The sequence below is a fragment of the Saccostrea cucullata genome, unplaced genomic scaffold, assembly GCF_032062105.1.
Source record: "Saccostrea cucullata isolate Sc308-1 unplaced genomic scaffold, CSIRO_AGI_Scuc_v1 ctg107, whole genome shotgun sequence".
Classification (NCBI taxonomy): Eukaryota; Metazoa; Mollusca; class Bivalvia; order Ostreida; family Ostreidae; genus Saccostrea; species Saccostrea cuccullata.
Window position 1 is genome coordinate 146,333 of NW_026928317.1, and position 144,179 is coordinate 290,511.

General features: G+C 32.9%; 6 protein-coding genes across 37 annotated transcripts in view; 2 read left to right on the plus strand and 4 right to left on the minus strand.

Annotated features, from left to right (window-relative positions):
• Positions 1 to 867: 867 nt before the first annotated feature.
• On the minus strand, positions 868 to 8,681 carry LOC134277191 (T-complex protein 1 subunit epsilon-like). Its single transcript, XM_062759518.1, has 12 exons — positions 8,462 to 8,681; positions 7,850 to 8,075; positions 7,011 to 7,209; positions 6,682 to 6,893; positions 5,747 to 5,784; positions 5,351 to 5,470; positions 4,916 to 5,101; positions 4,558 to 4,695; positions 3,013 to 3,193; positions 2,660 to 2,778; positions 1,970 to 1,981; positions 868 to 1,170 (listed from the first exon to the last, which is right to left on the minus strand). The coding sequence occupies exons 1-11, from the start codon at positions 8,558 to 8,560 to the stop codon at positions 1,976 to 1,978; spliced, it is 1,524 nt and encodes a 507-aa protein (XP_062615502.1). The 5' UTR covers positions 8,561 to 8,681; the 3' UTR covers positions 868 to 1,170; positions 1,970 to 1,975.
• Positions 8,682 to 8,888: 207 nt separating this feature from the next.
• LOC134277175 (sperm microtubule inner protein 11-like) lies at positions 8,889 to 12,028 on the plus strand. Its single transcript, XM_062759457.1, has 3 exons — positions 8,889 to 9,213; positions 10,434 to 10,569; positions 10,886 to 12,028. The coding sequence occupies exons 1-3, from the start codon at positions 8,964 to 8,966 to the stop codon at positions 10,932 to 10,934; spliced, it is 435 nt and encodes a 144-aa protein (XP_062615441.1). The 5' UTR covers positions 8,889 to 8,963; the 3' UTR covers positions 10,935 to 12,028.
• Positions 12,029 to 22,071: 10,043 nt separating this feature from the next.
• Positions 22,072 to 42,878, minus strand: LOC134277184 (tetratricopeptide repeat protein 21B-like). The gene is made up of 37 exons (XM_062759476.1): positions 42,732 to 42,878; positions 41,141 to 41,270; positions 40,018 to 40,128; positions 39,780 to 39,844; positions 38,881 to 38,979; positions 37,982 to 38,064; positions 37,373 to 37,558; positions 37,025 to 37,109; positions 36,837 to 36,935; positions 35,336 to 35,528; positions 34,967 to 35,064; positions 34,748 to 34,855; positions 34,545 to 34,637; positions 34,278 to 34,407; positions 33,834 to 33,991; positions 33,425 to 33,545; positions 33,036 to 33,142; positions 32,554 to 32,792; positions 32,191 to 32,263; positions 31,904 to 32,014; positions 31,651 to 31,706; positions 29,341 to 29,426; positions 28,149 to 28,275; positions 27,845 to 27,910; positions 27,466 to 27,568; positions 27,167 to 27,277; positions 26,997 to 27,078; positions 26,745 to 26,895; positions 26,223 to 26,378; positions 25,722 to 25,788; positions 25,432 to 25,557; positions 23,626 to 23,733; positions 23,192 to 23,245; positions 22,915 to 22,971; positions 22,684 to 22,804; positions 22,441 to 22,508; positions 22,072 to 22,340 (listed from the first exon to the last, which is right to left on the minus strand). The coding sequence occupies exons 1-37, from the start codon at positions 42,756 to 42,758 to the stop codon at positions 22,263 to 22,265; spliced, it is 3,933 nt and encodes a 1,310-aa protein (XP_062615460.1). The 5' UTR covers positions 42,759 to 42,878; the 3' UTR covers positions 22,072 to 22,262.
• A 246-nt stretch (positions 42,879 to 43,124) lies between these two features.
• LOC134277185 (uncharacterized) lies at positions 43,125 to 80,454 on the plus strand. 32 transcript variants are annotated; one of them, XM_062759485.1, is made up of 31 exons: positions 43,125 to 43,244; positions 55,076 to 55,267; positions 55,847 to 55,936; positions 57,254 to 57,374; positions 57,635 to 57,749; positions 57,884 to 57,916; positions 59,231 to 59,290; positions 59,681 to 59,755; positions 60,185 to 60,238; positions 61,979 to 62,048; positions 62,178 to 62,272; positions 62,479 to 62,677; positions 64,486 to 64,559; positions 65,665 to 65,722; positions 66,192 to 66,266; positions 66,445 to 66,467; positions 66,674 to 66,772; positions 67,286 to 67,331; positions 67,559 to 67,573; positions 71,234 to 71,421; positions 71,680 to 71,700; positions 73,355 to 73,415; positions 73,756 to 73,817; positions 74,187 to 74,300; positions 75,723 to 75,851; positions 76,124 to 76,234; positions 76,866 to 76,922; positions 77,190 to 77,240; positions 78,017 to 78,148; positions 78,592 to 78,627; positions 79,053 to 79,088. In XM_062759485.1, the coding sequence occupies exons 1-30, from the start codon at positions 43,193 to 43,195 to the stop codon at positions 78,610 to 78,612; spliced, it is 2,493 nt and encodes an 830-aa protein (XP_062615469.1). In that variant the 5' UTR covers positions 43,125 to 43,192; the 3' UTR covers positions 78,613 to 78,627; positions 79,053 to 79,088. The 32 variants fall into 32 exon arrangements, with proteins under 32 accessions (XP_062615469.1, XP_062615461.1, XP_062615462.1 ...); XM_062759477.1 differs by lacking the exon at positions 78,592 to 78,627 and having other exon boundaries at positions 79,053 to 80,454; XM_062759478.1 differs by lacking the exons at positions 74,187 to 74,300; positions 78,592 to 78,627 and adding an exon at positions 74,352 to 74,465 and having other exon boundaries at positions 79,053 to 80,454.
• Positions 80,455 to 123,179: 42,725 nt separating this feature from the next.
• On the minus strand, positions 123,180 to 124,022 carry LOC134277189 (probable ATP-dependent RNA helicase DDX46). Its single transcript, XM_062759516.1, has one exon. The coding sequence runs from the start codon at positions 124,005 to 124,007 to the stop codon at positions 123,594 to 123,596; it is 414 nt and encodes a 137-aa protein (XP_062615500.1). The 5' UTR covers positions 124,008 to 124,022; the 3' UTR covers positions 123,180 to 123,593.
• A 250-nt stretch (positions 124,023 to 124,272) lies between these two features.
• Positions 124,273 to 144,179, minus strand: part of LOC134277192 (U1 small nuclear ribonucleoprotein 70 kDa-like) — a 37,446-nt gene continuing 17,539 nt past the window's right edge. The window contains exons 5-9 of the mRNA XM_062759519.1: positions 134,521 to 134,583; positions 129,332 to 129,413; positions 126,861 to 126,962; positions 124,626 to 124,698; positions 124,273 to 124,474 (exon numbers count right to left, since the gene is read on the minus strand). Coding sequence (XP_062615503.1) covers positions 124,273 to 124,474; positions 124,626 to 124,698; positions 126,861 to 126,962; positions 129,332 to 129,413; positions 134,521 to 134,583 — 522 coding nt within the window. The remainder of the gene's footprint in view (positions 124,475 to 124,625; positions 124,699 to 126,860; positions 126,963 to 129,331; positions 129,414 to 134,520; positions 134,584 to 144,179) is intronic.

Consider the following 144,179-nt stretch of genomic DNA (forward strand, 5'->3'; position numbering starts at 1 on the left):
AGTAAATAATTATTAAATAACATAATATAACCTGACACAAAAGGGATGGGCAGGGCTCTACAAAATACCCTGGTATGAATTAGCGACTCAGAAACTTGTCTGTATATACCATCATTATCATGAAATATTACATAATTATTTTAGCATAAAACTTATGTCAACAGAATAAATATCCAATGATGTCCCCTTTTTGGATAAGTTATCTCTGAACACCTGTCTCAGATGCCATGATTTAAAAAAAGGTTTTTCAAAGAATGAATGCATTTTTTTTTTTAAAAACACCCCTCCTTAACTCTAGAGCCCTTGAATCAAGGGCAATGAGTTTAACAATTTTGAAAATCTTGCTCATCATATCTATTCACTTAAAACCCTGCATGTTATATAAAATGCCAGCCTTCAATGAAGAATTCTTCACACAGCCAAACTTATTAAAGCCATGGAAAATTGGCACCTAAATTGACACTATAAATGAAAAATCCTATCATAACCATTTTTTCTACTTACCATTGGTGCACTAGTTTGCTGTCAAATATACTCAGGAGCAGAGAAAAAGATTTTTAATGGATTAATGCATTTTCACTGTATGTCCAATAGAGCCTGTTCGAACACCAAATCCTCTATGCCATGGAAAAGGCACCTAGTTTAGCTGCTAGATCTAAGTAAGCAGGACCAATGAAGATTTTCAAAAAATAAATTAAATAACAATGACCCTAAATTTCACAATGTTGGAAGAGGTACTCTTGCTCATATTCACATGGTTTGTCTACTGAAGAATTTAGAATAAAATAGTTTTAACTTTTTAATCTATAAAGCCCCAGTATCTGGTGTTCAACCCCATCCCTCCCTTCAAAAAGTCAAGAAAAGCGATGACAATTTCATCATATTTTAATTTGTTCAAGCAGTCTGATCCAAACAGGTATATAATATCTTAATGTATTAAAAAAGTCACTCATACTTCACCAAGTACACTATCATGAAAATTTGACAATGTACATGTGAATCATTCACACTAGTACTAAATCGCTGGGAAATGTAATGGAATTCAGTTATGTCACATATGAAAACCATTCACAACAGTCTCCAATGTTCCAACACAAAAAAAACGTCCTGGTCACTTAATAATTTATGTCTTTTATATATTGCATACGGTTTCCACATTTACAGCTAGACCTGAAATGAAAGAAAGAAGAGTACATTACTCTATTCACATCTTTAAAATATCTCTAAAATTCACATAAATAAATGCTATGTAAATAATATGCACATGTGTATTACATAAATGATATACTATGAGTTAAAAAAAATTGTTAAAGTATAAAAATGAACCAGTATGCAAGGCAAGTGAAATAGCCACAGAAAAAATTGGCTGTGTTTTAATCTGGTACATGTACAGGTTACACAATACCAAAATGAGATAGAATATTTTCAAAGAAGGTTTTGAAGTGAAAGACAGAAAAACACATCTTTTAAACTACTGATCATTCTAAATTTCCTATCTAAAGATAAAATTATGATTCTTTTTTTTTTTAAGAAAGATAATTTAATTAAGAAAGACACAATGATAAACTATGATGTAATCACTGGAATGAAATTTTTCATGCTTCAACATTTTGAAGATGATGAATTACAATTGTGGTTGAGCTAGGTTTGAATTTTTCTCTACATTTAGTTGCTTTATGAATTGGAAATCATTTAGTCCACACGTTATCCTTATAAACACACAAAAAAAAAAATGATCTTTTACAAAATACACATGGAAAATAAATAAAGAAATCATAATAATACGGAAAACCTTTAAATGAAGATAAGTAAAATGTGGTGTGATTCTGCATATGGAGAAAAGGATTCTAAAATACAAAGCCTACTAAATGAAAAGTCTGAAAACAGTCAAATGAACTAGGAGAAATGAACCTCTACATGAATCAGACAGATCGTCGATCAAACACACTAGCACAGCAACCTTACTTACCACATCTCACATCTGTAGTAAAGCAAAACATAATTGTAAGTATTCAGGAAGAAAATTATCTCACACAGCACTATTTCCTTAAATGCCAACTTGGTTATAAGTTACATATAAAACCATACATTGTGTACAGTAAATTAACCCTCCCATATAACTGACTATCTTTTACAAATTTTGTGATATACATAGAAAGATTTGTTTGAATTCTAAAAATTAAACGGCTCTGACATCTTCAGAAATACTTTTTGTTAAATAAAAACAAAAATGTTCCAAATGTAAGAAGTAAAATAGGACAGTACATTTAGCCACAAAGAAAAATTGGTTTAAGTACAATTTATTTGCAGAAAGCTCAAGTTTATGCCACATCAAAACCCCTGAACCGATTCCACACAAATAGTATAAATTAAATTTCAACTACTGTAAAAGCAAAAATATTTGTTGGGAATTAAATTTTGTTTGTTTCATTGTTAACAATTATCAACAGAATTAAATCCCATATGAATCTATTTATGACTTTATATTAAATAGAGTTACCTTCGAAACAGCAAAATTTAATGCCCACAAAACCTTTTAGATGACAATTCAACAAAATTTTATCCACACAAAAATTCCTGCTTCTATAGTATGTCACAGGGTATATCTCCTACACAATCCCAGTAGATCCTCTACACACGGTAGGTCTGGATAACTCACCTGATCGGCACTTCCTCTGACGTCGTCGATTTTTAGGATCATCTTTGTCAGTTGTACGGCCAACAGAATCTGGGCTCTCTTGGAAGATAACGTCTCTATCACAGACTGGGACTTCATGTCTGAAATATAAAGGTAGGCATTGAAAACACAATTACATCAATTATAGACATACATGTATATTTTATACAATATATATTGCTGCTTGTATTATAACTTAATGATTTGAAAAACAAGTCATTATTACAATTCTTTAAGAGATGCAACTTATTCTGGAAAACTGATAAAATGACACTATGACATGAAAAATCTTCCACTAGTAAACAACCATTTTACCAATCAATATTTCCACTTACCATTGGTTCCCTTATTAAGACAATCTATTCCTAGCCTGGGGTTGTTTTCCTTGACTTGTCTAGATTTAATTTCAGCTAGTGTGTGGATTGGGGCAAATCCAGAGTTTTCTGCTAATGCCAGAGGTATACTTTCTAATGCTTCTGCAAATGATTTCATTGCATACTGTTCTAGAGTAGATATCTGTAAGAAAAAAGAGGTGGTTCAAAAATTTGTGACTATAACCACTTTGACTACTAATATTCCTTCTTAGGAAAAATGTACATCTTTCATCAGTGTTTAAGTTCCATAAAGAAACATAACCATGGTTAAAGAAGTCTATTTCTCTAGCATGATGTCTGAGTCAGTTTACGAATGGTTCAAAAACTGAAATTCCTCATGCAATATTTTAAAGTGGGAACAGGATTTCAATTACCGGTAAGCCCCTTAACAATTTTGAACTTTTACGAAATCCTGACATACAGGGCATTAATATCTCAAATACCATAGATGTTTGTAGTCCCCACCATACTTTCTTTATGTATTTTTATTTTAATCTTCATACCTTGAATTATAGGATATCTTTTGAATTTGAACACTGAATTAACAATATGTGACTGTATTTATACTTTTGAAATATAAATCTGATATATCAGCTTTACAAAGCATATCAAAGCAAGTGTTAATGTAGGAAAAATCAAGGTTTTAGAAAAAAATTCCCAAAGTTAAGCTGATATATACCTGTACCATGTATACATAGAGTCCAATTCATCAAAAAAAATTCTTTATGAAAATATCTAAAAACAATAAGCTTTCATTTTCTGACAGTATTTAGAATGTTTATGTCTCAAATACCATGAATATGTGAAAGTGAGTCTAACACCACAACAATTTTTTCCTTTTTAATCCTCATTCTAAGTAAGTGAAAATTTTCTCTGTTCTACTGAATTAGAAATTATGAGATCTGACAGGACTATTTTCTATTCAAAAGATATGGAATATATACATGTATATGAAATCTGTACATCTTTCATCAGTGTTTAAGTTCCATGAAGAAACATAACCATGGTTAAAGAAGCACATTTCTCTCGCATGATGTCTGAGCCAGCTTTTGAATATTTCAAAGACTGAAATTCCTCATGCATCAATCAACTACCTAAACATAGAAAATTCTGCCATATAAATCTCTTCATTATTGTTGATGAATTTTCATATATTTTAAATGACATGCCGTTGCCCATATGGTGCAGACTTAAAAGAATTTGTGCTAGAGTCTCTGAGTAAGGAGTTTATTTTTTAATGGATAAGTAGCATCTTAACCACTAACAATCGATTGTTGGCAGCATTCGTTCCATCACAATTTTTTAAAAAAGAGTATTTCTCTAGAATCACTTGTTTTCCCCATAGATATTATGTTTAGATCTTTATGAAAACATAACAATAATTTGAGGAGAGCAATACTTTAGCACAAGACAGAGCCAGCATATCACATACACTGTAAAACACTTGTGCACGAGTTAACCCAACATTACCATATGGTCTCCTTTCACAGTCTGCTGTATACACACCTTTTTGGCGGCCTCAGCGACGGCCACTGAACACGAGATTTCTGGTGCCCCGCCCCCGTACACAATCCTGTTGTCCTTGACCAGGTTCCTGATCACACACAGGGCATCATGGATACTTCTCTTACCCTCCTCAATAATCTACAAAACATCAAGTCATATCAAAGGGCATTGGAATTGATTGACTTCTAAATAGTAAATAACTTGAACATTCAATATATTCAATGCAAGTGCTAAAATACCATAAAAATTCGTCAATTCGTAACTATAGAAAACGTTCTGAATGAATGAAAATTTTACACTAAATCTGGAACAAATTTTGAATAGCAAAGCTCACCTCCAATCTGTTATAAAAACTTACCATTTTGTTACCTCCCCTAATAAATATGGTGACTGCTCGTGAGTTATTACAATCTTCTATCACTAACATTCTATCTTTAGTTGTACCAAAGGACAGTTCCCTGACAGTTCCTGCTTTTCCTAGTTTCTCTTTTGTTAGCTCCTCAAATCTGGGTACAATTCTGCCTCCTGTTGCTATAGCTATTAACTGTAAGAGATAAACAATTGCAAGTTAAAGTATATCTTTATTTAAAAAATCATGCTAACTGTATGTATAAATTGCATTTTGTTTTTAAAATCATATATATAAGAAAACGGGGCCTATTTCGACATAAGCCTTCGACATATATGTTGTTGATAATAGATCTTTATTTCAAAAATCATGCTAATTTCTTAAAATGCATTTTTACAGCTGCTGGTTAGATAAAATTAATCTTTTTTCCTTTGCATGTCATACCTCTATTTCTGGTCCTCCCACCCATCGCACAGCAGGCAGACTTTTCTGTAGTAACAGGTGGTTTGCTTCATCATCAAATCCCCACTGACAGATAACCAAATTAGCACCTGTGTCTTTTACCTAAAAGACAAATAAAATGGTATCAAGAAAATTTAATAGATAATTTTAATACAATGTCAATAACATTTCCACAACCATTTCAAAAAATCTCAATTATTTGTTTTTCTGAATACAATTCATTTAATTTAGAGTCTGGATTTGGTAACAGGCAATGCATGGCAATAAATACAGTATTTAAACAATCATTTCAGTATGATACAATCTACAAACAATACTGGAGTGATGAATATATATAACTTCTTCAAGTTTTTATGTTAACAGAATGCTACTTCTTACCTGCTGAACCATGGACGATATTTCATATACAATACAATCTCGCAATATCGATATATATTGTTTAAAGAATTTTGTGATTAAATATAGAAATGAATGTATGAAAGTTTGTTATTAAGCCAAACAGTAAGACAGAAGTTGTTTTGTGGGAACATTTCAGCATAACTTAAATGAAATCAACAAGATTTTTTTTTATGCATGGGTTATTTATCATAGTTATGTACATTCTGCATGTAAATTTAAGTAAATATTGTAAGAAAATGCCATTTAAATTACTTTAAAAATATTGCAATACATATCGCAATACAGTTATAAATATCGCAATATATCGCAATACAAAATCTCGGGCCAATACCCAGCCCTAATTAATATAGCGGTAAATATCAGGATCAAAGTCTGGATTTTATGTACAGCTTCCGTCTTGAAAATTCTGATTAGCTTTCAACAGTCATTCTTTTAATTATTTAGAGACTCCTTTACATTAAAATGCACTTGTCCAATCGGACAAGTGCCCAGCAATAATCACTTGTCCGTATTTTTTTTTCACTGGTACCGGACAAGCGTTAATGTCGAGCCCTGAGATATTAGTAAAACTATTTGAGTTTTAGGTGCTTTGGTAAAATTAAATAAAGGGACAAGTCAGAATAGCTATCTTAGCATATTTTTCCGTATTATATGATGTTCTGTGTGAAAATCACACAAAAAAAGCTTCCTTAAAACAACACTGAAGTAAATGTTGTTATATGACTTTTTTATCACTGTCTCATCAAAAGTAAGAATTTTTGATGTAACATTTTTAATAGCAAAGCAAAAATCAATATAATTTTTTAAGGCAACATGATTATACTCAAAGTGAGTTTTCAATTGGATTAATTGACCATTTTTTTTAATGCTTAACAATTACACATTTATAAAACATAGATTTTTCATTTTCTCACTAGAAGAATAACCACTTACTTTAGGCATCTGTGGATGACTCATATCTTTGTCTACAATAACCCCCTTGATGAGCATGGTATCCTCCATTTTCCCTCCAACTTTCCCCTCAACTTTAATAAGCTCAAAGTCTACATCTTTCCTCTCAAAGTCAGCTACTGACATGATAGCATCTACAGCTATTTCTGCCATTTGTCTATGACATCTGTTCACTCTGAAATCCAAGACAAATTTTGTTATTATGAATGCTCTTATAATTCTGTTAATTAAACTTTTAAGCATATATGAAGTTTTGCTCCAAAAAACAATGATATCACACATTGATGCCTACATTTTTGAACCTAGGGTAGTCATTGCTAAACGGACCAGATCTTCTTTATCTTTAGGACTAACTGTGAATTCTTCACTGACTTTTTCTAGGTGTTCACAAGCTACTTTAGCAGCCATTTCGTATCCATCAGCAACACGAATTGGATGAACTCCTCTATCTAGAAGCTTTTCTGCTTGTTCTAGAAGGGCTCCAGCCAAAACTATAAAATGAAAATAATAATATAACTAATTTGTTACATATATTTTAAGATTGTTGCACAATAATATGAAATAGTTGCTTTCGGCGGTATCAGGATGAAATCAGGATTGACAACTCCTTTTTTAACCTCATTAGTTGTATATGATGGTTAAATCTCACCAACATAAAACATATAAAACGTAAGAAAATATTGGGTGTATGATCAACAATAGGGCTGTCACGGTTCCATAATGTAATTTGGGTCGGTTCTAAATTTTTGAAGTTCAGTTTCAATTTTTTTCCGGTTCGGGTATATAATTGAATAAAAACTCATGATTTGAATTATATTCAACAATTTTAAAAAAAAAATTTAATCCAAGAAACGGCTACAAAATGACTAGTTTATAGTAGTTTCCTTTGTAGAAAAATAATTGAACCAAATAATTCAAATCACATTAATGCACTAACAAACCTTTTGTTTTAGACGCCATTATTATGCTTTATTGTACAAATCGGAACTGAAGTGGATTCTGGCATAATAGAACCCAACCCGAATAAATTGTTCCACAGTTCCAGGTCATTTTGGGTACCCATGACAGCCCTAATCAACAATTTCATTTTGCATTAAACTTATTCGTATAATAGTCTTGTTGTCTCTTTACCTACTACCCCGGTAGTTCCATCTCCAATTTCATCATCTTGTGATTGTGACAGTTGGACCATCAGCTTGGCAATTTGATGCTGAACATCCATCTGTTTTAGAATGGTAGCACCATCATTAGTCACTGTGATATCACCATCGGGACTGACCAACAGCTTGTCCAAGCCTTTAGGTCCAAGGGAAGTTCTCAAGACTCCTGCAACGGACTTGGCTGCCATAATGTGGGACTGTGAACAGGATGATAATTTGATATACTGAGAGAAAACAACTTATGTCAAATCACACTAGCTTGCAAATAAAATTTACTTTTTCATGTCATCAGGAAAGTAAATGTAATTTCATTAGTTCTGACTTTGCAAAGACAGTTATTTTAATGTACAATGCTTAGTTTTAAATGTAGAATGTTAAACTTGTTTCAACATGATCAAACTTACTTTAACTTTCAGGACTCAAATACTAAATTTTACACTAACTGTACAAATTTACGTTAAGGTGTTCATGTTTTATGCAATGTTGTTTCAAATTAAATCAAACATTTGTCGTAATATATGTTTTACTCGATGTTATGTAGTGAAATGAGTTTGTAAACAAAAAGTCATGCTGCATTCCTTACTTTGTGGGCCTCGATTCCTGTCAATCGTGACTTCCTTTCTTGGTCTCTGATGATGATAAAAGGTCTCCCATATTCGTCAAACGCTAACGACCCGCTCATGACTAATTCTACTCCCTTAAACCGCCGATGATGTTGGATATCAAAGAGGAATTTTCATCGAATGTACGAGAATGGAATTACTAACCGGAAGTTTACCATTACAGTTAATCGTCATATCGGAATTCTTTTTATGCGAAACGAAATCCCGAATTTATTACGAAAAATGTATTTTTGTTACTTCAAAACTGAATTTTATAGAAATAAAAATTTATCTATTGTTTTAATCAAAAACATTTAGAAAGATTTATCAAGTAAAAGAAAGTATTGTACTTTGTTTGATTTATTCGTTTTGGAGAATTTCAATACATTAATCTTCTATACAGGATATAAACAAACTTCATAGCAACTTCAAGTGCACACCGCTAATCAGAAACCTAAACCTTGCAATTTTAAGACAAGAGATATGGCATTCTTTGGCATAACCCAATTGGGTTATCAGAATACAATCCGTGAAGGAACGATCCCAGCCAAAATGGATCCTATTCGCTCAAAAACCCAAATTGGATTTGTAGCCCTTCCTCCCTTGAAGGAAAAAAATCCCCCCAGACGATCTATTGTTCCCATTGATCAGGTGTCCGGTTATGGACCTGGACCACAAGGTTCATATGGGGAATACACAAGGATGAGGACAAAGCATATCAGGAATCCGAAAGGTTTGGGTTTTTCTATATGTTACTTATTTTAAAGCTTTGCAAAATACTTACATACACTATGGTACAGTGTATAGTATGGTGCAAGTAGAGCTGTATTTGCACATGACATGCATTGCAATTAAAACATACAGTCTAGCATAAGTAGCATGTACAATGCATAAATTGTATAACCCTATGAATTTAAGAATATCAGGAGCTTGCAATTGAAGGGGGTGTTGATTGTGGTGAGGGCTTGTCCCGAGTCACAGTTACATTCTAATTCTAACTGGTAAATATAACATAAGACATGCATCTTCCACACAATGTCAAAGGACCTGTATCAACTTGTTCCATGGCAAGAACCCCATGACATTGTTAGGATGCATGGGCAATTGGGCATATAAGATATAAAATCATTCAGTGATTAATAAAGCATTACTTTAAGATTGCAAGAAAACTTAGTAAAAATTCACTATACAGTTAGTTAATTCTAAACGATAAATCCATATTCCTTTTTTTTCTTTTTTTAAACACATGTATTTGTGAAATGTGACATTATTATCTTTCTCTCTGATCGAACCCTATAAAGCTATTTGCCCATGAAAAGACTATTTAAAAGTAGATTATACTGCAATATAAAATGTCTGATCAATCAATATACATGTACTAGATAATTTTTCCTGACACCTGTTGACTGATCAGACTTTATTTAAATAACTGACAAGTTTTATTACCTTATAATTGAGTATTTATTCTCTGCCAGGCCAATTGATCACTAGATACCAAATATTTTTAATTAAAAGACAGAATTGGTTGTACTTAATACATGTAGGTAATAGAATTTTTGAAATAGAGACCAATAAGTCTGTAATTGCAGATCATGCCAGTCTGGAATATTGGATTTTGGTGCTAGAGCACCATGCACAATAGTTAAACAAATATATACACTTTAATTCAGAGAACACTTGTCTAGACTAAACTTATTAATAAACATGATAAATGCATTTCACAGTAATTTAAATACACTACATGTATCATATTAATATAAGCTGATACTGAATATCACAGGCAAATGGTAATAATGTTTTTCTTTTAAAAAATGAACCCCATACCTTATAGCATCAAGTGCTTGTGCTAAATATTTAGGATATATGAGTTCATCCAGCTTGTTACAATTTGTATCTTAGTATCTTATACAGCACAATAATTTCATTTGGAAATAATGTTTTTATTTTTGACAGAGCCCTTTGAGATTTACCAATTCCCCCTTCACACATCTAGAGAGGTAGGCTGGTGGACAAAGGAGGCACCATTGAAACAAAACCAGCCCTGGACATACGTTCCCCGCCACGTTCATGTCAACAGTGAAATGACTAGGTACATGTATAAATCATTTGGGAGGGAGGGGGGGGTAAAAAATTCTATAGATTTAAAGAAATCAGAATCATTTTTTGGTGGGGGGGGGATCATGAATTACTCTATTATGAAAATGAATTGGTAACTTGCATGCATGTAGGTTTGTTTTTCTCATTGGATAGATAAGGTCCATCTAGAGTTCAAGGGGTCAAGTTTCAAACCCTGCTCTGGTCCACTGACCACAGCATTTTCTCCTTTAACAAATTCATGGATAGTTGAAGATAGAATATTTTTGCTGCATATCACTGATCTTATGGTGTAATTTTTTGAATTTCAGATTTGTGAATGAGATGAGCCTTACCAACAGGGAGTTTACCTTGTTTTAATATTTCTGTCATAATAGTCATAAAAATTTACATCGAGCCACAGTACAGCAGAATAAATGTCTGAGGATTAAATGGATATAATAGCAAACAAGATCTGATTCAATAATTTAATAATAGCAAACTTTTACATTTTGTTCTTTATTGACCTTTGTTTATTGCACCATGTGCAGTCAATTTTAAAAGCATTATTTCATCATAATGTTCCAAATACCAAATACTAATATTTTTATAATTTACTTGTATTTTTTTTTTACTCAGAAAAAATTGTAACACTATTTAATGATTGACATAATATGCATGTTATACACATTTGAATGTTGTATTTATATAGTCTGTTTGTGTAAATCAGAGATGGACATATGATTATGCCTGTTTTTCTATCTTTACCCTGGTTTATTTTCTTATATCAATTTCAAACAGTTTTCAAGAAAACATCCTCAATTTTGAAATGCATTGGAACAATTTGTACATTAAATTTACTCTTTTATAAGAAAAATCTTTTGGAGTTTCTCAACATTGTAGTTTATCTAGTTGACCATTTTATATTTTATGTTGATTAGATATTTAGAATTTAGTGTTGTAAACACAATCATGCAAGAATTTCTTGATTTCATCTAGTAGAGGTAATGAGTGAAAAATCTTTTATAAGACCATTTAAATTAAAATTCATATCAATTTATCAAATCATAACACAAGTACCTCAAGTTCCTAGGGTAAACTACCAAATAAATTACTTGTATTTATGAACAAGAGCAAATTCAGTTTGGGGGACTAATTCTTGACAAAACTACTGAATTTTATTTATGTCATCAGCCTCTTAATTTGCAAATTAATTAATTTCGATTGTGAACTATAGTGTAGCAGGTCAGTGTATGTGTTTATTTTGTCTGATGTGAACTAAATCACAAAATCTGCAAGTGTTTTGCTGTTGACCCTTTTGCACATATCGCTACTTTTTCGGCTTTTTGTTGATGTAACTTTATTAATTGCTTTTATTTCTTTACTTATACTTCTTTAAGAATCATGTGTTCATGTCTTTGTTTTGAGAAATATTTGTTGTTTTAATTCTCAATAAATCAAAATTATTACACCTTTATGATTTTTATTTGTTTTGCCGTTGACTTCACAAATTATCATCACAACTACATCTGTGTTTATTTCAATACCAGTCTCTCTCTTTCTTGTACACCCTCCCCCTTTTCATTCTGGTTGGATCAAACAGGTAAAAAAAAAAAAAAATGCAGATTTTCCCAAAAAAAAAAAATGTATTATCTACCGATACAATCACAGACATATGTTGAAATACAGTCAGTTATCTTTCTGACAATTCTGTATTCAGGTCAGGATTGGCTGATTATCAATACATTTGCTAGCAAACAATGGTATGTTTATGAAATAGTTTTTCGCTTTAAACAGACCATCTGCTTTAAGTATAATCAACAGTTTCTTGGTGATACATGTATTTCAATTTTTGATCAATTTTAACATTTAAAAATATACATCTACCCTATATGAGAAGCTCTGTAATTTGATTAGAATAAGTAAATTTTTCTTTTCCTTTAAATCTTATCTATTGCAAAATTTCCGCGGGGGGAGGGATTATTTTAAGGAATGATGCGGCTGAAGAAGCTATAAATAAGGGAGAGGGCTCATTCAGTTTTGAGAACTTGTGCCCAACCATTTAGAACAATCCAAGTAAGGTTTACTATTCCCCGGGAAGGAACCTAGCTTTGCTTCAGAACACCACCATATAGATTACAATGTGGCTAAAAAGCAAAAAAAAGAAAAAAAAAGCCTATAGAGAACATTCTTTGTATTTCTTGATTTCCAGATGCGCTGTCTTATTTTGAGTGTCATTTGCGCTATGCTGCTAATGCTGTACTGTGAGGGCGGAGTGGTCAAGTGTTGAGCGGGGTGTGGGAACAAATTTGGGGACTGCTGTGTGACCCTGTGCCACGGTAATGTCCGACATCAAGGATCCTTCCACGAATTACACTGCCACTACAACGTATTGATCAGTTGACGTGGACTCCCATCACCACTGTGGACATGAATGCCACGAAGAGTTCCAAAACTGTACCATGGCGTGTGGAAGTATTGACCCCAACCTGCTTGGGAAATAACAAAGAAGCATACAATTTTTGTCAAATTTCTTTAATGTTTTATAAATATATATAATAGTATGTCGTTAAAGTATATTGGGGTGTAGTGCAAAATTCTGATCTCTACGATATCAAGTTGTGAAATAAGTAATCAAAATATTTTCTACAACGATCACGATTTTATAAAAAGAAAAATATACAGAGTAATATAAAAATGCACGTATCGGTAAAAATTGCGCATAGTTTAAAAGATTTTTACACAAACATAACGAAAAATACATGAATCCGAATTTTTTTAATCGATTAAAGGGTTTAATATGCACAAACAAAAATCGAAAATTGCACGAGCAGAGGAAACTAAAAATTACACAAACAATTTCACTGCGCATACAGCTGCGCATATCATACTATGCACATATAATATTCACAGTGTTCTTGGTTTTCTGTACTCTTTATCTCTTCATGTATGCTAAGCTGAATGTTATCGAGAATGGAAGTTGCTTTTTTACAATCCGATTTCGAATGAAGTGTTTCCATCTGATCTATGCGAAACTATTTAAAAGCTTTTTGAAAATACTATGAATTTCTTATATTGACCAAACTTGAGTACAAAGGATGTATTATATGATGGGGAACAAAAATTGTTAAAATGAATCGGAACGTTTGTGCTACAATGCGGGGTTTAAAAAAAAGTAGCATTGAGTATATATGATCTTCTTCTCCGAACTAAAAGTACCTAACGATGAACTACAGTACGGCTGACAAGCATCTTGATTTAAAAAAATCATTTGAGGAGATTTTTTCCCCATTTCGGGGAATAAGAAATTAAATATTCAGTTGCATGGATATATACAAATGTGTACATTTTTAAATTTAAAAAGTGAGGCCAGATGTACACAACGTATTTTTAATGTCAAACATATAAATATTTTATTTCTATTTACATATGTATCCAAACTTATAAAATATCCGATATCAATTTTGGTTGGATATCTGTAGCCTACTTTTTGGAATGATTTTTTCCATAGAAATATATATTTTGTTATAAACTTCGAAATAAAAACAAGATATTTCTGTAAGCGTTGCCCTCATTCGCAATGGCGATTACTTTATAAATGTTTTCATTTTTAATAAAAAGGACCAGATAAACGGAGAATATACTAATATACTCTATGTACATGCGCTTTTGTTTTATATATTAAATATATCCAAATGAAAAACAAAACTTCCTCTCAAGAACCACTGGCTATGGAAAAACACATGAAGCTTATGTGGAAGCATTCTGGGGTAGTGTAAATTTAAATTTAAGTTTCATGACCCCCGGGGGAGGGCGGGGCCATTATAGACACACCAAGAGTTTTAAAACATATGTGAATTAAAATCTCTACATACAATGTCATAAATAAAATGGGAAGGATGTGGCAGCCTTTGATTAAATGAAAAGAATAGAAAACTTGTTTTTATCAGGTGAAAAATGCAAATAAATCATCTCCAAATAAAGCACAATTTTTGCCAATATATTTAAGAAAACAAATTCTTTTACGTGTGTGTGTTCATAAAATTTTAATAATTTAGCACTTCCAAACGTTGTAAATTTAAACGGATTTTTTGTAATAAATATCACAAGAAAACCTATGGATATTAACAGGAAAAATTCGAAGTTATAAGGAAAAATGAATGTTAATCGGAAAATCAATAAAAAGATACCCGTTGATCTACTTTTTTCATATTTGAGAGCTTTTCAACAGAAAAAGCTATATCAGGGACCCCCTAACTCTTCAATTTTCAAATGTGGATGCAGTCATCTGCAAATTCCAGGATATGGACGGTAAATTACACTATTTATCGTTATTTTTTTAAAGGCTAATTGCAATAGGTGTGATATTTTTAAAAATATAATTCTGTGTGAAATTCGTGTCAAGAACTTGATTTCTCGTTGCGGAGGATTGAATATTTGCAGTTTTCTTTTCGTAAAAGCATAACCTTTTTTTGGGATACAGAAATTTAGCCTCATCCCCTTTCATTTGTAATTCAAATTCAATATATGTAATTTAAAATGATGAAATCGCCTTGGTGTACCTCAACGAAATAGGATTTTCAGTTTGGACACCCCCCCCCGGCACCGTTTTTGCTCGCTTGTCATGCAATTCCACTTTTGTAATTTGTCAAAAAAAACACCGCAGCCATATTAAAAGTGATGCTATACCGATATTATATGTGTCTGTATATCATAATTTAAAATTGTTTTAACTCCTTTATATACATTTTACATTGCAAATGGATAAAAAACATTATATACCCAGTATATTAAATTCACATAACTAAAACGATTTTACAATTTACATACAAATTTCTACATTTACATGGATATTTATGAAATCACTACACATTGTTCAAAATTAAAGACTAATGTTCTACTTTGTCACATACAATATAAAAAAAATTAATAATTATATTCGATCGTTTTAATATAAAATTTAAAGTTGCGCAATTATTTGCCTTATTTTTATTTTTTACTGTTTATTTCCAAAAAGTTTTCTGTCAAATTCCACAACCCAGATGATTGCAACAATGCTTCAAAATCTCTGTATGAATTGCTTATCCTTAATCAAAAGGTATTATTGATGTTCTAAATAACTATAAATCATTAGCGTACAGGTGTCTTTCATTCCTTCACCAGCAGGGATCTCTCTATATGAAAAAAAAACATCTGTTAATTATTACCGTCCGTACACACAGTGGGTGGTGAAAGGAGCTAAGATTTGATTGGTTGTTAACTGCCCTTATTACATCACATGCTGTTTTTATTAATTTTATGAAACCTTTACCATATCAACGTTTTACACTTTCAAAAGAAATTGCTATATAGACAATGATAGAGGAATCAATTTAAAAATCTAAAAATTAAACACACAGGTAATAAAATCCCTTTTACGTTATTTAAAAATACATGTGTAGAATGTTTTTAATAGGGGGTGTTCATATTCCATACTTAAGATTGTGTGTAAATTTATACATGCATAAAACACATTGTACATATTCTTGAGAGTTTGAATTCTAAAAGACTGAATCCTTTTTAAAAAGATTAAATAAATATTACTAACACGTTACTCATCCTTTAGGATAAATTTATAGGTTTATTTCAAGCATCCAAGCCAACTGAGTTGTTCTCTAATGTATTAATGAAATGTGCGCAATGAGGATGCGTCGTATATTATGTCGATGTTGTATTCTCACTCGTGCAGTATTCGTTTTTATGTTTTGTAATTTTCTCACTATATCGTGTAAATATTTTGTTGATTGTAAGTTTTTCTGTAGTTTGTGTAAATTTCAATAACTTTGTGTATACTTTCCTCACTTTGTGTAAGTTTTTACTTTCGTGTAATTTTTGTTTAAGGTCGTGTAGAAAATAATTTTGAACCAATCGGCGTGCCATAATAAGCCCTAGCTCTGTATTCAAGATGCACTATATAATATCGTACTGCCATTATTACAAGAAGGTTCAATTTTTATTTATTTAATATTTATTATTATTTCTTTTTATCATCCTGTTGTTTTCTATACTTTTGATCCAGTGTGAGACTATACTATGAATATGTAACAAATCCTACATTTTCATGATGATACAACTTGTGGTATTGCGCTTCTCCATGTCAAACCTAATTACTAAGTCATATTAATTATACATCTATTATATTCAATTGTAATCAGTGTAATCATATTGTAATAATTTGTTCATGCCCCCTGAGGGCCCTTGATTGGTGAATAAACAAATATATATAAGTAAATATATCATATGATAAAACAAGCAATTATATATTGTACTAGGATTTCACATCGAAAACTTTTAAACAATTACATGTCTATACATTTTAAATTGATGGTTTAGATACATTTATGTGCAAAATAGTTATAGAGTGGACGATGTAAATCATTGTATGCTAACATGAAATACCAATACAGTCAGTCAATTGGCGACAAAGCACGTGTTGCTGAATTAAAAAAAAAATCCACTGTTAATGAAAATAATCCATCAACTGTGTCCATAGTACGCAGCAGACCCATTTATTTGTTTGAAACAGGAGCTAAAATTTGTCAAATGGAGATAGGCAATTAGAAGTGACAAAAGAATTAGATAGATTACACGATCAATACGTACTGGTTCCTGCCGACAAAGCAGGTGACAACACTGTCTTCGTTTGTAAGGCTCATTATATAAATTGCATTTTATAGAAGAACTTGGATTCAATTCTACAAGTGGTAATCCCACTTATACACATAGTTCCCTTTCTAAAGAAGAAATTCTTCAAAACCATATGTCAGTTTTGAATACCTTTAATATTCCACAGCGCCAAAATGAATTTGAACTACCTTATATATATTGGATTCCGAAACTTCATAAGAATCCCTACTTTGATATATTGCAGGTTTATTAAATGTTCAACTAAGCCTCTTTCGTACTCCTCACTAAGATATTGACAGTAGTGAAGGAAAAACTTCAAGAGTACTGTGCATTTACATATTCAAGAAGTGGTGTGAATCAGATGTGGATACTAAAAAATTCTAAAGAACTTTTGGACAATTTGAAATCACAGGATTTTACAAAAACCAACAGCTTAAAAACTTACGACTTTTCAACTTTATACACAAAAATTCCCCACGACAAATTAAAATCCAGGCTTTTTGATATCATTGACAACTGCTTTTTCAATAAAAATGGAACTCGTAAATTTACTTACCTCATCATTGGTCATTTGCAAAATCATTTTGTTAAAACAGATTCTGATTGCACACATAAGTACTCTGAAGTTGACATTAAGAAGATGCTTGAGTTTCTGATTGACAATATCTATGTGATTTTTGGAGATCAGGTATTCCAATAATCTATTGGAATTCCCATGGGTACAAATTGCGCTCCGTTATTAGCAGACTTATTTTTATATTCATATGAAGCAGAATTCATGCAAAATCTTATGCGTGAAAAGAAGAAAACGCTTGCTGTGGCCTTGAACTCGACATTTAGATATATCGACGACGTATTGTCAATTAATAATGGTAATTTCCATTCCACCGTCGATACGATATATCCTGGTGAGCTTCAGATAAAAGATACCATAGAGTTCGACACTTCTGTTTCATACTTGGATATTTTACTTGAAAAAGACACAAATGGTAATCTAACAACCAAGCTACATGTATATGATAAACGTGATGACTTTAACTTTTCTATCGTCAACTTCCCTTACTTATGCAGCAATATACCTTCATCACCTGCATACGGAATATATATATCTCATATTTTATACGCAAGAGCATGCTCTACGTATGAAGATCTAAAACGAGGTAAATTATTGACAAAGAAGTTGATGAAACAAGAATATCAGCAGTCTCGTTTAAAGTCATCATTTCGTAAGTTCTATGGTCAATACAATGACCTTGTCAGCAAATACAATTTATCATTGAGTCAAATGAATGCTGACGTACATTTTCATACTAATTGATAGGCCATTATTTACACACTGAATAGACAACAGATTTTTTCTGTTATTTCCCGATCATGGCAAGGAGCACAAGGCGGGTGTGACATCGGCAGGTCACTCCTCCATGGCATGATCCCTCCTCTGATGTTTTGGAGGTATATGTTTCCAATGCCCCTATTTTGTATTGTTTAATGGACTTTGAGATTGAATACTGTTCGTTATCTTCATATCCTTATGATATAGATTTTTTTACGAATGCACCAAATATTTAACATAAATTATCAGTGGCGGATTTCTTTCCTAATGTTAAAGGGTGGGGGTTAGAAGGTAATTGTGGCTTTACTGAAGCCCCCAGGGGAAAAAGAAAAGGTTTTTTGGAGGTCCGGGGACAAGCTTCGGAAATATTGTGTTTTTTTTTTTTCAAATAAAAGATATTTCTTCTTCATTTTGGTATAATTGACATACAAGTTTTAAATAAATTTCAAACGGGGGGGGGGGGGGGGGGGGGGGGACGCAACCCGGTGCGCCGGCCGTGTACATTTATGAATCTGATTATGAACTGGTGTATTTTGGTGTAATTGTAAAGTCACATCACCTTATTAAGACAGTTAATAAGATCAAGCATCTGCTAGATCAAATAGTTATCAATAAAAATGATAAAGTCAAAGATTAATGAGAATCACAACTCATTATTTTTCATAAATAACTGGATCGACTAAAATATACACCGGTATACAATTAAATCTGTAAACAGGGCATAAAAGATAAAACACAGAACTTCGGAAATTCCAGAGATTGGATCAGGAACCTAGAAGTAGTTATCATCCCGTCATACCCGCTGTCAACCACAAATTTCTACCTGGACATTTTTGTCTATTGTAATAATCTTGCCAGGTTTTAAAAGAAATGACATACTGTTGGTAATCATTAACAAGATTCCATGCAAATATCCTCACTCCGTAAGCTGACTTTTCCAAAACTTCTACAAGTATATCTTTATTAAGTACTTGGCGTTGCCAACGTATTTCAAGTGCTAAATACCACAAAGTGAAAATATCTAAGCTTTAATGACATTAAACTTTTTCATAACTGAAACGTTGAAGTTTATTTGTAGATCTAAGAAGATAACGCTTTTAATGTGACTTTCCAGTTCTTAGGCACGTTTACTATATATATGTACATGTAGTACATTTATATTATTGCACTGAAAGAAAAACCTAGTGAATTTAAAAGTGTGCCTCGTAAAGCGTTGGTCGTGATTAGTAAACTTTCATTTTACTGGTATAAGATGTGAGTTGTGGAGCGGGGGTTTTATAGATACTTTAGATACCTAGTGAAAACTTATATCAATTCTAACTTTACTAATCTTTTAGTAAATAATATCGTAAAACTACTTTTAAGGTAGTGAAACAGTAAATTTACTACTTTTCTTCGTGACTTTAACTAGTTATTTTTTTACAGTGTGTGTTGTTAAATTTCTGTCTTAAAAAAAACTTTAGTTAGTGTTAATTGTAAAATTCAACTCTGCCCTTCAGTACTTCTATTCCTCTGTTGTTGTTTGTTTTTGGTTCTTTTTAATGTACATTGCTGCATGATAAATTGTGCAATAAAAATAACAAAAGTAATGACAATAAAGGAAAATACACCTCATCGCGTCACAGATTGCTTTGGCAGTGATATGCCTCCAAGGCCTTGAGAAGGATATAACATAACAGGATCCAAGCTGCACATTTTCCACAAACTGTTTTTGATCATTATGAAGGTAAGTTGTTTTTAATTCTCAAACTCTGAAAAGTTAACTACATTATTTCAATTATTAGTGCTTGAACAAAGGAGTGTGAAATTAAATGTAAAGGTAATGACAAAGAAAAGCTATCGGTCGAAATAAAAAAGAAATCCCAAGCTACAAACGATAAAAAAAACCCTGCAAAGAGGGCATAAAACACAGAGCCCTGGAAAATCCATAAGATCAGGTGCCTAGGAGGAGCAATCATCCTTTGGATGTCGACCGGTCAAACCCGCTGTAACCCCCCGGTAGACAAAATATTTCGAAGTGAAGTTTTAGAATAAAGACAACGTCCTAACAATGGGTATGAAACAGTCAAAATACGACCCTATGAAAGGTATATAATATCTGTTTTATTTTTCAGACACAGTCTCTACTCCCCCTGTGTTTGATGGCTTTATTGATAAGTTGCGAGACCGCTGGAGTTGTCAAATGTCGAGCCAGGTGTGGAGATAGTTTTGGAGATTGTTGTAAAAATGAATGTGGTGGAACTGTCGAACAAGTAAACTTCGTGGCTTTACATTGCGGTCAACCCAACCCCAATAATACGTCAAACCGCTGCGGGAAAAATTGTCAGGAAAAATTCACCAAATGTGTCAAAGGATGTGGAGACATTATTTTATAAATAAATGAATAAATAATTATCTAAGGCAATTTTCTTTTAAATTTTGAATTTTTTCTATAAACGAGAAAATAAGTTTGTGGTACTGTAAAATTTTGGACATCTTCAACTTTCAATCTCGGACCTTTTCGAGCTTACCGGAAAGGCCCGAAAAAAAACGTGATTGCTTTGATTTTGCATTGTAGATGAATTATTTATTAAATGGAAAGAGTAAATTGCACGTTTTACCCCCCCCCCCCCTCCAAAAAAAAAATGACTGTGCTTTTAGCATATTTTCTTGTTCTTAAGATTAGTAGCATTAAACCCCTCCCCAATATCGATTCTTTCCATCAGTGTTGATAAATGCATCCTGAAATTAAAAATAAGCCCTCTTTGCCAGTGCTTAAACAGGAATTCTCAAAATAAAGTTGAAAGATTTTTCTAATGCAAAGTTGCCCTATATAAACTAATAAGAACGTGTAGGTTATTTCCTTTACCTAGGACAACAGCCCGTGGGCTGGAAGACAAATGTAACGCTGTGTCATGACAGAGAAATTCAAAATCAGCATTAGATAAATTGGCTTTTTAAGGTTAACAGCCATTTTACTCAAGTTAAGAGAATGATGAACTCCAGGCATCGTAGAATCTGAACTGTAACTCCTATTCATGTGGGCATTCTCACTATTGCATGGAGAGGATGGATTTGGGGGAAAACAAAGGGTTCGCCCAATAAGATAGGTCATAGGTATACACTGTGATGGGGGTTATCAACATTGTTATAAGCATTTCTCAGAACTCCCAAACTTTCACATCTTGTGATTGGCCATCAACAAAATTACATCGTGAAAAATCTCTCCAATTCCTCATTGACAACATTTTCATGTAGTCTTAGGAGACCTAAGTCTTCCAACAAACTCGGAATCCCCATGGGCACTAATTGTGTTCCTTTAAATGTTAACCTTCACTTTACACCCTTTTACATGAAATAGAATGTTCTCAGAATTTTTCACATGGTAAGAATACAACACTTGCTGTGGCCTTCAACTCGACATTAAGATATATTAACAATATTTTATCAATTTGCAGTATCAGATTACAGTACTAAGATGAGAAGAACCAAGCAGCACAAATAACATAGCTTTGTAAATAAAATTGAAGAAAAAATCAAAGTGTCAATAAATAATTTATTTCTATCACAAAAAAATCCACAACATTTAGTTTCTCTTCCACTGGACGGAATACAGGATGAGATTTCTACATATCACAGTATGGTGTCAGTCACATGACAAAGTGAGTCATCAGTCACATGACAGGAAGTGATTCATCAGTCTGTGTCAATAGATCTGGGTCACTTTGATGCTATACACGTAGAGATGCTCTTGCTTTATCTAGAATTTCTTTCCTAATTTTGGGGTAATTTGGATGATTACCTAAAACCTGAAGAAGAAATAATTTTTTGTTAACGTTTATCATCTGTTAAATATTGTGTTTTTGTAGATTTATTTCAAAAAGAAAAATCATTCCTTTGTGTACTTACATGATGACAAATATCAATTGCATCTACAAATCTCTTTGCCTTCAGGTAATTGAATGCCAACTTAAAACCTGAAATGAAGGAAAATCAATACAGTGTACATGTATGAATCTGAGATGAAATGACAGCATTTGTTTGCACATATTTATATAATTAAAAAAAGACAACTCTACTACAAAGCATAATATATAGAAAGCACATGATAATAAATTTAACTGTACTTTCATAAAGCTGATCCTAAGTTACCTATAACGGGGTTGTTTTTATTTCCGTATTTCCAGGCCATTTCATAACTGGAGGCAGCATCCTTGTAAGACTGTTCTTTCTCAAAAATATACCCCAAATATTCATGTGCCTTGCAACAGGACTGGGTAAAAAAAAATATATACATGTACAATGAACAGTGACATCTATGCTTGTTTTTGTAAAAATTGCACAGATTTTACGTAAAAAAAAATATATATAAGCTAAACCAACCCTATTGTGTTGAAGGCATCTTTTCAGTAGTTCTGTGGCCATATCATATTTCCCAGTCTACAAGAAAAGACATACATGTCTTTATATCCTGCAATATCCCAACATTTACAAGACTTTATACACTGGGTTTATCATGATTAGTAATCAGTAATGTATGCTAGTTCAAAAAGCTAGTGAAAGCTTAGTTTCAACAGGTAAACATCCATATTTTATTTACAAACAGTTGTCTTAAAAATATTTCTGAAAGTTTGAAACTACCAGATACTTTCATTTTTACCTGTATATAGATGTCTGCCAATAACAGCCAACCCTTTTCTAGATCTTCTGCATCCTATAAAAATAAATTTCAGAACTTATTCTTTTGAAATATTATCAATTAGGCGAAACAACCAAAGTTCCTTTTTGAACACTAGTATCTGACAACAAAAAACTTATTCTTTTGAAATATTACCAAAATGCTTCAGCACCATGAAACAACAATGATGCTATAATACAACAAGTTCCTTTTTGAACTGTTTGCACTGAAAACTACAAATACAGCCATTATTTGCTCTGTATCTGACAACAAAGTATCTCATTTTGGCCCTTTTGTGAAATTTCAGAACTCTGTAATAAAATAATTTGTTACTATACACGTTATATCTCAATTTGAACTTTTCTTTCAGGGACCTGCATGGTCCAGTAAAAATTTTCGCAAAAAGGAGGTACGACAACAGATATAAAAGAAACAATCCTCTTTAACTGGTTCCTGGCTCTGGGTGTCTGCTTCAGCACCATGTATGCTGCTGCTATTCCATACAAAGCACCTACATGTTCTCGCTGAGTCAAAGAAAAAATACATTTATAAGAGCGAAGATGCTATAATACAACGTGTTTACTATTGACCCTTGTATTTTTGTCCGCGAGGTCACGAAGTAGGTAAAACCTTTTTTTGATTTTTAAAGACCACTGTTTGCTAAGATGTGATCTGATAAAGATAATGATGAATTGAAAACTACAAATACAGCCATTATTTGCTCTGTATTTTAGCTATTTTCTAATAAAATCTAAAATTCTAACTTTAACGACAAATCCTAGGCCTAACTATTTAAACTTTCACTGTGTTCTAATCATTTTAAAAGCAAGACATTAATGCCCAAAATGATTATACCTTATTTCTTGATTTTTAAGTATATAAAAATATGTTAATCGTGTAGCCACCATGCCATGATAATCTTGTATATGTATGAACGTGTGCGCGCATGCAAAACGTTGAATGACATTTATGATTGAAATTATAACTTTTTTCTTAAATGAAATCCTTCGATACTAAGCAAATGAAATATCCATGATGTATGCTTATTCAGTTATTTACCAGTTATTTACCAAATGTGTACATATATAATACTAATTATTCTTCTAAACATTAAAACTTAAAGTATTCTACACAAGTATCATGCTAACTCTAATCTACAAATAAAAGAAGTGTTATGGAGTTTCCAGAACATAAATGTTTCTAAATTTTGTCAAAAGTACTACATATGTATATGTATATGTAGAAATTGAACAACATTAACAATCAATCTAATACAACTCCCATTACACTAAATGTCTGCTTTAATACAACAGTCTTATCATCAAATGAAATATCAGTGGAATATAATGGAGTATTCTTGATGCAGCAAAGAGATTAAAGCTGTCTTCCTATAAAACATATTTCCTGTTAATTGCAAAATTTCAAATACATTTGGAAAAATAAAAAAAATGAACAAAAAACATTTTCTTTCATTGTGTACCCAGTATATAGAACTGATTTCCCCAACTTTTTATGATCAGACATGTACTTTGCAGTGTTTGAGTGGTCAAATTATAAAAATGTCACCATAAAATACATATGTATTGTGAAATTCAACTTAAAAATAAAAACTTGATGAGTACTAATAGAACGTTGACAGTGCAAACTATGAACCAAGAGGTGGTGCTGATAAATCTGCTCTAAAAATAAAGGAGGTAACTAACAAAAACATCCCCCGACACCGAGAAATCAATTTGTTTATCCCTGTTACCATGGAAACACCTACCGCTGAACCAGTAGTGGGATTTTCCGAGTCAGGCTAAGTAAAACAACAGCTCATCATGACAAGTTTCTTATAAATAACATCTATTAAGCAAAAAGTCTTGTATTCATGTGGACTTCAAAGTGGATTTTTTTTTGCAACAATATTAAAGAAAGGACCAAAAAGTTTTCATAAATTTTAAGATACATGATAAGGACTGGATTAAATGTCTACCTCCTTATATAAATGAAATATAGTTAATTTAAGAAGACGCCACAAAAAGTCTATCTTCACTTAATATTCTCAAAGAAAGACAGTGTGTTACAGGAGTTATTTTCCACTTTGCTTTACTTGAATTTTAATACATCAAGAAAACAACCCTTTGTCATTTTCAGTTAAGCACACATGGGCAGATTACTAGTATATACTCGAGAAGAAACTTCTGTTCATATGTTGTACAGATTTCGCCTGCTATACTGACCTCATTAGCACTGATTTCCATTAAGTTATTCAGGGCTTTCTCCACATTCTGTTTCTGTTTTGAGGCAATCAGAGCCATATTCTCCAACATTTTGGGTCTCAGGTCCCCAGGCTTAGCCTTCACTTCCTGCAACCATACAAAGATCATTTAACTTTGAAATCAATTTTCCTAACTGGAAGATGAATCCACTAAGCATTCACACACTCTCTTTAATATGTCTTTCATTTATCACATGAATTAAATGTTCGGAATACTTTTAAACTATTAATCTGACAATTTAAATGAATTACCTTGAGTAATTTTTCAGCGGTTCTAACAGCTACCTGTTCACTCTCCATCTTGTCTCTGTCCACAGCTCTGAGAAAAATAATTGTATTATTTGATAGATATTGTTCCACTTTTAAATAATGTAGGTACTTTAGCAGTTAAAGCAAAGAACAGTTTAGCTTTCATATGATGTGAGCAATGGAACTATCAAGATATATAAAAAATTCCCAGCTTTCAAAATACAGTTTTAGGTCAGTTTATGGTAACAAATACATTCCTATACTGTATATTCCTCATTATACACAAGAACTGAATTTTGCCAATAGACTGCAAAAAATTGTCATAAATGTCAGAATATGAAAGAGCGAATGGACTGTTGGTGTTAATGAGGACAAACATGTATTTTAATTTACTTGTATTTCAGCAGTATAAAATTAAAATAAAATACATACATTACTCAATAATAAATTCCTCACATATAAATGTATTTTAGAAATCAACACTATATTTCAGTGATTATTTACCCCGTTCCTTCGTCTTCAAACACCTCTCCACCCAGTGTATCATTGTCAGGGTTCAGACAGATCTCAATCATGTTGTAGATAGACAGATTTCCCCATTCATTGTCTTTACGGGCTTTGTTAAAAGACTTCAGGGCCGCAGTAGGGTTACCAGTGTACCTGGAAACATAAGATAAAATGACTTTGACACATCAAAGTTGAAATTCAAAACCAGCTTACTGGGAAATCAATATGTTGCTCATTTTTTAAATTATACATAATTTATTTTCTTACTGCTTACAAGACATGCCTGTAAACAAATCAAAGATATCTAAAAATGTATTTACCTGTACTGTACTTGTACTTATTTTGTTATTTGTTTTTTTGTTGTTGTACCTGTATCTTAAGGCATGTGTTATTTAATCAATAAACATATTAACACATACAGATATAAACACAGACAGACCTACTCATGATCTACATTAGCTTAAATAGTACACATGTACCCACAAATGTTTTAAATTTACAACTTTCCTACTCCCTCACCATTCATGAAGTCCTTTACAGTAGTTATATCCCGCCTCTAAGGAGGCCCGCCCTGTGGCGTTTTCTGCAGCTTCCAGGAATTTTGGGACTTCCTCCAATTTTCCAGATCTCCTCATTAAGTCTACTAACCCTGCCAAGGCCTCGTAGTTATCTGTCAATAAACACAATATATATCAGTCACAGAGGAAGAGAGAGGCATTCTGAAATCCTATATTTATGCCAATGAGGCTGAACATTTGTTAAATACAATACCTGGTTTAACTGTTAACAGTTGTTGGAAATGGTGAACAGCTGAGTCATATTCATTCTTTCTGAACATAAGATCAGCCAACATCTATCAGAAAAGAAGAAATATTTGTACATTTTGGGGGGCTAGATGCTCTACTTCTTTATCCCCATAAGTTCTGGTACCCTATACTCACAATTGTTGCAGCATCATTTTCTTTCTCATTTTTCAGGAGAGTCATTAGCTGATGTTGGCATGAATCTAAATCTTCTGTCATTAAATACAACCCAGCCAAATCCAACATCACCTATTAAATGGATATAAAAAATATATCATTAAAATTTAATGACAAGCAATGAAAATATTTCCACCTGCTATAAGCTATAATGGATTCAAAAGATACTGAGAATCAGATATCAGCCATAATGTCTTGCCCACTATTTTAAGACTTTCATTTCTTGATCGATGAATTTACATGTATCCTTGGTACATTACCTTGCTATCATTCTCGTTATAAACTAAAGCTTCTTTGTAGAACTTGATGGCCTTCTCGTAATCTCTCTGTCCCCTCACTTGTTCGGCCATTGTCACACAAATACTACAAAAGAATCATATAAACACTAAGAAATTATTTTCTTATGCACAGACCTAATACATGTATTGGCAAGACAAATGTATCCTCACAGTTGTAATTCTATTGATAGAAAAAGTAAATATAATTCAGTCTCCGGGACCATAAAACTTAGACAAGATCACTTTTGATCTCAGTCTCACTTTGTTATTATCAATTCCTTTTGTAAAAGTGAGACTGACATCAAAAGTGAGCTCAACAACGTTTTATGGCCCCGGGGCCTGGTGTTTGGTGAGTACATACTCTGAAGCCAGCTGTTTCTGCTGACCAATGGCATCTGGCTGTTCTATCTGAACTCTCTTCAGAACCCTGCACAAGGCAAGAAACAAGTTTTTCAAACATCAGCCCATAAAAAGACTTTTACTGATAATTTTATGTGTAAGCTAATGAAAAGACAATACTTACAAAATCCAAATCACAATACATGTGCAATGTACAACCAATCAAATGACATCATTTTTTCACTAGACAGTTTTTCAATTAAACCATGAAAAGATATCTCGGTACATATCATAGCCCTGACATTTGGATGATTTGGATGACATACCTGGCCTGCATGTCCCTGGCCTTGGTGAGAGCTGTCATGGCATCCTCCAGTCTGTCCACCTTCTGGTAAACTTTGGCCAGTAGAACCATCAGTCGGGTGTGCTCCATCATCGTGTCCAGGTCTGAAGCTGTTAGATCACAATCAAAATTTACATTACATCTTATACTTAAATTAGAATTTCTACATCTCTTTTTTTATTCTTCTTGGGTCAAGTTTATGAACATGAATCAAAGTGGAGGAGGTGAAGAATCTTCAAAGTCTTTCACTTTAGTTTACAAATTAAACATGAACCAACTATACGATTCTAGGTATTCTCTTGAAAATTATGGCAAAACTGTGATAAATTCTACTATCCTCATTTACAATATTCTTTCTTGATCAACAGTTCAATTCACGATTCTAAAAATAAGGCAAAATCAAACAGTTTTCAACAAAAACAAGAACACAACTATTTTCTTCAAATCATTTAAGAATCACCTAGTACAAATAAATGTAGCATAAACAAGAAACTAAATCAACATCAGGTGTTCATGCATGCAGAATCCAAACTTCTGTAACAGATAACTCCTGAATGCCTTACACATCTCTGACAGATATTTCACTCTGGACATTTCCTCTCTATTTCTGTTAATTTTCTTTCTCTCTCCAACACATGTTTCAACTTCCTCACCATCTGCATACTTTTCTTTTTCAATGTCCCCAAGAATAGCATTAATTTTCACCTCCATGTCATCAGCTGGGGTGACTTTACTTTTACCTCTCTCAAGAGGTTTATCCTTAACATCTTTTTAATGATGATACCAATGTTACCATGATTTTTCACGCAAGTATTTCACCAAATGAACTTACAAGCAGTTACACGCAATATAATTAAAATTAGATGTTAGATCCGCTCGCATACTTGCTACACTAACATCTAACAATATCCCATAAAGGGTCATGTCAGAGGTCAAATTCTATCAACCAATCAAATTGTCTCCTGGAAAATCATCATATATTTATTGAAGCAAATAAGTCTCGAGCTGTTCCGAATTTGACCCCTGATGTGAACCTCTATGGGATGATGTTAAAAATTAGTCTAGCGAGTATGCAAGCAGATCTAACATCTGATTTTTTAATTAGATTGAGTTTAATACATGATATTTTCAAGTCTTTGTGAGTAGATAAGGATATAAAGAATAGAGAAACACACCTGCTTCTGTTTCCAGGGACTGTTTCAGCACCTTTTCTGCCTTGTCGTATTGGCGTAATTTCAGCAACAGTTCGGCAAGGTCATGTCTACAAACAAAGAAAAAAATTAAATGATGATAAGCTGATGAACAATTTTGCTTGGTTAATGTAAATTAATTTGAAATAACTATCTATTACATGTATGTACAATGCCATGTAATAAATGGAATATACTCATTTGTTTGGAAATCATTTGATAAATCATATGCATAATATATTCCTGATATTTTTTTTTTTTTTTTTTTTTTATACATGTATACATGTACTTCTTAGCATATAATGTTGTTTAAATGTATTGTAACTTTATTGTTGTAAAGTGTTTGATGCAAAAGAGAAATATTTTATCTCATGTATGTGAAACTTCAACTCTGAATTTACATCCCCAGAAAGTGAAAAACAAGTTAGTAAAACATAAATCAATGATGACTGTCCATGAAAAATCAGAAATCAGAAATTCTATTTTTTTTTTATTTTAAAGAAAGAAACTGTAATCAAGAAACAACAAATTAAAATTCCTCTTCAAAATCTCAAATTTAGGATTATACCTTTCTTTATAGTACTTTTTCAGTTTAGTTGCACTAGAACAAGTTAATATAATCATAAATTAATATCATTTAGCTCCTGAAAATAATCATTTAGCTGCTGAAAATAAAAAATAATAATCTTATATACATTTTTCTTAAAAATATATGCATACGAGGGTCATTCAAAAAATACGTAGATAATGCTTCTCATCGTCATATAATTATTACAAGATTATAGATCAACACATTTTCGTAAACATAAACATTTATTTTGTCGAAGTGTGAAGTTTCATTCCATTTGATTAAATAGAACTCTTGTTAGGCAATATTTAAACCAACATGTTTTGTTATCACGGAGCACGTTAACCAACATTGTAACGTCAAATAAAACGTTGAGAAAGTTTGTCAAAATTATACTAATTTTCTTAATTTCAAACACGGTTTGTAGCGTCTTCTCCTTTCAAAAAACATATCCATAACACTTAACACCTAGTTTGCGAACAATTGTACAAATATAGCTTGAATAAGAATGTCATTGTTTTCAAATTCTTTAATTTACCATGTAACTCTATTAATTCTGCAACAATGAAGCACACATCACGTTCAATGACGTTCCTAACTCTTTCGACAATATTCTTAACTTTAATCTGTTTCTTTGCAGACAATCCATCGTCCGATTCAAACTCGCTACCACTCAAAAATTGTATTTTCCATTTAATACAAATACACAGATTATTTTTCATACAGATCCTGGTTTATACGGATTTTTTAAGCTTGTAGAAGAAGTTTCCCGATTGTAAAGTACAATTTTATTGCTACTTGATGCTCCGTGACGTCCTACAACGTCATGGTTTTTTTGCTTTTTTTAATCCAGTCCATATGTATTTAGAAACTGATATCTTTTAAATGGAGTGACATATTACATAGCCTGGTTTCATTTTAATTAATACAGCAATACTTTACTTAAACATGCAGATTTTATTTTGTTTCAGCTCCATTTATCAGAGGGTGGTTGTAAATACTATAAAGTGAAAATTAGTAAATTACTCAATTTGGACGGTGCTCCATGACCCCATTTTTGCTGTTCTAAATCCTTGGTAATTTTAACAAATATGAAGATACATTCCAATTTTTTTACTTAAATTATTTGAATCTGCTGTCAAAATATTTGTACCAAATTTGGATATAATCTGACATTAAATAAAAGAGTCTACGAACTTTTTGAATGACCCTCGTACATCTATAGTTATTCATTCTTACAAAAATATCTTTACTCCTTTTAATGGTATTAGTATTATTTAATTACATGTATATTTTAATGAGTTGAATTATGATGAAAATTTCAGTATAATATTGAGAGTGAGATAGTTTGTGTCATCAGATGAACACAATATTGACACATCTTTCATAAAACAGTGTAAAAATTTGATATGTGCCCTGATTTGATTTTACCTTACAAATCTTTTAAAACTTTTAGAAACAAACAAAAGCAATTATATTTTCATTTTCTCTCACTTTACACATATATATATGAAAAGTAAATCCACTTTACCTATAACATAAACAGATACAGGTGATTACATACAAATGGAGAGTTACAGGTATTGTAGACATATAAACAGCAGTTAAGAGACTTGAAACATGTAGTATACATTAAATTCAACAGTTTTACACATAGTTTTGACAGGTATAAAATTTATATAAGTGCTACACAGGAATGCTACATATTCAATAAAACATTAACTTACCTCAAAAAGCCTTGATTGTTGCCGTTTCTTAATGCAGCTTCATAGTAGTTTATTGCCTTCAAACATTAAATTATCAAAATAATATCAAAATGCACACAACCATTTATTCACAACAGTATTCTAACAAAAGACACATTTAAAGAAAGAATATTATAAAGTGATCCATAAGACACTGAGAGCTGAATTGTATGTTTGTTGTTAAATATCTTTCAATAGTTATGTTATGATCAGTATGTTTTTCTATGTAACATACCTTTCCATAGTTGTGAGTCTTGACCAGGGCTTGACCAATCTTGCTGGCCAGCTGAGTTTCTTTTGGATTGCTCTTCATTGCTCTCTCATAGACCTCAATGGCTTTATCAGGCTGAAACAAAACAAATCCTCTATAAAAACTAATCATGATGTACTTACATGTAGAAAGTGCATTATACATTCTTCTTTACAGCAATTTATATCAGTACACATATACTAAATATGACTACTTGCTGATCAAATTAAGTTAAGTAAATCTAAATGAGCTTTTATTGTTGTGATACCAACCTCTTGAATACTCATGTAGGCATCACCCAATAATAATGCTGTCTCTACATTGGGCTGTTTGTCATATAGCTCCCTGAAATATAAAAAAAAATACAGTTGAACTTTGGGATCTCAAACATTGATATCTCAAATACCATAGATACATGTATGTCAAAGTGATTTGGAAGTCCCAACCACTTATTCTTTGAGCATTTTACCCTAGATATCTCAAATCATGGGATATCTCAAAATGTTTACTCAGTTCAATTGAGTTCCAGATAGTGAGATTTGAATGTAATAACATTTTGGGGGGGAAAATGAAAACCTACAATTTTGAGTAATTTACACTCTTAAAAAAAAAAAAACTAGAAAGTTTCAGTATACCTGTAGCAGCCAGTGTACAGCCTCTTGTCTTTCTTGTGATGGAGATAAATGTCTGCCAGCTTCTCCCTGGACTTGACGTAGTATGTCTGATCTGGCGTGATGTTCCGCAGCATCGTGATGGCCATCTCCACGTCCCCTCTGGCGATGGATAGGTCAGCGTTAGCAATGGCGATTCTCACCTCCTCAGCGGTGCCGCCGAAATCGTTAATGGCATCCTGCATTACCTTAGCTGCCTCATGCTGTTAGAGATGGTTAATATGATCCATATTAAACTGTCTTTACATGAGTACTTAACTCTTTTTTTTTTTTTTTTTTTTAGTAAAATTAATCTCTTTCAGTGATAATTAGGAATTTAATCTACAAATAATTTTTTTTCTCACATCTTTTATACATACTTATAGAAAACATCCATGTAAATGTATTTAATTTTACATAGGGCTAGGTTAATTTTTTTTCTTTGAGGCTTGTTGTCCACTACTTACTGTTTCTCCCAGAGAAGTATGGGCCTCGGCCAGTTCTAGGTACACAGACACTCTGTCATTTGTACTGATGTCTAGCATCTTCCCCTTCTTTGGCATCTGTCCCTTTCCTGTTAATGCAATGCACACTAATCAAAGCCATTCTAAGTCATAGTAAGAATCTTTCAATTTTAATTTCCCTTCCAGCAAGATGTAAGTCCAAAATAAATTGTATATTGCATTCAAAACATTGCATATTATATTTCATTTTTCATTCATAATTCATAGCATTATATTCACTTCATATTCACTTTTTTTCATCAATAAAAGACAACGAAATGTAACTGTAACTAACTGGTCAATATAACATGAGCCATCACATGTTTTTATACTGAGTTCACATCAAAACTCACCAGCTGATTTGACCCCTGGCAGAGCCATGGCCATTTGAAGAGTTTTAACAGCCTCCGCTGAATCTCCTGACTTCTTCAGGATGCGAGCCTTAATCAGATGATACAGGGGGTGGTCCCTCACCTGTCAATCAAATTTAAATAATAAAACATCTACTTCATTCTGATGAAAACTGTTCAGTTTTGCATGCATTCATTTTAATAAATAAATCTAGGTATATTTCTCCCAGATCCAATTGACTCATTTTATTCTACTTGGCCAACAATTAAAGATATTCATGACAGTTAATTCAACATAATCTCCCCGAACAAACTTTACTTCTGACAAAATTCTTTCACCATTTTGCCTCACATAAAGGCCTCACTTTATGATTGCAGACTTCCACTCAGAATAAATTCCATACTGACTGACCTCGAAGTTGTAGCTGAGTCCGACCTCCAGTGACTGGTTGGCAAGTTTAAAGTTGTTCTGGTAGAGGTGGATCTGAGCCATCAGGATGTGGGCGTCTGAGTACGTGTTCTCCATCTCCAGGCAGTGATTCAGGGTCCCCTGGGCCGCGTCTATGTCACCTACAACAGGAATATACAAATGTAAATCAGTGGTGCTTTTATATGTTTATGTTATCACATCATTTCTTTTTTGTATTAAACAATGTTCATATGTTCATTTTTAGACTGTAATATAAAATGAAAGAGGAACAACTGGACATGGGGCAGATCCAGAGATGGACACAAGACAGACCTTCATGGATGTCTCTGGTAATGTCTTTATGTGCTGACCAGCACGAAAAGGACTAGGTGAGTAAGTAGAATGTACATAATTATCATTTCATTTAAGTTTTAATTCATAGCATACCTTGAAGGAACCTGACTTTGGCCATTAGGTACAGGGCCTCTAGAAGTCCTGGTACAGTCCGGGTCAGGGCCTCCAGTACCTGATTACAGCGCTTCAGGAGTGGATCCGGGGGCTGACCCTGCTTTATTGGCTGTAAGAGCAATAAATTGATTTATTAAAAATTGAAGCCATTGATCAGGGATCCTAGTTATTTGGTTTTTTGCCTTTTAAATTTAGACTTTTTCGCCTGCATATTCATATTTTTTAATTACCAACATGCAAACTTACTTGTGTGGGAGCAAACACTAAGAAGTCTTTGATCATCTGGAGCAGAAAGTCTGGATTGAGCAAGAGGAAGTACTGAGGACCAAGGGGATTTCCCTATAAAGGATAGAAAGGTTGTATAAAACTTCATCACTTTAGGTTACTAGTACTTGATTTAATCATATAAACCAAAACAAAGTTTTCCCAATTTCTTCCAGTGGACTTACTTTTAGGGCTGAGAAATGAATCTCCACTGCTTCATTCAAGAGTTTGTAGGCTTTCTCTGGTCCTTCACCTCTCTTTATAGCCAATGCAGCACTCAGGTAGGCCAGTTCCTATAATGAAATTTAGTTTCTTTTTCATGATGATTAAATGAATGTCCATACATGAGCTGCTTCTAAAATTCTCTAGAGGAGTTGTCTCCCTTTTTTGGGAGCACCACTTACCGATGTCCTTCCTATACTCTGCTGTACTTCCTGTAGGAAATCTAACTGTTGAGCCGCATCATCCAGCTGGTTCTCGATCAGCTGACAGCGAATGATACCTGTACAGAAAGGACATTGGTTAAATTTTTATATATAAACTTGTCATTTTTGAAATGAAAAGTCAATACACTAAACTACAATATGTGAAACAATTGAATGCATATAACGAATTTTTTTTTTAGATTTGTTACAGCTAAAATTTGCTTTATCTCATTTCGCTATGCAAAGCTTTCTTGAACTTCTGTCTATCAGTAAGGACGAGCCAAAATGATGAAATTTCAGAAATAAGGCAACCCCAGCCTGATTTAACCTCTATGTCATCAAACAAACCTGTGAGAGACTGAACACTGGTGTCGTTGATTTTCATGGCGTTCCTGTAACATTTCATGGCGTCCTTGACCTTTCCCTGTAGGAGGAGCTGGAAGCCTAGTTCGTTTATATACTCTGTGTTCTCTGGATCCTGCTGGACAGATCGCTCCACTAGTGTATAGGTCTGCTGTAGAACCAGGGCATTCCTCCCACACTGCCAATAAAAACGTATACTTATTATAAGGGGAGAAACATCCTGCTGCAATAAAATGTTAGTTCTCTTTTTCTTTTTTGTATCCATGCCAGTTTCTGGGTTTAATAGATATATATAAAAGATGAAAATGCAAAAAACTAGAACTGTCCAATAGGGACAAATACCCCCCGCTGGGTTTTTCAGAGAAGGTGCCAATTCAAAAATACTTTATGGATCTAGAGGTGTTCACAATTTACTTACAAAAATTTGCAGTGAAATACAATTGCTCATCATGTTTCTTAATGAATGAAACAAAGGTGCAACCAAATGAAACATCAATACTAATACATTGTAATTCCATTTTAACATTATTTTTTTTATTTAATTTTTTTATTTCTGCATTAAAAAAATATATTGCAATTATGTGTTATGTCACTCTGCAAACTGATTGTTGAAAAAAAAAATCATATTATACAAAATCAAATTAATCTTGAGAACTTTATATCGATTCATTTGAAAATAAAGAGCTGGTCATCCAGTAATGAAGTGCTTTGACAGACAATAAATTACAATTAAGAGAATAAGAGAAGAGAGATCTTTAATTCTTGTGCCTGATTCCCAGGAGATTACACATGGTTGATAATAAGATGCCTTAATGTTCAACTTCCTACACCAAACTCATTAATTTATCTTTAACTGGATGCATGTCCAGTCATTATTCCCAAGAGATAAATAAAATTACATTATCTTCTGTGCAATGTAAAAACTGTTTTTAACTCTTGATGATGTTTCTTTTTTTAAGTTTATACAAGTAGTTTTAAGCTGTAAAATTTTTGTACAGATATTCTAGATTCTATGTCTAAAACCTTATACATGAGCCCAAAATGAACAAGTCAATTAAAATAAAAAATAAAACCTGTAAAATGCAAAAAAATGAACAAAAAGAGTTGAAAATTCCAATTGCACACCTTCATATGGTGAAAAATAAGTGTACAAATTTTCAGATTAATCCTTGCAATAGTTTCTGAGAAACAGTCCGGATAAAACCACAAAATAAAAATGAAAAAACACCTGTAAAATTCAAAATAATAATCTAATCAAGATGAAAATATCAGGTGCACAACTTCATATGGTGATTAATATTTGTACAAATTTTCAGACAAATCCTTCCAATAGTTTCTGAGTAATGGTCCGGACAAAATCTCGTCTACAGACAGACAGACAGACGGACAGACGGACATGGTGATTCCAATATACCCCCCCTAAACTTCGTTTGCGGGGGGTATAAAAACCGTTTACCAAAATCAGTGTTCACATTTATCAACTCACCATTCTGCAAAATATCTGGGCCATGTGGTAGTAAAGGAAAGCACTGCGTGGTTCAAATCTATCTAGGGCTGATATAACATCTCCTATCTTGTTGGAGGCCTACAATAATAAATCACAAGATAAGCCTAAGAAAATAGAATTCCAGTGAAAGATAATAGCTGGAGTTCTATCTTTTATGCTGTACAGACCTCAGAGTAGTTGCCCTCCCTGGCCAGTAGGTAGATAACTTGGTACTTCAGTGCTTCTGTGCAGTGAAGGTCTGCATCCAATGCTCTATTAATACAATGAAGAAAGTCAATACAAGCTTTTGGACATACAATACATAGTCATTTAATTGTTTTAAGACACTATCATTAAAGTTTGAAAGTAAATGTTTACTTCAATTTCTGTTTTTCAAACTACGAACTTATGCCATTTATAAGCTTTTTTGAAGCTGAGATGCTAGTATTTGAGAAATATCTTTAAGTTCTGTTCACATAAGTTTCATCACTGGAAATTCCTAAATTATTTTTGTACAAAACTGTAACTATAAATACCTTTGAGCTGTTTCAATGGCTTGGTCCCAGTCCTGAAGATTGAGCTGTAGTTTCATTTTCTCAATCAGGGCTGGCATGAACCCCTGATAGGTCACAATCAGCTGATTAATTAGTTCTAGTGCACCAGTAAAATTGTGTCGCGACTCCAGGTACTTTGCCTTTCCCTTTGTAAAAGCAGAAACAGTCCTCCATAATACAAACCCTGTGATGGAAAAAAAAGATTAAATACCAACAAGTAGATTCCCAGCGCATTTATATCCCGAGAACCATCCATTCTGTAATAAAGTTTTAAAAACAAACTCTATATCATAAAATAAGTGATAGTACACATATACACCAATTTTTGCTAAGCTGAAGTTGAAAATAAGTGTCAGAGACTAGGTTAAATTGAAACTTTATCATTAAAAATTGGATTAACTCTCTAAAATCTTGTTGTCTTAAGCTTTAAATCCCTTGTTAATAAACTGAAGGAGATAACACTGCAAAACAAGTCAACTTTATATAATGTCTAATTTATCTGATAAACTTTCCTTCTTCCTTTAGAGATGAAAATACCATGCAAGAGAAAACACTGGACATGGTATAAAAGTATTTTCTGATTTCACTCACCCAATGGCATCATCAAAATATTTAATTGCTTTCTTTGCCTCTCTGCCGCTCAACAATTCAACCCATCCTTTGGCAACAAATCCCTATGTGAATACAAATTCAGAATTATAAATCTCTTGCAAGTGTATGTATTTTCACGGAATAAATGAACAATTGCTACATGACCTCTCATTATAATGAAAATCATGTTAAACATCTAATGAATCATTTACTTAAAAAACTTCAAAGCAATACTGCATGCAAAACATACAATGAAATACAAATTTACAAATTTTTAAACCTGAACTTGGAATATCAAAACAGAACACATGGATGGCTTACATAATACTTTATAAATGCTGTGAAGTCTGTCTTCTATAAATTATAAAACAATTCCTCTTTTACATAACAACTGGACATTACACACGTTGATCACTATAATTACATGTACATAACTAACACACACACACCCTCCCTCAAACACACACATAAAATTGTGTTTATACATGTACTTTACTGCCTCAAACTTTGTTGCAGTGGGATAATTAACAGGGATAAAACATAGGGGCTTGTCTTCCGTTCTTTTTGGGTCAATTCAGCGAGATGAGCTCAAATCGAAGAAATTGTATCCGTTTATTGTTGATTAAACGCGTGTTCACGACTGACAATCACATCAACATTTAGGAAAATCATCACTGTAGGGGACAGAGCCATGATACCGAAATAAATTAATGGTTTAGATCTTTATTTTAACAACTTTTAAGTGTATTTAAAGAAGATTCAAAATTTTTAAAATTTATTTTACATTTAGCAATCCGGAAGACAAGCCCCTATGGGATAAAATTGTAAAAGGGGTACCAAAAAAATTTGATGCAATTGATTTTTTTTTCAAATCATTTGTGAACATTTTTTTTTCTTACCTCTTTAGTGGTAGCCATTTTTAGCATTCTGTCAATGTATTCTCTGGCTTTGTCTGGTTTGCCATTTAGCAACAGAAATAGTCCTCCATAGTACAAACCCTTTGATAGAATTAAAAGAGTAAAATACCAACAGAAATCAAAATAGCAAATAAAGAAAAAGTACCTAACTCCATTCTATATAAGTACCTCTACAAATTAATTACAGACCTGTTTACCCATATCTTCGCCTCTCAGTATTTTTGATTGAATTTCTCCGTGCGATTTGGCATTTGCCAGTAAGATTTAACTTTCCATCGATTTTACAAACATTAAAAGAGAACTGCTTTTCTGATTACAAAAACTTGGTTTAACAACATGGTCTTTGTCCTTTTACAATACCAGAGCATTTTGGCAACCCGACATCACTTCAGTGTTTTAAATTTTTCTCTTTTTTAGTGATTCAAAGGCGTGAAACGAAGATAGATCATAATGAAAACTAACAGCTAAATTCCAAACAAATGTATTTCCGATTTCCGTATTTTCATAATAGCAAAATGTGAGACATATTTTAAACTAAAAATCCGTACAAAATACGATGAAATCGCAAGAGTAAACAGGTCTGTAATTACAAAATGTAATACTGTAAAATCATATATTTTCCTGGGGTAAATTTTGTGGTTTGAGGAAAAACTATGGGTTTAAATGGGATTAGATTTTGTGGTTGCAGATTTATAGAGTAGTTATGTATACGACATATTTTACATTTTGTGGTGGAAGTGAATTCTTGGGTCTCTTAATTCAAAAACCCCCATGAAAATTAGTGATTTCACAGTTTAAGTATTTCATTAGAAAAAAGAATCTAAAAATAAATTTAAAATAAATGACTATTTTTATTTGAATTCTGTATTTTTCTTCCTCACCATTTCTCCACTTTGTTTTCTCTCTTCCTTTAGTTTGGCATCCAACTCTTGAACAGCCTCTCGATCTACGAAAGAGAAGACTGTGAATCAGAAGAGAGAACCAACTACAATGCATATTTCCTGATGACACGAAAATTAACTTTGATCTTGTCTATGGTATTGCTGATTTAAATGGATGTTTAACAAATACAATGATCATTAAACAATTACAATATTCATTTACAATAAATAAACTCACCAACAGATTGGCTGTGCTTGTGTGCATAAATCAGAGCCATTGTAGAGCAAATATTAACATCTCTCTTGTCTTTCAATACATCAAGCTCCCGGATTCCTTCTTGAACCCGACCTAAAGCAATATTTTTTCACAGATCTATAAATCTATCAATTTGATTTAGATGGTAAGTAAACTGTACATGTAAATGTATAGAAATCATGTAAATTAATTTTTTTCTCTGCACTATTATAATCATGTGTAGGACAACAGCAATCTCTACATATGTTAATGTATTGGAAGTTTGGAACAGAGGAAATTAATATTGAACTACACATTAGTCATTAATTATTTAAAACAAAGACAGGGAGTCAGTTCCCAAACTTTCAAGATCAGACTTCCACAAACCTAAAACACTTAAAATAACTGGTACAGCATCAATACATTGATGCCTTCTTGCGGAATCAATGAAAAAATATATGTGCCTTATAGAGATACATTTTGTAGCAGTTCGAAGACAGAAGATAGGAGTGAAACGGTTCACCGCGGTATTTTTTCTCGGTTCGATACACGGTACAAAATCTCTATTTTCGTTTTTGTTTTTTTTTTTCGGTCGGGATCGTCATTCCATTAAGTTTGGCATAAGGTATAAACATGCTCCTCCATATAATTAGTTCAAAAATGTAAATTTTTGTGGACTTCAAATTTAAAAAATAATTTTAAATTGTTTGACTAGATTAAGAAAAAAGAAGAATAAAACAACAGTTGAATTTGTTTCCATCTGTCAAAATGTATCGTATCGAAAATAAACGAACCAAGACCAAATTTTACGATACATATCGAACTGTGAAGGACATGTATCGTGTCACCCCTAACAGAAGAGCAATTGAAACTGACATTCATGACATGAATTCAATGTGTATTCTCTTCATTTGAATAAAATTAAATTGCAACTTTACAAAACATACACATATTTCAATTTCAATAAGACTTTTGAAGTTTGCAACTGATATCATGTGAAATCACAGTCTAGATTTCAAATTAAACAGATCACTGTACTGAAACGTAACAATGTACTTGTTCAGTTGTTACACTATTAAACATATTACGTAAAAATGGAGTGAAATGTGTGAAAATTATCACAAACCTTGTAAAATAATTGCATATGCCCTAAAGAACTTTAGGACAGGGTCATTACTGAACTTCTGTAGGCCTTCGACCGCTGCATTTTCCATGTGACAGTAATAATTCTCCCTGCAGTAGTAGGAAATTTTTCCCTAGAAGAGATGTGTACAGAAAAATTGCAAGAGACCAAGACATCTAATGTATAACTTAAAATTTAAGGAAAATTTATTTTAAAAAAAAGGGTTGAACAGTTCAGATGTTGAATGACTAACAGGTCTGGTACAATCACTAGATTTAGCTACGTAGCTTGATTTACCTACTTAGATTTATTTACCTACCTGAGCCGAGGTAGCTTTATTTAGCTACCAGATCAATTTATATCTATAAAAAACATTTTTCTCAGGTTGCGCGAAAAATCCCAATTTGATGCAGTGATCATTTTCAACTTTGAACTCATCTGAAAACAATTCATGAAAAAATCACTCTTGAAGAAATGTCTTTTTCTGCGCAATTGCAATCAAAGTTCTGAACGTTTTGGGGCTATGTATGACAGCTAGAACAGTTACTCCTGGAATGAAATGACAAAGAAATCCAGTTCTGGTTAACATGATAATAGGTCGGTAATTATTCTGCACTGTGGCACAATGTGAAGTGATCATACTCAGCCATGCCTCACCCCACACAATAGAAAGGACAGTTATCCAAACAATGAAATTACATGTTTTGCTCTAAATTGTCCAAATGCAGCAATGTATAAACTATCTCTGCTTTGGCTTGTTTTTTAAAACCTCACTAGTATAAATACTAGAGGTACTGTGAGCAATGAGCTCACTAAATGATACCCCCACCTCCCATAATGTCCATGTGTTGCTAAATATTGTTTTACGGTAATGTGTAAAAAGGAATAACTCATCCTATCAAATGTTATCCAGAAGCTTCTATATGTGACGTCATAGGTAAACATATAATGGCAATGTCCATGTTTTGCTATGGGAAACCTAAAATACGTGTCGAATAAAAAAGTAAAATAGGAGGTGCACAATGGCAATATGTAATAAAGATTCTGTGAAAGTTTCATTAAATTTCACTCATTAGTATAAGAGGAGTTGCGGATAAGAGATAAAGCGTAACAGACGGACGGATGGACGGAAATCCCGATCACTATATAGTATATACCCTCCCACTTTTCAGGCGGGGGGTATAATTAATAGTCATTGAATTGCGACTTTTTGTCTCTTTTTAATAAAAAGAAAAACTTTGAAAAGTTGCATTGAAATAGCTAAATAAATGAATAAATAATTCTACCTACATAGCTAAATCTAGTGATTGTACTGGACCTGACTAATGTGATGTTTTACATTTCGAAAGCTTGAGTAGAGATGTTTTTATTTCTTTATTTTGAAACAAAGAAAAGGGTTATATAAAAACTACCTTCAGAAATATCAACAAATCGAACAATATTTATAAAATCTTTATAAGCAAAATTGTAAATAGAAGAAAAAAACTGAGGAAATTCGAAATTAAAATAACATTATCACTTTTCGCAAAGGAAGAAAGTCGATTTCCACTTTCTCTGGATAAAATATTTATTTCAGTCTTTTGAATGTACATACTATTATTGTAGGATCTGTGTCTACCATCCTGGCAGATTTAATGACTGATTTCTAGGACCTATTTTGCCGCAAAACTGTTGCTGTTTGGGAATTTCTCTCTGCGCATGACATGAAAAAGTTTATCTTCCGGTAGGTCAACTTCGTCGTTGAGAGAACTGAAAGGGATCGTTTTCAAGAACAGTGATATAATCTGGGAGTCATTTTTTTTAAATGCTGTAAATGATATTCATATTCTCTGGAAATAAATATGGTAATAGTTTTAAGCGTCAAAGATAGAAAAACATGAATATTTATAGTATTTCACAAGGAAAAATTTATATAAGAAATTACTCTCCCTTTCGATTATTCAATTGATCGCACCATGACAATTATTACAACAAATCCACGCTTCCGGAAAATAAGCGTGTTAATCCCAATTAATGACCATATTGTAAATATTGATATTTAAGAAGAATCAAAATATGGCATTAAAAATTGATGTAAATAAAGGTCCTCTCACCTTGACACATGATCGTAAGTATTAGGAATTTTAAACAAGAAAATTATAACATAGATCAAATAAAAAGTTTAAAGTTAAAAAAAAATTTCCTTAAGTAGTTGTAGATTACTTTTAAATTCCAGAAAAAATGTCATTTTTCTGGAAAGTGAAAGCAGCGTTTTTTTTCCAGACTTTTTTAAATGAAAGTTTTGAGAAAGAGATAAAAAATATATTGATATAAAGTTATCTAACACTAATCCTGAAATTATTTTATTTTCAAAAAAAAAATCACAGTATTGCTTGAATTTAAAGTAGTGTAGCACAAATACTCTTTTTAAAAAAAAAAAAAAAGAAGAAGAAGAAAAAGTTAGTACGAACTGAGAAACGATTTTCCAATGCTATGAGCAAAAGTGTTTAAATCTAAATTTACTTTGCTTCCAGGGTAGTAGAATACACAAAGTAGATTAGCCCCCTATTGTGTTGACATAATGATCAGTGATAAAATTATCTTCCTAGCCCCCTGCCAAATCCCACGGACAAACTCTCACAAGACACAGAAGTATTTACTTGAGAATTATAATGACATAATATCGCAGACGGTGCGATACATTATATACTGGTTCGATCTACCCATTATTGAGAGACAATGTATACTGTGTCTACTCTCGCTATATCATCAAATTGAACGATGTTTTAAGTTTTTAAAGATTAAATCACTTTATAAACATTGAAAGCAATAATTTTGCTCTCAGTTTGTGTAACCAAGCCCCTTTAGCAAATAAAACTTAAAATTGTTTTAATGAAACAAGGGTAAGGAATATGACATTTTTATTGATGGTGCTAATGTTTTTATAAGTTTTCACATCACAATGTTGAATGAAATAATTGAATAACTAACACAGCTTTCTTTAGATATACACAACTGCTAATATTAAAGTTAATCTTATCTTATTGTCAAAGAAATCTTAAATATAAAGGAGAGAGAGAGAGAGAGAGAGAGAGAGAGAGAGAGAGAGAGAGAGAGAGAGAGAGAGAGAGAGAGAGAGAGATTGTTTCTTGTAAGCTAAAAATTAGGACATTTTGATATACAATTTCTTATTCTGACAATCTTTTAAATATGCCATTTTCTTAGTCTATCAATCCTACGACCATTGATCTAGGACAGCTTCATTCATTGATATGCTACAGACTGTCTTTTGCGTTGGCAAGTACAATTTACATAACCTGCAGAAACAAATTCTCTGACATAATGGAACCCATTTAGCATTCCTTTTCTCTGAAGCAATGTCTACCGGTATAATGTGATGCTAAGTTGATATTCTCAATTATTCACTGATCATGAAAGAATGATTAGATGACCTCTTTCTTCTAATCAATATTATATGTTTAATTTAATTGTCATCCAATATCAAGTTTATAGGGGGGCTGCTGTCAAAAAATCTATGTTAATAAATACTTGGGTCGAAAAAAGCCTATTTAATCAATACCTAGCTATAAAATAGAGTCATTGTCTCTACACGCTCAACTGGAATCAGATATCGGTCTTTTGTTTTATAGGGTTTTAAAAAAAGACAGAAAAAGCCAATGCTTTGGTCTTATCTCTTTACTTTCAATGATATTTTCTAAAAAGACACAGTGAGTTACTTTGGAATGTGATTAAACAATAAATTTCACAAAAGCGCTTTTGTTACACTGGATCAATATTTTTGTTTTTGCCTTTAATTCTTTTCAATCCTATAAGTCGAAATATATTCATTTAAAAGATTCCTTTCTTGGACTAGGTTTAAATTGTTAGGCATACACTTTTAAATAGCATTTAATTTCAAATGTACACAAGGCATATATTTATGAATAAGAAATTTTTGATGGGTAAAAAATATGGTTCTAGTGAAAGATTAATAAGTTAAAATGTGAGTTAAACCACCTTTACAGAATTAACAGATTGCTATAAAACATTAACTCCCATTGACAACAGAACGGCGATGTATAAGATAGATTATTTAAATGGTTAGTTAGCAGTTTATGTTCAGAAGTCAATATTTAAAATAGGAATATAGTCCTCGCTTTCGCATAGAATTCAGGAGGCTATTTCACTATTAGTTTAAACACTTCACAGACTTTCCCTGTTTTTACCAACATTGACCAATTCCGTACATTTCCCGTGGCATTTAACCAAACACCGTCTTTATATTTTCTTGTTGGCAAGCAATCGGTGTTTTGAAGCAACGCTAGATTGTGTGCGGTGAAAAGGGATTTGATACTTTTTTTAAATGTGGAATTAACTTTCTTTCTACTTTGGTGGTTACAATCGGAAAAAAATTGGGATTTAATTTTCTGGGTGCTTATTTATTCATAGCAGCTTTAATCTTAAATTTGAAGTGAAGGAATACACACATAGTGACGAAAATGGCATTCGTTTTAGCCCCAGAACGTAAGTATAACATAATTTTAAAAAACAATTCATTTTGCTTTGAATAAAACATTCTGAAGATTTAAATGGTTGCTAAGGTGATCAGAGTAAACAAATCCCCAAACAAGGGGGGAATAATAAATGAAAAATATCAAATCACTTTGAAATAACATTTCAAGATACACTAATCGCAGTTGAAACCATACAGTAAAATCTCTTTTTGGAAAAAAAAGATGATCGTAGCTGTTGCTATGTTCATGGTAATACTAAGAGGATTGGCTAGAAATACATCCTAAAATACATTTTTATAAAAGCTGCCTACTAAGCTTTATATGGAAAACGCAGCTGGAAAAGCTAGAAGTATTAATAAAGCCTGCTTTTTTGATACTCTCAAACAGAGAAAAACAATATATTTGGCTACATTCATATTCTAAGCTTGGATCATTGAAATGACATTTTATATCAATGATTTTTTAAAGTTGAAGCATGATATGATACTAGCATCTAAATTATTCATTTATGGTACGAAAGTGCTTTAGGACAAAACTACTGAATTCCCTGCTCTTCCGATTCATGCCTTCACGACTTCAAATTACAAAGGTTGAAAAAGCCACAACACTCCAACCAATCGTATCTTCCTGAAAATGATAAACGTATCCAAACTCTTGTCGCTGTGACTATATAATTTGTATATATCAATTTTAAAAAGTTCCGCTTAGTCAACCATTATAATTAATATCTATCTCCTTTTTTGAAGTTTCGGTTCATTAATTTATCAAAGATTTATTATTTGATCGATTGTCGAAGTCAATCCGCAGAACAAATAAACTGAAGCATTGAAAATACTCCCTCAACTGTTTGAAAGTTAAATGTGTAGGCAAGTAACTTGTTTAATTGATACATAACACCAATGTTAAATTTTTAATCTGTCATAATAGCAAAATTTTACCCTAGCAATGTAGATTGATCTGTTTAAAAAAAAACTGAAGCACCCCTACGTCTTATCTAATCTAATGTGCCAAATCGGGGTATTGGATTTAAATCTATATTTTATTTCCTATTCCACAGTGGACAATTTAATCTGGTTAAACTTGGCAAATAAGCAAAAACTATAAAAAATAATACAGAGAGCTAGAACTCATAGAATGAAGTAAAATTATGAGGATCAAGGTTTAGTTAAATACCTTTCAAATTGAAACTAAGGAAGAGAAATGAGGAATCTCAGTTTTCGATTCGTAATTCAATTCGCATAAGTATTCCAGTAAAAGTTATTTAAACATTAGAAGAGTAGGGGGGGAGGGGGTCTCATAATAAGTATATCAACTTGCAAATACATGTATCCATGTATGTATGTATAAATACTTCAAACAAAAGTTATTTAAATATTGGAGGGGCAAGAGGGAGAGGGTGTACAATACATTAGTAGGAATTCTTTTTGCATGAATAAGATTTGCCATTGAGTGAAAAGAGGGGAATTCAATTGATTTGTTTTCTAGCGTTTTAAAAAAAAGAGTTTTGACATATTTGTTTAACCATTGTGAAGAAAAAGAAGAGTGTACAAAATACATATCAGTTTCACCCTATCTTTGTTCTCACTGATGTGCATGAATAATAAGGTCCAAAATTTAACACGAAAGTATACTATAGAGTGTCATTGTTTATTGAATACATAATCCTTGCACCTTATAAAAAGATTTGCTCATTGTATAATTTTTATTTTCTCAATCTTCTTAGTGCAGCTTAAGTTATTGGCAATCGCATACAAACTGAAGTTGCATTATAGTTCACCTCTGGCCATAGCATTTATTCATATTAAAATATTTTGGGACCTACTATCAGATGCCATAAAATACTTGTCTGAGAGTCTACTCCAAACAAATTGAATATTTTGACATTTTGTTTAGTGGACTGTATCGAATTTTGATTAAAAAAAAGAGAGAGAGAGAGAGAGAGAGAGAGAGAGAGAGAGAGAGAGAGAGAGAGAGAGAGAGAGAGAGAGAATTTGAAAATTACTGTAAATTCAAAATGTTGTCTGAAATTGAAAAAAAAATGATGCCATTTGAGGAAAGAAAAAAAAATAGCTGAGAATGTTGATGGATTTTGAAAAAAAAATCAATTTCAGTGTAGTGTCATTGGTTCTTAGAACTTTTGTTCAGTGGATTGTTCAAACCATTGAGAAATACACGAAGAGGATTGCTATACGATGTATGATTTTAAATGGAGAGTAGATTCAATTTTAATCTCAAGCAAACTTGGTACTCATTTAATCAAACAGGTAAACTGACGTAATATCTAAGTTTTCTATATGTGTTTTCAAATTAAAAGGAGGCATTTGGGACCTGAATATCAAGTATTAGGAAAGTGATTTATAGAAACATTTGAATATTCTCAATGATTCTTTGTTAAATGTGGATTTTAATATATCCTTCAATGATTCTTCAACCAAATATACAAGACCCCTTCTGCTTGTATCTGAATTTGGCTTAATGGCAGACTTTGTATTATTGATCATATAATGTTAGGAACAAATCACTTTTCACGCCATAGAAACTCTCATGTTATAGCTGCGGCACCCAGTGAAATGTCGTTCTCTGTTCTATTTTGTCGGCTAAAAATGACATTCCGAGACAATATGGGGTTCATTGATTTCTGCATTAATTACCATTTACATTTGGAAGCAGGCTAGGGTCTCCTTGGACACAAACAATCAAATCTCAGAAAAGCTGGTGTATCTCCACATGCGCAGATTTCTGTAATAAAAGACCTCCACATGCTCATGACTTTTTCAAATATGAAATGTATAATTCATTTATAGTCGTAATCATACAAAATGTTATAATGATAAGGTTATTTGCATGGATGTTATAGTTATATAATCATGAATTTGAGTATCTACTTAAATATTACATACTGTAAAATTTCAAGGTTTAAGTACAAAATATTGGTTTATGTGGGAACTTCATTCCGTTGTAGAAGAATGCAGTACTGCATATGAAAATTTAGATTTTGTGGTGGTCATATTCGGGCCTCTAAATATTAAAACATAGACCCCCCCCCCCCCCCCTCCTCGAAAATCAATGATTTCACAGTATATTTAAATGGTTATTCTGACCCACTTTGAGAAATCCAGGTTTGACTGTATATTTTAACTCTCTTCAAGAAATCAGCTTATTGATGTACAACGTACATGCAGTGGGTCAACTGTAGATCCCGATAAAGTGAATATCAAAGTAACTATAATTTTCTATTAAAAACCACTTTATGTAAGCTTTTGGAATCAAGTTCCTTTTCATGCAGTAAACGTCTGTATACATACTGTATATATACTTATCATTTTGTATTCAGAATTATATTTAATGATTTTACCTCGTGTTGTTAAACATACAGCTACCATATAGCATTTATCATTATGGCTTTTTGTCTCATTTTCTGGCATGAGAAAAATTGGCAAGAAATCATCAGACACTCCAATTTAAACACAACTGAGCAACTTGTGTATTGGATTTGCACAATATAGGAATTCTAGTATTTAAGAATTGATTTTTCATCTTAGACTCGTTTAATAAATAATTATTAGCTTTTCATTAATATTTGCAAATTCTCATGTTCCACTGCAGAAAATTGATTTTAATAGTGCACCAATAATTAGTTCCATCTATTGAACACTGTGAAAGGGTTATCTTCTTTTCGTTTTATTGAATTTTGAAGTTTTTGAAGTTGAATTACGTTGTCATAAAATAGCTTTTCATAAATCATATTTAGTATATACTAGTACACTTATATTAAGGCATTAAACTGACCCTTCTTTAGTCACAAGAAGTATTTTCGTAAAAGATCAATGCAAAGTGAAATTCCATTCCTAAACTTTAAAGCCAATAATTATGTTAATAATCTTCATAAATGTTCTAGACTTTGCGTTTTGTTGATTTGAGTTAGGATTGTTGCTTGCCTCGACTTTACCCCGACTTCCTCTTTATTTTGACTACAGGGAAAATTCCTGAATATGGTAGCTATGCAGTCAAAATTCCGATTTCCTGCCTCTTCAAAATCTAGCTTTGTACCTTACCCTACAATAATTACAGCGTTTCCAAATTTCAAAATATAATCTGTTTCCACAATATTGATCTATAACTCCAGTAGAGTCAATCTTGAGTTGGTAGAACAATTACAGGATTGTTTAACCTTTTTCAGATATCTTTGAGTGCACATAGGCACTCGACCCTATCTCGTACTGTTGTTAAAAACATAAAAATGAATCTACTTGGTGACAACAGGTCCACTTTCTACAAGTATAGAGCAATTTAAACAATTAAAGACCAGACTGTTCGAAAGGCAATTGAAATCAAACTTAAAATCTGTAGGACCCTCTAAAAGGTATATCTAAAGATATAAACATTTCCCAACAGACCATTTACATTAAAAGGACAATTAGATATTATGTGACCATTTCGAGTCATAAAACAATTAGCTGGGGCATATTATAGGAAAGATTGTAGCTATGAAATCAATTCAAAATACCAGAGCGTTGGTAAATTGTGCTGTAACTTTGGGGTATACATGGATACTGAAATGTGATATTAAGAGTCAAGGACAGAGGTTATCAATCAGTTATTTTTTATTCTTTAAGAGCAGGGACATGTAATTCAGTGCATATTTTGTGTTTCACTTTGAAGGAATGAGTAAATGTCACATTGATCGACCTGGCTAAAAATCAATTTTAAAAACTGAAAATGTTTGAATCCCTTTTTCTGACACTTCTTCGTTGTGTTTTAGATTAAAAAATGCGTGATCTTCATTTAATTTTTTTAAATTTGATATCAAAGGTGACGGCAAAAGCAAGATGATAAGTGTATGTGTTTGACTTGAGTATTGAGTGATAACCTGTAATATTTTTAGCAAAGCATATCAATAATTACATAGGATTCAACACATGAAATAAAAAAATTCCTTGCATGTGATTAACTATAATTCTCTCTCTCTGTCTCTCTCTCTCTCTCTCTCTCTCTCTCTCTCTCTCTCTCTCTCTTTTACACAATCAATCAAACAAAATGAATCAGTGAATGAATTTTATAAATATTCGATTTTCTTATAGTAGCTAGGTAGCATTTGGAGATTATTGAGAGTTCTCCCCCTTTTCGACACGTGTTGTCAATATACCGAAGGATTAACGGGTATACTGATTACATAATCCTAAACTATTGACAGGGTTTCTCATTCATGTCAAATTGCCAGACATTAGATTATCCACCCTTAAACAATGGACTTAAGTTACCAAATATTACTTTCCCCATATATTTTCCAAACCGCGATTTACCTTTAACATGTTTAATTGCCTGTTGATTAATATTAGCATTACACTATGACTATATTATTTATTTTTTCATAAATGAAAGGAATGAAGCTTATTATAGGTCAATAAACAAAAATACCAATGCTTATTCAATAGACAATAATAAAAGTTCAAATATTTGTAAATAAAATACTTGACATGCAGATACTAGGTGCATGTTTATTTTCACTTCTCATTTTATTCAGATTTGATTTAAAAAATAAGTTATAATGATAGGTTCTAAGATTGAATGTTTCCTAAATGCCCCAAAGCTATGATTGTATCATCAACAAGGGTGCGAGACTTTAAAAATCAATATTGTATCCAGGTACCTGATTTTTTCAGGCCTCATTTCTAAAACACTTAATTACCCAATAAAGTCTCGACCCGACCACTAATTAATAAATAAAAAGAGTATTTTGTTTTTCAGTGTGTGTGCTGATGACATATTAAATGACTAATTAAGAGGTATTGATAATGTTATAGAGAGTTAACACATGATATTTAAAGTGTAGATTTCAGACAGGTGCAAACATGCCCCTCGACTATGCAGGTAAATCGTTGTATACAAAAGTTTTACACCCCAGGAGTGTAAACAATTGAGGTAACTATACAGAATTAGTACTAAGGAAGCGCACTATATTACTAACGACTTATATTTATGAAGTACCGCTTTTGTGGCAGTGATTGATTTTTCCATGTGTGCACTTTTAGTGGTTCTCTGATCGAGGATTTTGTAGTTTAGTGTACACATGTTTTATCGAAGTGTTGGATTTAGATAATACAATCAAACTGGTGGGTATAGATTTTTTTTGTATGGTCGCAAGTTTTCATTAGATATCTGACAAAATGAAATATATATCGATTATTATCAATAATTCTACTCAGGAATTTCTTTTTTTAATTATACTGGGGTATATTTTATTGGGATTTCGAAAAAATGATGTAAAGAGCATGGATACCAAACTAACTAGGTCAATAGTACGGTAAATTTTTTTTTTCTCTTTATCAATTGCTTTTGCGTCTGTGTTTGCAAAAGTATAAAATTCAGTTGGAATTTACTTTGGCAATTACTTTTACAAAACTTTGACACAAAATTGAATTATCTAAAAACTTAAATACAGAATGAAATATTTAAAGTACATGTATATGATGACGTATTTCTATTATATCAGCTGAATTGATCTCCAATATGATGTTATGAATAAAGAATTTGTTTGCCTTTCCAGTTAAATGGGATAAAAAAATCTTTTCCTATTGACCAGTAACTCTATTTGGCTCTAAATTTTGCACAGCAATAAATGGATTCTTGATCAACTTATTGTTGAAAAGTGGCCATAAACAGTAGAAATATCTTAGTCTGAGATTATTCAATTAACACTTCCCGTGACTATTTAATGGTCCCATAAGAAAAAAAAAATGGACCAGACCCACTGAGCTTAGGTTTTTTTTTATGTGTGATGTTTTTATTGTTTTGCACATTTTCACAATTTGAACGCCACAGGTGCGTGAAGATTCACTAGTTCACCGCTTGGTGGAGCTGCGGCGGCTTGAACGCCACCACATGGATGGGATTCTGGGTAATATGGTCGACACTGCATTCTACTTTTGAGTTTTTTTGTGCACTGTAGTCGGAGGTTTTGTTTAGTTTTAGCTTATTTCGCAGCTCTCAAGATTGATTTTATATCTGTCATACTTGTTGCATATCATGAAAAATTCATAAAGGGCTGTTTGGTTGCATGGTAACATGATAAAGTGAGAAGTTTTCGGTTTAGGTGTAAATTCATTTAATTTGCATGAAAGCATACTATAAAACTTCAATATTTTCAAATTCAAATGTTACTTTATATAGTTTTAATTTTTAAAGTAGTAAATTAGCAGCACGTAGTATTCTAACATAACACTCCGTGAGGTTACCATAGCAAACTTTGGAACTCTTTCGTTTGAAGACGACCTATATTTAAATTCCAAATAAATTAAACCATTTTGTTTCAATTTTGATCCAATTTATTCTCTGTGTTTGCTTGTAGATTCGGTTACAGAATTCAATTCAAATATTTAATTTGAATGTCCCTCTAAGGTAGATATCTGTTTACCCCCGGTAACTCTTTTCGTATCAAGCAAAGGCGAATCTCACGTCTAGACGAGAACTGCCCGATAACTGTCCGCATATTTATCTTAAACTTAGATTGCCCGGTGATAATGGGTTTTGACCATCCAATTAAATTATTTAGCTATATGATTTTTTTTATTAAAATCCTTGTGGGGGAGCACATTGAAATATCAAGGTCACTTTGCTTTGTTATAGGTTCCCACTAGGCCACTGTACGTTTACGAGAGAGAAAAAATCTTACCGAGTACTTCAATCGAGCTGCAAATCGATTCTAGATCAAACATTGACACCTTTGATAAGATTGTAACACTTGTATCAAGATCGCTGTTGTAAGAGGCTTGAAATGTTTTATATCTTAATTTTGAGTCAAAGCACAGGACCTTCTCACTATATTTGCTGTTGAGAAACAAATGCTTAAAAGGATTTTAAAAAAAATTTTACGTAATAAGAATAATAATTGAACCTACACCCAGGTGTATATGTTTGTGTTAAATTCAATGCAGTTCAATAAACTTTTAAAATCTGTTGATGCAGAGGTCGTATAACTCTTTGCACAGACAGATTTTCCCATCCTTTTTCTTGTTTATTTGTCTGTTTGTTATTTTAGAGAATGACTCTTGTAACAATCAACCAACAAGTCAACAAAATAAGAGAACAATTACTACGCATAATCAAATGGGCCTATTCACTGATTTTCCGGAGAACTAACAACTGTGAATAAAAAAAACCTTGTCAGTAAAAGCTTAATAGATCGTTATAACACCCCACCGCGTGTAAGGAAACTAAATTACTAGTATATTATAAACGGGTGTGCAGACTTAGTACATGCATTCCCATTTCCAGACATTATCTACAAAGTTATTTCAAGATAAACTCTGTCGCGGATTTCTGGTCGCGTCTTCATTGACAACAATTTGAATTGGTGTCAATGTCTTTTTAAAATCCATCTGTATCTTATCATTGGAGATCAACAACGCACACATAATGCTTCAACAGCATAATTAACTAGGTTTCTGAATGGGGAATTTGGAATAATTGTTCATGATTGATTATGTTATTTGTAACCTTATTGCATGTTAATATTGTAGTACGATATAGTCTCCAATGATTCTCTTTGCAGCTTACATATATTTAGATGATGTAACTTTGAAATCTTTTGTTTTTTTCCTGACCATTATCTAATTGTACAACATTGTGAATACAATGAAGAAGCTTGTAATGCATAGATTCAAAAATATACAATGATACCCCGGTATGCACATGTGACGGTAAAAAATGATTTTCTGGAAGTAATTTTGAAGCTTTATGATCCTTACAATAGAGATTTCATTATATCTGAGTTCCTTAAAAGTGAGTTCTACTGTACTGGGCATCCTTCACATTCAGAGTTAAAACTGAATGCCCTAGAGTTGTCTTGACAGTTAGCGACTCTGCTGTTCTGAAAAGGGTCGACGTTTATGCTTTTTTGCTGGTTATCTTGTTCAAATATTGAGTATTAGGCACTCAGCCTTGTTATCATTACAGTACATGTAGAGTTCCATATCAGTTGTTAAAATGCCTTTAATACCTTGTCGACATAATGACTATCCAAGATTTTCTAACCTATATATACTGTAGATGAAGTTTCAAATTCCTTAGAAAAGGATGGGTGTTGATTTTCATATACTTAATTACTTTAACATGATATAGTTACTGTACAATAAAGTTTCAAAATGTGAAAAAAAACCCTCTAAATGAATGATGAATGAGAGAGCGCCACTTTCTTATCTGTTTAAACCCTTTTATTTCATTGTTGAAATAAAGACTTGATTGCTTGCAATAAATGGCTGTAGGTCTCATGCAATAGCTTTTTACTTATTCATAAAACAATCCAAATTAAATCTGTCTGGTTTTGAGACTTTTTACCAATCACAATTAATTTGGAATTTGTAAATCGAACATACTGTTTATTGGAAGTGTTTTTACTTACATTTCTCCGTTTGTTTCATTGCCTCCTTGCAACTTTTAATTCCAGCGAGACCACGTGATTTAAAAACCACCAATAATACTTCGGAGGATAATCCCTTGTATCAGGACTTCCGGTTCAAAGGTTATCCATCTGAGAGTTTTTTCAACCCTCACAATCCACAATATAAGAGGAATTCGGCTGCTATGAATGGATCTGATGTGAATAGATATTTTGGAAAATCACAACATTTTGATTCAGGTAATTTTTATATTTGTGCTCCTGACATACAATAGCAAGAAGTTAAATAAAATGAGACTCAATGCATTATGGTTCTTATATTTATAGATACACTGTATGTTTCAATGTTTGAATTGGTTATTGATAATTGGAATTGATTTGTGCTATAATGTAGATTACTACGGTGAGTAAATAAACTGAGAATGTATTATAACCATTCTAATTATATGTAGGTATAGAATAGGTTGAATATTAACATGTTTAGCATTGTGTTGCAAGTAATATTTTTATGCTTTTCCTGAAACAATCTTACGTTGCTTAGTCAAAAGTTTTTTAGACAATAGATAGGATGTAACATATATTTTTGCAATTCTATAACTACACCTATATGTAACCATTCTAGTAGTCAATCGATACGATATTTATACATGTACCATAGAGATTTGACAAACTGTAACATTAAATAAATTGAAGATTTCTATGAAGTAATTTAATAAGCGAATTTCGATCAAACTAATTATAAAATTTATGAGGTGATTTGTTAAGTTAATCAAATTTGTATTCAAACTTGATTTCAAAATTCCAATATGGCTTTAACAGAACCGGGCTTAACACGAGCCAAAACCGATCGACCCTCGGCAAGACCACGTGCATCCCCGCCTCCTAGGGCAAATTCTCAAATGGAAAATGGTATAGCATCATTACCATAGTCACGTGAACATTTCGCTTTATAACTTCCGTAAACCCTTTTATGATTCTTCTCTCTCTTTGCTATTCCCTTTTATCTTAGACACAAAAAACACTTGAATATCATGCACTCACATTCCAGTGCATGGAAGTAAGTTTTTATTCCATTTGAAGAACGTTTAATCATTAATTCAATTCCTGGCTTTGAAGGGGGACACTCGAACATGTAAAACAGATTTACACGAGTGGCTTCTTTATAAGGTTTTTGTTCCAAATAGATTAAAGAGAAGAATCAATTTTTACACACTTACCCAAGTGAATGCCATCTTTAATATACCTAGTTACCCACAATTGCATAAAAGAACATTCTCACCTTTCGTACTTGACTATTATTTCCAGCGTTTTTTTAATATGAGGACTCGCTCCTCGACCTCTAGCAGTGTTTGAGAGTGTTATAAATTGACTTGTTGTGAATCTAAGGGAAATTCAAGTGAAAACACGATTACTCTTTCAGCTAGAAAGACAGAACCGGTTGCTCCAAAACCCCAAGCGTCTGAAATCGTTACCTACCACCCGGGTGATGGTAATAGAAGCTAGCTTCTTAGACCTGTGTGCTAGTCTGCATAATATGGAACTTATCCTGATTTTTAACCTTTTTTGCCTTCTTTTGCTGTTTGATGTAGTCACGTTCCACCCAGTTTTGACTCAAATTGTATTTAGACTGTATATTGCATGATTAATTTATTTTCTCTATTTATGGTTTATCATAAAATACACCAGTTCTATATCGTTTTTTTTTTGGATAAGTTTTATATTATTACTAGTAAAATATTTCTTTTAATTTTGTTTGGAAAAAAGCAACAATGTGTACATAAAACCACTCTTATATGTAATAAACATTTTCCTTTTTGATAAAGCGAATGAGTGTATAAAAATTCCTTGAATTTCCTTATTTTCACTTTTTTACATATGTAGCTTGATGTGCTGATACCCATATAACTTCTGTTTTGAAGCTAGCAAGATATTAATCAATTAATTGCAGAAAATCCCATGTTCCGTTTGTTCTTAAAACATATAACACACATTGACAAACAGCACTTTTCAACATGTTTCTGAAGAATTCGTTCAATTGTGATGACACGTTTTTGCTAAAATCCCAATTTCATTTCACACATGCATATTAATATTTTTCATCTGTGTCTCAGGCAAAAAAGAAATTGCTAAAAGTTATCTCTTTCTTGTAATTGAGAAAATTGACTGCAATTTGTAAGTTTTTCCTAAGCAATGATATAAAACAAAACAGTTTCTTTACTTTTATAGCCAGGCCAAAGTTAGACGAAGGTCACAGGAGTCTCCAGTACGGGTCAGGTGACCCACGAATTGAGGAATCACAACAGGTGCGACCCGGTCCAATGAGAGGATTAGGATTTGACAACAGAGAGTAAGTTTCAGAAAATCGATTTTTCCACTTCTTTTTTTTAAAAACATTTCCCAATCCTCACTTAGAAAATCCGTTAAAAGAAACATATATAATGTGCTTCATTAAAAAGGTGGTGTGCATTAAATGCATGTAAAGAATAAATTATGCTTTTATTTTGACGTTGTAACTTATCTGTAAGAAAGAGTCATTGTGACGTCACAATGGAGTATGCGTAATGTAGATTTGTGATTGTGACGTCATAGTACATTCTCTTTCCATAGAGAGAACGGACGGGATAGATTACGAAGAGAAATGATGGATACTGAGCAAGATCGGCAGAGAATCAAATATCAGGAACAGATTAGATTGAGAGATAGAGAAGATGAAAGGAAAAGGGTGAGTAGAATTTTGAACTGTCAGCGATAAGGTTATTGAAGCAGAACATATTGCATACTGCTTTGTAAATAGGATGGCAACTGTAAACATATCGATGACAACTGATGTAAAGGATTTTTTGTTGATGTTTTTAGCAATACGACGAAATCCAGGAGCAAAAACGACAGGTTATTCATATTCTAAATCTGTCTCTATATATTTGTACAGCTCTACTAGTATATACTGCTGTTTGTGAATGTCTCTACTCTTTCTTATGGCACGCCAAATTCACAAAAATGAGATAATCATAGTTTCACAATCGATAAACTAGGTTTATCGGTTGTAAACTATAGTTTACAAACCGTAAACTATAGTTAACAATGTTAATCCATATTTCACATCTGTAAACCATAGTTAACGCGATAATCTATGTTTCACAACCGTAAACTATACTTAACACCGAAAACAATCATTTGCGATTGCAAAACATAGATTATCTGATAAATACAGTTTCACGATTTGTAAACTATAGTTTACAAACCGTTAACTATAGTTAACGATCTGATAAATATAGTTTCACAATTTGTATATAACAACTTAATACGATTGTAAACTATACTGTTTTTTAACAAAATCTATTGTTAACGCTTTATTACAGACAGATAAACTTAAATTAACATTCTAAACTATAGTTAACAACCGTTAAATATAGTATATATGAAAACTATACTTGATGAATCGTTAACTATAGTTTACGGTTTTTTAAACTATAGTTTACAGTCGATAAACCTAGTTTATCAATTGTGAAACTATGATTATCTCATTTTTGTGAATTTGGCGTGCCATACTTTCTCTATTGTTTTAGTGTAGGTGGCTCAGCCGGGTTTGAATATTGTTCTTCTTAGTGTATATTTATAAATACATCTTTTACTAAGTATAGATGAAATGTGGACGTTTGACTGTCAATTACACAAACTTTTGAGTTAGATTAGTAAAATGAGTATGTGTCGTTTTTAAGTTGACATATGCATTGCATTACCAAAGGAAGATGTTTTTCTGACTCCACTTACATAACCTTTTTTCTTTTATCTAGATATTTACCTTAGTTGTTGTGACTTTAAATAGTGAATTATTTTACACGGAAGTTGTCTTTTTTTCTGATTGTTTCTCTAGTTATTAAAATACAAATGTATGTGGTCAGGGTTTTCATCAGTGTTGCATGAATTTTAATTATCATTCGGCCTTGATGCTATTTTAATACATGGAACTATTCTAAGGCGGTTAATGAAATAGTACTAGTAGTTTAACATAAAGAAAACATACACGGTCCTATTAACTTAAGCTTTCAAGAAAAGCATGGCTTAAACAACATACCAACAAGAAACCTTGTCAATTATGGATTTGCATGAGAAGCGCTATTTTAATCTACATTAGAACAATTGCTGTAATTTGACCTAATTAATGCTTGTGCATCCTAACGTGCTCTCGATAATAAATTTTAGGATATGGAAATGTTAAAAAATTACAATCCTTGGGGGAGACCAGGGGGAGGAGCTCCGATGGTAAGTCCACCGGATGTGACGTGTAGGTCTAGAATAGCTTGTGTAAAAGTATCATATGTCGTAGCAAATGTTATTTTATTTTTGAAAATTTAAAACATTTATTTCATTCAGATATATTAAGAAATTAAAGTGATTGGATAGTCTTTTTATAGTTCAAGTTTTTTCATAGTTAAATTATACACAAAAGCAAGCTTGTCTTTAATCACGAATTATAATCTGCACGCCTTATTAACACATTGTCCCGACTGATTTGACCCAAATCCATCCATCCAAAATATCCCCAAATCCTTTATTGTTACATATAAATGCAATAGTAATCATAAATATACATGCAAGATTATGCTGAGCATATTTTTTGCTTGTCCATTCAATCTGTACACACAATTACAGGCCGATGCCAGAAAGCAGAAATTTACCGAACATCAACTCGAACCTCCGGAGAAACATGTATATAAAGATAAATGGGTAAGCATGTATGTGGTACATTACTCTGATTATAATGAACAAGGGACACAGAAATGGGGAGGGGGTTTATAACCATCGATATCTAACTTGGGGTACACACGTATATATACGAGTAGAAATAATGTACTTTTTAAAAAAATTACAACAAAACACGTTGAAAGGTTTACTATAGATTGCAGTTAAGTGTGAATACGTTACGTCACGATCTAGTTTGACAGCTTCAAGACTTCGTAAGCGAATCAATTTCTGTGTCAAGTTTTTTGACCAATCACAAAAATTAAAACAAAAATACTCTGAAAAATTTATTTTATTTTACGTATTTAATATAAAATGAGTAAAACAGGGTCCTTTCGAAGTAATTAGTTCTCTTTAATTTTGGTTTCCAAGTTTGGAATCCTTTTGGCATCACATGTTTTGTTCTCTAAACAGGAGCCTGCCTACCCAGATTTAGAAAGGATTGATTTTAGGAAAGAAATAGCCCAGGTATCATTGTACAAAACGAAATTCTAAACTCGGTGACAGGATAATTTCTTTGCCGACTAACAGCATGCTTTTAGTCATAAAAAGTAGTTATTTTCATGCAATTCTAATACCCGTACAATAGATACATTTAAATATCAACGCATGGTTTCAGTCCTGCTTTAACCGTGTCTGAATTCTGCCAATCATATAAATTGATTAAATTTGTCAGTTCCTCAATAAGATTTTACGATAACCAGTATCTATTGTACAGGTTACATTGGAATTCATAAGCTGTAATCATCTAATTCTCTGTCAGTGTCGAGGTGAAGTAAAGTCCGGATCTTTTATTGTTGTTCAATTTGGGGTCCATTGTAAGTTTTTCTGTTCATTCATCTCACGTAGAGATTTTGTCCTTCACCTTAATTTGATTATTTATCGTAATAGGAAATCAAACAAGGAAAGTTGTCCTTTTAGTCTGAAAACATTTGTTTGCCCCCCCCTTTTTTTTTTAAAGAAAAAGAATATGGATTATAAAAACCTAAAAACAAGTTCGGATATTTACATATTTCTAAAATAATACTCTATCTTTCATGAATAACAAGTCAAAGTTCTTGGATTTTAAAAAGATTTATGCGACCTTTTGAAAGTTCTATTAATAGTTATGCAATGAACAAAGCCTTATAAGTAATGCTTTTATACTAACCTGTGTCATGGTATGCAATTGTGAAATAGCTGGGATTGTAAGACGATTAAAGGGTACTTATATTGGGGCAGTTACTAAAATATAAAGTTTGTTTACATATTGTTTTGCAGCCCACAGAAAACGAAAAAATGCTTGACATAAGACCATACGTACAAGTAATTTCAAAGTGTTTGAATTACATACATTTGCTGTGATTTTGTTTGTGAATAACAGTTAGTAAAAACAAAGAGGAGATAGATAACCGTTAATATATAACTCAAATTTGAAAGTAAAAATGGAAATCGCCATGGTAGTGTACTTTGTTTATTTTTAACCTTTATAAAAGAAAACTAACACAATCCACCTTTTACTAACACTCACTTGGATATTTTCATTTATTTTAATTACACAGTAGTAACTTTCTACACCTAAATACTGATCATAATTTGGTAATCCTCATATCTTTTTTCAAAAAATGTAAAAGATAAAACTTAAAAAAAAACTGCATAAAGAATCGTTGTTTCAAATGAAAAATTAAAGTCACTTATATTGATTTTTAATGTTTTATTCATTAATTGACAAAGATCATGTTGTCATCAGCGAATAGAACGACTCCGCTCTGATTGTCTCGTCTTTTATCTTCTATTCTCTCTTCTCCTTTATCTCTGATTTTCAGCTTAATATCTGTCTGTTTACAAGACCATCTGGCACTATGTATGTTCTTTCTTTTCAGCAGTCTGTTGACACAGTCTTTCTACATTCTTCAACTAACTCATCTCATTCTTCTTTATCTTTATTAAATTGATATCTTTCTTTTTCACTTCCTGTTTTTTTCTTTTTTTTCAGTATTTCATTTAACTACAGCTATCTCTCTATCATTTCTTTAATCTGTATCTCTTATTTCTCCTTTTCTCTCTTCCTTCCTTCCTTCTAAATAGGATGATCAGAGCGATGATGCCAACAATCATAACAAATTTATGGAAAACTGGCAACTATTCGCTTATGACGAAAATCCATTGCATCTCCGAGTTCATCCCGGCAAACCCACAGTGTTGCATGAATTGGTTCATAAATTTCAGGACAGACCTGGTTATGATCCATCAGGACCAAGAGATCGCACAAGGCTTGAACAGATGAAACGAGACCCAGGTAAGGGCAATTTTACTACTGTTATGCGACCCCATTCTTTCTCTGAAAGTTAATATTAATCTTATATCTTCTGCCTTTCGTATTATAAAATGAAGTGTAAGTTAAAATCATAGTTTGTTTCAAATCCAGCGGCCAATACGTCTCCAAAGAATAATTCTCCCCCCGCCGCACCGAGAAACGGTCAAAACGAACAAGGAGGGATGGCTCCAGCTCCCCCTACAGGCGTAAGCTTGATAATAACGACAATCATATGATAAAATATTTTGCTGTAAATTATGGGGAAAATCACTTCTTATCGAACGCAAAATATATAGTCTTTGAGTAAAATTTCATCAGCGATAAACGAAAAATAATTGCTCATTCTGTCATGCTTCTTTCTTTCGCTTTCCTTCTCTTGTCTATCTTTCTTCTTTCTCTCTACCTTACCCAGATTACTGGATCTATAGTTGATCGTCTTGGAACCCCTGGGGGAGGTGCTCCTCTCAGAACAGATTCCGGAAATCACGTGAAAACTCATATGAACTCTGCCAAAATACTCCGCTTTCAGGATCGCAGCAGACCGGAAGTTGAAAATGTCTTGCGATATGAAAAGGATCCGCAGGCGAAACAGGAATACGCTATGGATCTAAGTAATTTTTTCTCTGTGTCGTTTGACAGCGTTTTCGCCAATTGTTCACTGCATGAGCGTCAAAAAACCAACAAAAAGCTTCTTTTTTTTACAAGAATTTTTGCATGCATTTTTAATCAATGATCATTTTCAATTGCAACCTAGATAATTTTGAATTTCATTACAACAATAAGGTTTTAGAAAAATGAAATGCAGTTGCATTGTACAATAATATAATATTTTTGCGCACATGCTTAAGCATGAAGCATGATGCATTTTGAATAACCACTTAATCTATGTAAAAGATCTGCTGATACTCACATAGAGTCTGAAACATTGTGAAGTCAAGTTTACGATCCAAAACACGGAAATGAGCTTTTTTAATCATTTTTCTAGATCTAAGAATTAATAACTTTTACTGAAAATTTTTTTTTTAATGTTTATGTTTTAATAACATATGAAAGACTCCCTATGGGTTCATCCAGAAGTAATGTTACAACTTGTATAAAAATATTTAATAATAGTCAATTTTTATCAACAATTTACATCATTATACCTCATGCTATTTGCCTTTTGCTTTAAAAAATCATGAAGATATATGCAATACTTTATAAAATATCTAATAAACACAACTTTTGGTTTTATCTATCGCCGCACGACAAGAATCTAGCGACGTAGCTATTTTCTTCGACACTCATTTCAAATCTGATTATACACCAGATTTATGCAAAAAAGGAGAGCGTAAAAAAAATTACATTTGGAACAGTTCAAATACGTTTAATCCTACAACTTAAAACAACATAAAACATTTAAGAAGATTGTTAGCAAAATAGGAGAAAAGGTTACTGGGGGTATTTAACAAAGCATAGGCGTCGGAACCGGGGGGGGGGGGGGGGGCTAGGGGGGCTTAGCCCCCCCCCCCCCCACTTATTTTGCAAAAAATATACTTAATATAGACATTGAACGTATCTTCGTAGGTTTAGCCCCCCCACTTTCCACAGATACGTCTAGGTATAGGTTAAAAATTGAGAAAGTGGTGATGTCTGGAGAAAAAAAATTTTGGTACTGAAGTTCGAACCTACCCTACCCCTACACCCCTCCCCCTCCCCCCACGAAATAGGATTTTTGTGTTTGGGAATTGGAATTACCCTTTTTTTTTTTTTTTTTTTTTTTTTTTTTTTTTTTTTTTGCTTGTCAGATTTTTTTTGAATGTATAAAATTTTTTAGACACTTAGCCCCCCCCCCCCACTTTCAATTTGCTTCCGACGCCAATGCAAAGCAGGTGCAGATAAACTGAAAATGAATGCTGAAATAAAACGTCATAATAACGTCAGTTAGATTCTTGCCGAGCGGCAATCGTAAAAAAAACCTAACCCTATTTTTTCCCTCATATTTTAGAAAAGTATTTTATGTCCTGAGTAATTCAATAAAATTTTAAGGTAGAGATTAAAATGGAAAGGGGACACTAGTTTGTCAAATACTGTTGATAACATCTACTTATTAAGATTTTTATTGAAGTTGTGACATTACATTTGGATCAACCCTTCTAGAATATAAAAAAAGTACATTACATACACAAAATGAATTCATCACATCACAAAACTTTTCAATGCCTACCGGTATAGGTCACTGTATGTAATGTACAACAAAAGCAAGAAAAGGTCATAAAAAAAGTAAAAATACATTGCTTTCAGTGGATATCATAGAATTAAAAAAAAGCCTGTCAGGTTTAGAAAACGAAATAATCAAGAGGCAATCGGCAAAAAGGAATAACTAAAAGTAAATATAGTAAAATATTGATTTGTTAAAAAAAAACCCGCTTTTTTGCAGATATCCAACAAAAGCAAGAGATGCTCCATAACCAAGAGGAGAAATTACATAATCTCAAACAGGAACTAGATCACGTGAGTATATCACTATGGCAACTATTTTCAATCCGGGCAATTCTTTGTTTAAAGTTACTTCTTTACTTTGATGATAAAGTACGAGAAAAAGTCAAAAAGACGTAACTTATTCTGTTCAGGAGAAAATAAATTGGAAATTGCTTTGAGGGGTTTAGCCATGTGCCTGATGTGAGAAAATGTACAGAATTTTCAGCATTTTTGACTCTTGTGTAGTTAATATGGGTGCCAAAGAAAGGGGATTTAAGATATAGATGTACAGCCCAATTTCATCCAGAAATTTTACAATTAAGTATGAAAGAATTTTAGCTTTTGTTTTTTTTAAATCTTGAGTCCTACTAATTGCACAGTGGATATTGTTGCAAAGATCATATACATGTACTAGTATTTGAATGAAATAATTTGTATTTTTTCTATTACAAAAGGTAGAAACACTTGCCTCATTAATATGTTACTATTTAAAAAAAAAAAATTGACGTGAATATAGTATGGTTTTCTTTTTTGATAAAAACATTTTGAAATAGAAAAAAGTAGGACCAAGGAAAATTGGTACAACAGTACAAAAAAGAAAAAAAAAACTACAGAAAAACACAAAAACAGCAGAAAGCTTGTTTTAAATATTAATAAATGAACCAAAGTAATTATGTGTTACAGATCATATAGCTTGACGGACAGAATGATTTTTTAAACACATACATGTACTTTGATTTTTATTTTTAAGTTAAAAGCTGCAGCTGTCACACCGAGAAGACCAGGTAAATTATGCTGCATGGCTGCACACAGTTTGACAAGCTTCCAGGCTTTACTAATTTCCATTCTTTCTCATTCCATTTTAGCATCCTGTCTTTTCTTTCATTAATTAATTTCTACCGCTTGTATTCTCAGGCTCAGCACGCTTCTTGTAGCGGAACACGCCAACTGTTTTATTTCATACGCTTTGATTTCTTGTGTGTGGATAGGTCTAGTGGACATACATTTGCATTCAAGAAGATTCCTTTCTTTCTTATTGTCTTTCCTTTCTCATATCTTTTATGTCATGACTTTCTCTGATACATTTATTTCTTTTTTCTTCCATTTTTCTGTGTACACTGTATACATGTTCTTTCAGTGTGCTACTTTTCCATTCGGGAAACCAGGAGGTGGTGCTCCTAATTTGTCAAAATCTGGCAAGTACACTCTTCTGTCTCTGTTTTAATTTCATTATCCTTTTCTTTTTAAATGTTGATACATCTTGATGTATTTTTCTCTTGATTAAAAGTAAACTTGGGTAATGCCACCTGGTTACATATTTTGAAGACTCGGATATTATTGTATATTTTTTTTACTTCTTCAGCTGGTTTTATTTCTTTTGTCTTTTCTGTGCTTAATCTTATAGTTTCCTAAGAGTCTTTATTCTGTTTTTCTATTCTGCACATGCTTACAATACCCCTTCTTGTTTATGTTACAATTACAACAAAAATCCATCATCTTACTTTTCTGTAACCTTACTCTACTTATCAATCGTCTTTAATATTCCAACTGATCATTCCTAGCATTTTAAACAAACATCAGCTGAGCTTTTTTTCTTGCTTCTTAATTCACTTTCTTGCACTAATTCTACTGTCTCTCTTCCTTCTTTTCATTCCCAAAATGCAGGAAATCACTTGCGATTAAAAAGGAAAATTTACAATACTCTGGACACAATTGAGCTTATGAATGTTCAGGCTAGAGGTATATTATACACAACCATAAAATTGTAACGAAGGATGAATAATTATAAAATCTTTTTTTGCATGTCTCAATTTATGTAAAAAGATTTCATACAATTTTCTTGAGTAAAATGTTCAAATTTATTTTTTCATTGTATAATCACTAAAAATTTCTAACTGGTCTGTTTGTCTGTTTGTAGATTCTTTCCAAGAGAGAAGACAGGTAATTAATGATAGATTAGATAATACATGTATACATATATATCTTACTTTCTGTGGGTGGATAATTGGTGAAAAGTCTCTTTCTTTCATTCTTCTGATTTTTTCTTTTAATTTTACCATTCTTTCTTCAGTTTCTTCTTTCTATTTAATTCTTTGACTTTCTTTCTTTTTCTGTCTTTTCTTGCCTAACCCTCTCTGATTTAACAGTTTGATGAATTTGATCCTTGGGGAAAAGGAACTGGGAACCCCCTTAGAAATTCTGATGGATATCTGATGAACATCAGAAAATCCTTCAGGAGGAAAAAGGTAGCGTGTGAACTGAGACTTATTTCGTATATACTGAAAATCAATTTCTGTATTATTAAAACAAAATTATAACCTTTTGAGAAGTGTTCTTTTATTTCATAATCCTTGAGTTAAAATCTAACCATGTATTATGTTTGGATTGGGAAAAAGTATATAGATGTTAACAAATTTTTTTTTTTATTCTAATTACAAAATACACAATTACATGACTTGAATACAATCTATGTAATTAAGAAGATGCCTTTCTCTGTACTCTTCTTTTAAACATTTGCCTATACTCAGTTATTCCTTCAAAATGTATCCAATTCTATTCTTGATCTGTTTTGAGATAAACATAATTTTTGCTCATTTTGAGGTGATAGTGTTTGCTTTTCTGTTCTTATATTAAACATTTTTTTTAATTGATAAAATGATTAGAAAAAAAAATATAAAAAGAAAAATAAATATATAAGTTCCTAAACTCCGTATTATTCATTAGAAATTATGTGTAATTTTTGTTTATTTTTTTTTTAGAATGGATACAGTGACTCTTATGAAAGAGGAGGTAATCCCCGCACAGGTTAATATTGTTTTGCTATTAACATAACCTTCACGGCAACCTTAAAACCATTCCTTTAAACTCACAAAATTCCAATCATTTTTAAACATAAAGTACAGTTTTTAAAATGATAGGGAAAATGTTTATGAAAATACAACATTTAATACTTGACAACGTCAAAAAATCGAAATTAATCAAAAGTGTTTAAAACAAGTTAAGAATTATGATATTGTTTTTATTTCAAGCAGATAGCTATAGACGTAGTAAGAAAAATTATTGTTGTTGTATATTGTTTCTTACAACACCCATTCTCAATATAAGGGCACAAATGCCTCTCTGATTTTTTTAAAAATGAAGTTCAAGATAACAATTTTTCTATCAATTACCTTTGAAAGAAAGTATCTGAAGATTTTGTTTCCAGATTTTTTTCATCAAATTATTACATGAAATTGATAAAGTAGAGGGTAATTTTTTCAGAAATGTAGCTTGAAATGTACGTTACTCTTTCTTCAATGTCTAAAAAATATGTCAAAAAAAATGTAGTCATTAAAATCACAATTGGAATATCTCATCTTAACACCGGCACATCCTACCAACTCTGTCAGCAACATATTTTCTCGGCATACGAACGTGCGTTTGATTTTTCCTTTCAAAAAACAAAGGTTACTTTTTGATCCAGATGTGTAAAAACATTATTTAAATATATGCTTTAAATTCTTCTCTCTGTTTTGTTAAGAGCGATCATGGAATCTTGTCATTTTTAATAGATACTGGAACCTAACATGTACATGTAGTAAAATTCTATTTTGTAGTTACTGTCTTTTTTAACATATATCCATGCCGATTTAGAAAACTATGTAAATGTAACGTACATTTCAAGATATATTTCTGTTTAATAAAAAGCTTAAAATTCATCTAAAATTCATCTAAAAATTCATCGTTTTGTTTCAGTTTATTCCAAAAAAGATTCTCTATGTAATCACGTTGTGTTATATGTCACAATCACCACTATAAAGACACGATTGCCTCAGAATATTACATTTTGTAATAATATGTAAATTAGTAATAAGAAAATATTGAAAAAAAAGCAATTATTGACATAAAAATCATATCAATGAAGCGTTTTAAGGCAGTAATATAAGAAATCATAATGTAACAAACGAGGTTATTGTCATCAACTACATGAATGTCAAAAATTTCACATATTATTGGGGAAATCAGTTCATAACCATTCTTTTGTGCTGTTTCGCTGAAATTGACACCGGTCGTAGCCTAGTTAAACTGTGTACAAGGTTACAGACAAAAAATATAAGAGTCAGATGTATTTTGCTATGATCTAACAAATGTTTGTTTGGCCATTGAAACTTAACATAAATCTATTCGAATATGTCCAGACAGTCTTGTGAACAATTTCATTTAGTATGTTGCAACATCGTTTTTCAAAACACAAACATACGTGCTTTTCAGCAGATCTGGAAAAAGATAACCCAAAATGCAATGATTCAAACAAAACTGAGTATTGTATGCCTTTCAGTATTTGAAATGTACGTGACAGTCTTGTGTGCTAGGTTTATTTGTTTTGTTTCTTTTTCTTTTCTTTTTTGTTTTGTTTTGTTTTGTTTTGTTTTACCAATTATAAGCCTATGCATACCTTGTTTTAAATTATCAACAACAATTCAATTAATATTAACGAAAACGCACATGAAAAGTAAACAAACTGCAAAAAGGTTGCCAAAGATGAATTTAAGACACTTAGAAATAAATTTTCTAGCATGTGGTAACAGTTTAAAACATTTACAAGGATTGGGGTGCATTTAGATGTGGCCAGTTGTCAAATGGATTGTGTAAACGCAATTCATTGACTAAATTAAAAAAAATGTCAGTTAGAAATACATAAAATGTACGTTACCATTAACGTACATTTCAAATATAAAAATCAATTTTCCACAAGCATACGTTACGCGCAATATATTGATACTATTTGAACCTGCATATCATAAGAAATGCATCATACAGGTTTCGTATTCAGAAATATATACCAGGTATCAAAATTATATTACATAATAATTGATAATATATTTTTTTCAGCAGAGACGTTTCTTTTCATTAATTTTGGGATTAAGCCGACCTCTATCCTTTGTGTACACATTCGAGTGTGTGAAAGTATGTGAATACATGAAAATTCGTGCGAGATTCACTTAATTCGAATTTCATGGTAACGTACATTTCAGTCACGTACATTTCAAATGATCACTTTTCATGTAAAAAATAATTTTTAATTGTGTTAAACAAAACGTCTTTGCCAGTTTACAGGATACAAGGGGTTGCTTATTCAGAGTCGTCTCATATTTTCTACTTAATATGTATTCTTAATGGAAGAATATAGGTAACGTACATTTCTTTTTATCTCTAATTGAAAATGTCTTTCATTCCGTAAACATATTTATAAAAGTTGCTCAAGTTGTTCAATTTCATGTTACATTATCTAAGTAGGAGTAATTAATCCTTTGAAATTTCAAATTAAGCCCATCAATAAATAAAGGAGAACAAAACTATCAGGTGTATAATCTTTGTGTTTGCTTGTAATGTGGTTGAAATAGAATTAAGCGACAGGGACATTGCACAATAAAAATTATTTATTATCACAAAGAAAATGTATTTATTGTTATGAAAAGAAATATATATGATACAAGGTTTAACTTATCAGAAAATTTTTACTTGAGAATCAAAACTATATATTACACAGAGGGGATTCAGAATAACATTTGCCTCGGCGACAGTAACGTACATTTCAAATAGGCTACTATATTTGAATTTGGAACTCCTTAAATACCCTTTCAGATCGATAATTATATGAATTCTTATTCATTGTTATATGACTATTTATAATGTTGATTTAAAAATTACATCAGTGGTATTTCTTTTAAATGAAAATGAGGCGACATCATTTGAGCCCTTATATTGAGAATGGGTGACAAGTGGTGTTTTTTTTTGTTTGACATTCATAATTGTTGTAAAATTAGCCTAAAAAGACAATGTAATTCAGCTATGTAATTAAGGGCAATAAATTAATTTTTGTAATATTTGGTAAGAAAGTTTAATATCGGAACAGCTATTCCAGACCTTTATATATGATTCATCTGATGTGATGTTATGTCAAAATATTTAAAATAAAATCCTAATAAAATTTGTTTACCTTGACAGTCTATATGTACCCTTTTGAAACGAAATTAAAAATTCAAGGTTTTTTATGACAATCTTATATCGATGAAATTGCATGCATGTGACTTTCTGTAGTATATTTTTTAAATTAAAAAATATAATAGAAATTTTAAAAATAGCGATTTAATAAAGTGGTCATAAGATTTTACACAATATCTCTATTTTTCTTAATATCGAAACCGTTTTTTTTAATTTATGATGCATTAAAATGCTATATTTGGAACACAGCTTGTTATCAATTCACAGATAAATATATAATTTTTAAAAATCACAACAATTTTAATCTAAATATAATGCTTTTATTGTTATTTCTATACCTCGTTACATATTTTAGTTTTTTTAAACTTTGCATGTTTTACTTTATCGTATGCTTACCATATAAATTTCGGAGTCAAATTGCTTTTTTTGATAACACAACTTTGAATGATGCAATTTTGGCTTAACCAAATTTTAATGCTGTGTTACCTACTTGCTTTTTAAAACCAGATTTTTAATCTGCAACAAAATTATTGAATCTTATTGTAATGCAAATTTCTTATTTTTGATTATTTACTATATATAAAACCAGTTTTGGAAAAGATAAATGTAATATATGAATGATGAAAATTACGAAAAATTGTTTCAAAATGGCGGACAGCAAATACTTTTTTTCTATTTTCTCTTGGGATTATAAGTAACCCCGAGTCTTTCTCCACTCACAGCCCCCGAAACAAACCGTAGCGCCACCAACCCTTTTGAAGAGTACGACAATCTGGGCAGAATTGGAAAACCCAAAAAGCCAAACATGGAGCTGCATCCCATCTATCATCCTTTCGGAAGATCCGGGGGAGGGGCACCAGTTAAGGATTACAGCGGGAAAATCAGCACAGTATTACACGGCCACTCAGATGTATGTATAGCAAAACAATTTTGTTCTATTTTTGCACTTTCACTGACTCTCAAACGGTACACTTTTATTGGAAGTTTTATGGGATATTTAAATTGAATTTGAGGGAATGGTTGGTAGTTTTACCAAAATATGTTTGTAATGATGGGGAAAATTTTACTTAAGTGTTATTTTGCTTCTACTAAATTGCTTGCACCTATGAAATTATGTGTTTTAAGAAAAAAAGATTAAAGCCAACCTTAAATCACATGCTTTTTGCAGCGGCATTATCTGCATAACAACGTAAGTATACTACAGGACATACAGTGCACCAGGGTGTCATTCTTAAGGTCTTCGTCAATTAGTGACACCATATCTTGAAACTTTTTAAAAACTGCCAGAAATGTTTTCTATTGCTGTTTTGATATTAATTATATGCTATCATCTTGACAAACTAATGATGTTTCAAAGTTGAAAAGAATAATAACGACATCATTTCACTTTCTATTTAACATATCATGTGTATATGCTTTGAACTTCGTCTTTGCACTGTGAACTCTGTAAAATTCTTGAAAATGAATGACAATGACGTTGTGTCCTATTTTGCTTTCTCGTGTTCACATGATTATTTTGTTACCTATCTCCTGATCCATTCTTTTCACTTCCTCTCAGTCGTGTTTTGTGCAGTTGATGTTTTTGTTGTTGTCTGTTTCTTAGACTACTACCTGAGACGATTAAGATGTCCTATTGCTATCTGTTTCCGCATCATGAATTTATTTCAGTCCTAAATAAAAATGGAACAAATATAATTATAGTATTTGTTGTAAAACATCAAAATTTACTGGTTTGATCCAAGAAAAAAATTCTTTATATACCACAGTGTCAAAGAGCAATCGTAGTTAGATTATTATGATAAAATCTACAAGATGGCGAAGGATATGTAGCCTTACTAATAGTTTAGGCTATTTTAGCTGTATTCTGGTATTTTTTTCTATGTGTGTATCTCTTTAAATTGTATTAAAATAATTTATGGATCCGGGTTGTAAGGTCCGAAAGTGGAGTAATTTCAGTAATATCTAAAGAACAGAGCTCTGTTGAAAGTTATACATAGACTAGAGTAGTAGAAATGTATGTTTGATTAAAATGGCGATGAGAGTATATGTTCTTCACCAAAAATGCAAATGAGCAAAATTGATCATGTATGAAAATGATATTCGCCATAATAGTAGCTGTCATAACTGTTGAGATACTCATATGACCACCAAGAATTGGTAGCTTCTTTCTGTACCTGTCAAAGAGTGCTGTGTTATTTTCGTTTGACCTTCCGATCTAAGAAAATGTAACATCCTGCAGTTTCTACATTTTCTTACAGTGGGCACTGCCTCGCCCTGGCTCAAATTAAGTATTAAGATACCTTATACCGAAAAATACTTCAACACGCTTAATTTAGGTATCACGCGTTTAAATTGCTCAAGTCTGAAGATGCTGCAAATTCCTTCGGCAATTATTTCTTACTAATTGATGCAGCGGCTAGAAAGTTGTTCAGTATCTTGTTTGATGTATACATGTATATTTTTCATTATTGCATGGTCTGCGTTGCTAATTACACTGTTAGGCGATTTACAAATTTTATATAAACCATTACTGTATATCTAGAAGCTCATGCATGTAACATATCGTACATATATATTTTGCATGGGTAGTTGGATAATGCATAATTAAATACTAGTTGCATTAGCAGGGGATTTTTTTTTTGTTTTAAGAAAAAATTAGCATTTAAATAATAATATCATTTATAATTTAATGCATGTACATGTATTCAATCTATTGATATTAGAGAATTTTTTATGGTTTATTTCATGAATTTACAGAGTATGATGTCTTGAAAAAATTCTTGAGAGATGAAAAAAAAAAATTATGGACATACAAAAAATAATTGCTTTTGTTTCATTTTTAGCTGTCTGATTACGAGAGAAGACAGAACGCAATCAAAGCCAAAATCTACTATGCAGAATTAGGTAAAGAAAATATATTTACATTTAGTAATTATATCCAAGTACTACTAGTATCTGATATTTTATGCATTGTTGCTGTTTTTTTTTTTTTTTTTTTTTTAAACATTTTCCTATTGTAACTGTAATATTTAGTTCCACTTTAAAAGTCTCTCTGTTTAAGAGTGCTGGCCAATGTTGCATCTTGCATCTTCGATGGTTCTGCTACAGCTATATGCACTTCCAAATCTGGTTATATAAATATTACAAAAAAATATGATACTGAAAGATTGTCATGAAGGATTTCATCTTAAGAAAAGTATTTTTTCAGTCATTTTGTTATCATTTTTCTCTCTCTGAATTTCAGGTCAACAAATGGAGAACCAGCAATACAAGAAGAAAATGGAAATGGAGGAAAAGAGAAAGCCGGTAAGGTCTTAGGCTTGAGGATGATGATGATGATGTAGACTATAAAATAGGTCAAAAGGCTTCTTGTCTAGTTGTTGAATAAAATTTCTATTTTATAAAGACGAGAGATAATAGAGTAACTAAAATTATATAATGATACTTATGTTATTGACTTAAATGTGTCATATGTTTCAAATTTTTAAATGCATTAATTTATATCCTAGTTGACTCTTTGCAATTAGTGTTGTTGCTTTAAGATTATTAATTAATGTAATCTCTTAGAAAAGCAGGACAGATCCAGTCAGAAGGAAACGTTTTTATCATACCCAAGGAAATGGTAAAGCAAGAAATGACAACTATTAATTTTTTCAATGTGTACATCTCTTACAGATCGGAGAATTGGCTGTTTTAATTGATGATAAAGTTGTAGGCAAACCCAGACGTAACAAGGTTACAGGATTGTTGGAGAACCATCACCTTGGTAACTCTGACGTGTCATTACAGGTAATTACAAACAAAATCGAAAGTAACGACAAAATATGATATTCATTACAGCATGGTGAATTGGCAGTTATTATTGATGATAAATTAACTGGTAAACCCAGAAGGGACCCCATAACGGGGGCCTTACAAAATCATCACCTGGGCAATTCTGACGTGTCCCTACAGGTATACTATAGAGTGTGGCTTTCCTTATAGGTAACACTTACCTTGCACTCTGTAGCAGAAACTCCTGTCTCTGAAACAACTTATAGTTTTCTATGACTGGGTATTAATATACGTTTGTAATAAATGAAGGAGGGGGGTTTGGGCAAGGCGATTTTTTTTAAAAAAAGCTTTCTCAAAATAATATAGTGCAATTTAATTTATGACTAACAGTTTTGGGAACCCTAAATATACTTATTCAACATTCTATAGCAGGAACTCGATTTTCAAAAAATAGAAAGCTTTTATATAGTTTGCTTTGGTGGTACAATACTACCATTTGTGGAATATGTTAAGAGTAAGGGAATATAACATTTTTAAAAAATATTTAATCCTTATGTAAATGCTTTAATTCGTCGTTTTTTCACAACTTTCACACTCTTGTGGCATATCTGTTGATCTGCACTTTCTCATGTGAGGACATTTTCCATCACTTCTGTCCATTCAGAAATCTTCATATATGCCAAAATGCTTGTATAATTTTTAGTTAGTATTTTGGTCTCTCTTCTCTACTGGTGTAACTCTGACTTACCAGAATCACTTTTCTCTTCATTCACTACAAAGAAATTTAAAATAGATGTGAGTCCACTTATGCTTTAAAATGTTGCTTTCAACCCCTTTTGGGCAGTATTTACTAGTCATTGAATAATTACTATAAATAGTCATACTAATATGGGCTATTTAATTAGCAAAAACTTTTGAAATTAGATTACAGAACACTTACTTCCTTTTTTGCTGAAACACATTTTTGTCATTTTCTTCACCTGTGTTACCAAGTATATACTTTTTCTTTGAGGAAAATATTAATTTTATACTTATTTTATGTTAAATGTTTGAAATATGCAAAACTTGAAATATAAAAACATTAATCTTAACAATAACAAGAATAAAAAAATTGTGAATTTGACACAATGATCATTTTTGTCCTTTTCTTAACAACAGTCAATGACTTGTAACAATGTAAAAACTTAATCATTACTTGATAGAAAACTGCAGTGAATATACGATGAAATTAATTTTGTCATAAATTGCTGGTTCAATACAAATAAGCTAAGTAAGACAATATTTTTAACAATTGAATTTACTATATGGAACGTGAATTCCCAGCGTGTAAAGAAAGGTTTCAAAATATACAACATCAAAATTAGAAAGTTTCACTGTAAAAAAAACTAATATCTGTTTGTTCTTAGAAAATAATTTTTATATTGTCAATCGAAACAGAAAATGGGAAGCCAGCCAAGAAATATCTCAGAACAGAGGCAGTACCATAACTTCTTGGATAATATGACTGAGGAGAGATACCGCAGGAATGCTCTTGGAAAGATGAAAGATTACCAGGAAGGCCAAAGGGTAAGGAGCTACGGGTGTTTTAAGCCCAAAGAAAGTTCAAACATTTAACTTGTAGTTGAAAAAAAATTTATATAACATTATAGTAAATTGTTTAAATGAAAACATACGATATCAAAATTGATTCATATTTAATATCCCATTATAAATAAGTAAAAGACAATGATGAATGTTTGTAAAGGAAAAAAGTACTTTTATATAATATCCTAACATATGATATCTGTATTATGATGTAACTGAATGAAAAGTGATTTAATAAATAAAACCTTTTTCAGCATTACGACACCATGGATGGCCTCTGGGGTAGACCAGGAGGTGGGGCACCAAAGGGGTACACCATGAGGAAGATGAATCTGGATGAGATCATCCACCATCCCACAAAAGATGTAAGAACTGTACTGAAGCCCACGCCCTTGCCAGAGCCTTCGTCTTGAACTTTCTCTCTCTTTCTGTCTTTCTTTGAACTCTACATAAACAATATACAAATCACTTACAGCAAAACAAATATAAAACATTATCTGTTTGTGTAATTGTACTCTGCACTTGTTGTGTCTGAATGTATTTTGTGTGTAATTGTTTGACTATTGCTTTAATGTTTTGCTTTCAGAAACAAATAAAAAAAACAATGCATCATGATTTTCTGTATTCAGTGTTTTATGTTTAAAGATAATTTAATAGAGATTTTTTTCCAATATGGAGAGAAATGTTGGTTATTTTTAAAGTTTTTAAGTTGCTATCTATAGTAGTGATGAAATCTTCAAGAATTATTTTTACAAAGTACTCGACAGTTTGCTTAAAATTATAAGTAGAGAAACTGAGATGTACGTTTGTGCTGGTGTCGGTATATAATGGGAAAATTAAACAGATTTTTCTTTGAAAATTAATTTGAACACGGTGTATTTTTTAATTTTATACAATTATAGATAAACCAAGATGTTTCCCAATATATACCTTTTTTAATTGTGAGCTTACACGGGGTAATGTATTTAAATGGTTGCACTTCTGTGATTTTAACAGAAAGCCACCGAAGAATATGTCAGGAAGCACGATTGGTCAGAGGTTGAACCAGAAAAGGTGCGCATTTCAATTACTAAACAATATGTTACGTGCAATGCATGAAGCTAGCCATTAATTAAATAAACTGACATATTTTTGAACCTCAATTCATGTAGATATTTTCTTATTTCTACAGAGAATTTTATTCATAAGACTTCGGATTTCTTATTTTAAAACGCTTACTTGGTTTTGAAAATATTGAACTTTAAAATTCTTGAAACGAAACGTTTATAGACAAGAGAATGGATGAATTGTGACTTATGCATATTGAATGTTTGTTTCTAGTTCTTTTCAAAAGATGATGATGAATATATATCGAGCAGATCTCCCCGACAGGTTAGCTGAGTTCTAGAACCCCTCTCTATTTATAGCTATCTCTGTATTTATGTTGAGCTTTCTGTAACAGTATCTATTATTTATATACTTGTAGTTTTTTCCTACCTAGACTCGTTTGCTTCATTCCTGACAATAAAATTAATTTTTTCCCTATAAATAAGCATCTGTTTATGTCTATCACAACATTATAGACTAGTTCACTGTTTCCAATCCTTTGATTTTCCATCTTTTGCTTGCAAGTTATTCAGCTTGAACGTGCTTCACATTAACCAAACAAATATTTTTTTCTGACCAACGTGTACATCATTATTAATAGAACAACTGCACATACAAACAACAAATCTTAATTCATTCTTTCTTACACCATACCAAAACCACAAGCACTAGTCTTTTTTTAATTAATTTTATCACATTTGATATTTTCTATATAACTCTTTATACCACATCTTAAACATATGCATTAAAGAATCTATAATAATTATTAACTTTAACATAACACTCATTGTTTTATCAAATAGTCTTGATCTTTTCGATGTGTTCCTTTTAATTTTAGAAAGCTATAAATTATAATGGTTTTTAATGCTTAATTATAATATTTAATATAGATAGAAAAATATTCGTAATTTTTATCAGTTAACATTTTCTCTTGAACTAATTAAGTAGAGAAAATTCAAATAAAAGATTAATTAAAAATTAAGATACATATGTTCCTCCAAATGAGCAAAGTAGGGTCAATCCTTAGCCATTTCTTGAAGATGTAGGGTACATTTTTACAGAACCCAATGCTCTCGGCCAGAGATATTCAGGAGGGACGTTTATCCCCGGGTGCCAGGCCTAAGAAATTTATAAAGAGTACCGTCACGAGTAGTCACGCCAATATGTTCGATTATCGAGAAGACTATCCTCAGGTGAGTCGCCATGACGGTACCAGCCACAGTTTCGTATTTGTCACGTGACCATCATATTTTTACAAATACTGACAAAAGCAGTTTACTTCTGGTGGAGGTCAAGGGAATTTGTTTATGGTTAAAAAATTAAACCATTTTTATTAAACAAATATTTTGTATCCAAATTATCATATTTTGAGTTAGAAACTAACAAAATAATTAATGCTTTATATACAACATATTCAAATGACATAAAATTTATCATAACCTACATGTATAGCGTATGCATAGATTAATTTTTTCCCCTCATTCATTAATAAATATAATTGGGACCTGATTACAAATGTAGTTTAGCCAACGATCTCTAATTATAACCTCTGCAGTAAAATTATAGTGCATGTTTCATGACGGGAAAGCATGTGATGCTTAATTAACTTGTAATATTTCTATGCACCTTTAATCAGATGCCCCATACAGCGCATTAGACTCCCATCCTACATGTAGGTATAGTTATAACCCATTTAGTTTGGAGGTGAAGGGTGCTTATGGTGAACTGTATTTCTTTGGTCTCTTAAATTTTTCATGTGAATATGAACAGAGTTTTCGACTATAAACACTATTTATGGAGTGGTTCAATTTGAAAAAGAGGATGAAATTGGAGTTTATTGCACTTTTACATATATGTTTGAAAACAACAACACCAATAATTCTTGAGATCAAATACTACAGAGGATGGGATTTGTTCAGTTTCTATGCAATAGAGTTAGAAGTAAGAAGTTTTGTAAACCAGGTTTGGATTTTTTGGCGATGGCAATAATTGGCATAAGAAGAAACTGATGTTGATTTTGGTGTGCATCGTGTAGAAACAATGTTTGAAAAACAATCTATTCGATGAAGCTAGAAAAATGTTCTTTTTAATTTACAGAAAGATTACAAGGTTGGTGCACCTTACGCGACAGGAATCGAGGGATAACGGAAGTGACGTATAAGAAGAACTCTGCACAGGGAAATTTGAAACTTTGATAAGAAACTCTTATAAAGAAACGATATTAAACAGGAACAGTGTAGATCTGATATACTTAAAGCTCAACTCTCTGATTGTGTATGGAAATTCATATAGTGTTAGGAAATTGATATTCCAAATAAAATAATTATTCCAATTCTTATGCATTAACCTGCAAAGATAAATACACTTTTAGCACGTATGTTTATAAAGCTGACAAAATATTTAAAAAGTTTATATTTTACTCATAAACAAGCATCTTCCTTTTGATGTGAAAGTTTCGTTTCAGGTTTAAGGAAGATAATCTTAAAAATGAAACCTGTATAAGTATGAATTTGTTTGGTGACAGGGGCATTTGGAATACAGCTATAATATTATATTTGATTTAGATACTATATATAGATGAATAATTAATTGCTTGTATATACACTATAATTTATAAACTTCACAAAGAAGTAACGTCTTATCCAACTCATTAAAAACGAGTCTTTGATCCGCTCCGGAATTGGACATATTTTGTAAATCAAAGATCTGATTTTTAATGAGATTGGTCAATTGTATATAGATTTTTGTCTTATTTAATTAGATATTCTTTCACTTTGAATGGAAGGTTAATTCACTGCTGTATGTAGAACGAGAGGTATTAATGTAAATAGAATGGGTATGTTCCAGAGTACATGTATAAAAGTACGCGTTTTTATAGTCTCTCTTACAAATTTTTGTCACTGTGTGAAAATTTGTAAAAGCAGGGACTTTTGATTGTATATTTATTTTTGGGTTTTTCAGTTTTAGTAGGTTTTGTATGTCCTTTTTATTGAGTTTTTATTAATTTTTTAAAAAGGCTCTAATCAAGCGAAGCTGTGATAAAACGTTTTCTGTTTCAATATAAGCATAGTTTTATGTATTTTATATTTGAAAGAAAACAATGTTAGATTTGTTTGATTTTTATTTTTTTTAAGTTTGTATTAATTCAGAATCATTTAGCGCCATTTTTTTCATTTCAGAAATTCATTATAAAAAGGTATTAAAGCTTTATCGATTGAATGTCTTTTGAGATTAAAAATTTGTAAATTCTGTCTATAACATTACATGTTCTCCAGCATCTGTATTCCAAATATTTTTCTTCATATCGTTTATGTATTTTTGTGCTTTTTACACGATTTTATACTGAACTTGTTTATGTATATGTATATCCGTCCATTCATATAATCAAAGAAATTATTTATTATATCATAGGTTTATGTCTACATTGTATTATTAAATGAGGCAAAGGAGCACACTGTTTTCCTGTTATGTGAACGCCCTATTAAATTATCCAAATGCATCATTTTTGCTTTTCCTTAACAGTTTAATCTTGAACTTGGCAAGACTGCCCGGAAAACTTGGCGATGCAAAGAGAATTCGACATACACAGATAAAGGTCTGAATGTGAATACGAATAAGGAATTTTAATTTCTAGAAAAACGAACACTTTTTCCTAAAATCTTCGAATCACTTTCTTCCGATTATTTTGTTGATAGACGTCCCTGCTGACAAAACAGGTAACAACACAGTATTAGGCTCATTATTATGTTCCCCAAACGAAGTTGGGGAACATATTGTTTTTACTCTGTTTCTTATTATTATTATTATTATTATGTTCCCCAAACGAAGTTGGGGAACATATTGGTTTTACTCTGTTTCTTATTATTATTATTATTATTATTATTATTATTTTTCTTCTTCTTCCTGGGTACTTTTTTGTCCGGGAATGATCTTGTTAACTGTTCGTCCGAGGTAGGTAAAACCTTTTTAGGGTAAGTAGACATGTTATGCAGATTTGCGGAATCAAGGTCATTTTGCGCGCACGTGCTTGCAAGAGCGCGCACGTGCAACACTTGAAATAACCAATATAATAGATATAGTCGGAACTTTTCTATTTTTTGATAAAATGCTTTGAAACTCATAATGTAAGGATACATTAGTAGTAGAGACAAGATGGCATGGTCAAAATAGCAAGATCTCACGCGCATGCACGTGCGCTTTGCTCTGATTGGCTGAAACTAAAGTCTCAATATCTTTCTTGTTTCTTGTCATAATCTTTTGAAATTTTGAACATGGTCCTACATTATGAAGATCTACAGCAAGATATATTAAAATTTTAATAAAAGCATGCGCACGCGCACGTGCTGTAATCTGATTGGCTAAAACTTTAAATGGCTATATCTCCTTTGTTTTTTGACGAAATGCTTTGAAATTTAAAACATAGTCATGCATTACGATATCCTAAAATATGATATAGAAAATATTCATGAAATCACGCGCATGCACGTGTGCTGCAATCTGATTGGCTAAAACTTCAAATGGCTATAACTTTCTTGTTTTTCAATCAAACAGGATGAGATTTAGAACCTGGATAAATATAAGGGACTCCTACAAGAAGGTGTAGTCATTATGCACGTGCTTGCACGTGCGTGCACGTGAAATGAGTAAAATAAAAAATACACTCGAATGAGTGCATTTTTTAATACTTTTGTATTAAATGCTTTGATATTATTAAAATTTAAGATAGTGTAGACCAGATAATATGGTCTTTACGCACATGAACACGCGTGCAATGCCTATTTTTTTTAATATATTTTGTATTTTTCTTGGAAGACCTTGATTAAGTCTAAATTCCATAAAGTATTTCTTATTTAATAGAGATGACAGGGAATATGGCACCAAAAGGGAGTTGGGGAGCGTTTGGGGAACATCTGTAACGGTCCCCGTTACAATTAGCACTAGTTATGTTCCCCAAACGAAGTTGGGGAACATATTGTTTTTACTCTGTTTCTTATTATTATTATTATTATTCCTGGGAAAATTTTGTCCTTGAGTGATCTTGTAAACTACACATCCGACTAAGGTAAAATGTTTTTAGGGTCAATAGACATGTTATGTAGATTTGTCGAACAAAGGTCATTTTGCGCGCAGGTGCTTGCAAGAGCGCGCACGTGCAACATGTAAAATGACCAATTTAATTGATATAGGCGTAACTTTTTAAATTTTTGATGAAATGCTTTGAAACTCATAATGTAAGGATATATTAGTAATATAGACAATATGACATGGTCAAAATAGCAAGATCTCACGCGCATGCACGTGCGCTTTGCTCTGATTGGCTGAAACTAAAGTCTCAATATCTTTCGTGCTTTTTGAGGAGATCCTTTGAAATTTTGAACATAGCCATACATTATGATATCCTACAACATGATGTATAGAAATTATCATGAAAACACGTGCATGCACGTGCGCTGCAATCTGATTGGCTGAAACTTTAAATAGCTATAACTCCCTTGATTTTCGACCAAACAGGATGGGATTTGGAACATAGATATATTAAATGGACTTCTACAATAAGGTATGGTCACCATGCACATGCATACACGTGCGTGTACGTGAGCTGCAATCTGATTGGCTGAAACTTTAAACAGTTATAACTTCCTTGGTTTTCAACCACACAGGATGGGATTTGGAACATAGATATATATAATGGACATCTACAAGAAGGTATGGTCTCCATGCACATGCATACATGTGCGTGTACGTGAGCTGCAATCTGATTGGCTGAAACTTTAAACAGTTTTAACTCCCTTGGTTTTCAACCAAACGGGATGGGATTTAGAACATAGATAGATTTAATGAACTTCTACAAGAAGGTATGGTCACCATGCTCATGTATGCACATGCGTGCATGTGAAATGGGTAAAATCAAAAATACACTTGAATGAGCGAATTTTTTAATACTTTGGGATTAAATACTTTAATATTTAGTATATTAAAATATATAGATTGTGTAGACAAGATGATATGGTCATTACGTGCGCGTATATGCCTTCACATGCGCACACATGCAATGCTAAAATTTGAATGAGCATGGTACATTTCTGGGTAAACATTGTTAAAATTTCAAATGCATAGAGTTTGTGTTAATAAATGAAGCTTACAGGTAATATGGCACCAAAAGGGAGTTGGGGAGCGTTTGGGGAACATCTGTAACGGTCCCCGTTACAATTAGCACTAGTTATTATTTTTCTTCTTGGGAAAATTTTGTCCGCGAATGATCTTGTAAAGTACACATCCGATTAAGGGGAAACCTTTTTAGGATAAGTAGGCATGTTATGTAGATTTGCGGAACGAGGGTCATTTTGCGCGCACGTGCTTGCAAGAGCGCGCACGTGCAACACGTGAAATGACCAATTTACTTGAAATTGCCGTAACTTTTACATTTTTTGATGTAATGCTTTGATATTTAGAATATATAGACATATTATAAATGTAGATGAGATGACATTGTCAACATGCCATTTTGCGCGCACGTGCTTGCAAGAGCGAGCACGTGCAACACGTGAAATGACCAATATAATGGATATAGCCGTAACTTTTCTATTTTTTGATGAAATCTTTTGAAATTTATAATTTAAGGATATATTAGTAGTGTAGACAAGATGACATGATCAAAAAAGCAAGATCTCACGCGCATGCACGTGCGCTTCGCTCTGATTGGCTGAAACTAAAGTCTCAATATCTTTCTTGTTTTTTGACGAAATCCTTTGAAATTTTGAACATAGCCATGCATTAGGATGTCCTACAACATGATATATAGAAATTATCATGAAAACACGTGCATGCACGTGCGCTGCAATCTGATTGGCTGAAACTTTAAATAGCTATAACTCCCTTGGTTTTCAACCAAACAGGATGGGATTTGGAACATAGATATATAAAATGAACTTCTACAAGAAGGTATAGTCACCATGCACATGCATACACGTGCGTGTACGTGAGCTGCAATCTGATTGGCTGAAACTTTAAATAGTTATAACTCCCTTGGTTTTCAACCAAACAAGATGGGATTTGGAACATAGATATATATATAATGGACTTCTACAAGAAGGTATGGTCACCATGCTCATGTATGCACGTGCGTGCACGCGAAATGGGTAAAATCAAAAATACACTTGAATGGGCGAATTTTTTTAATACTCTTGGATTAAATATTTTAATATTTAGTATATTAAAATATATAGATTGTGTAGACAAGATGATATGGTCATTACGTACATGCATTCACATGCGCACACATGCAATGCTAAAATTTGAATGAGCATGGTACATTTCTGGGTAAACGTTGTTAAAGTCTCAAATCCATAGAGTTTGTGTTATTTAATGAAGCTTACAGGGAATATGGCACCGAAAGGGAGTTGGGGAGCGTTTGGGGAACATCTGTAACGGTTCCCGTTACAATTAGCACTAGTTATTATTATTATTATTTTTCTTCTTCTTCTTCCTGGGTACTTTTTTGTCCGGGAATGATCTTGTAAACTGTTCGTCCGAGGTAGGTAAAACCTTTTTAGGGTAAGTAGACATGTTATGCAGATTTGCGGAATCAAGGTCATTTTGCGCGCACGTGCTTGCAAGAGCGCGCACGTGCAACACTTGAAATAACCAATATAATAGATATAGTCGGAACTTTTCTATTTTTTGATAAAATGCTTTGAAACTCATAATGTAAGGATACATTAGTAGTGTAGACAAGATGGCATGGTCAAAATAGCAAGATCTCACGCGCATGCACGTGTGCTTTGCTCTGATTGGCTGAAACTAAAGTCTCAATATCTTTCTTGTTTCTTGTCATAATCTTTTGAAATTTTGAACATGGTCCTACATTATGAAGATCTACAGCAGGATATATTAAAATTTTAATAAAAGCATGCGCATGCGCACGTGCTGTAATCTGATTGGCTAAAACTTTAAATGGCTATATCTCCTTTGTTTTTTGACGAAATGCTTTGAAATTTAAAACATAGTCATGCATTACGATATCCTAAAATATGATATAGAAAATATTCATGAAATCACGCGCATGCACGTGTGCTGCAATCTGATTGGCTGAAACTTCAAATGGCTATAACTCTCTTGTTTTTCAACCAAACAGGATGAGATTTAGAACTTGGATAAATATAAGGGACTCCTACAAGAAGGTGTAGTCATTATGCACGTGCTTGCACGTGCGTGCACGTGAAATGAGTAAAATAAAAAATACACTCGAATGAGTGCATTTTTTAATACTTTTGTATTAAATGCTTTGATATTATTAAAATTTAAGATAGTGTAGACAAGATAATATGGTCGTTACGCACATGAACACGCGTGCAATGCCTATTTTTTTAATATATTTTGTATTTTTCTTGGAAGACCTTGATTAAGTCTAAATTCCATAAAGTATTTCTCATTTGATAGAGATAACAGGGAATATGGCACCAAAAGGGTGTTGGGGAGCGTTTGGGGAACATCTGTAACGGTCCCCGTTACAATTAGCACTAGTTTTATTGTATTTTAGAAGAAGTGGAATTTAATTTTACAAGTGGTAATCCAACTTATGCATGTATACCTAAAGTTCCCTTTCTAATGAGTTAATTCCTCGAACTCGTATAACACTTTTGAATATTTATGATATTTCCAATATGCAAAATGAATTTGAATTGCCCTACCTATACTGGATTCCTAAACTTAAAAAAAAACAAAGATACTCAGCAGATCGCAGTAAACGTTCTGTTCTATCGAGCCTCTTTTTTTTTACTCCCCTCTAGAATATTAACAGGAATACTATGCAACAATATATTCGTGAAGTAATGTATATCGGATATGGATACTGAAAAAAATAATAAATAACTCTGAAAATATGAAATCGACCAAATCAATAACATCAAAACACAAGTACATACAAAACCAGGTCTTCAATCAATCTGTCGGACTTCCCATGGGTACTAATTGCGTCCCGTTATAAGCAGATCCATTCATGTATTCATATTTTGCTCAAACTCTTATACCTGAGAAGAAAAGAAGGAAAACACTTGCTGTTGTCTTCATCTCGACATTAAGATACTAGTATATCAATATAAATATTATCAATTAACATTAGCTACGTGTATTTCCATTCATATGACGAGATGAAAAAAACCCCCTCAGATTCCGATACATAAGTTTTTTGTTTTGATATTTTATCAGAAAAAAAGTTCATGATAACCTAACAACATGCAACCAAACTTTACGATAAACGTAATGACTTCAAATTTTCAATCGTTAACTATGTTACTTATACAGAATATACCTTTATCATCTGCGCATGGGATTTAAATCTCTCAGTTGACTCGATAGGCAAGATCATGCTCTACGTTTCTCTAAAACGAGGTAAGTTACTGACAAGTAAGCTAATGAAGCAAAAATATAAACTATGTCGTTGAAAGTTATCATTTCTCAAGTTCTATGATCGATACGATGACCTCGTCAGCAAGCACTACCAATAAATCAAATGTTGATGGACATTTTCATACGAAATGTGAGGTCATTATTTACACATTGTCTACGGATTTTTCCATTATTTCCCTATTATGACAAGGAGAAAACCGATCGGTAGTATAGAATAATCTGTGTCTCTGAGCAAGCCCTCAACACTGTTAGGATACGTCCCATATATTTGGATGGAATAATTCTTTAAATGAACATTTGAATACTGTTTGTAACCTCCATATATTTCATCTGAGTAAAGATACATGGACGTTTTGACGACTTAAGAAATGAATCGTGTTTATAAGCAATATACATGAACATGTATTTCAACAGGGACTTTTTACTTTTATGCGCATCATTACAAAATTGCAACGATTTGAAATATAATGTTTTTGCGAATTCATACGTGGATAGAAAATTTCATACTAGACTTTTTGGCAGGTACTAGTAAATCAAACTTCCTTATTTAGAGATTGGGGGATATTTTTTTGTAGTAAAAAAAAAAATTAAAAAGGGCTCTCAGGCCCAGATTACATTGATACATGAAAGTTTTATAAGCGGGGAGTAGGAAAATTAAATCAAGAAACGATTTTGGCCAGCGTTATTCTCCAAAAAGAATTTGAAATATATTAAGTATTTAAGTGTACATGACGTCTATAAAAAAATGCTTTCTTTTGAACTGAGAAATAAATTTTTGATTCTTAATGTGGTTTTGGTTATATCAAGTACGAAATAAGATAAAATTTGGAACAGGGAAAAATAGAAACAGTTGTCAAATATTTATTTTATTTCTCCTATATTGCTGCAAAAGAAGCTGCCGCAAAAATAGATGTAGGAAATACAATTACTTGGCAAATGGTGAAAACCCATACTAAAGCGTTTGCATTATTTATCCATTGGATAGAGGTCTGATGGGAAACTGATGTCAAAAAAGAAAAGAGTTCATATGCAAGGAAGAATTCGGAGAAGTTTTTTTAACAAATAGTATCTCTATATAGAAAGTTATTATCATGAGGCTTTTACATCAACAAATTTGAGAAATTAAAAAAGTTTTTGATGTACAAAATTTGACACAAGTAGTTTTGTCTTTTCCCTCTCCATTTTTGTGTTATTTTAACCATTTCAATTTTAAAATAGAAATATCGAATGTTGCATTATGAATCAAACTTCTCAGCCTTATTTACATATTTTATATTTTTTTCCTAAGTACGATTGGGCAATATTAACATATTTGAAGTTGCATGTGTAAAAAAAATATAGACCTGTACGAAAAGTATTGTATTGAGTTATAAACAAGTACCATGCGAGATTCTTGTAACTTGAGTTTTTCCCTTCAGAATCGTTCTAAGCGTTTTGAGATTTATAAACTTTATTATGTTACATGGCTCGAGGCGCGTATGCGCCACTTTTTTGTTTACTGAATGGTTTTATTGCTCAATTTAATGATTGTAATTTTCCCATAAGCATGGTCGTGACCTGTAATCAGGTGAATATTTACTCAACTTACACTGATGGCCTAACGGTTAAGCAATTTACACCGCCCATTCAAAAATGTTAGGTGAAAATCTATGGCTAATAGAATAGAACCTTGCAACAAATAAAGGTTACATGTAGGTATATTAACAGTATGTATCTGAATAAAGGATCAAACAAACATTTATGTGCAATGAGAAAATAAGAAATACAGGGTAATGCATAAAAAAAGAGGCCCCTTGATGCAAATGCATTTTGGAAAAAATTCAACGCAACGACATGATGTCTGAACAGGACAAAATTTATAAATTTATAAATAATGTAGAATTTATATATAAATAAGTAAACTGCATGCATACAAGGGAAAGGTATAGGGAATGCTTAACCTTAATTACATCTGGTCAAATTAAGAATATTTTTACAGGATCTTATCTCCATCTCGCATTGATCTACTTGGGATCTGGGAAACAGTATTTTCTGTTGTGGGAAGTTATCGCCCTTATAACTTTAAACTACATTCATTTTTTGTATAAATAATCAATTCTGCTAAATCGATTACAAAGTAAAAAATACCAAGAATAAACATAAACAAAGAAGTCAGACAAACAAACAATTAAAGAGAGAGAGAGAGAGAGAGAGAGAGAGAGAGAGAGAGCTGAGGGGTGGGAGGGAATTTGTTTCTCTCCCTTTACATCTCCTTAATCTCTACCTCTTCTCTCAGCAGGGTGAAGAGAGAGAGTGGAGAGAGAGAGAGAGAGAGGGAATAGAGAGGGAATAGAGAGAGAAGAGAAAGAGAGAAAGAGTGGAAAGAGAAATAGTGGGGAGAGAGAGAGAGAGAAAGAGTGGGGGAGAGATAGGTGAGGGGGGGGTGAGGGGAAACAGAGTACAGAGTGAGTGGAGATAGTGTGGGAGAGAGAGTGGCGAGAAAGAGAGTGCGTGTAGGGAGAGAGTGGGGAGACATTGGTGAGGGGAGGTGAGGGGAAACAGAGTGAGCGAAGGAGATAGTGTGGGAGAGAGAGTGGCGAGAAGGAGAGTGCGTGTATGGAGAGAGTGGGGAGAGATAGAGTGGGGCAGAGACAGAGGGGGTAAGGCTGGGTGGAGAGAATAGAGGAAGGAATAATGGAAAATCCTGCGTGGGAGGATGAGAAAATATAATTCCTAAGTGGAAGGATAAGGGAATAGGACTTGGATTGCAAACAATCAGTATACAAAAGAGAATAATTTTAACAGTAACACCATACAATTGTATGCATTGTAGTTCAACCCTCAAAAGCATAAGATTTTTTTTGCTGGGGGGATGTCAAGAATGCCCCCTCCTCAACACAAATGAAATAGATTCCCAAGGACCTGAAAATAAAAGAAAACACCAAACAGGAATAACAAATGGTTACTAAAATCAAATATAGTATATAAAATTTTCTTTATGTTCCATGGAAATATTTCTCTTAAGTTTCGTCGACGAGCAAGACTTTTGTAAGATAACCACGCAAATAAAAGGTCGTGTGGAACCCTTTCCATTTTAGAGTATCAATCTGGTTAATCGCGTCAATTATTTTAACTGTTAAATATTAATATCGAATTCCTTCTCCCTTTTCTGCTTATAATAGTACTATTAAGTATAGTAAAAAGTTAAAACTCTGATACATATTCTAAATGATTTAATTATGTCAAATATGTATAAGATCTTTTGATGATGTGGATACATATAAACTTTAAAATTAAATTTCATTTGAAAAACCTAGCTGCTAAATTTCATTTCTAGATAGGTAAATTTTATTTTTTAATTAAATGATAGAATTCTTCTTAATTCTTAATCTGCAAAGGAAAGAAACAAAGTTGTTATTGACATGATAAGGTTATGATGCAAACAATTAACACTTAAATATGCTTTGCATCTCAAATGACATATCACTTGTTTTCACAGCTGTAAACTATGGAACCTTGAAACTGAAACACCGTGCATCCTCTAGCTATCAAATCATCTATCTGTTTCTGAATAGCGTCGATTTCTGCTTTGTTCAGACGTTTTGGACGTTGTGATGACTCGGGGGGTGTTGTTGGAAGTTTCTCCCTGCAGCAACCACACTTAGAATCAATTGAGCATTGGGGTGACGGAGGAGGCGTGTTTTTATGATCTCCAGAGTCCGGGCACTGATGGTTTACCGGATCCGTACGTCCTTTAAGTTTCCGGTATTTAGGCTTCTGTTTCCTGTTCCGGTTTCTGATTTGTCTTGGTCCCATTGTACCACCGTTATTTTTATCATACAATTTTGACAGGTCTGAGAGCGTTGTTGTAATCTTCTGTCTGATCCTGTTACGTGTTTTTTGACGTGTCCGCTTTCTGTAATTTTTCACAACGAAGTCGTCACCAGACGTGAAATTATTAAACAGGTCATGCTCTTTAGAAGACGGATCCGTTTTCTGGGTACCATCCTTATCTTGTTCAATAGACTTTCTCACGCGACGTGCAAACATTTCCTCTTTGGGCGAAACCTTCGTAATGTTGTAATTTAGATGCAAATTTAATCCCTTCTCGATTTCAGTCATTCTTTTTAGCAATCTTTCAAAAACTGCAGCCGTATCTAGAAATTGAATACTTTCCAATGAGGACACAGTCTTTGTTTTGAAGTCATGTAAAATGCACATCATTGGCAAAAAGATTTTTATGAATCTCAGCATGTTTACGTTTGCTTATATTATTATTATTTTATAATGCAATCATTATGAATGTATAAAATTTCCGTGTTTACATTTTTAAAAACTGCTACATAAATAAATAATCAAACGGGAAGAGATTTTTCCTTTTGCCGGAAAGAATCATCAAACTGAGTACTTTCGCTTAACTGTAGACACAAAGGTTAGGGAGGGACATTTTTGGATGTAGTCATTAAATAACATTAATTTCCGCAAGAGTGTATATGATAAGCATTAAAGAATTTACAATAATGCAATGCTTTACTTCCTCTAAAGCTGTAAAAGCAAGACGTTTGGCGCGCTTTCTGTTGCTATCTTTTCCGTGTAATTTTGGGACGCCTCTACATTCTTCGTCGTTAGAAATCGGCACTTCCGTTGTTTTCAGTTTCAAGGCTAGATATGTTTAAATTTGTTTACTGCATGTTTCATACGACATATTCAAGTCGGCAGATGGTTGAAGGGCGGGAGTTATTCAATCATTTTTGAAGCCAGATCTTACCCGACACCGGTAGGAAAATTGTAGATATTGAATAACATCAAGTGTGAACCAAGGTACCCAAGAAATTTAAGATGGCAACTGGTGTACTTTTCTTCTTTTTATATACAGTAGATATGATATTTTTAAAACGTCTTAATTTTAGCGGATTTTGTTAATTTTTATTTTGATAATGGTATTCAGACAAACCTAGAAAAACACATAATGCACAAAATACATCATCCTGAGACCAAGTGCCTATAATAATTCCACTTCAAACGCGAGTTTTTTTTTTTTTTTTGAAATATTACTTGATCAATCATTAACTTCAAATCAACAAGATATAGTTCGCTTCGCAACACTCTCTTCTTTCTAATAAATTGTACATTGTTCCAGACGCCCTTCGTCAAGCCTCCTTATATTGTAAACGGCTCATTTATTCCTCGAAAATTGTCTTAACATATCTGAATTCTTTATTTGGGATAGATCAACTTATGCTTATAACGTAAGATATTAGTAATATCTGAGACTTCCGAGCTGTTCATTTTACAGTCTCTGGCTTTATTCTACACTGTGAACATTACCGGAAGTTGATGAATCTAAAAATGTCGTGAGGTTATTTTCGAGGAATGAATGAGTAGTACAATAAAGAGACTTTACCAAGCACGTTATGAACGGTTTCTGTAAATGAACTACTGGTATGTCTATTTGAAGAAAGTTAATGATTTAAAAATTTTAAAAAAAATACTAATTTAACATGAGGGTGTTTGATACCTTATCAGTTATCATAGCTTATGGGTAAAATAAGATGGCGGTGTCCTGTAATGCAGTATACGAAACAAGCACATTGATTTAGGTACCACATGGTTGAAAAAGGAGCGGATGGCTAAATATATGAAACAGAGGTCTGTGGTATTAACGCTTTAAAAGAAATACAGATAAAAATGATCTTTTCTTTCCTTTGACCTAAATTATCTATTTATTTCTTTTAATCGCCCTTTCTTAATTAAATAAATAATATGTGTTTTCCCAACACCGAAGGGTACATATTCAATAAGATACGATATTTTCTTTGAAGTTTATTTTTATTGGTGGCCCTTTCACCGAAAAATACTCTTAATCATATTCAAATTATTTGATAAGAACTTTTTCATGATGTCATTTCCTGTGATTGCAATATTATTAAAATTGATGTCATTTCCTTATGACGTGATCAGACCAATAAAAACCTGATAAGATTAAAACCTAAACTACGGAAAGAACACAAATTCACCCGGTTAATTCATGTATTCAAAGATAATCTAATATTTTTTATACTCTGCCTAGAAAAACGTTCTAATGATATGAATCTTGTAAAAAAAATAATTTATTTTTGGTCAAAAGGAAAGCAGAACTGTTGACTGAAGAAAAAATAGAAGAAATCTTATTAATTACTTCATTGCATGCACGATGATGGAAGATAGAACATTCTGAACACGAGGCTAGCAGACGAGTTTAATAGCTCTGTCCTGCAATCATCATTACCAAAGCGGAAATCGGCCAAACGCCATGTAATTTCTTCATCAATATGCATCAATCAATTTGAAATGTTTATTTTGACCTTTGATTTTATCACCTTTATTGTTAAGAATAAATCAACGACGAGTCGACGCTGACCTGTAAAATTGCGTAAGATTTTTCGATTTGATGTTCAACTGTTAATTAAAAAGCAAGAAGATATCTGTATATGCACAAACTTCATTTTCTTTGCATCGTTGGATCTTCTTTATGAAATTATTCCTGAAAATCTTGAAGATAAGAGAATGGTATTTGATTCTTTCAACATTGTGAATATCTTTATGAATAAACTACCAAAGCAATTGCTTCAGTTATGTTTCTAAAGCCCCTCCATGTGTATAGTGACTTTTGCCTTTAGGTACATGCACCCGATCATACTAACAGAACTCTTAACCACGAACAGTTTTATTGCAAATGATCAAACAAAATCAAAATCTATGTCCCTTAACTGGTATTATCGCTATTAATAAAATTCTATTTGGTCTCAAGTAAAACTTAAAAAAATTATATCCCCGCACTAAAACGCATGCAAGTGGCCCCCAAATTCTTAGAAGTGCAGATCAAAATTTTTTGGCAAAATGTATACAATCCTTGATTTATGTAAGCAATTGTCTTTTTTTATATAAACGGTAATAAATTGGGATTTCTATTGTACGCCTCTGTAAATGATCGCTGCTCTATATGTTCGGCTTCAATAACAGCTGACTACCGAGATCATTATCCATAAAATGGGGATAGCTGTATTACATGAATGTTGTAGGAATTTGGAAGAATAGTCTTAGTTAAATATTCACAACTTTGTTGTCGTACAACGGCTCTGGGTATTGTTTTCAAATAAAACGATGCCTTGAAAATGATCTAACTGTTCCGACAAAACGTTTTTCTTCAATTTCAAACAATCAATTTGAGTAATTGCTGTAGCTCGGAATCGATCGTCAAAAGACCACAAGAGTGTATATTTTATTCTAGATGCTTCATGCGACACATTACAAGCTCTCTTTGCCCTGCGGACAAACGATTTAAAAGTAGCTAATTTCTAATAGATAAGTTGCATGTTCTATTTTGGACCTCCATTTGCCATTTTTAGCACATTTAGACACCAATCTGATATCATGTTAAGGTGACAGTTTCTGAAATATGTAATTATAATGTTTGAATTCAAGAGACCAAACTGTGATTTTGTGCACATAGGCCTATTAACAAAGTTACATATCGTTTCATGCTCGCATTCCATCAAACTTGTATCTGGGCGAGCATTTTGTCAAATCAAATATTCGATCGCACTCGATATATCCATTTAGGAGGCTGGTCCTTTTTTCAGTAGACGTTTGGCCTTCGGGGGATAAGGCATATCATTCAAACTAGAGTGGCATCACATTTAATACATTGTTATTTGGAAGCACTAATTTTGCTTGTTTATACACGTTACATGGTCAACGATAGAAAAATTGCCTTTAACTTCAAACTCGGCCATAAAACGCATTGTCATCGTTAGTGTCACAAGTTATTTTACTTCGATGCGAGATGCTCTTATTCTGCGTTTCAACTTATCCTCAGTCTTCTGCAGTGGAGTGTATGTTTCAAAGGGAATATAGTGTTAACCATCAGATTTAGTTATTTCAGTGAATGGATAACTGGATTAAGACGTCATGTGTTAACGTGACGTCAGTTATGACAGATGAGATTTACGTACGTGTCTAAAATGCTTCCCGCTGGTCGGCGCTACACTTATGGCGACATCCGGCGCTACACGTGCGCGGACGTCTCCTCAGACATTAGGAGGGACGGTGGGGGAGATCGATTTGTAAGTAACGCAGATAAATCTAATAAAAAGTCTCTAGCAAGTTTGTACTTTCAAGATCTGTACAAACAAAGTCTATCTTATAGATTATCTTTCTTGAATTAAGTCTTCTTTCCCCTTGTTAAATAAAAGTCTGTTTCTTTTTTTCTAAAAGAGGTAGTGCAATTGATGTTAAATATAGAATCGCAAAAACCAGTTATATTATATGACTAAATATTCAAAAATACATAAATATTTGTCATTGTGTGTTTGTCGAATTTTGTGGAAAGTAGACAGGAAAATGGGAATTTCAACAGGTTACCATGTTTAAAATTGTAACGGTTGGTTTTCTTATTATTCAAACATGACAATCTTTATGCACCTATAGTCTTTATAGGGAGAACTTTAAAGAAAATATCGAAAGTTCTGAAACAGTTTCCATGTAAAATGGTGCCATCATTTCAAATTAATCTAAATCATATGAACATATGTCATATCTGTTTCGGGTTTGTCTGAAATAATTTTGAGCTTGAATCATGCAATGAAGCGTTAAGTACGAGTACACTGTACAAAATATCGAAAATTAACTAGAACTCATTCAGATGAAGAATAAAAATAATATCTTATCAACGAGCTATTTTGAGAATAGATCAATTTGTTTCAAAGTCATCGAGAACTGGTCTGGTCTGCAAAAGTACTTTTTATATCTCCTTTCATTAGAGAGTCCCGAAAATGCCTTCGTAATTAGAAAAATGCAGTTAAATGAAATGCAGTTCGATAGATCGTGATCGTGTTCCATTGATTTCGCAAGAAGTGCAGAATTTGCCTTTATTCCCAAACAAGTATTTGCAAACAATCTTTTTCCATGGTGATGTCATTTATTCATGGTATCCAGGACAACGTTTGATCGCCTGCAGATGATACTTAGCTTTTTTTCAAATAAATCTAAATGAAGATTTTATAAAATAGGCAGTAAAAATCCACGTATTTTCTTGCTCCGGAACAATTCGGCTGTTAATCTGATCTAATAGTCCGTGGAGCCTGAAGTTATCTGTCATTTAAGATTGACGTTATTCTTGCCATCTTGTTTGAAAAATTCTTGAAACCACTTGCATGCCATACGAACCGTAAGAGAGAAATGCCTATTACATTTCAATGGGAACTAAACATGTTCATGTCAAATATAAACAATGGAGATCAATATCGTTGAAGTCTTGCTTGGAAAAGGTGATGAAAATGTAGAGAATTTTTGTATGTTATGCAAATTTTCAAAATCTAGTTTATAAATACAATGTTCATATCTATTTTCTAAAGAACAATTTTTGGTTTCTTAATAGTTTTTTTTTAATTCTAAAGATTTAAAAAATCGCTTTTGTTTGGGTTTATTTCTTCTGCTGAAATAAAATTTCAGGATTGTTGAAGTAGTTTTCTCTTACTGAGTTCAGGACTTGGTCATTCTGTTATGGAAATACATGTACATATCATCCAACTGAATTAAGAAGATGATACTTTTGTTTTCGGGATTGTTTAAGTAATTATTACTTACCTGAGCTCAGGACTTGATCTTTATGCTTAACAAATACTTCAATATTCATTTAATTGTATTAAGAACTTGATCCTTCCTCTCTCTATTCATTTTCAGGTCAGAATTTTTAAAGTAATTATTGCTTACCCGAGAACTTGATCCTTATCAGCAAATATAATTTAGCATTGAGTCAAATGCTGACTGACATTTTTCATACTAATTGTTAGTCCATTATTTATACACTGAATTGACGATGGATTTTTCTGTTATTTCCCGATCATGACAAGGAGCACACGCCGGGTGTGACCGGTCGGCAGGGGATGCTCACTCTTCCATGGTACATGATCCCACCTCTGATGTTTTGGGGGTCCGTGTTTGATCTGCTCTTATTTTGTATTGTTTTATGGACTTTGATATTGAATATTCTTCGTTTTCTCCATATCCTTCATCCTTATGCCATACAAATATTGGATCATCAATTAACTGAGTTAAGGGTTTGTTCCTTGAATTGTGTAATTGTTTCTTGACCTCCTGACATAATTATCATATTCTTGAATTGTTCTTAAGAATTTTTTTATGATCCTTTATAGTTAATTCTTTTCGAGAGGGAATTCCTGGCATTAATTTTGGTTATCCAAATGCATGAAGAACGTTGTACTATTGATTACTTAATTTACTAGTCTTAATCTTAACGAATGTAACGTAAGCATATCATCCTTACAATCGACTTTGGTTTAGGGATTCTCCACTAATTGTTAGTACTGGTGTAAGTGTAGCTGCAGATCTGTAGCGTTATGGTTTTATCATGTTTGTCTTTGACCATAATGCTACAGATCCCGTAGTGCAAAAAAAGGTGCAATTTACGGCGCAATATTTTTTGCGCACTTTTGGGGAGAATTTCTCCACTTTCTAGCATTGGTCAATCAACTACCTTTCACTCCCTAATTCTAGACACATTCTGAAGCCAATACGTATATTTTATCCACCTCCCGACCATTTATATTTGTCTCTACAGGCAATAAACTCGCTTGAAGTGAATTTTCAGCAATCTAACAAATAATTTTAATCAAGCGAGTTTATCACTTGTAGAGACGACTATAAAGGGTTGGGAGATGGATAAAATATACAGATTAGTTGAATAATGTGCCTAGAATTAGGGAGTGAAAGGTAGTTAATTGACTAATGCTGTAAAACGGAGAAATTCTCCCCAAATGTGCGCAAAAAATATTGCGCCGTTAATTGCATCTTTTTGCATTACGGGATCTGTAGTGTTATGGTCAAAGACAAATATATAACACCATAAAGCTACAGATCTGCAGCTAGTGTAAGTGGTGTTAACTCTTAGCTTAATTATTTCTGACACTATTTTCTTTAAATCACTTATAAAAGATTTGAAACTATACAAGAAATTGTTATCTTATTTAACACCCCTTCCTTTTAATCCATTTCAAAGAATGACGTGATCCTTACTCTTGTATAGCTGATTCCGAAAATCTGGTCTCAACTGTGAGTTACTTTGATACTTTGTATCGATGTTAAAAAAAAAAAAAACAAAGAAAAAAGACACACAAAGAAACAAACAAATATTAAGAGTATAAATGCAGACACAATTCTACAATTCTTAGCAGGCCAGTACAAGTGGTTTACCTGGCATTATATGCCTCTGAGAGCTACAAGTACGTTTTTTTAGCTCTACTGGTCAGAGACCAGAAGAGCTTATGCGATAGTAATGCGTCCGTCGTCCGTCCGTCTGTCTGTCTGTCTGTCCGTCTGTAAACAATTTTTCAAAATGCTACTCCTCCTACAGTTTTGGTCTGATTTCAATATAACTTGGCACACAAGTAGACTACACTAAAATACATAATTCTGTATATCGGTTTTTGATTTCGATGAACGGCGTTGCCATGGTTACTAAAAATAGAAATTTCTGTGAAAATCATTCAAAATGCTACTCCTCCTACAGTTTAAGTCTGATTTCAATATAACTTGGCATACAGGTAGACTTCACTTAGATACATAATTCTGTATATCGGTTTTTGATTTCGATGAACGTTGTTGCCGTGGTTACTAAAAATAGAAATTTCTGTAAAAAAAACATTCAAAATGCTACTCCTCCTACAGTTTTGGTCTGATTTCAATATAACCTGGCACACAAGTATACTACACTAAGATACATAATTCTCTTTATCGGTTTTTGGTTCGATGAACGTTGTTGCAGTGGTTACTAAAAACAGAAATTTCTGTGAAAAACATTCAAAATGCTATTCCTCCTACAGTTTAAGTTTGATTTCAATATAACTTGGCACACAAGTAGACTTCACTTAGATACATAATTCTGTATATCGGTTTTTGATTTCAATGAACGGTGTTGCCATGGTTACTAAAAAATAGAAATTTCTGTGAAAATACATTCAAAATGCTACTCCTCCTACAGTTTAAGTCTGATTTCAATATAATTTCGCACACATGTAGACTACACTGAGGTACATAATTATCAGTTTTGTGTTTTTGATTTTGATGATTGATGTTGCCATAGTAATTTAAATTGAAAATTCTGTAAAATTTTATTAAAAGCTACTCCTACAGTTGTAGTCTTATTGCAATCTTGCCTCAAAAAGAGACGTAATCAAGGATCAGTATTCTATTTATTGCTTTTATAAAGTTTTAAGTCCCAACTGCTACTTTTCTCTTTCTTTATTATAAGTACAAACCAGTAGAGCTACAGTCTCGACAGAGACTTCTGGTTAATTCAAACGAGTGTACTTGGACTCAAAATAAATTCACTTCATCAAAAATCAATTGTTATTTAGAAACCTTTTTTACTCGAAGAGGACAGTTATGTACTCTTTAAATATTAATCTTTATTTGCATAGTTCTATAATGAAACAAAGCAGTTCATCATAATATCACTCCTGTCAATTCTACAATAAATTATTCAAAATATTCTATGTTGACAGGTATATAAATGTATTGATAGAGCGATTAAAATATCTATTTTCGTTGACTTTTATTTGCAACAAACCGCAAAAAAGGGCTGAGGGGAAAATAATATATATGCATATCCTTCTACCAAGAGAGATTGCATGATTGTTCAATATGTACTGGTCCCAGTTGGTAAAGCAGGTAACAACATTGTATTTTAAAAGAGCAATTTGAACGAATTCTGCAAGTGGAATAAATACTCCTATCCATTCTATGGAAAAAATTCTTCAAAACCATATGCTAGTTTTACGGGGTTTTTTTTATAGTCCCTAAAATTAACTAGAATTTTATTCAACACATATATTCTAAATTCCTATACTATATAAAAATCCTTACAAAGAAATATAGCGAGTTCCAGTCAATGTTCTACCAAGTCTCTTTCTATACTTTCTGTACTTCCCAGTGAAGAAAACAATAGCGAAGGGAAAACTTCGACTGTATTTTACAATATACTCAGTATTTAAGAAGTGATGTTAATCAGTGGATACTCAAAAACTGCAAAGAGAGCTTTAGAAAATCAAATCATGTCACAATGTGTACCTGACCTTTCACAAAATTGTAAAATGCATGGATTCGATCTACTTCCCATTCAGGCTCCAAGTCATAAATTGGAAATTATCTTACATTGTATACTTTTTAGAATATTATTTATCTCTGAACATTTAGGAATTAAGCAAACTATGTACGAGTGCAGTCAGCTGTACATTGCCTAAGTTGATTTATATTTGAAATGTATTTAAACTTTAATATCAGCTTTATTCATGACGTTCTTGGAAACAAGCTGCAATGTAATAATGAGTATATTATAATCTCTAAATAGTGAAGTAAATACTAAAATCCAGAACTCCAGTTCCTACATGTTGGAGTGAGATCAAATTTGTCACAGCATGAGAAACTCAAGAAACTCTGGTGATCATCAAGGGTCATAGCCTCATAGGTTTCATGCCTTTTGATTTTATAGAAGGGTCGTTCAATAAGTTATGCAAAAGTCATAAAAAATAAATGAGAAAAGAACAAAAATCCGTTCTTTTATATATTAAATCAAAAAAATATTGTCTGTTAACCTTTGCACATGTCTCAAGTCTTAAATAAAATGTATTCATAATTACGTAAAGTGTCTTCGCAACATTTTCATTGTAAATTTGGTATTTTCAGAATGTCATGTTGCTCATCGCATCGACATTTTCTAGTGTCCCTACAGATCTCGATCTGCCAGATCCACTTTTCCACTTCTGAATTTACTTTAATCCACTGAACAACGTATTGCATAAAAGATCAGTCTTGCTGGTAATCAAAACCATGTCTTTAATTGAATTCTTCAACAATTTTTGTCATGAACCACAGTTTTTTATTAAAAAAAAAACCTTTTTAGTACTAGAGAATAGTTTAAAACAGCTCTAAGCACAGTAGATTGACCATATTATTTGAATGTGAACTACTTACTGAACGAAGAAAACCGTAAAAATAAGGTTTTCGGTAATTAAAAGTTCTTAAATAAATTTGAAAAAATAAGATTACTTGCTTCTACATTTGTAAAATGTAACATAACAAAAATGTATTATCCTCATCGGCTGTATGTTGTTTTTATATCTCTCGGTTCATTCTACATGCAAAAGCAAGAGGGTTTGTTATTGACAAAAAAGTTGATGAAACAAGAGTACCAATAATCTCGTTTAAAGTCATCATGTTGCAAGTTCTTTGATCGATGCAATGACCTTGTCGGCAAATACAATCTATCATTTAGTCAAATGCTGACTGACGTTTTTCATACTAATTGTAAGGCCATTTACACACTGAATTGTCGATGTGACCGATCATCAGGGGATGCTAACTTCTCCATGGCACCTAATCCCATTTCTCTGTTTTTGGAGGTCCATGTTTGCTCTGCTCCCAATCTGTATTGTTTAAATGGACTTTAAGATTGAATATTGTTCCTTTTCTCCATATTTCATAACTTTCTGAACGACCCACTCGTACCAAATTTTTTAAATCATCTGTTTCTTGAATTTTTTTTAAATTTTTTTTTCAGTCATGCAATGGATATATGAAACATCCCAATGCATATGCATAAATCTTCTCAGTCTTCACACTGCCCACACACTATACCCCCAATAACACCATCTCAGTAATGTGTCGCAACGATTACATCTCCCACAAATTGGCGGGAAATTATACGTGACAAATAGCCCTGTCCAGTAAATGAAGACAAACGCGGTCTAATCCTCATTGATCAAAAAATCATTTTTCACTGTCGAGAGTCAAATTGCTGAAAAATCCTTCCATAAACTGCCTGAAAAAATATCAAATCTTTGCTGGAGTCTCAAATTTCTGGCAATTTTCTGAGATTAACAGCTAGCCTGAATTGTACTTTTTGGTAATAATAGTACATAAGGATTTACCAGATGGAATTCGGTATAGTCTGAGTATAGCGAAGTTTTTAAAGAGAGCTCTATGCATAGAGAGGGTAGGGTGAGTTCACCATGCATCGGACACATACCTTGCTTCGGACAACTTTAGGCAATAAACTCTCTTTCAACTTAAGAGTTCTGTGTATTTATTTGTTTCTGTCATAAAGACGAAGATTTAAATTTTTTAATGATACCGATTGTGTTTATCATGTTGTGATAAAAATACCCCGCAAATGGCCTTGAAGTTACGTCATATTTTACATCATCAAAGGGGAATAACCCGAAATTAATGATCTTGCAATTTTTAGAGTTATCGTTCGTTTAAATTCGACTTACACGGAACGAGTCGGACTTTGGTGAATTTTGTCAGGGATTGGTAATTTTACATAAATTATAATTAAATTTCACTTCAATGTTTGTTTAATTCTTATTAGAGCTGGTTTTTACTAGTATGCTATTTTCACCGTACATCGGACACAAATTAACCATGCATCGGACACTTTTCGATGCAAAGGTAAGCACTACCATTTTCATACAGAACCCAGCTTACAGCTGTTTTTTGCGGAAAAAGAAAATAAAAACTCTATATTTTCAGTCAAAATACAAGTTATCGATATATGACGTCTGGAATTTTACTCAATTTATTTCTGCAAACCAGAATATGATAAACCATGAGAAAAAGGCGCGAATATTTTTCATACGGCATTATAAGCATTTTAAAGCATTTCTAAGACAGAGTGAGGTCTCGAAACTCGTTCTACATTTGTGCAATAATATCGTCGATTAAATTAAAGTTGAGGGTTATTTCTTAGATAAAAGATGAAAATATATCCATATCAAGGATTTTAAAGCACTGTGATAAAGGTATGATATTTTTCCGGTCTCCATACCGTCTGTCCGATGCATGGTAAACAATGTCCGATCCATGGTGAATTTTCAGTTTTTTCTAAAAACTCGATTTTCGGGGATATTTTCTCAATAAACGGAATATAACTGTGTCCTAAATTGTTATTTTAATCACAAACTAAATGTTAAACTCCATTTTGATAATTTTCCGTCGGTAGCGATATCGCTAGAACTTGTTGAAGTACAAGGGTATCCGATGCATGGTGAATTCACCCTAAATAACGTCTTGGTATAAGCGATAATGTTAGTGTCATAAATCGTTTTAATGACATTAAGAGAGAAAACCGCAAATTAAATGAAACAGAAGCTAAGTAAATTGGAATAACACATAATAAAACGATAATCAGTCGGTAAAAAGAGGGTACTTCTTTAAATTAAAGATACATATATACAGTATTAAAAGAATCACAGTGGTGGCATAAATTATGAAGGTTCTCCGGAAACTGAGCTTTACAAACAGTACTGTTGAATCATCGTTGTTCGCCGTGGACCAATGTTCGCGGATTTCGTGGGTCACCTTTACTCACGAATTGACTTACCTATGAAAGGTCCTTTTTGTAAAAATACTGATTCACTGAACCTACCGCATAAACGAGTAAGCTACAAAATAACGTCCATACGAACAGGTAAAATTTTGCTTGTCCACGAACATTGACCCCCCACGAATTAAAATGATTTTTACAGTTTCTTTGTTTTTTAATTTCACTTCTACATTTTTTGTTGTTTGTTATTTAAAAAAAAAACATTGGACATTCCATTAACCATTTTCTGTGACACTTTTGATGACGTATTTGTTATTCAAGAAATCTGTCATGTATTTTCTTGACAAGTTTTACATGGGATTTAGGGTTCTTCAAACATTTTACGACTTAAATCTAGTCATAAAAGCTTTCACTAATCAAAACTGAATAGGATTTTCAGTCACATAAATTTCCTTTGACAGTTTATTGTCTTGTTGTTTACAAACTTGGCAAACAGCTGACAAACACGATTAGGACATATAACCATATCCTCCTACGGCCCCATTCATGTTTTTACGATATAACTACAAAGTGACAACCGGCTACTTAAAAGTACTTTGCGTGATTGAACGTCTCCTTCATTGGAAAGGGACGGCACAAGCCTTCTTTCGCCAATAGTTTGCTATGTCGTAGTAAGTCGTCCGAACGACGAAATTAGTTGTTATATCGAGATAAGTCGTACAAACGACATACACTGAGTCGACACAATAGTCGAAATAACGAGATAATCTGTCGTAGTAGATATAAGTCGTAAGTACAAAATTGAAAATATGTCGTATCAAGCAAATTCAATATTTTTTTCCTTGTCTCGGTGGTTTGGATGCAGTTTGTACCTTTCTTGTTTCTATTGCCCGTTTTGTCCACGTAACATACGAAATAGATAAAAGGTATTGAATAGATGAATGAAAAAAGTCAGAATAATGAGCAATGATCCATCTCATTTCGTTTAGACTATAAAGATCTGGTAGGCTCGTGTAAGTTTTATGGCCCCGAAGCCTGGAAATAAGACATAAAATACGGCCCCCTGGGGATAGCAAGGGTGGGATCAGGTGCTTAAGAGGAGTAAGCATCCTCCATTGACCGTCAGACTCACCGCGAGCCCTACATATTGATCGAGTTGTTGGAACGGTTGTCACATTTAGTATACTAGTAAATACAAAGGCTTAGAATTTGGCTTTACACAAGTTAGCCAAAATACGACCCTGTTATAGGTTATATTTGCTGATAACAAGGTCAAGGGGTAAAGAAATACAGAGGTTGTACCAAATCGCAGAAATCCCAGTAACATCAACTTATCTGTCAGTAACCTGCCTCGGTTATAAAAATTGATCGTACTCGGAGCATTATCGAATTAGATTGGACATGCAAACCCCTGATGATAGCAGAATATCAATACATAAATAAAGAAAAAAATTATTTCAAGTTCACTAGGAGATATTGAATCGAAATATGAATGAAAGTTACTATTGGTAAATGATAATACATCATCGATATAAATTTATCCAGATGTTAAGGTGAAGACAAGTGATTTTTCTTCTCCTCACGTACATGGTTTATTTACTGTTTTTACCAGGACTCCAGCCAGCAAAAGAAGCATTTGCAATTCTTTAGAAATTCAGAAAGTAAAATTTCGTGTCTGCAGTATTGTGTATATATTACAAAGTTTATCAAGATTAACCGACCGACAAGGATTCACTTACACCATTGTGTAAATTTGTTAATATTGCCCGACACTTAATTATTTGATCAATATATAAAGCAAGCAAGATCTCGATCCCTCTCCTGGTTATCGAACGAGCTTCTTTTAATATTTTTTTTTATCCTTTTCCTTCCATTGTTATGTGCTAGTCGCTGTCGTTCTTCAAAATGCATCATTTGATTAATGCAGAACAAATGCCTACCAAATGAATGTCAACAAATGTATTTTCATTTGCATGAGAATTGTCGTTCATTTTTGGCATTTTGTATGCATCAGATACAGCGGCAAATAATAGATTGCCTTAAAGTGAATTGATTGGCGGGGAGACTGCATGTGCCAAACGGAAAGAAATTCATGACTGTTTATCCAACGACCGTGAATCCCCAAATCCAAACACGGTTGAGCCATGACTGAACTTAATTCATATGAGTACATCATGTGGAGGAGGCCGAATGTCACTCGAATGGAATATCAGATGGGCAATTACACTTTATAGTGTGACTATGATAATGAAAACGGTCACGTGGTTCCGGATGTCGGACACGCGAGTGTTCGAACTGACAATAATCCCGTGACATGTAGAAACATTCTCTGACACAAATGCCCTGGAATGTTTTAAGTCAGACCTATAATGAAGAGGGCATGCAAATGCGATGGAAAATGGCTTTCCATTATTCAAAGACTGCTGGACTACGTATTACTACTTTACCGTATACAAAGCAAAAAAATGGACGTGGTTGAACGACTAAAATGATGTATGCATTAGTAGGTTATTTAGAACCATCATTTCTGCCCTTGTATTATTCTAGATAATAATCGAGGAGAAAAACATTACACATGACAGACTTCAATGTTTATCAGATGAACAAACGTGAACAGCAATCAATACCATCACCATTTTATTTCAAGTATTTATCTAACATAACATGAATTAATAATTGTGCCAATTCATAGATACATTTCCGGGTGACATATTTCATTTCTCTTTTTTTCCTCCTACACCATAATTTTCTATCAGTGTCTCCTGTCCCCGATACTTCCAGTCCATTTATTAGACATATATTTATTGGACATGGGACATCGAAGAGATAACTATAACATAGGATGTAATTTAAAACCAAATGTTATCCAATCTTGATTGCATTACTGCTGGCCGCGTTCGCTTGACTTTTATTCAAAATTCCCGTCTTCCTGTCTGTGTATTAGTTATCAGTGTATAGGTTTCAGTAGATATACTTTGTTATTGTTTAGAAGGCATGCAAGGATTTTTTTTAAAATCCTAGCAAGCTTTTTAAACCACGGAAGTTGATTGGTCAAAATGAAAGTTTTTAAAATGGAGAATTTTTTTAAAATCTGTATCATCTTTGTAATTAGGCATTCTCTACATTTTTCTTAAAAATACATTCTTAATGAAATTCAGCTTGCAGCTTGCCATCAAGATTCGTTATGTTATTCATTTGTTTTTAAATATCGTACAATATTGTCGATACTGTCTACAATGCTAGCACTGTATATCAATACAAAGGTTGTACACGTGCTAAGTAAAATCTCTTTGATGGTTCCAATAACCAAACTAAATGAATATGAGTACGTAAACTTGTTGATCAACATCACCTTTAAAAAGCTTCTCAGCTGTCAAACCGAATTTTCTAAATAAGAAATATTTATATATTTTCCCAGAAAGGTACAGTCTTTTCCGTCTAGAAAATTACTATACATCTAATTTGTCATCCATCTCTCTATATTGAGTGAACAAGTGCGGAAGCTGACACTTAGAAGAAGGTTATAAGATCTTGAGCATTGGGGCAGATTTTTTTGTAACCCTTTTTTCTACAATTGCGCATCGTATTTAATTTCTTTACAATGAGTTTGGATACAACAATGCATTTAACTATAATCAATTAAATGTCCAACAATCATGATTAAGTTCCATACAGGAAGCGAAAAGTGAGAAACTGTATTTCATGGAGGAAGGTTTTTATGAAAAAGATTTTTTTCCTTTCGAAGTACTTATAATTCTATAAAGATTTGATTCCTATTTTGTTATGATTTCAAGCTGCACACAAGGTTATTTTAAAAAGTTCAATGTTTAAATTGTGAGTCCGGGAAAAAAACAATCAAAGCTCAAAAAGTAAAACTCAGTTTCTTCTCTGCATTAGGTAAAGTAACTTAAATCATTCTGCTTAGATATATGTAAAAAATTAAGGCTTTAGAATTAAAGACATAGCTTTTTTACTTTTGATGACAGAATCTAACCTTCATAAATAATGTGCATAGGCTGCACATCAACATATATGCTATGTCAGTTTCATGATAGCATTTAAAATGTTGGATGTCGAATGCGGGCGAAATTTGAAATTTTATGAAAATTTTATTAATTCCTATCCTATCACATGCATTAGATATGCTGCATGTCGACATAAAAGGGAAATGTGAAAACACCTATAGAGTGTGTTCATTATCAAAGGTCCATTTAAACAAGCCAACTTATGACCCGAACCAACATGGATATCTAGAACATAAGTGGGATCAGGTGCAAAGGAGGATTAAGTATCCCCTGTTGACCAGTCAAACTCACATCGTGTGCTTCTTGTCATGATCGGCTTAATGGGAAAATCTGTAGTCCATGAATTCGATGTGAAAAGAATTAACATAAGACCCAACAACAAATTCTATTTACAAACTAGGTCGTTGTATCTACCATTGATTTTGCAAAACAAAATTGTTGAGGAGAGGTAATTTGTCAAAAATTTGCGTCATTTTAGAAATTATCTGTACGTAGAACATGTTCTTTTGTCTCTAATCATCTGGTCGCCCTACTTGCACAGTGGTTAGAGCGTCTGCTCTAAAGTCGCGAAGTAAAGAGTCGATCCTTACGTCGAGAGTTCGAATCCCACTGTGGGACGTGGAGACCGGTCTTTCGGGTGAGACCTTATAAATTGAGGTCCTATGTCGCGGTAGATACTGGCAAAAAAGATCCCTCACTGCTTAATGGCCCTGAGTGCCGAGTATAGGACAAAATTTGCAGCTCTCCACCGGCAAGTGGTGGTGTCTCCATACGGGTGAAAAATTCTCGAGAGGGACGTTAAACAACTTACAATCAATCAACATATACAATCAATTTAATAAACTGTGAGACATAAACTCCGCGTATTTGTTGAGCTACATGTAAATTTTATACGGAAAATTAAAGGTTAAAAAATTCAAGTCTAGTATTGTAAAATATCCAGATCTGAAAAAGGGTGTTTCAGACTGTGTTCTGTCTCTAATATCGAATTGAATGGGATATATTGAATCAACGTAGGAATGATTCTGAAAACATAGCTATCTTGGATGTCGTCATAACCTAAATGTACTGAAAACTGAGTTATGCTATGCATTACAAACATGTGAATTTTGGGATGGCAGATGTACCTTAACATAAGTTTGAAATTATTAAAACTTTTTTATAATCCATTTCCTTGACTCGAGCACATCTTTTAACAAGGAATGAAATGACCTACTGATAAAAGCGTAGTTTTGAACCTGTTGAGAATATAGATAACTTTTTTACTCTCTGAAGACGTTCAACTGCCTCATTTAAAGCGCGTCCTTCATCAACAAGGTTTTCTCTACGACATAGAATCTCTCTCTGCAGTTAAAGACTTCAACAGTTCAGCATCGTCGATTACTCTATAGAATCACATTACAATCCAATTTACTTTACAACACATTTCCATTTTCGAATGTTGACCAATCAGTGTATAGAGCATCAGGAGTAAAAATGTTTTTATTTTGTATTTTTATTAAGTATTTCCCAAACATTTTTAGCCTAAAATTGTGAAACAAAAATTATAGTTAAAAATTTATAATTTAAAAGCGCGTTTACTGAAAATATTGTTTAATTTTACAATAACCATAAGTGTAGCCATTGTTGTCCATAAATAACTATGCAGCATATACGGGAATCAGGCACATTTTAACAATCATCATGGTATCTTTATATAGTCTTTGGAGAGTCAATAATTCAAATTTACCTTGTATACTAAGTAAATGGGGAGGGATAAAGGTCATATCTTGGAAGCAGTCCTCTAAAAATAGAGGTGGAATCAGGTGCCATCAGGGAAAAAACATCCCCAGCTGACGAGTCACACCCGCGGCTTGTGCTCCTTGTCATTCATGATCGGTTTAACAGAAAAATCAGTAGGCAATTCACTGGCATAATATGTCAGTCAACATTTGATCCAGCGACAGACTGTACTTGCATATTAGGTCATCATATCGAGCATAGAATTTGATATCCTTGTATCACCTATTTATTTGTCAAAAGCCTGCGTGTCGTTTTGGAAATTATTCGTACGTAGAACGTGCTCTAACATCAAATCACAATGGGAGACAAACTCCGTAGGCAGGTGATAATGGTTTATTGCTAGGCCACTTTTTTGTTCTTTTAGTTGTTGTTGATGTTGTTGTTTATTTCTTGTTAAACGTCCCTCTCGAGAATTTTTTTTCACTCATATGGAGACGCCACCACTTGCCGGTGGAGAGCTGCACATCTTGGCCCATACTCGGCACAAAGGATCATGAGCAGTGAGGGACCTTTTTCGTGCAAACAAACTACTGTGGCATGGGACCTCGGTTTATTCGTTCCACGTCCCACAGTGGGGTTCAGGCTACATGTAAATAAGGGGAAAATAAAGTTGAAGTCATCAGGTTAATTTGAAGTGTAGTTGTCAGTTTGGTATCAATGTTTATTAGGAAAAGATGTTTCAGACTCTGTGCTGTCTTTAATTTCGAGTTCAGTGGGATATATAGAATTAACGTAGGATTAAAACTGAATACGTAAGTATAGGCTAATCTAAAGAAGTAACTGATTGCTAAAATGGGTTTCTTTAATATGATATGCATTTTAGTTCTATATATATATGTTGGCTTGGCGGGGAATTTTACAAAGTTTGAAATTCTTAAAAAACTTTTACTCCATTTCCTTGACTCAATCCCGTCTTTAAAGAATGAAATGACCATATCGGGATAAAAAAGAGTAGGGTTTTTTTTTACTTATTTCTGTTATATATAATAAGTTCCTTACTCTCTAAAGACATTCAACTGCCTCATTCAGCCTTGCTTTCGCTAACAATTGTTGTCTTCGACGCGGAATCACTCTCCGAATTGCAACGCTTCAACAGTTCAGCATTGTCGATTATATTTTATACTCTATAAAAACACATAACCATATGACTTTACAAAGCATTGCCATTTTTGAACGTTGACCAATCAGTTCATAGAACGTTAGGAGTAAAAATTTTGTTTTTTTTAATCTTACGTGCATATAAACATTTTTGCAAGTAAAACTGTAAAAAAAAAATCTTCTTTCAAATTCTTAAATACATCTAAATTCAAATGATAAGTAAGTTAAAGATTATATTTTATCAGCACGTTAACTTATAAGCATGTCCTGTTAATTGTGACTACCACGTTTTATGCCATGATATAGTCCATAGATAGCCATATAGCATAGACATGTTTGTACGGAAGCAGACACATTTTAACCGTGGCATCTTTACATAGTCTTCAGAGAGTCAATTAATCAAATTTGCCTACTTTATATGAAGGGGGATAAAAGGTCATCTCTCGGCAAGAAGCAATAATTCTTGAGGTATCGGAATCAGATTCCTAATAAGATCAAATCAAAGACAAAGATTGCTAACAGAATCTAAAACCTGTCGCCCGCTTTCAGGAAAAGTGGAACTAGTCTCTCTATTCTCCAAATGTTTTCATAAATTTCTATGATTCTTTGAGTTTGTTTATATCAGTTAAGCAGTGAATTTATCCACGTCGATGTTCTTTATATCCCCAGACCTCTCTAGTTAGATATATAGTCCCATTGGACCTGTATGTTCGTGTGGGTTTGTCATATGTAGTGTTAAATCACAGTTGACGACTTTATTTCACGAATCCGACTGAAACGGTATGCATTTGTCTGGAAACTAGTAGAAAGATTTATGTTAATAAAAAATCTGAAGAAAACAAGGTGTGTTTGTGAAACACGGATGCCCCCGTATAGCAAAGATGAAACTTTTCTTAAAGCAAATTAAAGATGTTGTTACCCAAACTAAGGTCTTCTCACAAGAAATACAATTGTGAAATATGAAAGCCCTAGCACCACCTGTTCAAAAGTTATAGCCAATGATAAGTTTTTGAAGATAGGTCAAACTCCAGGGTCAAGGTCAAAGGGTCAAAGTTGTTGGTTTCTAATGAAAGGTCTTGTCACAAGGATTACATATGTTAAGTATGAAAGCCCTAGCCCTAACCAATCAAACGTTATGGCCAAGGTAAAAGTTTTTTAAAGTACGTAAATCTCCAAGATCAAGGTCAAAAGGTCAAAGTTGTTGAAAGGTTTTGTCACAAAAAATAAATGTGTAAAATATGAAAGTCCTAGTTTTTACCGTTCAAAAGTTACGGACAAAGTAAAAGTTTGAAGTTTTTGTGTAAACTATAAGGTCAAAGTCAAAAGGTCAATTTGGTGATACCTAAAGAAAGGTCTTGTCACAAGGAATACACATGTGAAATATGAAAGTCTTAGCTCCATCAAATTAAAATTTATGGGCAAGGTTTAAGTTTTTGCGGACAAACAGGCAAATAGACAGACGAACAGACACGACAAAAACTATATACCCTCGAATCTTCAATTACGAGGGCATAAAAATAATTACACTAACAAAAATATGCTACATGTTACAAAAATACCGTCACAAAGGACACACTGTCTTGTTCATCTACTGTAGAAGTACTTTTTTCCGCGTGGTATTAATTTACGCTATGTACGCGGTCACAAATTCTCCGCGGAAATTTGTCCAAGCGTAGTTGATATAAAAGTGAGGAATATAGTGACAGTCTAGAAAATCCGCTTAATTTTCTTCCCGCGGATTAAACAGAAATTGAGATTCCGCGGAATTATGAACCCGTGGAAAAAAGTACGTCTACAGTATTTCAAATTTACATGGTCGGCAACTAACGCAGAAAGAACCTACTCCATTCAGTGAACCGAAAAATCTGGGACTGAACACCGTCGCAAACCACGGCCAAACTATACGCTCCTCTCTCATTCACGGGTAGGAGAGAGCTATATGAGAAATCCCGATGATTGATTGATTGTATATTGTTTAACGTCCTCTCGAGAATTTTTCACTCATATGGAGACGCCACCACTTGTCGGTGGAAAGCTACAAATTTTGTCCTATACTCGGCACTTAGGGCCATTAAGCAGTGAGGAATCCTGTTCATGCCATCACCTACTGCGACACGGGACCTCGGTTTATACGGTTTCATCTGAAGGGCCGATCTCCACGTCCCACAGTGGGATTCGAACCCTTACTTCGTGACTCTAAGAGCAAACGCTCTAACCACTTCGCTACGCGGGCGACTGAAATCCCGTTGAGACTATGGGACTCAGTGTCCAAGCTTCGTCCTGTGAAATACAATTTAGTAGGCTATGAAAACACCCATTATTTGAGAGTACAAATGCAGCATAATATATGAGTTTGAAAAATCATAAGATTAAAAATGTTTCCTCTTTACTTTTGGCTTTTTCTTTGTTCTAGAACGCCTGTCTTGAAAAACTTTGGAGACATAAGGCAAAGAAAAATAAATTTAACTGGTGAACAAAAATGTAACTTTTTTTTTAAATAAAAAAAATTTTGCAACTGAACCACACAAAAAAAATTCAATGTATTAAGCAGACTAATTTAATATATGATGTCATAGGTATACAACATTCACACAAAATTAAAGAATCCTTGTACTGCAATCAGATGCATTCAATCAAAGTGTTTGATGAATTTAATCAAGTCAGATTTTTATTTATATTTAAGGAGCCAACCTGTATTATAGATACTGTAGCTAATTTGACGCAGATAAAGTAAGTCGGGGGAGGTGTAATTGTATAGTGCTTCTTCTCTCCAAATTCCCAATAAAGAAGATGCCAAATACATAAAAACGTATACTTTCTTATCATAAATATGCCCAATTATTAGTAATGGAGCGCAGCAAAATAGCCCTGATTGGAAAGAACCACTTGGAAAGGGTCAGGATAAATCTTATCAGAACTATTCTGCAAGGCGCAGTCTTTCTTTTATAGAAGTTTTTTGGCCAATATTTGTCAAATGAATCAAAGTCTCGCGTGAACGATATGAACTGGGGGGGTCTTTAACTTTTTCGATTTGTTCTTTTATTATTTTCTCCATAAAAAGGAAACAACACAGAAGAAACGGGAGACAAAAGGGAAAATTTTATGACAGTGTTTGAAATGTATTTCCATCTTGACCAGACAAAGCAGTTATTTTCTCGCTTGGTCGTGAAAGCTCTTAAACGGAATAAATTGGAAAAATCGGTCGGACATTAACGCCATATATACATGTAAACCTGCAATTCGACAAACTTTTTGAAGAAGATTAGTTTTCAAGAAATATTTTATGTTCTATACATCGCTGAAGACAAAAACGCAATAGAAAACCCTATAATGTTGATCAGACGACTAATAAAGTCTGATGATGATCCCAATATAGAAAATGTTTTCTATCTCTTTAAAAAGATTTTTTCTTCTTTTGATACAAGATTTGTAGTCTATATCCCTTGCTTGTCAATTAGTTTCATTTCATTCGGGTAAAAATAACACAGAATACCATCATTAAACACATACAAACATAATAGATAGAAAACAGAAATTGTCTCAGCACTATGCAACTTTACAAAGATCTATTTTAGCATAACTATTAAGTTTAATGATATAAAAATGATACTGTAGAAATATTACACAACAATTAGAGTCCATAAAGTATTTTTAAATAAGCTTATTTCCAATGCAGTCCTTATTTATAATAAGGTAAGAAACAAAACATTTCCTGAGAAAATTATAAAATGCAATTTAGGCAAGATAATTCTAAAGAATATTACATAATGCTTATTTGTTCACTCCAAGGTCAAGAGATCAAAAATGTTGTTACCCAAAGAAAGAATTTGCCTCTATACTATGAAAGCCCAAGAACAAACCATTCAAAAAATATGAACAAAGTTATATAAAGTTTATTATAAGTGGGTCAAAATCCAAAGGTCAAGGTCAAATGATCGAAATCAATACGTTTTGTCATACGTATGTGAAATACAAATGCCCTAGAACCAGCTGTTGGAAAGTTATGGCCAAGGTTAAAAATTTTCAAAAGTAGGGAAATCTCAAAGATCAAGGTAAATAAATGTTGGTTTCAAAAAGGTCATACACAAGGGATACAACTATGGAATATGATTTCAAGCCCTAGCACAAAATGTTCACAATTAATTGTGGGCCAAACTCTTAGGTCAAGGGAAAAAGATAAAAAAAAAATGTTTATACCCAATGAGAGCGCTTGTCACAATGAATACCCAGGTAAAATATAAAAACCCTCGCACCAACTGTTCAAAAGTAATAGGCAAGGGTAAAATTTGGTAATTGTTTGCAAAGTGGGTCTAAGTCCAAGGTTAAGACGTCAAAATGTTGGTACCCCAAGATATTGTCACAAATTCAGCTGTGAAATATGAAAGCCATAGCCCCACCAATCAAAAGTTATGGTCAAGTTTAAAGTTTTCGTGGACAAACAGACAGAAGGTCGGACAGGGTAAACAATATAATCCCCCGAATCTTCGATTACTGAGGCATTAAAATGTTTTTGTTATATGTTGCTGTATGTTCAACTTTTTCTGATAGATATTACACCATATTGGGATATGCGTCTATGCGAGACAATCGACTGCACGCTCGTTGGGAAATAAGTATCTCTACAAATTCTTCCTTCATATCAGCCAAACTCAGAGAATTATTTGTGCATAAAAACTTGAAATGTTGATTCCTGTTAGATCAAAGTTTCTGCAAATTAATCGTTAAAGGTCTGCAACAGATTTCCTAGATATGCAATTATTTGAATTCACAATTGGCAAATTAAAGAGCGTTACATTGCTTACTTCGCAGATTCTCGTGTTTCTTCCATTCGGATTAAGAATCTGCAAATCAGGGGGAAAAAACGATTCTTGGCAAATGTTTCGACAAGTTTTAATAGCACAGAACACATCGTCTGTCCAAAAATTTGCCTCCAATGAACATAAAAGTACATATTTGTTCATAAAGGACACTCCTTTTAACATTAGCATCTTATCTACGAATCCAAAAATAGATCAGAAAGTCGGCACGATTCGTTTCTAATCGATTCCAGTTCCTGATCAGATTGCTGGTGCGAGTTAGTAGGTGAAGTCGGTGCATTGCTGATACATCAATGAAGTAAAATCCGAGGCTGACAAATAGACCAACTTGACCAATAAAATTTCTTCAGCTGCACCCTATTTAACTTTAAGGTCTTGGCAACAAGTTTATGAAAGAGGATAACCTCGTACGATGTACTTAGGCATCCTTCCATATTTTTTGAAGTTGGGATAATTTTGCCGGGGATCCCCTTTTAACAATGTTGAAAAGGACCTAGTTGTAATTATTAAGAAATGGAAATATCATAAAGAAAATTCGGGGTGCTTAAAGAAACTACTGTAATATTTAGTTTTGAACAAATCACAAGTCAATAGAATGTTTTTTATGCCCCTGTAAAGACGAATAATGACCCCCATCGAATAATGACCGGGGGTCATTTTTCGACAGACCCCGGTCATTATTCGACGTAGAAAAATGACCCTTTTGCCCGTAGAAAAAGTGTCACCACCCTCAAAATTTGCAGAACCCACGTGAAGAAAAATGACCCCCGTAGAAAAATATGTAGATTAAAGCTAAAATTTTTAGGGGGCAAAAAAAAAATTAGATAAAGAAGCATATTGACCAAAATGCTCACCTGAGCTTATTGGGAATAAACTGATGATGTGTTGATCTCATAAGATTATACAATTAATATTATAGCTATATTTTAAGGTCAATGCAATGATTCAGAATCTAAAGGAGTAAAAGATTTATCAAGCCTTAAGGGTTAGGTAAACATTGTTTTTTGATGGTGGAAATCATCGAACTGACAGAAAAAATCAGCAGTATTATATATTATTATATCCTCCGCTTTAAAAGCCTGAGGGTATATAGTGGTGATGTCCGTCCGTCTGTTATATAGGTATTTAATCTCTTATCCGCAAATCCTCATATATAAAAAGATGTGTTTGTGAAACAGCTATGACCCTTTATGGCAACATAGCGAAGATTAAACTTTTCTTAAATGCAATTTGAATATATTGTTACCCAAAGCAGGGTCTTCTCACAAGAAATACAACTGCAAAATAGGAAAGCCCTAGCACCACTTGTTCAAAAGTAATGGCTAAGGATAAGTTTTTAAAAGGTAGGTCAAAATCAAAGGTCAAAGTTGATGATTTCTTAAGAAAATGTTTAATGTAACAAGGATTACACATGTGAAGTATGAATACCCTAGCCCTTACCATTCAAAAGTTATGGGTAAGGGAAAAAAATCATAAGTACGGAAATCTCCAAGGTCAAGGTCAAAAGGTCAAAGTTTTTAGTATCCAATGAAAGGTAATGCCAAAAAACTACATATTTGAAGTACGAGAGTACTAGTATCTACCGTTTAAAAGTTATGGCCAAAGTAAAAATTTGGCATTTTTGTGTAAAATGGGACAAACTCCAAGGTAAAGGTCAAAAGGTCAAATTTGGTGTACCCAAAGTAAGGTCTTGTCACAAGGAATACACATATTAAATATGAATGTCATAGCTCCAATAAATGAAAAGTTCTGGTCAAGGTTAAGGTTTTTGCGGACAAACAAACCGCCAGATAGACAGTCGGACATACAGACGAACACGATAAAACTATATACCCCCGAATCTTCATTACGGGGACATAAAAAGAAATGGTCTTCAATTAACTTTTCATATTATGATACATTATAAAGAAGACGTTACAACAATGCAAATGTTTGTTCTGATTTTCATATTAAATCCTCTGAAAAATATACTCAGAACTGAGTAAAAGGGTGGAGTAAAACAAGAATTAAGGTAGAACCTATGTCGGAAAAGTCTTTGTCACAAGATTTTCAAACTTTTCAAAATGATAAATTAGCACTTGCTTATAAATCGGTTAAAATATCATGATATGTTTCCTTGTTTTTTAATCTAGAACAGGCTGTGAAACTTGGTATGGTATTTACATACTGCGACTTCACATTTTCAAATATTTTTAGGGGTACTTGTCATAAAGGGAATATGAAAAATCACAAAAATACTTCTTCAAACATCGTCGTTTATAAACTTTATTAACTGAATAATATTAAACAATATTTTATCAAGAATAATTTCTTTTTTATTCAATTAACATAAAAAGATAAGTCCACCATTAAAAAAATAGTCAAATGAATTATTTTTAGTCAATTATGCACCCTATATTTGTAAATATTTTTTAGAAGTCTTTGTCACAGTGTTTTCAATCTTCAATATGATGAAGAACATAGCCAAATGATAACAAAAAGTGATTAAAATATATACCTTTCCCCTCTTACTAATGAAAGATAGGCTATTTACCAATACTCATATTCTTGATCTTTTTGCACTTACACGGGATTTAATAATTAAATGACTGTTTAGGGTTACTTTCAGATTAAATATTTATGAAAAATTGTACTTTTACTTTAAAAAGATCATATTTTATAGAAAAATTGTAATCAAACACCAAGAATATGAATAGGACACAAATAATTGTTAAAAGGAATGCACATCATTTCATTATAGAAATCACAAAAATGTACACACGATCAAACGATCTACAACACGTAAATCTTTGACTTAGACACATTTTATCAAGATATTACACTATATAGCTGGCAACTAAAGATTTCTTACGATTTATGCATTCCTTCAAAATGGTTACATACCATTCAAATTATTACGAAAGTTGTATGTACATTGTAATTTCATTACACTAGATAGTCTTGGGTTTGTCAACTTCAGGTCTAGATCTAGTAAATAAAAGGTGCCTACATATTTTCTCTTATTCCAGAAATATATTGCCAATAAACACTATAAACCAAAAATATATGAATTGAATTAAGATTATGTTGGCTTGATTGAATTCTGTGAATTTCAAAATGCAATATTTTCTACCATTTCTATTGAAGCTGTCAAGTACGGGAAAAGGTGGCATTGAATTAATTATGACGTCTTCATGGGTTAGCACAGGTTAAACACATTTACCAGTTATGATGTCATACGAAGAAGGTTCTAAGTTAAAAGAAATGTAATGAATACTGTGTGCTAAACCAAAAGTTTATGTCTACATGTATAGTTTTTGCATTAGAATGACTGTGTATTTTACACTAGCCCATAGCTTTACAGAGCATATTTTAGGTCTTATACTTACCCCACCCCCTTTCTTATTTAGGAGGAAGTCGATATTGAACAAAAGCAAAAAAAAACAAAAAAAAAAACAACCTACCTTTATATTTCTATAAGAAGGAATTAAAAATAAGCTTAAAATAATCTACTATTCTACTAATTTTTAACTGTTACTTTGCCACAATACTTTCAAGTATACCTCCACCAACATTTAAAGTATGCTTTTATCACCGAGCAAAATTAACACTTTTGAATTAAAATAACTTTTTTATATATTTTATACTAAATTCGGACGTTTATCTGTGAAATTCTTTATCTGTTTTTAACACGTGCTTATTTGTAGTAAATTGTGTCTTATTTATCTCATTCCCTTTGAAATAGGATTAAGACATTCCAATTGATACTCTGTGACTCTGTCAAAATAATTGTTGCTCGTTAGGTGTTAATGCCTCAGGATTTGTTAATTCTTTACCAATAACTTTATTTGTACAATTTCTTTATAACCTCTTTCATGTCCATTTTATCAAAGAAACATACCTGTCCATCAACTAACTCAACTAGTGTCAAAAGTCAATGATTGTTTAATCTTAATCTTACAAATATCTATGTCCATTATAATCTCTTCAGTTTGGAGGCCCGACGCTCTACCGGCCACATCCAACTAGATTAAGTCTCGTAAGATATTGTTAAAATTCATGTTTGTTACTCACCATCGTCTTTAATAAATTTGGAAACCTGATTCACCAATTCTTGGACTTTATATTGGAAGACCATAAGGAATACGGCATCTTTACCCTTTACGTTTTATTGCGGCCCACAGCGCCACTACTTCGTTCTACCCGCCAACATTCCTTCTTCCCCGTTTACCCTCTAAAACGGATTTAGCCCAGGAATTACTTTACAAGTTACAACCAAAATCTAACTGGTTATAATTGGTGATAGAATCGGGACGTTCCCCTTTGTGTTGTACCTTTCACTACGCCAGCGACGTGTTCTGCCCATGAGTTTCATTTCCCCAAACACCAAAACTCACGATGGACTCTTACTTTCGACCAACATGGATGTTAACAAATTCTAATCGGCCGCAGTACAGTGGTGCCTATCAAAAGCTTTCTTCATCAGTGTGTTTTAACTGTGGAAAATACGGACATTACGCTAAAAACTGTAAAGTGCCATCCAAAAAGTCAAAATCTACAAAATTGCGCGATGCACACAGGGCTCAACTTTTCTCGGACAGAAAACAATGGCTGAGAGAATTACCATTCTACAACCTCCGACAAACTACCTTCTATAAATGTGTGGACATTACTTCATCCCTGCGATGCCAAATTTCAAAAACAAAAGAACAACTTAGAAATTCAACTATCCGAATCAAGGACTTACTTCAAAAACTGCAAACCACGGAGCAAAACTTGGAATCAACAACAAAACAACTTATCACCGTTCAACAAGAAAGCGCCACAAGAATCTCGCAACTAGAAACAACAATTCAAAACCTACAGAATCCTAAACCTGAAGTACAGCAGGAAATAATCGACCTACGGATTAAATTGAACAATGCCAATAAAATCAATAAAATGACCTCAGATCGTGTTTTAGAAGTTTCGGCACAAAACCAAAAGAAAACCGGAGAAATCGAGAAGTTAACAACTCATCTTTACTTGGCACATCAGGACTTGTCCAGTCTACGGGATGAGATAGAAAAACGAGACGCAGAAATCGGATGCCTTCGATTTAAAACTGATAATCAAGTTCAAGAGATCAGTTCCCTTCGTTTTACAATCGACTCTCAAACTCAAAAGATCGAGAATTTCCGCGATCAAGTCGAAGACCAATACGAGGAAATAGAAAGCTTACAGTATACTATTGAGTGCATGAGACAAAACGGACCCAACCCTTACCCCGCGTACAACAACTTCAACGGACAGTACCAAGGCCAACAGTACCAACCATTTTATTAAAGATGTTACTTCCTAAAACACGAGGACGTGTTTTCCCGGAGGCCGAAGGATATTATCACCGAGCAAAATTAACACTTTTGAATTAAAATAACTTTTTTATATATTTTATACTAAATTCGGACGTTTATCTGTGAAATTCTTTATCTGTTTTTAACACGTGCTTATTTGTAGTAAATTGTGTCTTATTTATCTCATTCCCTTTGAAATAGGATTAAGACATTCCGATTGACACTCTGTGACTCTGTCAAAATAATTGTTGCTCGTTAGGTGTTAATGCCTAGGGATTTGTTAATCCTTTACCAATAACTTTATTTGTACAATTTCTTTATAACCTCTTTCATGTCCATTTTATCAAAGAAACATACCTGTCCATCAATTAACTCAACTAGTGTCAAAAGTCAATGATTGTTTAATCTTAATCTTACAAATATCTATGTCCATTATAATCTCTTCAGTTTGGAGGCCCGACGCTCTACCGGCCACATCCAACTCGATTAGGTCTCGTAAGATATTGTTAAAATTCATGTTTGTTATTCACCATCGTCTTTAATAAATTTGGAAACCTGATTCACCAATTCTTGGACTTTATACTGGAAGACCATAAGGAATACGGCATCTTTACCCTTTACGTTTTATTGCGGCCCACAGCGCCACTACTTCGTTCTACCCGCCAACATTCCTTCTTTTTTTTGGGGGGGGGGATAAAAATTTCCCCCTCTTTCATTGTCAAATAGGATTTGCCAAACTTAAACAAACTAAAAGTTGAAATGACGGACAATTTAATTTTTCCTATTAAAGAGTATTTAAACCTGATTTTTGGATTGTTTGATTTCTAAAAACAAGTGGAATATCATTCTTTAAGCAAACATTATAAGGAGGAATATTAAAAAGAAATTTTATTTATTTGACAAAGAATATCTTTTCAAACACAATTTTAGCATTGAAAGACTACGTGAATCTCTTAATTATTTCATACGACTTTTTGTATTTTCTGGTTACAGAAAATGTAAAAATTAGTTTCGCTGTAAAAAAGATATCAAAAAGTGTATACTTAGTATCACTTTAAAGGGGGTCATTTTTCAATGGGGGTCATTATTTTATAGGACTAACATATAAAATAATGACCCCCTAGGACTCCTTTTCTACAAAAAATGATTTTTTTCTACAGGTGGGGGTCATTTTTTGTCGTTGAAAAATGACCCCCGGTCATTATTCGATGGGGGTCATTATTCGTCTTTACACCCCCTGTAATCGAACATTTAGCGGTATACAAGTTTTGGCTACTAGTATGTCCGTTCGTTTTGATGTTTGTCCACTTGTTCACAAAACTTGCTAGGTTGGATCTATGGCTTTCATGTTTCACATGCGTGTTCCTTTTTTATGACAAGAGCTTTCTTTGGGTACCAACATATTTGATATCTTGACCTTAGGCTTGGAGTTTGACTTCCTTTACCAAACTTAAACCTTGAACTTGAACAATTTCTTTCAGGGCTTTCATACTTGAACTTTGATTATTTATTGTGACCAGACTTTTCCTAGCGTAACAATATTTTTGACTTTTTGACCTTGATCTTAGTGCTTGGTCCACTTTCAAAAAACGTTTAACTTTGGTCATAACTTTTTTTACAGTTCGTATCAGAGCTTTCATATTTCACATGTATTTCACATGTATTTCCCTTGCGATGAAATCTTCCTTTGGGTACCCATAAATTTTTGCCATAAAACATAGCCATTTCCTTACAGGATTTTGAGTGTTGTTTAAGGTTCTGTCCACAATAATATACTATTACTTCTAAGTGATAAATTTATTATTTAGACACCACAAATCAAAAACAATCTATTTTGACGTCGTTTTGACGTTACAACGTTGAGTAGCAATTCCTGACGACAAATTAAGTAATTAGTAACGGTACTGTAGATTTCAAATTATTTGATTTCAGTTTTAAAGGCAGAACACTTTTTATAAAGGTCTTGGTTATATAGTCAAAAAATATAACATCTAACACGTTATTCGTCATTATAACTTTGTTGTTTTTTAACTATTTCCTGGAAGGTAAACGGAAGGTGTCAATTGTTGAAAATGAAATAGATTAATTCATTATATAAACCTTCGAATGATAACTTTCTGTGGACTCGTATTTAGTTTCCTAGATTGTCGGCTTGGAGGAGGTAACTCTGATGACGGGTTTGGGTGACACTGCCTTAGCGAGAGTTACGAAGCATTGTACAGATTTCCATTATTGGCTACACTGGCTGCAAGCAGTGATATATTTAGTATGGCAATTATTTTCAGTCTGGAATCCAATTTGTTTTTCCAAAGATGAATTTTCTTTCATCTTTTAATTTCCTTTCCAATATATCTTTTATGTAAGAGAGTACAGACACATGCACCCAACAGGACCTGACGGTGCAACTAATCGAACATTCTAGTGTACGTGTACTGCTTGATGCTGGTAAAATAACATACAAACATGGGGTGTCATTGAAAGAGAGATATGGATATACGTATATATGCTTCAAATTATCCTATATGCAATACATTTAGACTATGTGCCTTTACTAAAAACCAACACAAAGGTCCAATGCTTAACTTTTGAAAATGCTCAAGTTTATAATATCTCAAGTTTTTTGTTGCAATACCCTCAAGATGTCGCAATGTCTTCTTTCAGTATCATACAAAACAATTCTAGTAAATCTGAGCAACAGAGAGCAGGTCAAAACCCTTGCTCTGGCTATAACCATTAAAAAATATATATTTTCAATACCAATCAAATCATGCATCAGACTGTTAGACTATGTGGAGTGTACAAATGTATATAAGAGAAGAAGGCTTTAAGCTTTTGATGAGTCTGTAGCCCTATTGGGTTGTACTTATAACAAAGTAACACTTATTGGACCAGAAATTATGGCAAACAATAAATAAAACAACGGCCCACTGTCCAATTCTCTTTGTGTGGCAAGATTTCTTACAATTTGTGTAAAACTACAATGAGTAGCCTTTTAAAGATTTCAACAGAAATTTCAATTTCAGTAAATGAGTTTTGCCTGCACCTGCAAAGGGCTCACAGGTGTGTGACGAATGGATAATGGATGCTTACTCCTTTTTGGCATCTGATCCCGGCTAAGGAATTTTCAGGGGTTTCCTGTTTGAAGCCTTCTTTACAGATTTGTTTTGTTTGTAGACTTTTTAAAAACATTGATCACTTTTTGTCATTTTCACTTTTTTTCATTGTACACTAGAGGGATGCTAGATTTACAATTATCTTAGTTTTCTGCTTGATTTTGGACATTTAATGTTATTTTTACCAGTAAATGCTAAAACACTGTAAATATGTACTTCCATAATCTTTTTACAAAATCAAAAGAACTTGATTTGTATCTGATTCATGTCTTTACAGTAAAATGAAATAAAAGGCATACTAGAATATATATTTTGCCACCAAATTTATTTATGCACAAGCTGACAACTTCATACTTGATTTCCTTCATCAACAGTTCGCCCTGTTACAGGGTTACAAAACCCCATGCTGCTTCCCTCTCTCTTCAAATGACAACAACAATGTACAACATAGATTAAATCTAAAATCAAATGAAGCACTCTGAATGGAAAGCAACAGGAAGATTAAAATGATTAAATAATGTTCCCTCACAGTATAATAAATTCAAGCATTACACATCGACATGTAAGGACTGATAGTAACATGTCCAATTGTTTATCAACTTCCAGGTAAAAATTTTAAAAAGAGTTGCAAGGTATTACAATTATAAACACACTGAATGTTTCTAATGTAACGTGAGAAAAAAAATTAGAATTTGTTGCAGTTTAATTTCAGGCTCTTCTTCACCCCTCATATTCTTCTTCCCTCTGTCCTTCTTCTTCCTCTTCTCCGTTCTGTTCGTCAGGGTTGTACCCTCCATAGCCCGTGTAGGTGTCGACGTCCTCCTCCTTAACCATGGGAACGCCATCCTCCCCAAAGTCCTGGTCACCCTCACCCCCTCCTTCTTCTCTCTTTCCTTCCCGGTCTCTCTTGCGATCGCGACTGCGACTTCTTCTCGAGCGCTTCCTGTCGCGAGGTGAACGACTCCTCTTCCTGTCTCTTGATCGACTTCTTCTGCTTCTCTTTCTCTCTTTTTCTTCCACTACAATCAAGAAATGAAAATATGATACCTCTGAATACACAGAAATAGCACCAAGCTGATACAGAGAGTTCACTCCCTTTTGATAGTCACTTGCACTTTTACCCAAACAAGACATAAATCAGCTGCAATTACATAAAGAGAAATGAACACGCTGAAGGAGGAAACAGAGCTATGTCAAAACATCTGCGTAAACCTTGCACTTTACCATCTTTTTTATAGCCTAGCTTCTAAAAATCTCACAAATCACTGTACACTGACCTGACAACTACATAAACTTACAACTAAAGTGACACAGTTGAATGGCAATCAACGAGGGTGAGCCATTATTTATCTTACTTGCTCCTCTCTCTGAGGGTGCTCTCTTTCTGCTCTCTCTCACCTTATCTCAACTTGCTCCTCTCTCTGAGGGTGCTCTCTTTCTGCTCTCTCTCTCGGCTTATCTCGCCTTGCTCCTCTCTCCCAAGACACTCTTTCTGATCTCTCTCTTGCCTTATCTCACCTTGCCTCTCTCGACTGCGACTGCGTCGTCGACGATCCCTGCTCGGAGATTCCTCTCGGCCAGTACGGTCTCGATAGGAGCTACTACAAAGGTCAAATTTTCAAGTTAGTTCGAAGTCCTTTTTTTTTTTAACATAATACAGTTCAAAATACAACTTTAAATCATTTAATCATGTTTTAGATTGCTTTATTTATAAATTTTTAATCATTTCATAATTAGAGAATTTTTTCAAACCTGAACTCATCTCTTCCCGAAAATCGAGTATTTTCATCTGGTCCCCCTTTCCTGGTTCCCCCTAAACCACCTCCTGCAAGATTAAATACTTCTTAATTAAACAATCATCATTCAGGTATTATTAACAATATATTTAATGCATTATCCAAGGGAAAATTTAAACAGACTCAGATCAATAATTTCCAAAATAATGACAAAAGGGTTACATGGTCTAGTCATAACAAACATTTTGTAAAACTAATTATAGCTATAATTTTCATCATACGGGAGACAGAAATCTTCTTTAGAACTATTTATGCTACATTATTGGATAGGAAAACCATCCAAAACACGCTATAATTCACTGTCAAATTGTTATGTAAAATGGAAGGCCTGATCATGATTGACAGGGCCAATAAACACTGTGTTGGCCTGGCCTGAACTGTGCAAATTATGCATCTGTTTTTCTATTTTCTCACTTCAATGGCAGCAGTATCTAGTAATCGCAAAAATGTAATACAATGTGTATTTTCACCATCTTAATCTGTTCTGTAAATTATATTTGGCACTACTGGTGAATAGTTAACAAGACAAAAGGTCACTAGGCCACTGGGTCAAACAGTTAAAGGGACATTAAAATCAAAACTCAATAATCAGGCTAATCCCTAGGCAAAGAATTACCTGACTTTAATCAAAGATAAGTGTAGAGAAGGCATACTTCATTTAACCTTTTTAAATTGTGCTCATACAGAAGTTTAGAAAGCTCAACTTGTGATGTAAAGAAACCTGGTATGTGATTGTGTCAACGGGAAAGGGGGGGGGGGGGTTGGGGGTAGGCAATAAAAAAAACTGCAGATCTTGTTGAGAATGATTTATCTCATCTACAACATTAATACAATTCCATGTTTAGCCTTTGCAGTTGATCATCAATCTCTCAAGTAAAATAAGAACATAATCTCCAGATTTTTTCCAAAATTTGAAAAAAAAATCATCTGTATTATCAGAGCATTTTGATTTGTTGCGTCATTCAAGTGTAAGCAGCTTGGGAATAGGAATCTGTCAAATGTTTACTGAGCTTTCTCAGATTTATGCTGTCTACAACTCTGTTTTTGCATCTACTAAAATAGATCTTGTAAAATTAACCAATGTTAAGAGTTAACATACATCTTGTCAATTGCTCGAGCTTTTATAATATGCAAGCAACGGAAGACCCTGATTTCTACAAGATCACATCACTGGTTTTTTTTTCAGCATACTCTCCCAAATTGGTAGACACCTCAATTTTCTTATTTGTTGGGATTTGAAAAGAGGAAATTGTCTGGGGAAAACTTTTTCATTCACACGGCCAAATTGATCCTGGGTTAAACACAAAAGATTAATCAGTTTAGAGGAAAAAATGAAGCTCTTACTTAGGACAGTTACATATTTCCAGCAGATATCAAAATCTGATACCCAGTTAAAACGAAGACATGATTAATGAAGAGGAATGGAGCACTCCCAAAAAGTAACCAACCAAATTCTATTTGGAGAGTGCATCTTATGAAGGACCATAGGATTAAGGGCAGATTAAATAACTGAAAAATATTCTTGGAAGATAATCCTTCAAGCTTGACACTTGGTGTACTAAAAATGTTACAGAATGGGGCCGATTCGGCCGACAGTGAAATAAATGCTTAACGTCATAATAAAATATCAAATCTCCTCATAATCTTACAAGGGATGTTGAAAATATTCATTTTAACATGAAAGCATGCATGCTTTCTCCTACAAAGCTATCTGCACTTTGTTTGCACATAGTGTGATTGAGAAATGAAGACATTTTTCATTTGATCAAATTCCAACATGCTGCATAAAAGAAAGATGAAATTGTTCAAGATACAATGGGTAAATAACTGTTCTTCATGCAACTGGAATTGAATTCAATTACAGGAATTTTGTCAAAACGTGTGAGAAAATGAGTCAGTCTGTGGGCATGTTTATGATTTCAAAGAAGGTAGGTGTCGTGCAAAGTTTTTTTTTTTTGTTTTTTTTTAAATAATTTTTCAACTAAACAATTTTGGAAAAATAAATTTATAAATTATCATTAAATTTTTTTTAAATGCAATCACTAGTGGTGTGTTTGAAGTGGAAACCTTGTTTTCTTGTCAGTTTCCTCTACACATCTTGTTTTTATGAGAAAGAAATTAATTTAAATGTAATCACTAGAAGTGTGTTTGAAGTGGAATACTTGTTTTCTTGTCACGCTCTACTACCCACCTAATCGCCTTGGTCGCCAGCCCTTGACCGTCCTCCCACGTTCCACATCCACCAGAACACGCCGCCCGTCAATTTTCTTACCATCTGCGTGTTTGTACGCCGCTAAATTAAAGAAGCCTCAAATCATTTGACTGATATATTTCTAGTGCTCACTTCTTTATACCATAGGCTTATCGTAATTACATATCAAATCACACCTATGCAATCCAGGCTCGATACAAGATAAATACACAACCTACTTTCTGATAACTCTGTAAATCACTAAATTCACACTGGCAGGCCAATAGCTTATTTAATTGCTTACTAGCTGAAAAGGCAGACGAAACCACCTTGACCTAATTATTTGCATACAATTTGTAAATAATTTCAAATCCTTTCAAATGAAGTGTTTAATGATCACATATTTTACTAAATCCTTTTTATTGCATTTTGAAATTTGAGTGCTGTTTTATTTCAATCTGCACTTTTAGCAGTGGTTAGATATATTTATCATAACTTTTGCTTATATTCTTGGATTGCAGAGCTGTAATTTGACATAAATTGGCAACAGCTGAACCTGGAAAATATATTACAGTTAAAATAAATGCTCAACAGTGATTTTCTATACAGCAAAATTTGAATTTTTGTTTTGTGTTTTGTAATTTTTCCTTGGAAAGTGCAATGTATTCTCTCTCGTTATGTAATGTAGAGAAAATCACTGTTGTTATCACCTTGTCATAGCTGGACCTGCAAAGTAAATCCTAACATACAATGATAGCAACATTGGTTGCAAATGGAAAGTGGCCAAAAGTCCTATCAAGGGGGGATATTGGATACCTACCCAGGGAGGATAATTTTTAAAAATTTTGAAAGAAAAAAATCGATTTTGGAAAAAAAAAAATTCGAATTTTTTTTTTTGAAATTCAAAATCACTAGTTGATCTATTTGATTTTCACAACATCTACAATCAGAATAATGAACATCCAAAAAATTTTGTCAATTCAGAAAATACCTGGTCACTTACGCAACTTTCTGTAAAACTCTTCCCGATCTAAAGAGATGGTTTTTCTGCATTGTAGCCCCAATGGCTGACATGGAGACATGTCATCTCGCCATGGTTGGCAAACTCCATGAAATCTTACCTGAATTTTTACATTTTTTTTCTTACCTGAATTATTTTTTTTAATTTTTAGAATTTTCTTACCTGATATTTTAAAAAAAAATATTTTAAATTTTTAAATATAATAAAATTTAATTGCTTACCTTCCCCGTTAAAAAACAATATTATGAGTGCATCTAGTTTGGGGCAGAAGGGGGGCTTTCATGATATAATAATTTTGAAACTAGATGCCTCAAATTCAAAATAAATTTTAGTTTTTTTTCCTTCAAATTATTGCTAAATTTTGTTGGAAGTTTTTCATTTTTATTTAATTTCACATGAATTAAAAAAAATCATGCACCCTTTAAAAGACTTTAATGCATTAAAGTCAAACATTTTTGGCTCGATCTTGTACTGGGCTTGGGGACAAATCATTTTGTCTTACCACTCCCATACAAACCTATCAATGGCCAGCAATTAATTTCTCACGAGGAGTCAGATTGGGTGAATCGAACAAGAAGGGTCAATATGTAACCCCTTCTGTTCTCTCATTCTGAAGGAGAAATAAGAGACAATGGTTAGAATGCCAAGGATATTTTGTTTTTTCTTTTGCAGATTACAGCAAAATCACTTTTTTTTCTATGGATGTGATAAATATTCTTTCAATGTACAATAAACATAAAAAACACATTTTTAAGTCATATACTTACCATCAAAAGACAAGAAAAACAATCATGATATGCAATAACAATAATGACATTAAAGTGAGCATCATTGAGACCATCTGTCTAAAACCCCATTATAAGATGATGACACCTGTTTTCTTCAAGAAAGGAATACTATTTAACAATAACCTCTGTGCACACAAAAAAATGTACTTATAAACTAATGCCTAATGAAAAAGATTTTTATTCTATGTAATTTTTTATTTTTCTGTGTGTGCTAACTTGAGAAAACTTGATAGAGATCTTTATCTAATCTTAAGTAACACTTGTGATAAAACATTCCTGACACCCAATAAATCACGAGGAGTTTATATCAGTTCTACAGACAAGAAGGAAACACAAGCAGTAACTCCTGAGTGTTGTTTACTTCCAAGAGTTTGCTTAATGTCAGAGTTAACAGTAAAAAGATTTTAGTGCCTTCAGCTAAGTTACCATCCCTGCTTTTGATGCTTATAGTCGGGACTCCAAAGACTACAATTTTTTTTTTGATAACATAGCATGTCCCTGGCTTCTTTCATGAACACGAATCTTATTTTCTTTTTTAACCACCACACTGACTGAAGTCTGTTGGGGAATGTTTTAACATACAGATCCATAATCAATCTGCCAAAATTTCCCAGAAGACCTCTGACAGGAAGTAGCTAGTTGCCATGGAGATTGCTACTTACAATGCATGTCCCTTTCATGTTCAAACTCTATAAATGCGTATCCTCTTGGTTTTCCCGAAGTTTTGTCAGACAACAGGGAAATCTGAAAAAGAGAGACAAAATTCATCAATGCACTGATTTAACCTCATATTTTTCTTACCCATAACATTTGGCTGATGACCAAACATATTTTTTCCCCTTCTACATAAGTTTAAATTATCGGGAGCTGGCCAGGAGGAAAATAATTAATCTACTCACTGTGGAATCATTTTTATTTGTGGTGGTCAATGTTCTTTGGAAAAACAAAATGTTATTGCTTCATTTGTGGGTGTTTTGTACATATTAAGAAGATCAATGAATGTTTAGTGCTCTTAGGAATGTTAATTCATGGGTATGGGTGAACTAAGAAGTCCCTGAACATTGGTCCCCCACAAACGATGATTTCACAAGTTGGTAAATAGTCAAAGCATGGTAGTTATGTCCAGCTGTTTGACCAGATATGTTTCCAATAAGAAAACAATATTCTGCATCGCACCCACCCCTGCCCCCTTCTCCCCACCCATCCATCCCCAAACTTATCAGCAGAGTAAAAAATCTTGACACAATTTTTTTGTTAACAGAGCAGTTCTGTGCTCTCTTGTTGATGAGCTACAGTCGAATTATGTATACAACAAATTACCTATCACTCTCTTGTCTTGGAATCTCAACAAAGAGATTCAAACACCAACTTAAAAGTGTTTTCACAGGCCGTAAAAATATATTCATTGTGTTTCGGCATGTGCTGCTCATTGCAACTCAGTTCTGGTACTTTCATTCCACATTTCAAATATCCTACTGCGGTAACATTACTTATCATAATGGATGCGGATGGTCCTATGTATCACATCAAAATATCTTGTCTCTATTACCCCTCTAAGTTGACATTTACAAACAAAGGCACAATTACATCAAGAATGTCTAGAAACCAAACATTCAAAGCCCTTTGGAACATATTCTTTTGATGTCGAAAGATATCTTTCCAATTTAGTTTACAAGATATACACTTAACTTTAAATTGTCTTTCCTTTTTATTGAGATAATAAGACTTCTTTTGAATTTTGAAGACTTTACAGATAACAGAGATGCATAAAGTAGTTATTAAGCCAATAAAAATGAGAAATAATACCGTTATCTTATCTCTAATAATCAACTGCGGCTCATTTATCATTATTGATTCTGTAAAGGAATACCTCAATAGGTCTACTTGACCTTGTAACAAAGAATACACCACAGATTGAAGTTAAGGATTGAAACAACAGAAGGGGTCATTTAACCTAACATATGTATTTGTTTTCCATAGAATCATTGATGGATGAAGGAACATCATGATAAATGACTGTCAAGTTTCCCCACACCATTTCACCTATTTGCCATTAGTTTTGTTTTTCTCTCTCCCCCACAACACAAACTTGTGGCACTAACTGTACTTTTTGTGTTGTATCTTGTCTAAAAACACGGCAGAATTTCAGACAAGTTATTCTCAGCATCCCCACAACTGTCAAAGCCTCTGATTCTCCCATCCCTTCCTAATTCATCATGGCAGGTCATGTCTATTGAGTGTTTTATGAACTCAAAGCCAACCATCAACCAGAAAAATCAGATTAAATAAAAGTACCGATCATCATCAGTTTTTGATCTCTTCACTTTATTTTTAGCTCTTTGTCTATTTGCTCATCAATTTTCCCTCGTTAGAATATAATCAGGAAAAAAATAAATAACGACTGGGATCCTAATCAGCTCTATAGGAATTTCAGGCATGACCAGGGAAAGCAGAGTGCACCCAACTCTTTCTAATTTCAGGGCTTCAAAATTTTGCAGACATACATTATATACAACCTTGGTAATCATCACTGCCTCCCTTGGTTAAAAGTGACTTTTCTTCTTCTCTGGTTAGCGTCATTCTGAGGTAAAGGCAAAAAGGAAGCCGAGAGACAAAGCCAGGAATACCTTTTAATCATTTCGTCTGATCTTATTTTTTCTACTGAAGCTTAAATGTGTCTATCAATAGAGTTCAAATGCGGAATAAATTTTTCTTGAGATACCGATGGTTTTACTTCGGTTCTACGTTTTGAAGAGGATTCTAATTTTATGGTTTGGGGCACACCAAACAAAACCTCCAGCAACCACCAAGGATCAAGGCAGAAAAAGCCAAGACAACCAAACTTTTGTTTTCACCTGTTTTTTGTAGTTTCCCCAAACATCTTGATTCTATTTTGGAATATTTATGGTTGTTCTTGAATTTCTGGGATATCATTACCACCAGTGAAGGGTTTCAACCATCGTATTTCCAGCTATTATGAGCACTTGAACGAAATATTAATTACCTATCAACGATCCTGTCCTGCCCTTGGAATATAAGAATTTATATTTTTTCTTTGAAAAAGAAAAAAAAAGTTTTTGTCAATGGATCCAAACATGATGGCTTCAAGAACTACCTTCAGGTGTTGTCCCATTTTGTCGTCATAGCAACAGATTTTTTTATCTGTTGTCAAAATCTGAGCTTTGCAGAAACTCTGTACATGAACAGTCACAGTCATTTTGTGGAAACTCTCAAATGGTTTGGGGACTGGAATTTGAGCCAATTTTCTTGGAATGCCTTTCTGATGCATACAAACCGTGTGTCCATATGGTTCTGGGGTTCTGAAGAGGTTAGTTTTTCCTTCATTTTTCTCTCTCCCCCATTTTTTTAACCCTTATACTGATGATACTAATCATAATTGTCCAGAGTTTGCATGTAGTGTCCAGAACAATGAAGAGATAAGTGTGGGAGTTGCCATTTGACATTATCCTATTTCCCTGATCGGCAGCTTCGTATTACCCTATTTACTCTGACATTTAAAGGAGAACTGATGCCGGAAAATTTCAGGGTTTTCCCAAACGTAGCAAATTTAGCCAATGTTGCACCAATTTAGCTAATTAACTGCTTTAACAACAGTTATAATTTCCTTTCAAGGAATTTTAATAGTCTGACAAGAATAAAATAGGCAGGTCAAACTCCTCTTTATCCCACCAAGAATTGTAACTACATCGAGAGCTCTAGTCCCTACCCACTCTCTTCATCTATTTATAACTTTATTATTGACTTGTGTGTTACAGAAAATCACTGTTTTATTGATATTTTATGTGTTTCTTTTTTAATATTTCACAACAAAAACTCTCTGTGGATCTTTTAAAGAGGTAGAAAAAGTCTAATTTTAAGGAAGTTTATGCTCTTCAAACTGTTGAAAGCGATGTTCAAACCACCTGCCATAATGATTTAATGATCTAATGCAATCTTAGTTGTGAATCAAAATGAAATGCATCACCAAAGAAGCAGAGAAAATTCTGGTTAATTTAAAGTTTAAGAGAAAAGCTGTCAAACTGACAAGGTTCTTTCCACAGTTAATCTTCCATCTGATTAGAAGGTGTGGGTGGGGGGAAGGAAAAGAAAATTATGGCTGCCTCGAAACATCTGCACAACATCGTTCTCGACTGGGGTTATAACCAAATGCCCTCGAGATTTATTTCTCTTACAACTTCTTTTTTTTCTTCTTTCCTATTTTTTTTTTCAACCAATATCTTGTCTAAACATTGATAAAAAAGTATTTTTAACCCTTTTGGCAGCAAAATGAAGATACAATAGGTGGGTTGTGTTGAAAAGATTTGTACTTTTCATCTGAATAGAAGCATACATGTATACTTCAACAGCAAAAGGACATGCCACTGAGGTTGAGACATATAATCTCCTTCATCAAAATAGTAGAATATTTTTTTCAGATTCTTATACATATAAGTATTTACTGAGTTGTTTTTAATCCACTTTCATTCAGAAATAAATTAGTAAAAGCAACCTAGTGATGCTAAAATGAATTTTGTATTTTTATGAAAACACAAGAGTGTACCAGCTAAATTTCAGCAGAAAATATTTATTGATAATACTACAAGTTTTAATTGATTGCTTCTTCTGGATTATAATTATGTCAATGCCAGAAATTTTATAACCCCCCAATCTATACTTGAGATACTGATGGCAATATCCTTCTGTGGTATGTAACTTTGGTTAACAGACTCCTGACACTAATAATTTTAGCAGGGTTTGTAATTTCACTACCTCACATTTATCATGGACAAGACTGCACTAAAGTCTGAATCCTTCAATTCCATAATTACTCCACGGGAGATAAGGAATATTTATTTTAAGCAAGCTCTACAACATTTTGCAATAAAGTTGGACATGGTATCAAAACAATGCAATATTTTTCAACTCCAGATGAACTTTTAAGTGAATAACCTTTGGTGATAACAAATGTCAAAATTTAGACAAAAATAAATTGCTGTCATTGACAGAAACCAAGTTCTTCAACATGTTAAATCTATTTTGATGAGCAAGTATTTTTGACTGAGTGGTAGAACTCTATGCAGAGAGACAAGGCAATAAATGGTCACTCTGCTTGCATTAGGAAAAAAATACTTGGGTAAATTTGGACCCCTCAGTATTGTGATAATTATTATTTAAAATGTCTGGGAATCTGATGGTTCAAGACCTCTCTCACAAGTTCTGAAATAGCCAAATTGTTTGGGCCATATGGCATAACTCTCAATTAAATCATATAACAATTATGGTTCATTGTACCTTATCCTCAAAATATTAAGTTGTGTTAAACATTTTTTTATTACTCTTTGATTCCATCAAAGCAATGGCAATTAGGCAGACCTTACCAAATCAAACTAGTCAAAAACACTGCAAGAAATTCAAAACAGAGTTCAAAGATTTCGAGGGGTAAACAACCCTTGTTTATCACAAAAATACAGTGTACTTAGATGCTGCAAAACTCATTTGCAATAATTGCTAATAATAATTCCTTCTCTAAAGTACAAAAGTAATGCTACAAAGTACAAAGAATGAATGCCAGCTAGTCTGTTACCAAGGAATTTTTTACCAGAAGCCTTTAAGGTTAGTGGTACTTATTAGAATTAACAAGCCCAACAATTGTATCATTTTCAAAAAATGTTTGTTTTCAAATGTTAGTCCTCTGCCTACTTTTCAAATACTGTCCTATGCCCATTTTTGAAATGTACACCCTGTGCCAATTTTTGTGCCCATTTTTCATATGTTTAACAGCGACTTAAGAAGTCTGGAGTATCTGGTTTGTATTCTTTTTTACAGAGTGCAACGTGGACACGCATCTTACCTTTCTAATTGGCCCGTAGACTTCAAATTCTCTGCGTAGCTTGGATTCGCTTGTGTCATAGTTCTGAAAAAAATCAAATAAAATTTCTCTTTATTATCAGTCTGCATACAGACATATTCAAAGTGACAAGCATATATACAAAAAGAATCAAAGGAAAAGTAATCATGCAGCTGGTCATCATCTTAAAACAATTACTTTGCCTCTCTTGGCTCCAATGAGGACCAAAGTAGCCAACTGAGGCCATTCCAAAGAGTGTGATTAATTCACCATTCCAAAGATAGCTTCAGAGATTCACACCCTTTCCACAAAGTGGGATGAATGTTTGTCAGAAAAGTTTCATCAATCTTCGGAAAGTCCAAGAGGACTTGACTGCTTAGACCTGTCAGTTTATTACCAAGTCTCTTCTAAGCTCTTAAGATATTGCCATTTAATATTTTACTTAGTAACCATGACCCATGTCATAGCAAGAAGAACAATTTGATAGATTTCACTTAATTGTTCCATACTGCCAAAGTTCAATGAATTATACCAGAAATCAATTTATAATGAAAACAGTTTTTCAGAACCATATTGATAAAATGAAAAATAATAGTGTACAATGTGTTTAATGAACCAAGTCACTATTCTACCATTGCTGATATTCCATCACTTTACAGACAGACAGATTATATTCTTTGAGCAAATTTCTAGATTTTTCTATATCACTGTCTCTGTTTTTGACAAGGCATTGCAAAGCCAAGATCACAAAGCCTTCACAATAGCACAAAACATTGCCATTTTCAACCATTATGGAACAACCAAGAAATCTTTAATACAAGTTTTTAATCAGTGAACCTTAATGCTGTCTTTTTACAACATTTTTCTGAATGCAGTCTGCATGTAGCTGATAAGCCTACAAAGCCCTGGTCAATTGCAGAGTTGATGCAACATAGAAGATAAAACCCAGATAGGATTCTGTCTATATAATATGTAATAATCAATGGGAGAGCCAGCCTGATGGCCATGCAGTGGCATTACAAATATGTTCTGATAATAATGGCCACATTGCATGCCTTGACAGGATTCTGAAGGTCCAGACTCAGATCAATGCTGGGGAGAAGCCAGAGATGATTTAGCCTGTCATGCATGGTCGACAGTCCACAATTCTCCCCCATTAAATGGTCGACAAAGATGACCCCAATCAAACGAGTTCTTTTCTCAAATTCTTTGGAAGGTGATATTTCAAACAAGTTCTCCCCCTCTAAATTATCAATGTTATAAAACACTAATCATAAAGCCAACCTCACACACTTTGTTTTTTTTATACTTTGCTTATTGTCATTGATTTTTTAAAACAAGTATACAGTTTTAAAATCAATAGTGTAGATTTTTATCGTCACAAAAATATTGTGAATAATCAAGCTGAAAAACGCAAGATCATAATCCTTCAATACTCAGATACTCTTCATGTTTAAAATGATTTTGTCTTTGTCCATATAACGATTTATTTGGGGGGTATTTAGGGGGCATCTCCCTTGTGTAAAAGCAGTTACATGTACTGTATGGAAAATGCTGTGTGTGATCCCTCTAAAAACTACAAATATGTACTTTCCCTAGTGTGACCAAAACTGCAAAATTCATTCTTTTTTTTTCATTGGCTCCATACTATCATGATTATCAAAGCTAATTTTAAAAGCTGTTCAAACTTAAACATTATCAATTTCAGCTGTACTTGTTTGAAATGTTTGGCATTTGATATCTTAAATTATTAATAAAATACAGCTGGGAATACATGCATCAAGTACTGTAACACTTATATAATCAGCCTGTTCACATTGCACTAAACATGTCTTTTGGGTATCACCATCAATGTATTACGTCAATGGAACAGTCATGTCTTCTCGTATTAAAGTTTTTGAAATCCAGAAAAAGAATTTCATCAATTTTTACAATCAAGCAATTCCCAAGAGCTTCTTATTACAAAAGCCACAGAAAGTAGCAAGTATATCCCAAATTATATCAGAGTTTATACTGGATTTAAAGCTGCATGATAATGAGTTCTATCAGTAGAAAATTTCAATAGAATATCGGCAAAATTCTTAGAATTTTGTTTTGTGAAATGACAGGGAGAGAGAGAACGAGAAAATGGGAGGTTTTCCTTTGAAATAAATGGGAAGAAAACTATACTATATCTGTCAGCATTCTTGCTAATTTTTGCTTTATCCTTCCTTTGTGCATCAAATCTACACTGTTACTAAATCTCAAATTTGTAATTCACTTCAAAGAACATTGGTGCTAAGAAAAAGAATGGTGTTTCTGACAAATTGTTGGCAATAGGTAAATAAATAGTGGCATAACTTGGCAATTCAAAGACAAAATATTTACAATAACCTATAAATATGATACTGCTAATGAAAATACACCAGTCATCAATAGACACTAATACAAAGTATATCAGGAGCTGAACCCAGCACTGAGAATTAGAATTCTACAAAATTAAATCATTTTTTTTCATCAATGTGTTCCATTTTCCTGTGACGTCAATGAATTCCACGTATAGATATTGCCTGTAAAGTATTAATTTCATGTACTTATTTTTTTTTCTCCCTTCCATTTTTAGCAAAAACAAAAGAATCTCGAATGAAACCAATTTCTAATAAATATTGTAACTATTAAGTTATATTGTTGAGGAAATTAGTTTCTATCTGGTCTCAATTTCCTAAAACAACTTAAGACTAATGTGAAAAATTTATATTGCCCTACAGGTCAAACTGTCTGAAATAAATTTTTTTTTCAATATGTCATCATTGATGTGCTAGCAGCTAAATGTATTTCAGTTTCTAGTAAATACCAGTTATCATCTTACAAAAGAATGTATTTTAAGTCTAAGAGTCTTTCATAACTAGTGGACCTTATATGAACTGTAGATGATGTTTTTTTCCATATGACATAAATATGTACATGGTCATAAGGTTTCCATGGAACTTTGTCACAGCGTATTTAAAGTACATTTAAGATATGTATAAGAAGGCTACCAGAGAAATTTTCTACCAATCACAAAATTTTAGTTGTAACAGGTCATTTGATTGGATAAAAGATTTAATGTTAATCATATAACATAAGTTGCCCACTTCACAATGAGTTATGTCAAAAAAAGTATTACTCCGCTTGACGTTATTTTTAAAATATGCTAATTTGAAGCCATTTTTGGAGGGAAAATAGTCTTATTGTATACATTGAAATTAAATTATAATAATTATTACAGAACCATAATTTTGTCCAATTAAGGAATGAAGCTTATTTCAACCTATGTTACACGATAAAACAGAACTGGGGGCAGTTTATGCTTTTTTATAAACTGCTTTGTGGTTTATACGTAAACTACCTCAAGTTAGTTATATCGTATAACATATAGGTTAAAATAAGCTACATTCCTTAACTGGAAAAAATTATGGTTCTGTGGACCTGTGACCCCATATATCTAGGTAAAACCAAATAAAATATATCTGATCATTGGTAGTCACGACAAAATAATTCAACTTTTAAGTTTGGATCAAGTCTCATTCCACAACGACAATGTAAACACATGTATCTTTGAATCAAGTTTGATAAAATTATCTAGAAAAGATTTTTTTGAAACCGAGATATGAAAATTGTGGAAAAGTGATGTAAAGGTCACGAGAAAGGTCAAGTTCTGAAAATTATTTCACAGCTGAAAAACTCTCACTTATATGTATTTTTATATAAACTTTGACAAATCTTACACGTTTTTAAAACTGAGCTATATATTATTCTAAGTGTGATAGATGGACAGACAAAACATAGGTAATCAGAGATTACAGAGCTCACCTCAACGAATGTTGTCTTTAAGTAAGGCAAAGTCACACAATTCACCAAAAAAAAGTGTACATCCGAAAATGAAAATATTTATGCAATTTTGATCTGATACTTTGGAATAGAGCTTTATAAAAACTTCAAACTAGTTCTTTTTCATGAAAATGTAATTAAAATCCAGCATCTGAAGCAAATTTGAGAGTTTTCATCCCTTGATGCATCATTTGAGCAAAAGTTTGGTTTATAGAATGTTATATAAGCCTTATAGTTTTTTGGTAATAGACCTGCACCCATAACTTTTACCTGGTCCATTATCTGAAAAATGTATGTCTAATTCAGCATCTGAAGCAAGTCCATTAGTGTGCATCCTAAGATGTATGGTCCATGCAAGTTTGCTCATTATAGGGCTCATAGTTACTTGGAAATGAAACCTGCACCATAAACTTTAACCTGTTCACTCAACCGGAAAATGTACGTCAGCTTCAGCATCCGAAGTAAGTCTGGTAGTATGCATCTTTAGATGTACCATCTATACAAGTTTAGTCATAATAGGGCTCAAAGTATCTTAGAAATGAAAACTGTACCTAAAACTTTAACCTGTTCACTCAACCGAAAAATGTAGGTCAGATCCAGCATCCCAAGTAAGTCTGGTAGTATGCATCCTTAAATGTACCATCCATGCAAGTTTGGTCATAATGGGGCTCAAAGTATCTTGAAAATGAAAACTGCACCTAAAACTTAAACCTGTTCACTCAACCGGAAAATGTAGGTCAGATTCAGCATTCGAAGCAAGTCCATTTAGATGTATCAAACCTGCAAGTTTGGTCATAATAGTGCTCATAGTATCTCGGAAATGAGACCTGCACCAAAAACTTTAACCTGTTCACTCAGGAAAATGTAGGTCAGATTCAGCATCCGAAGCAAGCCTGGTAGTGTGCATCCTTAGATGTATAATCCATGCAAGTTTGGTCAACATAGGACTTATTGTTACTTGTAAATGAGACCTGCACCAAAATCATTCACCTGTTCACTCAACCGTAAAATGTAGGTCAGATTCAGCATCCGAATCAAACCCGGTAGTATACATCCTTAGATGTATCATCCATGCAAGTTTGGTCAACATAGGGCTTATGTTCCTTGGAAATGACACCAACACCAAAAACTACACCAAAAATGTTAACCTGCTCCAAAAACCTTAACCTGGTCATTCCTTTGCTGAAATTGCAGCATCTGAAACTTTGACTGGTACAATGAAAACACACTAGAAGCATCTTCCATGCATGTCTAATCAATATAGGACATAGAAGTACTTTAAAAGAAAACTGCTCCAAAAAACTTAACCTGGGACGCCGACACCGACGCCGACGGGGACGCCGAGGGTATTACATAAGCTCCCCCAACTTCGTTGAGGTGAGCTAAAAATACAGAAGAATGGAGAAATGTTCAGTTTGATCCAAATGTAGCTACGGTATTAAGGTTCAAACTTTGAATGGGAATGTGCATGTCTTTGTTAAGTCTAATAATATGGCATAAACTGTATAAGATAATTTTCTTTATCTTCAATAAAGATTTATCTCGCAAATAAAATCAGCCCATGCACTTGTTCGAGAGCAGAAAGATTTATTTAATTTTTTAGTTTTGAATTAATCTAGCAAGTTTATTATGAATGTAAACTTTCCCTACAGCATATATACAGCAATAAGACAGTTCAACAAAAATGTTGAGGGTTCACCTAAGAAAAATACTGAAAAAAAAACAACATTGATTAGCCTGATGCAAGGAATTAAAATCAAAGTATAAGCAAAACTTTAGCACCTGACAATAAAATCTGGACCAATGCATTGTTCCTTTGTGAAATGAAAGACTTTGATAGGCATAAGGCATAATGCAAACATTAGTTTTTCCCTTGCTGAGATGGCAGACCCTTAAGGGCTACAGTGTCACTTATCCCTGATAAAATTTGTTATGGCTGCTAAACTGATGATTTATAATTCAGAAAAATCAAACAACACTGTGTATAATATTGTCATTTTCCTCCTTCAAAAGCATCTTTCTTTGCAAAGATAAACAGAAAATAGCACATGGACACCTTCTCGAGACATCAGATTATGATAACTAGTGCAATGCTATAATTAAACAACAGGATCTATTTCCATATATCTATCCAATTTACCCCTAAAGGGAAGAGACTTGGCTTTCCCCCGGGTGTATAATCACAATAGGCACATGCTATGCAGCATATCACTAGAGTCTAATAGCCAGCAATTAATTGGTGCGCATGATCAAGTGCTTCAATGATTTTTCGCTAATATCTATCCCCTGTGATTAGCACCTGTGTGTCATACCGTACTTCAGCATTTTTCATTGGCCAAATCTGATGAAAACTCTTACTACCTGCTATACCTGAACTAATATGTACTGTAGTCATGGATATTATTTTCAAGAGAAGTCAAAATAAGCTGTCATTCTCAAAAGAGGAAACAATCCCTGAATAAACTTGGGAAGAGCCATGTGAACTAGTGACATTAGTTTTGTCAGGGAGAGCTATTTAGTCTCATCAGGCATACTGGGCTTCAAATGGAAATCTATGTCAATAATTAATTTTCCTTGACAGAATAGGAAAATCAGAGTGCATTTCAGAATTACTGCCATAACAATATGATGAAACCTTTTCATGGAAATGTCTCTGACTATTGTCAAACCTGACGCAGTCTTCATTGATTTCCAAATGACATCTTTGCTTTGCAGCTCTGTATATTAACAGTGAACTTAAAAGAGCCTGATTAGTCGATTTAAATACCCTTCTTATCCTTGCAATTCAGATTTTTACAGATTTTTTTTTCTTCCCCCAAAAAGAGACAAAAGAATCTGTTTATTAAAAGGCATAATCAGATTTGGGTGCTACGTTTGGATTCCACGTGTAAGACCATCCACAACTGTTTGCCGTAAGTAGGTAGCAAGTGTTGAAAAAAACATACATCAACCCATGGCATGTTGTAAAGGCAGTGACACCTACAATACTGATTGGATACTGTTTAATTCTGGCTGGAAATTAATCACAATTCCAAGTTTAAATAGCAAAAATTAATTCGCAGCTGCAACCACTGGGGACCCAACGCCTCATTCAATCCCGCTGGAAACTCGAGAGGAGAGGGAAAAAAAAAGTGAGGGAGAGATATTCTTAAACAGTGATAATTTTGTCATTTACAGCAGACGGCTTCAAACTCGTGGTCGAGATTTTCCAAAAGGTTAAGTGGTTGAAAAAGAAAGGACTAATAAAGCCCAATTAGTGACTTCTTCAGATGAGGATGATTACAGGGCTTTCTTTTTTCTGCCATTAAAACATACTACATCCCAATTTCAACAAAAATTGAAAGTGAAGGGGGTTTTCTTCTGGACCTCAGATGTGAATTAAGACAAGAAAAAAAAGAAGATATGTGGTTGCATTGCAACTGTTGGTGTGTAAGATTTAACCGAGTTTGTTTAGATTACAAATCACACTAGAAGTGATTTACACATGCTCACCTGAACTGGCCAATGAATGCTAGTGTACTGCTGGAAGCCATGTTTCCTTTCTCAAGTTCAGCTGGGGTATGTACACATTTTTTCAAATGTTATGATTGCTCAACTTTATCATATCCATCCATGACGGTTGAACAAATAAATATACAGTGATTTTAATCTGTCTGGCACAACCCAGAAGGGAAGACATTCGCAGAGCAAGCAGTCGAAACTTTTATTTTCTTTGAAATGCAATCAGAGTACTATGCTTTTCATGCATTTAATATTTAATTTATTTTTTAATTTTTTTTTATCTGTTATGATCCAACATCCATTTCCTTTATATTGTGACAAAATACGAATCTTAATTTACATCATTTAAAAAAAGCTATATTTATACCATTGTTTAAAAATTAATGGTTGACATTTTGTCCATTTCCATGATTCTCAAAAATACAAAGACTGCATAATAATGGGGATACTTTTTTTTTAGCAATTATTGTAAAAGTTATTGATCTGGCCAAACAATCAGAAATGTAAACCATCACTATTCTTAATTATATATAGTCAATGATATGCTTCAAAAGCTATCATCCACTAAGCAGTGCAAACAAAAATTTTAAAATGGCAACACGTTCTGATAATCAATACATTCAATATTTCAGCCCATTACAGTGCCTGCCAATAAATAATATATCCCATCTGAGAGTAGCAGATGACAATCGACAATCATTAAAGCATCAAATATTCATCATAACTTTGAAAAAGCACAGCAAAACCACAGAGAATTGGTAGTTAAAAGTTTTCAAAATGACTCAGTCTCGTACTAATCAAACAATGAAATGAACATTTAAACAAAACACTTTATCAATATATATACATTAAAAGCAAGCTCTTGATCTAGAAAATTCCTGATGCAATTTACTTTATTTAGTGAGAAGGTATAAGATGGCTATGCAAGTTTCATTTCAGGGCAGCAAAGACCTTACATCTTCTTAAATCATACTCCAAGAATAGACACCACAAATCACCTATCTATGAAACTGAAACAATATTGCAGAAAAAATATTGGACCTAGTCATGCAAGGTTTAGAGTGTCGAGGTGGAGAGGCCTAGTCCTTTTTTGACCAGAAATTATATGAACTCAAAGAGAGAGAATAAATCAATCTTTGGAATAGATATTTCCTTAATTAAATATTGAGCCTATATCAAATAACTCAAACTGTTCTGGAAAAAAACTTTAACCCAAGAAGCCCCATCAGCAGTTTGTCCTGGATCCACGGTACCAGGGAAGCAGACCATGCCCCCCCCTCCCCCAACCAAGAATCCTGAATCCACTCCCCTGTGGACATTGTGTCATTCCTAAGAACTGAAAGGTTTCAGATCATAGAAAACATTCACTATCCTTGTCTTGATGCTGTAGCTTGGCAGCTGTAGGAGAAAGGGCAACAGATGCTGAACAATAATTACAACCCACTATTTTAGTAAATTTGGTCGTTGAACTGGTGGATTTGAAGAAGTTATTAACATACACGTAAGCTAACTTTAACAGTTACAACTGAACAAGGAACCTTCTACGAAGTACTCTTCAATTATCTGCTCTACACAAAATGGTGTAATCGCATACCAGTCTTGACTCAAAGGATTTTTCTAGCAAGAGACACGTCACTCTATTCCTTTGATTCTTCTTTTTATGGTCGATTTAAATGGGAAATTATTTTTTCCTCGCACTTCTGACAACCACCCCAAGGAATTTTACAAAAGTTCTGCGAATTTGATCATTTATTATATAACCATAAGAAGCAAATCCTTGTCTGAGGTGAATACTATAGAGACTATATGCTTGGAAAATACAGGAATATTGCCAGTATGATGGGTGTGGAAAATATTGAACAAATAAACTTGAAACTTGACATTTATGTAGCTTTTAACTTTTGACATTCCATGGAATATCTGGAATGCAAAGTTTCTTCAACAAGACTTTGTACCAAAGAGATTTGCTCATGGACCTTGTTTATGAGATATTAGCCATTTTAGCCAATTTTTGACTTACCATGGAATGCAAAGTCTGCTTCCACAAAGACTTTGTACCACAGAGATCTGTTCATGGACCTTTTTTATGAGATGCTAGCCATTAACAACTTGAACAATTGTGCCAAAATACCTATCCAAATAAAAGCCCTCAATAACCTGCAGATACCTGGTTAGGTTTACCATTTTTTGTTCTCACCAGGTAACTTCTCTCTTCTGCCTGAAGAGTAATGTAAATAAACTGCAATATAAATTTCATGGAACCTTATGCCATTACAGCAAGTAACAATGGCACTGTTTACAAGACAAACCAT

Excerpts from the sequence above, each read along its gene's own strand:
- LOC134277185 (XM_062759510.1), top strand. The coding sequence starts at position 43,193 with ATGGCATTAAAAATTGATGTAAATAAAGGTCCTCTCACCTTGACACAT. Across the intron at positions 65,723-66,191 it reads TCCTAATTTGTCAAAATCTG|GAAATCACTTGCGATTAAAA; the intron begins GCAAGTACACTC and ends CCCAAAATGCAG. Across the intron at positions 71,701-73,354 it reads GGCATTATCTGCATAACAAC|CTGTCTGATTACGAGAGAAG; the intron begins GTAAGTATACTA and ends TTTCATTTTTAG.
- LOC134277191 (XM_062759518.1), bottom strand. The coding sequence starts at position 8,560 with ATGAGCGGGTCGTTAGCGTTTGACGAATATGGGAGACCTTTTATCATC. Across the intron at positions 8,076-8,461 it reads CAGGAATCGAGGCCCACAAA|TCCCACATTATGGCAGCCAA; the intron begins GTAAGGAATGCA and ends TCCTGTTCACAG. Across the intron at positions 5,102-5,350 it reads TGGGAGGACCAGAAATAGAG|TTAATAGCTATAGCAACAGG; the intron begins GTATGACATGCA and ends TATCTCTTACAG.
- LOC134277175 (XM_062759457.1), top strand. The coding sequence starts at position 8,964 with ATGGCATTCTTTGGCATAACCCAATTGGGTTATCAGAATACAATCCGT. Across the intron at positions 9,214-10,433 it reads GCATATCAGGAATCCGAAAG|AGCCCTTTGAGATTTACCAA; the intron begins GTTTGGGTTTTT and ends TATTTTTGACAG. Across the intron at positions 10,570-10,885 it reads GTCAACAGTGAAATGACTAG|ATTTGTGAATGAGATGAGCC; the intron begins GTACATGTATAA and ends TTTGAATTTCAG.
- LOC134277189 (XM_062759516.1), bottom strand. The coding sequence starts at position 124,007 with ATGTCTTGTTTGGGTAAAAGTGCAAGTGACTATCAAAAGGGAGTGAAC.
- LOC134277184 (XM_062759476.1), bottom strand. The coding sequence starts at position 42,758 with ATGGTAGACACAGATCCTACAATAATA. Across the intron at positions 39,845-40,017 it reads CAAGCACAGCCAATCTGTTG|ATCGAGAGGCTGTTCAAGAG; the intron begins GTGAGTTTATTT and ends TCTCTTTCGTAG. Across the intron at positions 37,110-37,372 it reads GCCATTGAAACAGCTCAAAG|AGCATTGGATGCAGACCTTC; the intron begins GTATTTATAGTT and ends TTGTATTAATAG.